The sequence below is a fragment of the Podarcis erhardii genome (genome assembly GCF_964252035.2).
Source record: "Podarcis erhardii genome assembly, chromosome: 6".
NCBI classification, from domain to species: domain Eukaryota; kingdom Metazoa; phylum Chordata; class Lepidosauria; order Squamata; family Lacertidae; genus Podarcis; species Podarcis erhardii.
This window is the reverse complement of record NC_138510.1, coordinates 14,491,252-14,635,430: the sequence shown is the minus strand read 5'-3', so window position 1 is coordinate 14,635,430 and position 144,179 is coordinate 14,491,252. Positions and strand designations below refer to the sequence as shown.

Sequence of the window (144,179 nt, the reverse complement as noted above, 5' to 3'; positions counted from 1 at the left end):
TTGATTGATTGATTGATTGTGTGACTGTGGAAATGGATAAAAGCCCCCCATTCAAACAATGACTATCATCACTGCAGATAAGAAATATATGTATATATATATATTTCATCTACAATACTGTCTTATTTATTTTATAGTACTGAGGCATCTAATCATAAGCCTGCATTTTTTATCAAAGCTTATATGTTTGATCAGGGCTTGTATTTTAAAATGAGCTTAAAGATTTTCAAATGTTTCATGCCAGGCAGAAGACTTAAGAACCTTGGCAAGATGTTTTTCCTCCTAGACAAGGGGGCCCCCTGATTTATAGCAGAAAACAATTCTCAAAGTCGTAAAAAGGGAATTACAGGCTGAGAGCCAAGGTTACACTGACCCTACAAATTAAGGGTTGGTAAATAGTAAAATGAGCCATATCTTCTTCCTAAGGTTAAAAAGGCCAAGAGCAAATGGAAAAGAAAGCAACTGGCTGGAAGGGGAGTGTAAACAGAAGAAGAGGCTTTTTTTTTCCTCTTTTATTTTGAGGCTGTAAACTGTTCCTTTTCACTTTGAGAAGGTTTATTCTTTTAAAAGGCTACCTATGATAATGTATGAAATATATTAGCTTAAATGTAATTATGCAAAGGATCTAGAAAGAAAGAAATGTTAAATTCTTATTTCATAGAGTCATATTGCAATAGGAGACCAGAGGGGCAAATGAGCCCAGCCTCCTGCCAGACAGGAGACGCCATCGAGCACTCCAGATATATGGTTGTCAGGCCTTTTGTTTAGAGACCTCCAAATGAAGGAGATCTTTCAATGATGATGTGAACTCAAGATCCTTGAAGATAAAAAGTTAAGATTAACCATCTGTTTTGGAAGGCAATAGGGCAAGGAGGGCAAGAGGTGAGCTGGTAATTAAGATTCCTTGTTGAGACACATGTAAGATATATTACTACTTATTTGTCATTTATAGATATAAGAATATATAGCTCTTTGTGTCCCATAAAAGGACAAAAGGAAATGGGTGTATCTTTTGTGATTGGTTCTAGCAAACAGCCAATAGGAATTTCAACCAGGCTGATTGGATAGAGGCAGCCACAGGAGGAGCAAGGGGGCTGGATTAAGGAAATATAAGTGCTGGCCAGAATAGCAGGAGGCCAGGCCAGAGCTTGGTAACCATATACCACTGTGCCTCTCATTTATTTGTCTGACAAATAAATTACTATTTTAATTTCTCTATTGCTGCGTTGAATATTTCATTCCAGCTAAGCGTTAACCACAAGCAGGGTGCTACAGTACAGTACATTGATTATTGCTTTCATTTTATGAATCAATGGTCTCGTTAGATAGTAAAATTCATGTTAAATTGCTGTTTTAAGGGTTGTTTTTAAAAGTCTGGAACATATTAATCCGTTTTGCATTACTTTTTATGGGAAAGCGCACCTTGGTTTTGGAACGCTTTGGTTTTGGAATGGACTTCTGGAACAGATTAAGTTAGAGAACCAAGGTACTACTGCATAGCCCTGGCCAATGTAATATCATGGAACAGGGATGACCAGGCAGCAACCTCCAGGCTGATTCTGCTCCTGGGTGAATCTCCTGAGCCCTAGCAGCCCTACCAAATCTTAATGGGAGAGAGAAGGGAAAATGCAGCTTTCACACACACAAACAGTGGACATTAGTGGGAGCCACCATTTTATTTTGATGGTCACTCCCCTCCCAAATACCCCAGAATAATGAAACATTCAAAGATTGGGAGAGGGGTGTAAAATGGTATTCATCAGGAGGAAGTTAAAAAGAAAAGCACTCACAAGCTGAATGTGAGTAATAAAAGCAAATATTATGTTATAGTGCAAATTTATGCACGCTTACTCAAAAGTAAATTCCATGGTGTTCCAAACCACTCAACCATCCCGATTTAAGTGGGACACCCCAGAATTACAGAAGCCATTCCCAGCTTCTGATTGGAGGCCGGCATGTCGTTTTTGGGTCCTGCACTCTGGTGTTAGTCAGCTGGCTTGCACCAGAGCACTGGACCAAAAGACGTTCATTTTCTGGGGTCTCCCACAAGAGTTTGGGTCCAAAAAACTGAGTGTCCCGATTTGGAACACCCAGAACTTGGAGGGTATAGTGTTCACCCGGGCTCACTCCCTAGTAGTTTTGTTTAAAACAACAGCCTTAATAAACAAAATCAAAAACTAATGTGCTTTAAAGAAGGAGGGATATAATGAGTGAAGCTTGTAATAAGGTAAACAAAGTTCTTGGCGCACCTGTGTGAGAACATTCTGCTCACCTGGGTTTGGAAAAAGAAGTAAGATTTGGGCTGCTGACAGAGGTAGGCTCTCCAGCCAGGAATGGCCCTACCATAAGGCAGAGTGAGGCAGTCACCTTAGGCAGCCGAGATGCAGTGGCGTCACAACGGGGGCAGTGCTCCAGTGTGCCCTCGGTGCCATGTCTGGGGGGTTGACAAGGCACCCCACGGGGGCTCGCAGGAGCACAAGCAGCCATCGTGCCGCAGCAGTCACATGTGGAGGATCCTCCAGTCAGCAGAGGATCCTGGCGCCGGTGGCAAACCGCTATGTACAGTGCATGCGCTGTGTTGCGGCGGTTTGCCGCCGGTGCAGCTCGAGCACCGTACAGACAACGGTGGGATCCCTCCATCGCCGTTACAGCTGCATGTAGAGGATCCTCTGCTTGTGGCTGTAGCGGCGACAGAGGGATCCTGGCACCATCCGGAAAGTGCTGGAGCGGCGGCGCCAGCAAACCACTATGTTCAGTGCAAGTGAGGCAGCATTACGTACAGCGCCACACATGCACTGTACATAGTGCTTTGCCGCCGGCGCTACTTGAGCGCCATACGGAAGGCGGTGGGATCCCTCCATCGCCACTACAGCCGCAAACAGAGGATTCCGGCATCATCCATACGGCGATGGAGCGCCGGCGGCGGCAAACCGCTATGTACAGTGCATGTGCGGTGTCACTACATACGCTGCATGCATCGTACATAGTGATGCCGCACATGCACCGGCATGTGCATGGGTGTCATGACACCTTTGTTCACCCCTGCCGAGATGATGGAAGACAGAGCTGGGCATGCCTTATGCAGCCTGCCATTCACCCTTAAGCACCCCTAAGCTGCCTGTAGGTGTGGTAGAGGATGCTCTCCTGCGTGTTGCCAGTGTTGAAGCAAGAGTCAACCGCCATTCTGATCAGCAACTGTACATGGAACAGGTCAGGCGGAGCACCATCTTGCCCTTTGCCTCAGGAAGCAAAATGCCTTTGGCTAGCCCTGCCTACTACAGTGACATCTGAGCTCCCAGTTTTTCCTCTCGAATATTCATGAAATCACTTGGATCCATTCCCTAGGTTAGCAAGAGGTCTCTGGCTGATGAAAGAACCAGCTCTATAGAAAAAGGCTGTGTGCTTTATTCTCAATGCGTGTCAATGTTTTCTCTTTTTTGAGAGATATAGGCCACACCCTACATTTTTAGCACTGCTATGCAACTTTTAACAGTCACAGCTTCCCTCAAAGGTTCCTGAGCACTGTAGAGTTATTAGGAGACCATTACCTCCCCCCGACTTACAGAGCTACAGATGCCAGAGTTCCCTGGGAAGATGGGTTGAGCATTAAACCATTCTGTGAATTGTAGCTCCATGAGGGAAATACAGTGGTACCTCAGGTTACATACGCTTCAGGTTACAGACTCCGCTAACCCAGAAATAGTGCTTCAGGTTAAGAACTTTGCTTCAGGATGAGAACAGAAATCATGCAGCAGCAGTGGGAGGCGCCATTAGCTAAAGTGGTGCTTCAGGTTAAGAACAGTTTCAGGTTAAGTACGGACCTCCGGAACGAATTCAATACTTAACCTGAGGTACCACTGTAGGAGTCTCCTGTCAAATCTCATCACCCTTAAAAAGCTACAGTTCCCAGGATTCTCTGGGGGAACGACATCTGGTTAAAGTGGTGTGGTGCTGCTTTACATATATAGTGCAGATGGGGCCTTAGTCTTTGTTGGTCTGCAATTATTGTCTTAATTTAAACTGTATTATTGCCTTAATTTAAAATGGAAAGAGCATAAGATAAGGCAAGTTATGCATGGTTAAGTGTTACATGAAATAAATACTGGAGCTGAAAGTGAATCAGAGATGTCTTTCTTTAGAGGGGCGGTGCCCCAGAACTGCATCCAATTTGCATGAAAATCCTATGGCAGAACAGGCCATGTACTATTTATTGGTGCCCATGTAAGGCAGCCCCAAGAGATACCCCTGCATTAGAGAAAAGGTGGTCTTGGACCATCAGTTGCATTCACAATTTCCCTGCGACAAGGATTAGTGAACAGATGCTTTTGGAAAACACAAAAATATCCATCATCTGCATGCTTATGCACACACTAAACTCAATTATAAGACTTCAGAATTAAGACATAAAATATGAATGCTCAAATTATTGGTATTTAATAATTAAATACAGGAAAGTCCTTGTAGTTTACAGCTGGGATGAGTTACTGTATAGAATTTTGATATGACAACTTATTAGGATCTTTCTTCCGTTTCTGAGTTTACCTGCTACTGCAGATACAGAACCAAAGAAAGCAATAATGGCCCCTTAGCAAGGGACTCTTGTAGACTTATATGCTCATTATCCCTCTTTAATATCCCAGAGCTGGGGGCAGAGGAGATCAGAAAAACCCACACAAAACTAATGAGTGTTCAGTGGCCAGCAAAAAAAGATGCTAACACAGCTCTGCTTGAGGACTTCCTGCTGGCACAAGAGAAATAGGACAGAGCTGAGAATGGTGCAGAGGCTAAGAATGGTATAGAGCGTGAATGGGGGAACCTCAGGCGCAGGAGCCAAATGTGGTTCTTGGTGGCAGGGCTGAGACATTTTGACACCTGAGGCGAACTACAAAATGGTGCCTCCCCCCCCCCCCAGGGAAGAAGGGGTGGGTGAAGATCTAAATCAGCAACAAGGAGAGAATAAAGATCTTTTTTTCTTTTTTTTCTTCCTTAAACAGATCATTTACCTGGTGGTATTGCAACCAATCTGTCAGTAAGTCTTTTATTTCTCCAAATGTTTTTAATTTTCACTGACTTCCTACCTCGGTCAATAAATCTCTACACGTGGCCCACTCTCCTTTCATATTTAACTTTTTTACCGCTATTGCTGGGCCTCCAAGTCCTTCGAAGAGGAGACCCCAGATCGCCCTTCCCCATCCCTGGCTTGTCCTCCAGGAGTTTCCCCTCACCCGAGTCCCTGGCTGCAGGGTCTAGTTTTCCTTTCTTCCTGCCTTTGGCGGCTTCTGTGAGGAGCAGAGACATTTTTCTCCTCAGAACAGACAGGGAAAAGAGCAAGCCAGGCACAGACATGGCAGCTGCCCTCCGGCTGAGGCGTTTTCCCGCCCTTTTCCTCCCCGGCTCAAAATGGTTCCCTTCAGAGTGCTGCCTCCTGGCCTCTCTGCCCAAGGCCTTTCCAAGACTAAAGGCAGCCTCCCAAGGGCCTCGCTCCAAGAAATGTATGGCTTTCTTTATTCCTTCATTACATTTCTATACCATCTTTCCCTTCCAAGGAGCTCAAGGTGGTGTCCATGGTTCTCCTCCCCATTTCATTCTCACAGCAACCCTGTGAGGGAGGTTGTCCCTCAGGAGGTTCTGCAGGAGGATTAAAAAGGATTTCTCCCTCTCCATGGGCAACTTGTAGACACTTGATCATCATAAAATACCTCCAAGCTGCTTACAAAAAGAAGAGTTGTCCCTTCAATGTGTCAGAACTCCGTTGGTCCGAGCTACTCCTCCGGTCGAGCCTTCAGAATCTCCTCCGACGGTGATTAACGACCTAAGCCTTTGATGAGGCTTCAGGCATGTCTCCATTATGCAGAGTACCCAGACAGCAGCAGAAGGACGAGAAATATGAGCTACATCACTACGTTTTATTTCTAACCATGAAGGACAGAAAAGAATAGCATCTGCTCTCTGTGAGTGTCAGCATTCCTTGGAGGACAGTACTTCTGCCGTCGTGGATCCTACCATCCAAAAAATGTTAGGTGGATTTAGACAACATCATAAGAAGCAGAGACATCACCTTGCCAACAAAGTCCCGTATAGTTAAAGCTTTGGTTTTCCCAGTAGTGATGTATGGAAGTAAGAGCTGGACCATAAAGAAGGCTGATCGCCAAAGAATTGATGCTTTTGAATTATGGTGCTGGAGGAGACGCTTGAGGGTCCCATGGACTGCAAGAAGATCAAACCTCTCCATTCTTAAGGAAATCAGCCCTGAGTGCTCACTGGAAGGACAGATCGCAAAGCTGAGGCTCCAATACTTTGGCCACCTCATGAGAAGAGAAGACTCCCTGGAAAAGACCCTGATGTTGGGAAAGATGGAGGGCACAAGGAGAAGGGGACGACAGAGGACGAGATGGTTGGACAGTGTTCTCGAAGCTACCAGCATGAGTTTGACCAAGCTGCGGGAGGCAGTGGAAGACAGGAGTGCCTGGTGTGCTCTGGTCCATTGGGTCATGAAGAGTTAGATACGACTAAATGACTAAACAACAAGAGCCCAAATAGTGCTCATTAATGGTTCCTCATCATCCTGGGGGGAAAATGACAAGTGGGGGACCGCAGGGTTCTGTCCTGCGGCCGTTGTTGTTTGACATATTTATAAATGACTAGCTAAGGGGTCAGCAAACTTTTTCAGCAGAGGGCCGGTCCACTGTCTCTCAGACCTTATGGGGGGCCAGACTATATTTTGGGGAGAGAAAAATGAATGAATTCCTATGCCCCACAAATAACCCAGAGATGCATTTTAAATAAAAGGACACATTCTACTCATGTAAAAACACGCTGATTCCCGGACTGTCCATGGGCCGGATTTAGGACGCGATTGGGCCGGATCCGGCCCCCAGGCCTTAGGTTACCTACCCATGGACTAGATTGAAGGTATTGAGGAGATGTCCATCCAATTTGCGGGTGACACCAAACTGGGAGAGGTAGCTAATGCTGCAGAAGACAGAATCGGGATTCAAGATGAGCTTAACAGATTGGAGAATGGGGCCCAAACAAACAAAGTGAATTTCAATAGGGAAAAATGTAAGGTTGTACACTTAGGCAGGAAGAACAGAGAACTCTAGACTCAAAAAAAGAGAAACTTAAATTGACAGCGCCTCCCGTCTGTGACATAAGGAATAGGCAAACCTGTCAATTTCAGTTTATCTCACCCCTGAGATAATAACCCATGACTTTGCTTTTGTAAATAAGCACAGAGTGAAGCAGATTTTGCTTGATGCCTGTGTGTGTGCACGTACGCAAGGGAAGGCAGGTCCCCATATTGCAGAATTAACTTCCCCTCTCTGGGGCCCTAATCAAAACTGGGGCCCCACTTGGTGGTTGTTAATGAAAGAAACACAAATTAGGAGAACCTGTAATAAATCTCCAGTATCGCGTCCTCAGTGGGTTTTTAGCTCAGCAGAGATTGAACCTGAGTTCCCCCACACACATCCAATTTCCATTCTCCAACAGGTCTCTCATACTGGATCCTAGCTCAGCAAAGGACCATCCAGTTTTTTAACCCAAAGAACAGCTTAGGAATAAAGCAGAATTGCAAATACCTCCTTTCCTTTTCCATTAAAAAAGGAAGAAGAATGTGGCTTTTTCCTTTATGCATTGCTGAAGGGGAGATCTTATCCAGTTCAGAATGTACAGCATTCTCTTAATATATGTTTAGAATTTCTGAGCATAGAATTGAGATGCTGAATCAGTCTCTTACATTTTCTTCATTTTCTTGGAGGCATCAGCCTAATTAATAGTGCTTTGGCTAGTACCCCAAAGAATAAATAATCATTTCAGTCTTGACTAAAGAGCATTGCCCATTCACTGTAGGATTTTTTATTATTATTAAAAAGCACACACACACACACACTGCAATGGAAGAATTTCTTCTTAGATTCATTAAAGCATGTCTCAGAGAACTGGAATTCTCTCGCTAATTAGACAGCTTTGAATCCCAAATAGCATGCCGTTTCCATCAATGCATTTCAAGGCTGCTCTTTTCCACATGGAATATGTACCACACATGAATAAATTAGTTAAAGAGGCTCCTTGTCATCCTCTAAAAAGGCCTGGAAGATATGAGTATCATAAAATAGATTGGAGAATAGCGGGGATATAAAATCATAAGAAAAGCCCAATTGGATCAGGCTATTGGCAGACCCTCCAAGTGTCCCTATTTTCCAGCGACAGTCCCAGATTTACAGAAATTGTCCCGGTTTCTGATTTCATCCTGGAATGTCCCACTTTTCCTTGGGATGTCCCTATTTTCATCGGAGAAATGTTGGAGGGTATGGAGTTATGTGAACCCCAAGCCAAGGAGATAAGTAATTGTTGTTGTTGTTGTTTAGTCATTTAGTCGTGTCCGACTCTTCATGACCCCATGGACCAGAGCACGCCAGGCACTCCTGTCTTCCACTGCCTCCCGCAGTTTGGTCAGACTCATGTTTGTAGCTTCGAGAACACTGTCCAACCATCTCATCCTCTGTCGTCCCCTTCTCCTTGTGCCCTCCATCTTTCCCAACATCAGGGTCTTTTCCAGGGAGTCTTCTCTTCTCATGAGGTGGCCAAAGTATTGGAGCCTCAGCTTCAGGATCTGTCCTTCCAGTGAGCACTCAGGGCTGGTTTCCTTAAGAATGGAGAGGTTTGATCTTCTTGCAGTCCATGGGACTCTCAAGAGTCTCCTCCAGCACCATAATTCAAAAGCATCAATTCTTCGGCGATCAGCCTTCTTTATGGTCCAGCTCTCACTTCCATACATCACTACTGGGTAAACCATAGCTTTAACTATACGGACCTTTGTTGGCAAGGTGATGTCTCTGCTTTATTGAGAATAGGACGTCCCTATTTTCATCAGAGAAAAGTTGAAGGGTATGCATTGGTCCACCTCATCAAGCATCTTGTTCTTACAGTAGCCAACCTGATGCCCACAGGGAGCCCACAAAGCAGGATCTGTGCCTGCAGCACTTTCTTCACCTGCAGTTCCCAGCGAATGGTGTTCAGGGAGATAACACATCTGACAGCAACATTGTTCCTCTCAACATTGTGTAGAAACTGAAAGCACAATGCTCAAAGCTCAATTTCCAGTCCAGGAGTTTACCATGGCACAATAGCTTTTGCTTATGTGCTCCCACAGTGCTATGGCTGCAAGAACGCCAACTTTTTGGTCTCAGGAGAACCCGTGTGTTGCTTCCGATACAGCCCATGCAAGGTAAATCCTTAGCCTGTGCTTTCTCACAGGGCAAGGCAGAGGTGGAAATTACCCTTCCGCCTCTCCTTAACATTTGGATTTGGCAACTCGCGTTTGTTATTATGATTTCACATTGAAAACCCATCAGCCGGTGCTGACATTTTAATAGGTGGTCTCCTTCTGCAATAACGAACTGTTCCCTCCAGCCAAGCTACCTTTATTTTTAACTCCCATTGTCTGCAGGACTATCCTTGAAATAATTTTGAGCCCGATTGTACGGGGATCGTTGTGAGAGGGTTTCTTTGTACATTTTGTGGGAAATGTGAATCGGGCTAAATAATTAATAGTAATGCTGAACGTTTATATTGTGGTATAAAACACTCAGAGCATTCTGTTCACATTATCTCACTCAGTCCTTAAACAACTAATAACATAGGTTAGTTATGGGGGAGGGGATCCCACTCTGACTGAAGAGGAGCTGGGCTAACTCACCTAAGACACCTAGGATGTTCAAAAGAAAAGTGAGATGTGAACTGAGGACTTCCTTGTTCACAGCTCAGTCTGTTACAGTACATGCCTCCTCAGAAGTAGATTCAGCTGGAGAGGCACTATAAAGAGGGCTACACGATGCTCACCTTTCTTTGACAAGAGAGAGATCACAGGTGTAAAGCTCAATCATCAGTTATGGTGCACCACTGTCCAGATGTTAATGCTAAGTAGTATTCTGCTGTTACATGGCTGTACGGATAGCTTTGGGAGAAGAAACGGTTAAACCCTACACAAATCCAGAATGGAGCCCCTAAGACGGTTGGATGGTGCCTTGTATGCCTCCTTCCGGCAACTCCTTCAGGCAAGCTGTTGTCAAACATATTGCTCTGCTTTCCTCTGAACCACATCAGTGAGGCCATGAGGGCATACCCTCCAACATTTCTCCGATGAAAATAGGGATGTCCCATTCCATTATGATAATTCTGTTATTTGTACCCCACACATCTTACTGGGTTGCCCCCAGCCACTCTAGGCAGCTTCCAACATATATAAAAACATAATAAAACATTAAACATTTAAAAAATTGCCATCAGGTGGCTCGGGGGTCAGATAACTCCATACCCTCCAACATTTCTCCAACGAAAATGGGACATCCTAAGGAAAAGTGGGACATTCCAGGTTCAAATCAGAAACTGGGATGGCTTCTCGGAATCAGGGATGTCCCTGGAAAATAAGGACACTTGGAGCATCTGAGAGGGGGTTTGTGTTGTCTGGGTAGCCCAGGATCTCCATACACATCGCTCAGGCTTGCAATTTGACTTCACCCCCAGAGGTGTACTCCATTGTCTCTTGAGACAGACAGATGACAATGACAACAACAACAACAACAACATGGTTGTGCACCATTCACTGCCTTGACTACAATTCCCATCATTCTTGACCACTGGCCATGTTGCCTGGCACTCATGGGAGATGTAGTCCAGCAATATCTGGAGGGCCCCCTGGCCTAGATGCATTGTTCACTGTGAGCTGCGTAAGACCATAAATAAATAAACAAACCTTCAGCAAAAAACTTAATACTGGGGCAGTATAAAACGACAGCTACGTGAGCCTTGCTTGCTCCTGAGTCTTTGCAATGGCAATGAGATTGCTCCCAGTTCACAGGGAGCCCTTTAGTGCAGTTCCACAAGTCAGATGGAACAGGAAACTGTGGTTTAAGAAACCAGGAAGCCTCTGAGATGGCTCAGTCAGTAGAGCATGAGGTTCGAGCCCCACGTTGGTCAGAAAATGTCCCTGCATTGGGCTAGATTGGTTGGGCTAGATGAGCTTTGTGGTCCCTTCCAACTCTATGATTCCTCTGTGAGCCTGGTGTGCAGGAGATGGAGAGAAGGACAGTGAGGAGATCTCCCTTGTTCATGCCGAAAGACACCATCATTTGTCAAGCATCCTCATTATATCTGAACTAGGCCAAAGTGTATTTCAGCAACAGTCAAACCAGCAAAATAAATATATAATTTTTTTATATTACTTTATTTTTGCTAGGCAACAGAGATGAAAAGGTTTGCCACTTGTGTCTTTGTGTGTCGGGGGGAAGCTTTGTGTGACAAAGCTTTTTAACTGTGCATGCGTTAAGCTGTTTTTAATGACATCTGATCATTTTCATGGTTTCATGGGATGTTTGCATTATCGCTTTGTTATGAGATCGACGTACGGTCTCGACAAAGAGATGTATTCTGGTTCTTAATGCTAATGCATTAAGTAGATTTTAACTCGTCTGACTCATGCACTGTACAACCGAACTTACGTTTGAACCCGTTTAATGACAGCTTTTCACTTATTCTTCATGATGCCTTCAACGTTACCTTTATCCTGGCAGTTTTCACTTCGAAATCATTGAGAATAGGAAGAGGAGGAATGGAGAGACCTATAAGCATGGGAGGGGGTAAAGTTTACTCTTCCTCTTTAGAGTGAAAACAAATGTGTTTTTCTCCTGAATCTGCCAAGCCTGTGTTTTAATGATTTAACAGATGGAGTTGGCACATGTGAACCTGGAAGATGCAGCTGTCTGATTTTTTCCAGTCTGAGGATTTTTTAGCTGCATTAATAGCACAGACGATGGTAAAATATCACCTCCGCAGGCTGCTTTGCTCTCCTAACACATAATGTCTTTTAAAGGGAGGGGGGAGCGAGAGGAGACAGGGGTGAAGAAAAGGCCAAAGAAATGAGGATTTGAAAACTTTAATAATTTCTGTCTTCCCTGTGTTAGACTCTCGCTTTGATGAATTCTGAGTGTCTCTTGCTCACACACATCCAAGATGCTTGCCAGCTAGGCTTATCTCTTCCGATCTCCTGGCTCTGCTAATTACTTACTTATATGTAAATAAATGTGATTTATATATTCAGCGGCCAAAAATCAAAAGTAGAGAAGCTCTTTAGCTCAAGGGCCACATTCCCTCATGACGAACCTTCCGGAGGCCACATGAAGGTGGTGAGCTGAGTCAGAGGCACAAATGTGTGCAACAATAGATACGACTCATTTTTCTACAATATCCTACATTCCAGGTAAGCAAAAACACTCAGCAAGGCACAGAGCAGGCAGGGTCAGTGAGGTCTGTGGCCCAGAGAAGAGGCAAGGTCTGGAGGGAGTCCCAAGGGGGCCTTATCTGAGATTCCCCATCCCTGGCCAAAAAAACAACGATGTTTCCGATTTTAATTACTGTGGCCTGAAATACAGCGTGGTTTCCATACATCATGTTATGTACTGAAGTTCTCACCCTGGGCCAGCAGGGGGATACTGTAGATAGTTATGCAAATAAGGGATCGAAAGTGACGTTCAGTGATTGGATAGTTTTAGAAAGTTGTTACAGTAACGTTGTACTGGAGCTCTATATAAGCAGGCTGACTGAACCCTTCAGTTCAGTTCTGTCCTGGCCTGTGAATAAACAAGAGCTGTTTGAAGAATCGCTGTGTCGTCTGATATGTTCACCCACAACTTAACACTTTACATGAATAATAGGGTGTGTGTTTTTGTGACCACTGAGTCACAGTCACTTGAGACTATTTCCCTTATGGGATAGTTCACATAGTTATATGTTGTTCTGTAAATTAAACCCGCCTTTAGGGATCTGATTGTGAACTGGATGATTGTAAGTAAACTAGTTTTATGTTAACTTTAATCAGATGGTCGTGTCTATTCTTTTAGGAGGGATATAAAAAGGGATCTTACCAGGAATCCTAAATAGTGAGGCTCAGATGAGCCTGCAACTAGCTATCCGCTGTTTAATTTAAAAGGGGGGTTGTTTAACAACTCTACTAAGTTATAGAACTTGCTGGTGCAAGTTAGGAAGGATATCATAAAATAATATATCCTCTCCTGTCTCCTGCCTACTGCCTCCCCAAACATCCCCACATTATTATTATTTTTAAAAAATGCTTTTCGTCTACAACCCTTTCACCACCTCCCTTGACCAGAGAGAGAGAGAGAGAGAGAGATTGTTAGTCAGGCTGACTAGAGGTGATGAGACTTGATGGGGAAGGATCAACTGCCCTTCAGCGCCACCACTATAGATGGTCAAAAGGTAGTACTGCAAGTACCTGACCTCCCAAACACAGGAGATATAAGGGACCAAATATAAAGTTAAATCTGATTGTGCTAAAGTCAGCTTTGCTCTTCAGTCTGACCCCCTTGACAGAGTGAGTTTCCTTCCTTCCTGTTAGCCCCAAATTTGGTTGTGTGTCTAGGATTCAACATTCCTAAAGCTTTTCTGTCCTTGGCTGCCTAGGAAAAGCCGAATGTGACTTGGTTCCTTGATTTGAACAGGGTTTTTCATTAAGTACACTGAAGTGTATGGTGCTTTTCCCAAACACGCACACACATAATAATTTTGGAGGAAATCAATCAGGTTTGATCCTTTGAATGAAAAGCAGTTTTTGGCTCATGTGCCCCAAATAGTTGCACATTATCCTGCAGTCATTAAAACTCTGATCTGGGTCTAATTGGTGCTAATGACAGGATGCCCATTTGTTTCCTTGGTGCATGATCAGAGTCCAGATATTCTCCCAAATTATCTATGTAACGCTCTGGCTTCTGGACAAGGGAGAGGAAATGAGAGCAACAATGGGGCCTCGCACAAAACAAATTGAGGATTATAAATGAGTTGCTAAAAAAAAAATCCTGTCTTTGTTTATTTGCAAAGACATTTCTGTAAGATAATGAAGATTAATCACCCCCTTTTGGCTGCTTAATAGCATGCTAATACATGACGTCTTTAACATCCTGGTTTTTCCTTGGAGCTTCTTCTGTCAGTCAGTGCAGTTGAATTCCATCAGCTGCACGTGATGATGATATTCAGCTTCCTGTCATGTGCACAATGAAATCAGGGATAAGGCCATTGCTCTGTTTTAGAACATGTGCCTTGCATGCAAAAGTTTGATTCCCCAGCCTCTCCTGGTAGGGTTGAGAAAAGACTCTTTTCTAACAACAACAACAACAACAACAACAACAATAATAATAATAATAAATTTTATTTATACCCCGCCCTCCCCAGCCAAGGTCGGGCTCAGGGCAGCTAACAAGCAATAATAAAAACAAGTTGAATGAATACAACTTAAAAACAAGATTAAAATACAACATTAAAACACTGAAACATTAAAATGCAGCCTCATCACAGGAGGAGAAAGGAAAAAAGAAAGAGGGGGAGGGAATCAAATGGACTCCAAGCCAAAGGCCAGGTGGAACAACTCTGTCTTACAGGCCCTGCAGAAAGAAATCAGATCCTGCAGGGCCCTGGTTTCATGAGACAGAGAGTTCCACCAGGCTGGAGCCAGTGTTGAAAAAGCCCTGACTCTGGTTGAGGCTAATCTAACTTCCTTAGGGCCCAGGACCTCTAGGGTGTTGCTGTTTATGGACCTTAAGGTCCTCCGTGGGGCATACTGGGAGAGGCGGTCTCGTAGGTACGAGGGTTCTAGAACCTTGAAGAACCATTGCCAGCCAGTACCGTTGGCAGCTCTTTTACTGCCTCCTGTTGCAGACCCCACCATCATTACCACCATTGGGTCAACCCACCAAGGCCCACAGGCAGAGGGTAGGAACTGCCAAAAGCCACTTTGCCCAGAACCCCCTCAAGCCTGGAGCTTGCCCACTCACAGCCCACCAGGCACCCATTAGATGTGTTTGCCATGCACTGCCTGGAATAGCTGTCAACCGTCCCTTATTTGGCGGGAAAGTCCCTTATCCCAGCGCTGTGTCCCACTGCTGTCCCTTATTGATGATGTCCCTTAAATTTCCCGGGTTTCAAAGGAAGCAGCTCCTCTCCCTCCCTCCCTGCCGGCCAGGGAGGAGGGAGGCTCCAACTGTATTGCTTGGCTGCGTTGCTCACCCAATAAGGAGTCTAAGAACAACTGGGGTGTGGAGCTTGCAAGCCTTGTGCTGATCAAATCAGCCGCGTTGCCTGGGAGCTCACCTTTGCTCAGCGCTTCCCAGCAGAGAGGTGACGGTGGTTTTCCTTGCTGCATCCCCTTTGCTGGGTTGCTGTGCTGTGGGAACCACCGCTTGAGGCTTTGTTTGGCTGCTGGCTGGGCTTTCTGCCTTTGGCTCGGAGGGGCTCAGAAGTTGAACATGCCTGAGCTTTGAAAATCCCTTATTTTGGCTGCTGGTCCCTTATTTTCAAATCTGTAAGTTGACAGCTATGCTGCCTGGCCAGAAAAGGAAGTCACCTTCCTCCAACTTTCAGGACTTCTGCAGCCCAGCTGCACTTCAGAATTTGCACCAGGGGTGACAGCCCCTGCTGCCACTGCCACACACACACCCCAATGCCTCTGCACTGTTCTCTTTTATTTTCAGAAATTGCCAGGATGGGAAATGCCTATCGAAACCCATTGGAATTTATGTAACCTTTTGCATGTCCTCAGTGCCGCATGGAACAGCCAGTCTGGTTCCGTCACGAAATCTTTCCCCTTCCTTATTGCTAGGTGTTTGGGCTCCACCTCCAAACAACAATATGAAACCATTAATAATACTTACGCTCTGTGTGCAATGTGGAATATATTCTGCTGCTGGAGCATAGAACTGACAAAACGAAAGTAATGTCTTGATGCTTTATCGCTGATGGTGAGCAAAGAGGCACTGCAATGCACTTTTATTTGATGCATGGCCTGCTAGTTTTCCCTTGTACATCATACGTGGGGAAACCATATAGCTTGTACTATATGGATCACTCTGTACATTGGTGAAAGTCCTTCAAAATGTGTGATTTGCTGTCCCTTACACATGGGACACCCTAACTGGAACCTTAAAGCCATGATGGGGGACATCATTCTGCCCTTTGGGGTCTCTCCCTAGCCACAACCTATTTCTCCAGGCATTATCCCTCATCAGTCTTGCTTCATATCCTCCTTGCATGTTTTTGCCCGGCTGGAATTTGTCCTTGAACTCAGTTAATGACTCTTGTGTGTCTGGATGGAGGATAGATGGTGTTAGATTTTCAGCCTTTCTTTGTGTGCCTCCCCCATGAGAGGTCTGGAGGGTGGCAACACGAGAAGGGGCCTTTTCTGCAGTGGCTCCCCATTTGTGGAATGCTCTCTCCAAGAAGAAGAAGAAGAAGAAGAAGAAGAAGAAGAAGAAGAAGAAGAAGAAGAAGAATATGGATTTGATATCCCGCTTTATCACTACCCTAAGGAGTCTCAAAGCGGCTAACATTCTTCTTTCCCTTCCTTCCCCACAACAAACACTCTGTGAGGTGAGTGGGGCTGAGAGACTTCAAAGAAGTGTGACTGGCCCAAGGTCACCCAGCAGCTGCATGTGGAGGAGCGGGGACGCGAACCCGGTTCCCCAGATTACGAGACTACCGCTCTTAACCACTACACCACACTGGCTCCTAGGAGATTCAGCTGCCACTTTATACACTTTTAGGCACCAAGCGAAAACATTCCTCTTCAGCCAGACCTTTGGCTTAGTAACATCTTAAACCCAATTTAAATATGTTTGTGGGAAGGGGGTATTTTTTAGATTTTGTTTTATTATATATTTTTTATTTTGTGTTTTATGCTGTAAACCACCCTGAGATCTTTGGATGAACAGCGGTATACAAATATAATAACAATAACAATTTTTTAAAAAATGTTTTAATCTTTTCATTATTCAATCACAACCTGCTTAAACGTCGTACAGATTAGACAATTGCTGGGAAGAAAACAGTCTTCCATTTTGTTTTTAAATTAAGAACCACACCTTCTTGTAACATGTGCTGGAAGAGATATTAAACCAATACATCTCTTGCCATCAAGGCTTAAAGCATCAGGATATTATTTCCAATCCCCCCCCCCGCCCCGTGTTTTTTGTACAGAAATTTATTGAACTTCTAGCCGCTCACTTTGTTTTCGTACATAGCTCGTTCCTCCTAATCAGTATTCCTGTTAGATGTTGTATAATAATTTCTGCTGATGATTTTTCAACAGGGCTTCTCAAAAGGGAAACATCATGTTTGGAAAATGAGAACTTTGTTCTAATTGGCTTGCAGTTGTGCACTTCCGATTTTGTTACGTATTATGATTACTGATGCACTTTCCATGACATTGTGGCAGAATAAAGGAGCCCAGTCCCTTTGCACTAAAAAGAAAGAATTTAAGCTGCAATGCAGTCTTTGCACTGGCACAAAATGCCCTCTTTGGGTGTTTACCAGCTACCCACACAAAGCTGAGTGGGGACAATGCTGCCAAGCTCCAAGACTAAGTTTGCCAGGTGTCAGGGACTGGATGGATTGGAGGCACCAGCCGGGGAACCCCCAAGGGGAACCCCAGAGGAAGAAGGCTCAGAGCCAGGGGACTGGTGGTGGGACACCAAGGAGAGGTCAGAGGGAGAAGAATGGGAGAAATTGTTGAATGCTGAAGGGGCAACAGGATTTAGTGAGCAGGGAGAGCCTGTGACAGGGAGCAGTTCCAACTCAGAGGCTGAAGCAGAGGAGGGTGGGGAGAAAGAGGCTGCAGAAGAATATAGGGGGCCTGGCTCTCCTATTGCAACAAGCTCCCCTCCCCACTTATCTCCAAGAACGTGCAAAGTGGTGCATAGAACAAAATTTAAAGATGCCCAAACACAGTTTGAGACTGCTTGGGAAACATCTGGGAGAGGATGAGCCTTGGAAGTAGAAGGGAGGGACCGTCAGTCCTGGCAACTGCTCCATAGGGCAAGACCCACTGAAAGTGTTGCTGAGTGTATGTTCGCTGCCATGAATAAAAAATCAACTTCACGGACAACTGGCTGTGCTTCATAATTCATTTCCAATTTTCTTTGGGATCTGCAAATCTTTCTAATGGCATGCTTTAAAGTTCATATAAACAGCAAGATCGGAGGACGCAAACAACAGCACCTCGCAAGCTCAGAAGTCAATCTGACAGCCTTACGCTTCAGACGTGTCTGTCGATCCTGCGGGTCAACAGAACACTCTCAAAAGCACCTTGCATGGAACTTGTGGGTTATTACGCACTTCTCCCCCTTATGAAATGCAAAGGAATATTTTATACTTGAGTATCTAGAACAAATTTCTCTAAATATTTAACCACATGTCATAATATTACATTTACAAGTTCAAATAATAAAACATTCATCAGAGGTTTGAAAAATTTAGTGGCTGGATTATACAAATTTGAGCAGAACTCGGAAACACCTAAATGTTAAAGGAAAAGTATTTTGCATGGAGCTACTGCCTACATCTGGCCAGCCACCTTTGTACATTTCTTTAGTATATCTGATTTTAAAATAAGGTATGTATTTCTAAACAAGCATGAAAGAAAGATAGAAATAACCTTTCCCCCTTTCTCTCTTTAAATAGATTCCTCTGATTTTTTTTTTAAGTGCATCCTGTTGCTTCTATATTAACTCTGTTAATCGGACAATAAACTTTGGTTTGTAACTCCTTTTTTTTTTACAAGGGTAGTAGCTGAATTCCCACTGCATAATCAAGCCCCCCCCAAAAAAAATGGCAAACTGGTTCAGCTAAAGAAAGGGGTGCTTCCAGGCTGTCACTATCTTCAGGTGGGACTCACACTCTGCAGATCCAAGTCTCACCATTATAGTGGACTGGGAGGCCTTACAGAATAATCCTGCTTCTCCCATCTGAGCTTTTGCAAGAAGGAAAGTGATGGGGAAATTCACTTGCTTTGACACAACATCGTCTAGACTCCCCTCAAACAAATCAGGAAGAATGCTCAACAAACAAGTCATCTGGAAGCACCTTAGAAGCTGCTATGGCATTGTGGCTGAGAGACTGAGCTGGAGGCAGTGCAGGCTCCCCTATTGGGCAGGGTAAGGAGACCACCTCAGGCAGCATTTGTGAGGGAGCAGTAGAAGCAACCTCAGGGCCAGCCCAGGAATTAGACAGATTGAGATCACTGTCTCAGGTGGTGGGTATGGGGGACAATGAATTGCCACCCTGCTCCACCCCACGCACCTCATTATTGGCCAGCCAGTGAGGTAAAGTTCTCCACCATAGCCTCTGCCTCCCTGCGAGAAAGGGTCAAGGGGCCTTTCTTCAGCGCCAGGTATTCTTGATGAGATGTCCAGGACTTCGTAGAAGCAGCTTCCTACTGTAAGCAAACTGAAGCAGTAAGAGCTGTTCGACAGTGGAATTTGCAGTAAGAGCTGTTCGACAGTGGAATTTGCTGCCAAGGAGTGTGGTGGAGTCTCCTTCTTTGGAGGTCTTTAAGCAGAGGCTTGACAACCATATGTCAGGAGTGCTCTGATGGTGCTTCCTGCTTGGCAGGGGGTTGGACTCGATGGCCCTTGTGGTCTCTTCCAACTCTATGATTCTATGATCTATGATTCTATGAAGCTTCCATCAATCCATCACCAGTTAAAGGCTTCCTAAAGAAGCCAATCTGAAATCTTTCCAGCCTTCATAAGATCAACTAGAATTTTAAATCTGCATTAGGGACATCTCTTTTTGGTTGTGATATACTTCTCTCCCATGTACAGGGATGAAAGAAGGTATTGATTTCCGCTCCAACTTTCCACTCGATTTTCTGTTCATCCCATGCAGAGCTGTTTCCCTTCTGCTGCAGTTTGGCTTCTGACAAAAAGCTACGGCATTCATCTTCCTGTCAGAATTGAATGTAATCTGTTTTTAATTAACTTATTTATACTTATTCATAGGTATACTAACATACATGCCCATTACAAAGTATATTTTTATAAGATAATAAGATAAGACGGCTGCTTAGTCTTAAAAAGTCGGAAAGAAGAAAAGACCTGTAAAAAGAGAAAGGGGGTGTAAAGGTCATTCATTGCGATGCAAAATTGGGGGCAGGGGGAGCCTTCAATTACATATCTTTTGCAGACTAAAAACAGCAGCCAATTGTTTTTGCGTGGATAGGCGGAGTCCCCCAAACTCTGGGCAGCCCCCATGTGGAATAACGACTCAAGGGAATGTGCTATAGGATTAAAATTAGCCACAACTTTATTATGTTTCAGATGTGGGTAGACCTTGGCTCAGACACTCGACGTTTATCCCTCCCAGTCCCCCTCCAGGGATCTAGGGAACATCAGGGTTATCCAGTGTGGGGGGGAAGGGCTGGCTCTGGAGAACATATGTTCAAGCAGAGAGACCCCGTTATGCCGCTGTCACAGGGGTGATCAATGACAACCTCTAGGTGTATGGCCAAAGCCTCCGCTCAAAACAACCCCTTTAACAGGGAATCCTGGTATCGCCGTCGCAAAGAGGAAGGGGGCGTGGGTCACCACTACACGCCCACCCCCATTTAGGGAAGGTAGACTAAAGGCTTCCGCCCAAGGCCTGATATCGCCAAAGTTGTGAAATTTTGCCACGGGAAACGCAAACCTGCCAATGCAGGAGAATTCCTTTCCGGCCCTTCAACAGCGACCTTGACGTAGCAGCGCCCGTGTACCAGTGGAGAAAAGGTTAACCTGCAAAAGAAGTCTTAATAGAGGGTGGGTAGGGTGGGAGAAGCTCTGGAGCCAAGTGATGATTCCCCCCTATTATGTGGGCAGGTGGTCCCTCCCCCTACCTGGCCTGATCAGCTTGGCAACACCTCCCCAGGTGGGATTGGGCAACTGGCTGAGGTAGGCGGAGACCTCCAGGTATCCCACCTGGAGAAGGCAAAGCCAAGCCTGTGCTAATGGTGCTGCATAGGGTCCAGGGGGCTGCGCGTGATCACGCAAAGGGCGCCCCCCATTTAATGTGGGGAGCGGTCATTGCTGGATGGATTTCCATTCTGGACATGGGATGAGTAAGGGAGCATTGGCAATTTCCTATCTCATTTCAGTTTCCGCTGGAATTTTCTGACATCCCTATTCAAGTATGGCTATCTCTCTATGGATAATGGCAATGGTTTCATCATGGTACAGTTGTTTTGTAGTATTTAGAAATTGATATTTGAAGTTTTAATGGAGAGACCCCTAAAAGCCCAATGATGCCCTTCACTGCTTGCAACTATAGATGTGGTGAATAGCCTAGCATGAAACTATTAAAATATAGTTTGTTGTTAAGCTTACAAGGGTTCAGATTTGTACAAAAACACTTGGCTTCATTTTTACAGGAAATATTTAGATAGCATACTGGAGTCAAACTGAAATTTCAACAATATATTTTCTAACATCTCCCAAGGAAAAAAGATTACCGTTCCCTTTCCTCTAAAAGGATTTAGATGGAATAACATCTGTGTTGAGATTATTGTGAATATGTTAAACTGACAGCAAGCCTCTGAGGGGCACTGCTCATTAATGTTCCACGCATAAAATTAAAACTAGAAATATTTTTTTTTCCAATCCATTTTGAATCATTTAAGCAATTCTCATGCAAAGAAACTATTGTGCTGCAATAATATATTTGGAAAGTAAAGTATGAAAGCCATTAAAATGTCTTGGACCTCCTGCTTTTCATCAAAAGAAGAGGGAAAAAGCATCTCTCCGCTGATTTGAAATGCATGCTGTATGAGACACGAAAAACTACTTTAGAATAGCATTAAGATTTTGACTCCAACTCGTTGGAGCCATGAAATCGGAAGTTAAGTTTTCCAAAAGCATCTTTAATTCATGCTGTTTGTTGAGGTGCTGAAGCATATGGTGGAAGACAGGAACTCTCCCAAATGCGAAGCAAAGGCATCTAACCGGAAGATGCTGGGACTCTGCATGTTTCTTTTCAAAATTTGGTGAGAGAATCCTTTCTTTGAATTTCTTGCATCGGTAGCCTCTTTCAACAAAGTCACCGTTGCAACAATGATGGAAACTATAATCAAAACACCGCCGGCCCCTTAGCAAAGTGGCAATGTAAACTCTTATGGCCTAATCCCAACAGCATTATGTGAATCTCAACCATCACTGAGGAATGTTGTGAATGACAGGATTTGCTGTTGTATGTCCTCACTGGTTAAACATTCTCTGGGGAATGCTGGCAGTCTTGCACAGGTGCAGTATGTCTTGAGGTTTGGGGCATTCCCAAAATTTCCATCGACTAGTTGGGATTCACCAAATTTCTGACACTCAAGAGTTATGACCATTTTGGTTCCATTGGGTCCTGTTGACAAGTAAGTAATGTTGTGTAGTAGCAAAGAGGCTATGCTGTGAACCACAACATCAGTTCTCTGTCATGAACTCATTAAACAAGCCACTTTCTCCTCTACAATGTGGGGATCGTGTTACTACCGACCTATCGTACAAGTTGTGTTCCTCGGTTAATTTATGGCATGTGTTCAGAACACTCTAAAAGAGCTCTGATGATGCCTAGTATTATTATGAAACTATGATGGTCATGAATATCCCAGTGTAAAAACCTGCAATAGAGCAGATGACATTATTTGCAGCTGTAGCAAACTGTTACCAGCTATGATGATGGACTCCTCCTGTTCCTTTGAGATCATCACTCTAGAACAGTCTATCTTCTAGAGCAGTGGGGCCAAACATGGCCCTCCAGCTGTTTGGGGACTACAGCTCCCATCATCCCTAGCTAACAGGACCAGTGGGGATGATGGGAATTGTAGTCCCCAAACAGATGGAGGGCCAAGTTTGGCCACCACTGCTCTAGAAGATAGACTGTCGGGCTGCTACTCAATCTAGTGGTGTAGATTACAACTGGGGAAGGTAATTCATGAAGTTTTCATCCAAGGAGTTGCTCTTGTGAAATGGGCTTGGTGTTGATGACCTCTTTGTCCAAAATGTCTTCTCCTACCCAACTGTGGAAGGTTCAGCTTCCCTCCTTTCCATCTGGCCACCATATTAGAATTAGAGGCTTACCAAAGCTTATCTCCGTTCTTCCAAACATAGATTACGATCATGGGGATAGAAAAAGAGATTGTAGGACATAACTTGATCATATGAGTTTGTCTTCTGGATAAATTCATAGCAAAAAAAGGTAAACACAGCAGTCAGTACATCGTCTGGTACAGGATAATTTTTAAGTGTGAAAAACAACAATTGTGAACAGAAAACTGGCATGCTCTGCAGCGTGGATACGGTGATATATTGATGGAATGTATTGAGAGTCTCCTTTCCATGGGATCAGATGATGAATGCATCATTAATATACCCAAGGCACATTTATGGAGGAATGTATACTGAATCATTGTTTTATTTATTAAATTTACACCCCACCCTTTCTCCCAAAGGAGCTCAGAGGAAATAACCAAAGCACTAGATCTGCAAAAGCAAAAGCATATGAATACGTATGTTTGGGACCAAACATAAATAATGTCGCCATTGTAAGGGAAAGGACGGAGCAAGGGGGTATTTGAGCAAGGCAGGAAAAGATGCTAGAAGAGCTGCAAAGAAATGAATTCCAAATCCAAGTAGGACTGACATGGGATCAGGGGATGCTGTATGTGACCCAAGAACATTTCCTGGTTAAGGTATTTGAGTTTTACATACCTACTATATAAATTATAGCATGCAGATGGAGTTACATATTTATAATGCCTGTTTTCCCAACTCAGTGCAAAGATTTATTCCCTATCAAAGGGAATTAAAAACACTTAAGGAGCTGCCACTGTAACTCTGATTTTGGTTGCCTTCATTAAACGATCATTTCCCTCCCATACGATGTGGCAGGGTGTATTAAGGAGACATAAAGAGTGTGTGAGCAGCAGGAGTTAATTAAACAGGACAGTGGATAACCTTTGGTAAATATTATTGTGACCTCAAATGAATGTATAAAAAACTCCATTCATAATCTGGTGGTTTTAGGATATTCTCTTGGATTTCTGAGTGGTCAGAAGTATTGTGAAACTGTGAAATAACAATTCTATCACTTATTTAGCTGTGGGAAACAGTCGTATTATTTTGCTATAAATAAATTCTACTGCGTATTGGAAGTAATAGTCGAAGGTATACTGCAGTGTTTAACCTTAAACCACACAAGCACTTCCAGAAATCTTCTTTCTGTTACCCAGAAAGCATATCGCCTCTGACAGTGAAGGTAAAGTACAGATAAGAAGCAGAGGATTTATGATGGCTCAAGTGTGGATAGAAATACCTATGGTTTTTCTTAAATGGAAAAAAAACACCTTAGACATTGCAATATGTGTTTACAACATACTGTTTACAACAAACTTTGGGCAAAAATCAAACATTTTAAAGCTTGCACTTATTATGGCTCCACAGATGTGGAGAGCCCTGTTGGATCAGGAATCTAGTCCAACATCCTGTTTTTACAGTGGCCAACCAGATGCCTTGTGGGGGGCAAGGCGAGAGAGCATGTCTCTCATAGAATCATAGAGTTGGAAGGGACCATGAGGGTCATCCAGTCCAACCCCATGTAGTGCAGGAATATTTTGCCCAGTGTGGGGTTCAAGCCCACAAACCTGAGATTAAGAGTCTCATGCTCTGCCGACTGAGCCATCTCAGCTGAAGAAGGGACCGTTTAAGTGAAAGAGACAGTTGGCTTCATTTGTTGTTGAAATGTTTTATGAAGCCACTGAAAGAAGAAGGGGGGGAAATGTACTGGAAAGTTGACAGAAGGCCAAAAATATTAATATACTAGAACACAGTGAACTTTTTGCATGCTGTAAATATTTTCTCAGACTCTCAAATATAGCCAGGAAGTGTGTTCAGTTTTTCTCTCCTACATCATCTAGAAGTGAATTAACACACAGCCCATCCTTCTCCACAAACCATCTTGTAAGCTATTGTTATGTGTTATATTTGAATATTGCTCTTCGCTTAGGAGTTTAAGCGGCAAAACTTCCAGGTGATTTGAGAAATAGTTATTTGGGCATATGGCTGTCTACTGAGGTTCACCACTAAGGAAGGAGCTGAACCTGCAATTTCCTGTGACCAAGCAACCAGTACAGTGGTACCTCGGGTTAAGTACTTAATTCGTTCCGGAGGTCCGTACTTAACCTGAAACTGTTCTTAACCTGAAGCACCACTTTAGCTAATGGGGCCTCCTGCTGCTGCCGCACTGCCGGAGTACGATTTCTGTTCTCATCCTGAAGCAAAGTTCTTAACCTGAAGCACTATTTCTGGGTTAGCGGAGTCTGTAACCTGAAGCGTATGTAACCTGAAGCCTATGTAACCCGAGGTACCACTGTACTGTACACCATATACTTTCAGATATCAATGTTCACTGGAAGATTTTGAAACCTGAAGGATGTTAAAAGTCTCAAAGCACAGGGGTGTTTTCACACACAGCACTAAAGCAGTTTTTTTCCTGCATTCCGTACTCCAACTGCGAATTAGCTTAAGGAGGCAATTGATTGCGGAAATGTCCACAAACAGCACAAATGCACTATATGTGCAATCCTGTACCTTAAAATAACAGTGTCTGCCAAAAACTGCCCCCGACCCCTACAAGAAATTGTTGCTTTGTTTGGACCATCCCTGATCTAAAGAGACTAGTAATCTGAATTAGGAAAATATATTTATATATGGGTTTTTTTAAAAAGCATTTCTAAACCACTCAGTGTTTTAAGACTCTCTAAGTGGGATACGCTATGTACATTGTACAGTACAGAAACAATAAACTTTTTAAAAAAAATAATAATAATACTTAACTAGAAGCAGAAATTGTAGAAAGATTTCCACAGGTTTTTCTAGGTGGGGTCAAAAGAAAATAATTTAAAACAACTGCAGTTGAGACATTTCATTCAGAATCTGCTAGACAGAGCTAAACAGAGGTGGGTGTCTTGCCCTCCCCTGCCATAAATCCTGGCTGTGCCCATGTATGTGGGCACCTGCAGAAAATATAGAGAGAGAGCAAAGCTTATCGTAATGTGAAGGGTACTCCGCCTGGCATCCTTAGCGCTGGGCAATATAATGTTGGCTGTGAGTTTCAGCGTTCTTGCACTCCGCGCGATCCTGTCTCCACCTCTGTTTGGTGGCCGAGCGCGCAAACCATCCATCTCTTCCCTGGCAGGCGGATGCAGCGCCTCCTCCCTCCGCCCCTCCCGCGGCATTCCTCAGCTGTCTCCTAGCAACGCGATGCAGCAGCAGCAGCAGCAGCAGCAAGCAGGGTTATCTCCGGCTCGGAGGTGGCTCGCTGGCTGGAGCCCGGCTGCTAGCAGCGCCCGCCCTCTGCCCAGCCGCCAGGGGGCCCTAGACCGGGGGAGCTAGTCCGGGATGACGCAGAAGAGCAAACTCAACTTCGTGGCTGAAAACCAGATCTGGTACAGTCCTTGCTTCTTCGCCTTACCCCACCGACCGTCTCTTTCCACCCCCACCCCCAACCATTCCTCCTGGCGGGGGTACAGCCTGCCTGGGATAGCCAGCAACATGACCTCTCTGAAGTCTAGCTCCTAATGCTGAAAGCTCTCTCTCTCTCTCTCTCTCTCTCTCTCTCTCTCTCTCACACACACACACACACACACACAGAGAGAGAGAGAGATTATTATTATTATTATTATTATTATTATTATTAGGAATGCCTGTAACTGGGTCCTCTCTCTCTCTCTCTCTCTCTCTCTCTCACACACACACACACAGAGAGAGAGAGAGAGAGAGAGAGAGAGGACCCAGTTACAGGCATTCCTAATAATAATAATAATAGGCACTTGTTTGCCTTGCAAGACCCTTCCATCACCCCCACTGTCCATTGCTATAATGAAAGAGAGAGAGAGAGAGAGAGAGAGAGAGAGAGAGAGGGGAGTCATAGAATCACAGAGTTGGAAGGGAGCCTGAGAATCTTCTTGTCTAACCCCATAAAAAAGGTAAAGGGACCCCTGACCATGAGGTCCAGTTGTGACCGACTCTGGGGTTGCGGCGCTCATCTCGCTTTATTGGCCGAGGGAGCCGGCGTACAGCTTCCAGGTCATGTGGCCAGCATGACTAAGCTGCATCTGGCGAACCAGAGCAGTGCACGGAAACGCCGTTTACCTTCCCGCTAGAGCGGTACCTTTTTATCTACTTGCACTTTGACATGCTTTCGAACTGCTAGGTTGGCAGGAGCTGGGACTGAGAAACAGGAGCTCACCCCATCACAGGGATTCGAACCACTGACCTTCTGATTGACAAATCCTGGGCTCTGTAGTTTAACCCACAGCGCCACCCGCGTCCCTAGTCCAATCCCCTAGAATTCAGGAATATGCAGCTGTCCCATTTGGGGATCGAACCTGCAACCTTGGCATTATCAGCACCACACTCTGAGCAACTTTGAGTTGGGTGGTTATCAGTTGCGAAGTGGTGGACCGAAGCCCCACGTTTGTCTGTCCCCCCTGGAATAGACAGACAGAGTCTAGGCAACTGAAGCTATCGTACAAACTTTTCTGCCCCACAGTGCCAAATTTTAAATCAATCACTAGAGCCATTTTCTTGTTACAAGGTGGAATGTGATTTTGCCAATATGCCCTCAACAATAGGGCCACCGCCACCCTATAATAGTTCATAGCTCAGGAAATGTGATATTTCATCTTCCCTAGCCTCCAGCTTGTGTCTCTTATTGCAGTTGTGATTTCTGCGTGGAATGTGGTTGCACAAGTGTTAATGGGCACCTGCTGGTTGTTGCCTGTTGTATTTTAAGTCATGGTGACATGACCACTCCCGAAGCCTCAGGTGTGCCATTTCTGTGAACTTTTAATGTCCGATTTCCCCTGTTCTACAGTATTTAGTCCATTGTGCTTTCGTTTTGTTTCTTAAACAAAGCTAAGAAACATCCTACCTCCTTCAGGAACATTTTTAAAAACATTTTTCAATGGCCCTGTTGACAGAGCAAAAACATAATCAAAGTGCCCATCCTGTCCAGCTCATTCAAAAGTTGTGTGACATTGGCTATAGCACCACCACAATCCAATACATAGGTGCTGGATCAGAGCTGTTTTAAAGTAAGGATTTTAACTGAGGATAAAAACCAGGCTACTTCTTCTTTTTTAACCATCTGGAAGCCAGTCCTTTACCACATACAGACGGGCAAAAGAGAGTAAAGGATAGAATCAATGTGTTTATAGAATGGCTTACAAGCGGAGCGGTAGCCATTAAGCGGTCAGCCCCGTCTATTTGTTCAATATCGTTTATGTTCTCTTGGGTGTGAAAGGCGAAAACTAAAATGTAATCCTAAACTGAAGAACGGAATAGGAGAGCAAGGTGTTGCATTCCACAGATGATCAGAATTGCTTCATAACAAGGCTCTTAAAACTGCAGCCTAAGCTCCTTCTACGGTACAGTCCACCGCTCAGTGAAATTAAAGTACATTAAAGGCAAGAGTCTCACTCCAAGTACTTCATCTTAACTGCCTCGTGGGTCACGCTGTTAACAACTTAAGAGGACAAGGTTACAATCTGCAGATCACTTATTCCAAAACAATGGCTTGATATAATTACTGTAGAGTAAATAAAGTTGTGGGTTGCTGCGGGGTTTAGTTGTTTCTTCTGTTTATTTATTTATTTATTTTTTTAAAAGTCCTTGAGAAGGACTTACTCAGTAAAATAAGCCAACTCGTTCCTTATTCCTTCAACTAGCAAAATGCATCATTCTGTTGGGTGGAGATGAGTGTGCACAGAGAAAAAAGCTTAGGCATTTCCCAGCTGGCAACCTGGCTCTATGCAGAGAAACACACTGTGTTCCTTTGTCCACCTAAGGTTAGAAGTGTGGGGCAGGTTTTACTCTCCACTGGTGCTGTGGGTTAAACCAAAGATCCTAGGACTTGCTGATCAGAAGGTCGGTGGTTCGAATCCCCGCGACAGGGTGAGGTCCCGTTGCTCAGTCCCTGCTCCTGCCAACCTAGCAGTTTGAAAGCATGTCAAAGTGCAAGTAGATAAATAGGTACCGCTCCAGCGGGAAGGTAAACAGCATTTCCGTGCGCTGCTCTGGTTCACCAGAAGCGGCGTAGTCATGCTGGCCACATGACATGGAAGCTGTACTCCGGCTCCCTCGGCCAATAAAGTGAGATGAGCGCCGCAACCCCAGAGTCGGCCACGACTGGACCTAATGGTCAGGGGTCCCTTTACCTTTACCTATTCAGTATTTTACTACTCTCCATGGGGATGAATGGCAGGATTATGGAGGAGAGTCAAGGAGAGCCCCGAGGGGCACAAATAGATTGGGGCTGTATTTTCTCTCTGGTCCTAACTGCACCCTTCCTCAAACTCACCAATGATCATTCGGCAAGCGTACCCAGACAAGCAATTTAGTTATGTAGATCTGAGCTGTGTTCAGCATTGCGTTATGCAAATTATTCAGTTGGCACAAGGATTTCTCCTTGTGCAATTGAACAATCTCCCCCCTCTCCTCCCCTCAAACAGTCCATCTGTTTTAGGGGTTCCCTCAACTCTCTGGAGCAGATTTGGGGAATGGGGAAAGGTGTGTGCAGTGTGTCAATTTAGCTGAACACAGCTCTGTGCTTCTGAACTTCTTGCTGATTTTATTTGTGTTCTGTTGATAGTTTTATTATGTACACTGCTTTGAGAGTTTTCTGATTCAGCGGTCTATAAATCTTTCTCAATAAATAAAATAAATAAATAACCATATAATAATAATAATAATAAAATAATTTTATTTATATCCCGCCCTCCCCAGCCGAAGCCAGGCTCAGAGTGGCTAACAACAATAAAAGTAATACAGCATTCTAAAATCAATTCATTCTAAAATCAATTCAAAATCAAATTAATGGCAACCATTGGGCTAGAGTTCTGTGAGGATTACCAGAGGAGGGGGTCAGACTATGCCTTGGCCAAAGGCCTGGTGGAACAGCTTTGTCTTGCAGGCCATGTGGAAAGATGTCAAGTCCCGCAGGGCCCTAGTCTCTTGCAACAGAGTGTTCCACCAGATCGGGGCCACAGCCAAAAAAGCCCTGGCTCTAGTTGAGGCCAGCCTAACCTCCCTGTGGCCCAGGACCTCCAAGATGTTTTTGTTTGAAGACCATAAGGTCCTCCGTGGGATATACCAGGAGAAGCGGTCCCGTAGGTATGAGGGTCCTAGGCTATATAGGGTTTTAAAGGTTAAAACCAGACCTTAAACCTGATCCTGTACTCCACCGGAAGCCAGTGCAGCTGGTATAGCACAGGGTGAATGTGAATATAGCTTCCCTCTTAGATTCAGTCTTTTGGGCATGCTGGAATGTGGTGGGAATTGGCTATTTTTAAATAAACAGATCTAGAAGGTGCCGAAGGAGGGCAGAAGGGCAAGTAGTAGCCCCACCACAAATAAGGAGTTTCCCCCCTACTATCTCAATTTCTGCACTCCTGTCATAAGCACATGCTGTTAGTTTTCTTTCTCATCCACCTACAAATATTCTTCCCTCTTCTGTGACACCCTTCCCCCTGGAAGATTTTTGTGATGCTACCACTGCTTTTCAGAGACTGTGATTAATTTAATAATACTAATAATATGCTGCCCATCTGACAGGGTTGCCCAAGCCACTCTGGGTGGCTTCCAGCATATACAAAAAGCACAATAAAACATTAAATATAATACACTTCCCTCTACAGGGCTGCCTTCAGATGTCTTCTAAAGGCTGTATGGTTACTTATCTTCTTGACACCTGATGAGAGGGCATTCCACAGGGTGGGCGCCACTACCGAGAAGGCCCTCTGCCTGGTTCCCTGTAACCTCGCAGGGAGGGAACCTCGCAGGGAGCTGGACCTCAGTGTCCAGGCTGAACAATGGAGGTGGAGACACTTCTTTGGGTATACAGGGCCGAGGCCGTTTAGGGCGCTTTTAAGACCCATTCAAAATATTTTTGCCAGTGGCTTTCCTTATGCAGGAAGCTAGAGGATTCTTTATGTTAAGGGCTTACACACACTTCTATTTGTCCCATGATTTTTAGGCATGGATCCGAGAGGTTTTTCTTTTGTCCCACCGCTTTCCCCAGGAAACTCCACTGTTTACTGATCTGTGGATTAGTGTTTGTTCCAATTCAGTGGTAAAAACCATGGATTTTCCTGGGTAAAGCAGTGGGACAAATGAAAAACCCCTCAAACCCATGCCTAGAAATCACAGGGCAAGCAGAAGAAAACAGAAGTGTGGATGAGCTTAAGACTGTTTCGTAAAGCCTTTTAAACCATTTCTTTTGTATCTGCATCAGGAAGGATCACGTTGAAACTGAAAACATAGCTGCAAGGAGATGGCCCCAACGGTGGGGGTTTATGTTAACACCAGTGGAAGAGGTAAAAATTGTGTGTTTGTGTGTGTGTGTGTGACATTTATCCATGAAGGGCAGTTTTGTTTCAGTTCTTAATCCCACTTCATGACCTGCATTGAACAAGAATCACCTTCTTGCAGAAACATGAGGATATGGTCTTGTTTCACAAAAACATTGTTACGGTAAAATCTGGGTGCGAGGCTGCTCTGCCACCCAGCTCGTCGGACTAAGTCCGCGGGTCCCTGCGGAGGAAAATGAGCTCAGCCGGAGATAGGAGCAAGCAGCAGAAGATCCAAGTTTATTGTGCAACAGGTTCAAGGCAAGATTGAACAGCGAGAAAGGGGTAACATGAGTTTTTGAAACTTCCCTCCATGTCCCAGAATACAGTGCAAAATACATCATAGTTACATCATGAATACATTAAAGAGAGGTTGGGTTACACAGATTACATCATGAATACATTAAAGAGAGGTTGGGTTACAGAGATTACATCATGAATACATTAAAGAGAGGTTGGGTTACAGAGATTAACATACCGAGGAGGGAGGGGGAATATGCAGAGCTGGAGATATGCGCGGATAAGCGCTTCCTGAGTATCGGTGATGAGAGGACAATAGTCCAAATATGTAAAGTCTGGCACCTGGTATTGCCCGGAGGAAAGGTTGGCAGAGTGATTTGACAGGATTAGGGTCTTGACACCTTGCTTGAGGGATTATGGAGGACAGGGGAGGTGTCATGGAGTCCTAGAGAAATTGAGCAAATTGGCACGTTGATTTTCTATGAATTTTATAGATTTTAGTTCCTTTTGACATTGACAATTGGAAATAAATGGATATATTGTAGCGAAGAAGAAGGTGAAGAAGGCATGCCCCCCCTTCCGTATCAACATCTACATCTCTCCTTATGGCCCTAGAAAGAAACCCTAACCATCAATTATCTGTTGTTGGGAGGACAGTTTAAATGTGTGTGTGTGTGTGTGTGTGTGTGTGTGTGTGTGTGTGTGTATTCAAAGATATACAAAAATGCATACCCACTACAAAATGTACTGAGATCAATCAATTACTTAGTCTAAAAGAGAACAAAGCCAGAAGGAAGAAAAGACAAGGAAAGGAGAAACCTAAAGAAAGAGAAAGCGAGAGAAAAGGAAAAGAAAGAAAAAAACTAAAAAATAAAATAGAGAAGGAAAAAAATAAAAGGATTTTCAGCTCTTTGTCCTGCAGCTACATATGATATTCATTCCTTAACATCCAACCATTCTCCCTTCTACAAACCAGCATTTTTTTTCAGTCTTCAAATCCAGATATTTCAAGTTCCTTTTCTCTTTCTCGCAAAAAATCCACAATAATTTTCCAGTCCATAACAAATGACTGGAGTGCTGTTGATTATTTGTTCTCGGAAGGGATTGCCAAAAGTTGAGAGCACTTATCCGTCCTTCAGATTCAGTTGCTAGCCTTAAAATGAGAATTAGTTCTCCATATAGAACAATGGATTTCAAAAACATCCAAAGTTATATAATAAATAGACTTATATCTGAAGTCAAGTACAAGGTCATTAGCTACTACTATGATGGAAACAGCATAAATATCTAGATAGATATGAGTTGTTACAATGTTATCCCAATGCATGGCTCAGTGTGAAGTACCCATTAATTTTATTGCATTTTTCTTCTATTTTTAGTTGTTAAAAGATGAAAAGAAGCCACCCGCCAAACCTAAGATCCCACTTCCAGAACACTTACAAATCCGTCCTGTGACACCGGTGGAAACATATATTAAGGTTAGGCAATAGTCGCACAGTCTTAAAAGGCACCACAGTTTCAAAACATTTATTTTGAAAGAAAAAAGAAATACCTGTGCTGGTAGATATAGCCTTGAACGTTCCTCATCAGTTGTTCTACAATGACTTGGGATGCGGGTGGCACTGTGGTCTAAACCACTGAGCATCTTGGGCTTGCTGATCACAAGGTCATCTGCCATGTGCTGCATATATGTTTGTGAATCCCCAGTTAATTAAATTGACTGTACTATAGCGCATGAATGGGTTGATGATCTCCATCTTCATGACTGCATCGTTCATGGGACAAGAGAAATGTGCACAGCTGGCTAAATCATCCAGCCCAGTGTTCTTCAGTCTTGGATCTGCAGATGTAGGGCACCATCGCTGGCCATTGGCTAAGCTGGCTGGGGATGAATGGAAACGTAGCCCAACAACGTCCGAGGACTCAAACTTGAAAGACCACTGAGTCAGTGGTGCAGGAAGTTTCTATATGTAACCTGTTTTGCTCCATAAGCATACTGCGTTACAGCACCTCTGAACTGCAGGCCTGTCAGATATGGAAGTCAAGAACTAAACCTGGCAGGTGTGGTACTTTCAAGTCGTGGCTTGCCCATCAGGAGAAAAGTTAGTGGGTGACTATGTGGAGGAGAACCAGTTCTGGTGTAAGTAGTTAGTGTCTGATTAGGACCAGGGAAGTCAGGGTTCAGATCCCCACTCAGCCACAAGAACAGATAGGTAGCCGTGTTGGTCTGCCATGGTCAAAACAAAATAAAAAAATTCCTTCCAGTAGCACCTTAAAGACCAACTGAGTTAGTTCTAGGTATGAGCTTTCGTGTGCATGCACACTTCTTCAGATACACTGAAACAGAAGTCACCGGACCTTTCTATAAGTTGTCATCTATACCAGATGCCAACTTTGCTGTCACATACACCCGGACAACACCATTACTGGCCCCAACAACATCACACATACCATCTCGGGACTATTTAATTGCTCATCGTCTAACATTGTGTATGCCATAAAATGCCAACAGTGTCCTTCAGCTCTCTATATTGGACAAACAGGCCAGACCTTACGCCAAAGAATAAACGGACATAAATCCGACATCAGGAACCACAAGACAGAAAAACCAGTAGGAGAACACTTCAATCTCCCAGGACATTCTATACAAGATCTCAAAGTAGCTGTTCTATTACAAAGGAATTTCAGAAATAGACTGGAAAGAGAAGCTGCTGAATTGCAACTTATCACCAAACTTAAAACTATGAAGAGACCTGGTTTGAACAAAGACATTGGATTCTTATCTCATTATACATGACAAAGCCATTTTTCACCTTCTCACCCCTTGCTTTTTCCTGTTAGACCTATTGCAGTCGTTAAGAGTCGTCAACAGGCTCATCGCAGCTATCTGCCAATCACCCATTCCCACCACCCTTCTGAGTAATACCCCTCCCCACCTTCTCACTATATAGAAAGGTCCGGTGACTTCTGTTTCAGTGTATCTGAAGAAGTGTGCATGCACGCGAAAGCTCATACCTAGAACTAACTCAGTTGGTCTTTAAGGTGCTACTGGAAGGAATTTTTTTATTTTGTTTCAGCCACAAGAAGAAGAAGAAGAGTTTGGATTTGATATCCCGCTTTATCACTACCCAAAGGAGTCCCAAAGCAGCTAGCATTCTCCTTTCCCTTCCTCCCCCACAACAAACACTCTGTGAGGTGAGTGGGGCTGAGAGACTTCAGAGAAGTGTGACTGGCCCAAGGTCATCCAGCAGCTGCATGTGGAGGAGCGGAGATGCAAACCCAGTTCCCCAGATTACGAGTCTACCGCTCTTAACCACTACACCACACTGGCCTGCTGAGGGGACCTTGGGCCAATTGCTGCCTCTCAGCCTAACTTTTCTCACAGAGTGGTTGTGAGGAAAAAATATGGAGTCTTTTTGAGCACTTTGGAGGAAAAGAGGGATACAAATGCAATCAATCAATCAATCAGCAAACAAGCAAACATTTAAACACCTGGGGCTTGAAATTCCAGTTTGCTCTCTCCACTTGAAAATAAAAAAAACACTTACATGGCGAGGCCCCAGGCCCCGCAGTTCCCACAGAAAGAAACACACAAACACAAATATGTTGGGTTAATGGGATAAATTAGGCCGCAACTTTATTGGTTACAGATGTGAGCGGTTTGGCTTAGGCAACTGCGTGAAGCATGACTATATCCTGACTCCTGCCTGTCTGCAGGAAGTATCGAAAGGGTCAATCACCGATAGGGGGTGCCCTATGATATACATCAATTAAGAGCTGCCCCAGGGTCACTGATGGGGTTGTGGCATGGCCCCAGCCCACGCCCAGGCTTTGGACAGGAACCACACTCCTGGATCCCTTTAATGGATCTTGGAGGGGCAGGCAGAGGCAACAACCTCGCCTCCCATAACAAGGCTTACTCAATGCCTATTGTGACGATTGCTACTAGGTAGGTGAAAACCAAATGGCTGGAGCCAATTTGCCAAGTGGAAAAATTCCTACCTGGCCACAACCAGGTGACCAACATTGGTCATAGCAAGGCCATAGTCAAGCAACGCAAGAAAGAGGGTGGGCTGGCTGGGAGATCCACCGAAGTAAACTAAAGGTGGCTACCCCCCCCCCAACCACGCTGTGGTTGAAATGGTAAGTAGCCACGCCCCCCGGCTAACCCAATTGGTCAGTTGGGGGGCGTGATGTGACATGGGCAACATCCCTCTGCGGGTAACTGAGGCCCCGGAACTCCTCCCGCAGTGCAGCCCCCCCCCCGGAAAAAGCGGAGCTGTCTTATCTGTTATTCCCAATGGGTTGGGCAAGGAATCCTTGACCAGGCCCTTCCGACTCCCTCTGTGTGTCTGTCATGCAGCATGGAAGCAGGAGGATATAATTGCCTCCTTTGTTTGGCTCTGTGGGTGGTGCATATGGCGGTGAAAGAAAGGAAAGAAAGAAGAGGCAGTCGGTTCAAAGGATGTCCTCCGTCTAGATATCACAAACGTTTCCCAGTCTTGGCTGGGGAACAAAGCAGAAGGGCTCTGGCAACAGAACAGAAAGAGAAACATTGCTTTCTCGCTGTGCGTTTCTCCAATGGATAAGCCCCCAGATGTTAAAGGGATACGTGGAAGGCCCTTTCGATGTGCCTTGTGGAGGTGGTTTAATCAAAGCAAGCGCAGAAGCCAAGGCTGATACGGCGCTTCAGTCTTTTCCCTCCCCTCCCCTAGCTAGATTAGTTCTTTATTAACCAGGTTCATTTATAGCAACTACAGATTGAAAGATTCAGGTAGGTAGCTGTGTCGGTGTGGCGCAGTCAAAATAAATAAAAAATTGTCCAGTAGCACCTTAGAGACCAACTAAGTTTGTTCTGGGTATAAGCTGAAAAAGTGTGCACGCACACAAAAGCTTATAGAGTAGTACCTCAGGTTAAGAACTTAATTCGTTCTGGAAGTCTGTTCTTAACCTGAAACTGTTCTTAACCCGAGGTACCACTTTAGCTAATGGGGCCTCCCACTGCCGCCATGCAGCTGCCACGCAGTTTCTGTTCTCATCCTGAAGCAAAGTTCTTAACCCGAGGTACTATTTCTGGGTTAGCGGAGTCTGTAACCTGAAGTGTTTGCAACCTGAAGCGTCTGTAGCCCGAGGTACCACTGTACCCAGAACAAACTTAGTTGGTCTCTAAGGTGCTAGTGAACAGTTTTTTATTTATTACAGATTGAAAGCTTTTACAGAAAGTTTCTTTCTGCAAAAAAACAAAACAAAAACCCTGGTCACTAATATTTCTTACATTTGTCCTGAAAACTCTTCCCCTCCTCCAGCCCAATGTACATAATGTGTGTTTAATAGAGAGGTAGATAATCTTTTTTTAGCCCAAGGGCTACATGGATGGTTAGCCAACCCTTGGAAGACTGCACGTCTTCTGCATATGCACACACAGATTTGAACCTCTGTAGCTGGTTTCCTGCTACTAATGTTTCCAGAGAATATTTTCTTGCTCCTCTTGGATGGCAAGGGAGTCAAAAGTGTGTTAAAGAAGGATAAGGATCTTGCAGAGAAGTTGGATGAATTACAGTGGTGCCCCGCAAGACGAACGCCTCGCAAGACGGAAAACCCGCTAGACGAAAGGGTTTTCCGTTTTGGAGGCGCTTCGCAAAACAAATTTCCCTATGGGCTTGCCTCGCAAGACGAAAATGTCATGCGAGTTCCTGCGGGGGGTTTTCCCCTCCCCCCCTTTTTCTAAGCCGCTAAGCCACTTATCAGCTGATCCGCTAAGCCACTAAAATCCGCTAAAAGCCGCTAATAGCGCTAATCCGCTAAGCCGTCAATGGGCTTGCTTCGCAAGACGAAAAAACCGCTAGACGAAGAGACTCGCGGAACGGATTAATTTCGTCTTGCGAGGCACCACTGTATTTGCATCTGTCTTCACAGCATATCCTTCAAGTGTCCTGGTTTCCTAGGACATCCTGAAACTACAGAAGCTATCCCGGCTTCTGATTTGACCCCAGAATGTCCTATTTCCCCCCTCCAGCACCACCACTGCTGAGCTCGGGGAGGAGGATGAGACAGCACTTGTTGGTGCTTGCAGTAATGTTGTGCTAGCATGTGACTCAGCTAGCTCCCACGAGAGCACGGCACCCGAAGACACATGTGCAAGTCGCTAATGCAAGAACGCAGCACACAAAAACACGAATCCCAATTTTCAACAGTGGAATGTTGGAGGGCATCGAATGTTGCAGGGCAGCAGTCTGAGGAACTGAGGCGGGCAGTGGTGGTGAGAGATGAAGTTTTAGACCTAATAGAAAAATAGGTAAAGGTAAAGGGACCCCTGACCATTAGGTCCAGTCATGGCCGACTCTGCGGTTGCGACGCTCATCTTGCTTTATTGGCCGAGGGAGCTGGCGTACAGCTTCCAGGTCATGTGGCCAGCTTCTGGCGAACCAGAGCAGCACACGGAAACGCCGTTTACCTTTCTGCCAGAGCAGTACCTATTTATCTACTTGCACTTTGACATGCTTTCGAACTACTAGGTTGGCAGGAGCAGGGACCGAGCAACGGGAGCTCACCCCATCACGGGGATTCGAACCGCCGACCTTCTGATCGCCAAGTCCTAGGCTCTGTGGTTTAACCACACGTCCCAATAGACAAAATAGAAACTGACAAATTGCCGAGTCTAAATGGCCTCCACCCAAGAGTTCTTGAAGAACTCAAATGTGAAGTTTCTATCTTCTTTAAAAAAGATATATGACTTGACTCTGAAACCAGCCTCCATACCTGAGGACAGGAAAGTAGCCAATGTAACACCAATTTTTGAAAGAGGATTCTGGAAATTTCAGGCCACTTGGCTTGTCATCTATCCTGGGAAAATTGGTGGAAAGTATTGTTAAAGATAAAATAGCCAAGCATATAGAAGAACAAGCCTTGCTTTACTCCTTCTCTATGGTTGGAGGCACTTGCTGGAAATTCTAGGAGGGAACAGTGTTGTTGTGCTGAGATCCTGCCTGTCGGCTTTCTATGGGCATCTGGTGGACCACTGTGAGAACAGGATGCTGGCCTAGTTGGGCCACTGACCTCTTTCAGCTAGGCTATTTGTGTGTTTTTATATCCTTTTTCTAGCTTCTGGTGTAGTTTGTCCAGGGAGAAACCATAATCGCAGGTTCAAACATCACACTAAGCCAATGTTTGTGGTTTGTTGCACATGCTGGGGAGAGGAACCAAGCCATTCTTTGCAGTAAATAATTAACCATGGCTTACCACAATGTGCGGACGCAGCCACTATCTTCTTGCTTCCACGTAAATGTTAACAGGTGTCCTGAAGAGTCAGGAAGAATGTTTTAACCTTTGAAAGGTTAGTCTTCATACATACATTTTTGCAGTGCTGTGATATAAATCTGATTTATTGTTGGTGTGGTCTTCTGTTTTCCATATTGTTATATTTTTACGTGTTACATATATTTATGCGATTGATCTTCATGAAGAGCGGGTTATACATTACCTATTCATATATACATAGACTAGTTAAATATTTACCTTTAGGGTTAAACGCATTACTGTTTCTCTACTTCTTTAAGCACTCGCTCTGATCCCCGTGAGGCTCAAAACTGACTTGTACAAACAGATTTCCAATGGGTTAATGGCTACAACTTCATGCCCGCAAGGCAACTGCGGGGTCACATGCAGACACACTTCCTCCATGTTGTGGGTAAACTCAATGTTTCCCCCCACCCAATCTAGTACTTGTTTGGACCGGAAGAGAAGGCATCATATTGTGCTTGCAAGACTTCTGTATCAGGAGGCACCATTGCATTTCACGCTCTTACGAAAGAAACTTTTTTCATCTCGGCATTCCTTAAAGCAGCTGCCGTCCTCAGTGGGACAGACTCTTCCTCAGCAACTGTGTGGCTTCCAAGTGTCGTCTTCTCACTAGTGGCACTGAGGAGGCCTTTTTGTTCCTCACACGGGGAGTATTTGAACTTGGAGTTGTGATTTTGCTTAATGTAGCATATACCGTGTGAAAGAGCCATAGTTAACTCTGATGGTGGCCCCCCTGGAAATGTTAGCAATTAAATATGAATCATCCAGAGGTGGTTGCACATTGCCAAACTCCCCCCCCTCCCCCCAAAAACCCCCCTGTATCCCATCTTTTCATCTTGCAGAAGAAAACAGTTGTAATGGTATATTCCAAAGAGCGCAAGAACATTTAAGTGTTAACGTGTGCATAAGGCAGACATGGGAAATCCATATTGATTTAAGTGTCTTCTGTAAAAGTGGCATTAAACTAAACACTCTTCCAATTAATTCAGCACTTTGCAGAATTAAATCCCATCGTTGTCAGAAATATAGTCTCAGCTGCTTTGCAGGGACTTTTATTTAAATCTTCGGGGGCTGTCAGTATTCCTTTATTTATGTGGAACAGTTTGTTTTGAGTATAAACTAGTAGGAACTGCAGCAAAATTTTGCACCATGGGGTGCTTCTGTTTGGGATTCCAGAGAACCAGCTGGGTCTTTTTTCAGGTAGCTGAATTTCATGCCATCTCCCCCCTGGCTTTTTGGTTTTCTTCATCTCAGCAATCCGTCTGACTTCTACATCCACTGAACATGCTCAAATCTTCCTTGGGCTGTTCTGTGGATAGTCCCTCCCTTGAGATTCCCCACCACCACCACCACCATTATAATTTTTTGTAAGAATGTAGACCTCAAGATTCCCCACCTGCCGATGCCCACCATCTTGTGTGAGAGCAGCCGCCATTTTGGCTGCAGAAAAATCCACGCTTGGAGAATGAGTTCACTGCAGTCGGGGTAAGGACAAAGAAATAGACAGTTCTACCCAAATATGTGGTTTGAGATTTGTACTTAAGTCCTGAGCTCATCCTTGTCCCTTTGCCAGCAGAGGTGTGGTTGGCAGGGACAAGAATGGGGGACAAGAGACTGTGGACACACCCATTTGTAGCACAAATAAGTTGTTTTTCTCAATACAGAATTGTGCATGCACATCCTCTCTTTTTTCCATATCATTTTTATTGATTTTACAATAATGTTTTCCATTACAATCTCTCCTCTTATATTATACAATTTGGCTTTTTAGGGCCATTACTTCCTTCAACCCTTCCTTATGATTTTCTATCTTTCATTTCAAATTTCTGCATTTTCACTACTTAACCATTGCTTTCAAATAAAAGACAACAAAGCATCATATTTTCTTATTCTTCTCTGCAGTGATTTTTATACCTTTCCTTACAAAGTTTCTTGCAATCCTACGAACGTGTTTGATTGACTACAATTGTCTTTCAAATAATTTACAAATTTAGTTCAGTCCTTGATGAACTTCTGGTCCCACTGTTCTCGGATTCTTCCTATCATTTTGGCCAGTTCTGCATACTACATTAACTTCAATTGCCATTCTTCCTTTGTTGGTAATTCCTCTTGTTTCCACTTCTGTGCTAATAAAATTCTTGCTGCAGTTGTTGCATATAGGAAAAGCTTAGTATCATGTCTGTACCTACAATTCCCAGTAGAAAAGCTTCCAGTATTTTAATATATGTATATTTCAACATTTTCTTAATTTCATTATACATCATATCCCAGAAGCATTTCACTTTCTTACATTCCCACCACATATGATAAAAGGTACCTTCTTTTTCTTCACATTTCCAGCAATTGTGCATGCACATTCTCAACCTGCTGCTTTCAGTCTAGTGAGACTTCAGAGCCTCCCATCCACAAAGGTGGACGTGGTAAGCATTTGAGAACCCTTCCCTCGATTAGTTTGTCCACACTATTCCTCCCTGAACAACTGAAGAAGGAAGCAGCAAATGTGATCTTGGTTTATGCCCACCTACAATGGCACTGGGCAGGTGTGGACACAGGCCTCATTGTTGGGGCCATCTCCATCCCTTTTCAAATGGACACATTGGGGAAGAAGGCAGAATCAGTCTGCGCTGAGCTTTTGTGTTCAGAACGAAACGAGTTGGTGGAAAAGTGCTTTTCAGGGGCAGAAGATGTGCAGTAGGTCCAGTTTGTGTGAGGGTAGACCTGTTGTGCATAGAGCTTTGATAAAACTATTTACTGTTTGGTTCCACTGACCTGTTAATCATTAAGAATGTAAGAAGAGCCTCCTGGATCAGGCCAGTGGCTCGTCTAGTCCAGCATCATCCTGTTCTCACAGTAGCCAACCAGATGCGTGTGGGAAGTTTGTAAGCAGCACACTTGAGCCCAAGAGCCCTCTCCCCATCCGTGGTTTCCAGCAACTCGAATTTAGAAGCATTGCTGGAGGCAAAGCAAAGCCATCTTGGCTAGTAGCCATCAATAGTCTTCTCCTCCATGAATTTGTCTAATCCTCTTTTAAAAGCATCTGAGTTGGTTAAACCAATAACATTACAGTCCAGGTAGCAAAAGCTTCAGTGTGCAGTGTGAATGTAGAATATAATGTTGTGTGTATACCGCTACAGAGAGCCTTTCCCATTGTGGTGTCTAAACTCTGGAACCGCCTCCCAAGAGATATTGATCTGGTCTCCTTCTTTGCTTTGCTCTTCACACCATTTGATTATGGCAGGTGTTATGTACTGAGTTGAATAGGATCTAAACTGCAGCAGTCTGATTGGTCCTAGAACAATAGGATCCAAATTGCAGCCGTCTGATTGGTCCTAGAACAATGCAGCAGTATGATTGGTTGGCAGGAACCACCCAATCATGCTCCAGATATAAGTGAATCCACAACCTGATTGGCTTACAGTAGAATTCCAGAATTAGCCAATCATGTGCAGCCCATTGTGTAAATAATGTATATAAAGCAGATACTTTGAGGGGACTTTCATTCATTCCTCCTCACCACTATGAGCTGAATAAAGAGCATGAAATCACTTTGCGACTCTGAGTATATTTCAGCAGGCCTTCTTTGGTGTGGGATGATACTTTTCCCCCCGCCAGGCTGTTGCATCTATGTACATAACCTGCTCTTGGGACCATATGGAAAAGGCAGTTAAGAAACCGATGCATCAGTTTTACCATTGTTTGTTTTGTTTTATAGGGCTGGATTCAGCTAACAGGTCCCACAAGGGCGTACACTAGCCCAAGAGGGCTTCCCCCTCTCCTCATGCAGCCCCACTCACCCTCAGTTGGTTTTTTTGTGGGGTGGGGGATCGGAAAGACACCCAGAATAGCACGCAGGGGGAGGTGAAGGGGGAATCATTCCATCTGACAAGTGGAAATGCTTACGCTGATGGAATGATTGCCCTAAGTGCGGCATCAAATTTCTCCTAGTGTTAGGGTTATTTTGAATTTTGTAGCGCTTCCTATCATCACTCAGAAACTGCCTTGAGTTTGGTTTGTAGCACAGAAAGCTGGGATATATACCCAGAGAGATGGAAGGAAGAAACAATTTCGACCAGGGAAGAATGGAAAACCAAGTTGATGGACTATGCGGAAATGGCAAATTTAACTGGGAAGCTCAGAAACCAAGAGGACAAGAACTTTAAAAAAACAGAAAGGGATAAATTTATAATTTATTTAGGAAACCATTGTAAACAGATGAAAACATTAGCAGGATTTTGACCACACTTGGAAAATAACAAAAACTATGGACAATTTAGATGGATAAAAAAAATTGGATAACAAACTGATACTGTTAAGTTGTGGGTGAACATATCAGACGACACAGCGATTCTTCAAACAGCTCTTGTTTATTCACAGGCCCAGAACAGAACTGGGCTGAAGGGTTCAGCCAATCTGCTTATATAGAGCTCAACCACAAAGCAACAGGAACAACTTCTGTAACTATCCAATCACTGAACGTCACTTTCCTTATTTGCATTTGTGGACCTGAGTGAAAACTATCTACAGTATCTCCCTGCTAGCCCAGGGTGAGAACTTCAGTACATAACAGATACGCAGTTGTAAGCATTGTCACTAGGACCCATGGAGGGTATGGGGGACGTCTCGAGAATCAGACTAATCTCTTTATATGGATTCTAAATTTACAGTGGTACCTCTAGTTATGAACTTAATTCGTTCCGGAGGTCCATTCTTAACCTGAAACTAGAGGTGTGTTTCGTTAATGGGGCCTTTTGCTGCCGCTGCGCCGCCAGCACACAATTTCCATTCTCATCCTGGGGCAAAGTTCTCAACTTGAGGTAACTCTTCCAGGTTAGCGGAGTTTGTAACCTGAAGCATTTGTAACCTGAGACGTTTGTAACTCGAGGTACCACTGTATTTTGTTATTTGTTTATACTCTTTATAATCTAATAAAAATATTTATATAAAAAAAGAAAGGTGGGACAGATATATATATGTATAGGGCCAACTAAATAAATTGCATGCTACCTCCATTTCAGATTCACCCATCTCCTCCTGTCCCTCAGACGACACAAGGCTTCATAGGCTGGAGATCCACGGTTCCAGGTCTGGGACTTGAACGCTACTCTAAGATCATAAGCACCAAAGGTGCCTTTTACAAGGACGTGCAGTGGCCAAATGAACCAACTGACTGACTTTGTCCACCTCTGTCAGCTTCCCTCACGTTTATTTCCACCAGCTTTTCAGAGGTTCCTACTCGGTAGGAGAACATACGTCTTAAAAATGTGTTTGTCTACCATTTCAGCAGTACTTTTAAGTGAAGGTTAACAATGAGGTTATGCATGGCTTAGGGGTGTTTTATTAAAATCAGCAGTATACAACAGACAAGTGCTCTTTGGGGCTTTTTTGTAACCCAGGTGGTTCTTTGTGATGGAGGAGGAGGAGGAGAAGAAGAAGAAGAAGAAGAAGAAGAAGAAGAAGAAGAAGAAGAAGGAGGAGGAGGAGGAGGAGGAGGAGGAGGAGGAGGAGGAGGAGGAGGAGAAGGAGGAGAAGGAGAAGGAGAAGCAGCAGCAGCATCTAGGAGCTCAAAACAGTGTTTAATAGATTTGACTGTCCTCTTCTGAGAACAAATAGCAATTCCTGGCTCAGCCATCCTGTTTATTCAGAATTCATCCCGATTTCCTTGCACAAAAATTACATGGTGGTTCAACCTTTAGGTCCTTATTGAGCGCTTGTTTCAGTTTGCTTGCAGGGAGGCTGAGCACTCATTCTGCATTCATCCTGATTGCTTGTAGAGTATTCTGTGTCTTCCTAGGAATTATTAATTCATCCAGCTTTTCAGTGCATTTCCTTTCCACTTTTCTAACTGCAGAAACTCATCCCCCCCCCCATTTAAGTGGATTTGTTGCACTAGAGCAACAGAGAACTTTAATCCACTTTAACTGCAAAAACTGCACACACTTCCTCTTTGCCCTGTGGCTAGAAAGCATGGGTCTGAGTGGTTCCTCACTGGTCCCATTTCGTCTAGGCATGGATCCCAGCAGTTTTGCCTTTGCCCTGCTGCTTTCTCCTGGAAACCCACTTTTCAGCCCTAAATTGGAGCACATGTCAATCCAGAGAAAACCCAATTGATGTTTGCTCCCATTCAGCGGTAAACGGCAGGTTTTCCCAGTGGAAAGCAGAGGGGTAAGTGGATGAGCCCCTAAATTTGTGGTGTGCACTTGGATTGCTCCTGCAATATACTTAAGGTAAAGGGACCCCTGACCATTAGGTCCAGTCATGGCCGACTCTGGGGTTGCGGCTCTCATCTCGCTTTATTGGCCGAGGGAGCCGGTGTACAGCTTCCGGGTCATGTGGCCAGCATGACTAAGCCGCTTCTTGCGAACCAGAGCAGTGCACAGAAACGCCGTTTACCTTCCCGCCAGAGCGGTACCTATTTATCTACTTGCACTTTGACGTGCTGGGTTAGCAGGAACAGGGACCGAGCAACAGGAGCTCACCCTGTCGTGGGGATTCGAACCACCAACCTTCTGATCAGCAAGTCCTAGGCTCTGTGATTTAACCCACAGAGCCACCCACGTCCCATGCAATATACTTACCCCTGTTCTATTCAGCTTGCTCACATGACCTAGCACACACAGACACTGAGCCCTGCGTCTCACCAAGCAAGTTATGAATTGTTTCTGCAGCACCTTCTCAATAATCCCATGGTTCTTTGTGGCTGTTATTATTGCATTATCAGCCCAGCAGAAAATCTCCTGCATGATGGCGGAAGTGGCAGGGTCAGTTGCTGGTGACTTTAGCCTTCTAGAACAGTTGCAGCGAGCCATTTCCCTCTTCCTGCCTTCAAACGCTTTATTTGAATCTCTTGTTCCGCACCCCTCAGAAACAAACTGACCTTCCCAACATTCTTTCCAAATATCTGAGAAATGATTCAGAGCCTTTGGAAAGTACCCTCAAAGAATGAAAACACTCGCAGAAAACATCCTTCCCCCCAGAGCTAAACATTACTTCAGAAAAAAATGAGAATAATATGTTAACAATCAGACATGATCCTGTATTTATTGGACACAGCGAAGATTCTTGTGGTACAACTTTGGAAGGCTGCCCACGTTCCCGAAGTTACATTTTGGTCAAAAACATTTTTGCGAGTTAGAAGTGGCCCTCCCTCCGCCTCCCAATGCTAACACTGTGTCGCTAGTAACACAATTTATGCAGTAAGATACAACTAACCTGTGACAGATCAGGTCAGTGGCATAGCCACACCCTGTCGGAACACGCCTGGGGGGCACACACAGCCCCCAGATTGAGACAAACCTCTGTGGGCATCTTCCTGATGAAGCGCAGCCCAGGACATTCACAAATCAGTCCTGGTGCACACCTGTGACACATATCAAAAGACATGTGCACATTCAGTCAGCAGAGTATAGCAGAAACTATTGTGGAGCGTGAGTGTGTGCATTCCAAGTGTTTATTAAGCCACATATACAGGACAAAGCAATCATGGTGTCCTCTCACATCTTCTCCGAGAGAGAGAAAGAAAAGTACAAAAGTACAGTGCAGCAGAAGAGGGATAAGACTGACTTCCGTTCTCACACTTTCCAAGCCTAGAAAGAAAACATTGACATGTGATGTAACAATCACACATCCAGCAACGGAGGAGTGAAATGCTAACACACCCATTTGAACCCATGCAGATGCAACATAGTTTGGGGCGGGGGGGGGGGGGAGTCTGTCAATTAAAAACAATACCAATACAGATGCAAGCTGGGAAATATCTCGGCTAGAAAACCTTGTTGAAAGAGGAAGATCTACAATAGCCACTGAAAAGACTCCAAAGGTTAGGCACCTCCACACTAAAGGCCCAATTCCTACATTGTGATTTTCTATATCTATCATCTCCTTCATGGATCACTGCCTTGTCATGGCGAAGGGGCTTGAACAACTCAGAGAAGCTATGAGCTGTGCCATGCAGGGCCACCCAAGATGGACAGGTCATAGTGGTGCTCCTCCATTATGGTGCTGGAGGAGACTCTTGAAAGTTCCATGGACTGCAAGAAGATCAAACCTCTCCATTCTGAAGGAAATCAGCCCTGAGTGCTCACTGGAAGGACAGAGCCTGAAGCTGAGGCTCCAATACTTTGGCCACCTCATGAGAAGAGAAGACTCCCTGGGAAAGACCCTGATGCTGGGAAAGATGGAGGGCACAAGGAGAAGGGGATGACAGAGGACGAGATGGTTGGGCAGTGTTCTCGAAGCTACCAGCATGAGTTTGACCAAACTGCGGGAGGCAGTGGAAGACAGGAGGGCCTGGCGTGCTCTGGTCCATGGGGTCATGAAGAGTCGGACTCGACTAATGTCTAAACAACATATCTATCATAGGGATAGATTCAGAAGTCAAATCAAGGGGGCTTCTGGTGCCAACATCAATGACAGGAGAATTTTGCTATTCGGTTTAATCTTGTCTCTTAACTAGGGGCTACTCATCTTCTATGGATCTTCTAGATACATTTATATGTATCCTGAGAATTTCCAGGTTCAGGTTGGGTGGACAGAAGCAGCTTACTACCTTGAAGAGTCAGTTTGGCCCTGGGTTCAGGGTAACAACAAAAGAACATTGACCTAGGTCTTGGGGCAGGCTTTCTTGACAAGGTAGAGTCAGGCTTCAAATCCCCACTCAGCCACTGGGTGACCTTGGGCCAGTCACTGTCTCTCAGCCTACCCTACCTCCCAGGGTTGTTGTGTGGATTAAATGAGGAGGGGGGAAACCTTGAGCTCCTTGGAGAAAAAGGTGGGATACAGAGGCCACAAATGAATGATATACAATATTCCGTTTTTGGTTTTGCAAAGCCAATACAATCCCAACAATATTTTGCATGTTAAGATCAGCAGTTTGGAATTGCAGTGGCCCAGATCCACGGACACAGTCCTTATCAAACGCAGAGTCTCCAAGGAAATCCAAGAGACTGCCAACAGACAAATGAACCTCATATGCACATTGGACTAAAAGTTCCGGATTTGGACAAAACAGTTGTTAACACTAAGTACAGATTGTTAACACAGGAGTAGATTAATTTTTGCAATTCATCTTGCCCAACTAACTTTAACCTCATCTATCCTTTGGTAGTATGATGCCGTTATAGAGTCCATTAGCTCGGTAAATCAGTAACTCCACAAAGGATTTTCGTTGCTTAGGGCTGCAGTTGTGAGCACAAGCTGTAACTGTAAGCACACTTGCTATTATTTAGTTATGCATAAAATTTGCATCCTTCCTTAGTGCTGACAACCTTGCAGCCACTTAGCAGAAAATGAAACAGTGAGGTTAGGACAATGACCAAAGAAACCCCACCAAGCCACAGGCAAAACCATAAAAAACTTACTGGTGAAAAGCAGATGAATCTGTAATAGGCAGCAAAAGGGGTCCAAGGCATTGCTAAAAGCAATGAGAGGCAACAGAAATATATTTTTAAAGGTGCTAGATGCACATCATTAGGGAAAGCGGTACATAGTGGGCACCATCACTGAAAAGGCCCTCTCCCTGTAGCCATCTGCCTAACCTCAGATGGAGAGACATGCCAGGGAAAGGCCTTCGAACCTTACCTCCCTCTCCTATTGCTAATAGCTATGGAGGGACGTGGGTGGCGCTGTGGGTTAAACCACAGAGCCTAGGACTTGCCAATCAGAAGGTCGGCGGTTTGAATCCCCACGACGGGGTGAGCTCCCGTTGTTCGGTCCCTGCTCCTGCCAACCTAGCAGTTCGAAAGCACGTCAAATTGCAAGTAGATAAATAGGTACTGCTCCGGCGGGAAGGTAAACGGCATTTCCATGCGCTGCTCTGGTTCGCCAGAAGCAGCTTAGTCATGCTGGCCACATTGCCCGGAAGCTGTACGCCGGCTCGCTCGGCCAATAAAGCAAGATGAGCACCGCGGAGTTGGCCACGACTGGAACTAATGGTCAGGGGTCTGTTTACCTTTACCTTTATGGAGGGGGGTCCATCACAATTGTGACACATTGGACCTTTTTGAGGAGAGCAGACCTTACCAGAGGCAGTAATGCTCTGAATGCCATTTTCTGGAAACCACAGGAGGGGTCCTGCTGCAGTCCTGATCTAGGCTGAGGGTGGGGGCGGGGGCAGACCTGCAACTTGCGTGGCGGAAAAGGCTCCCAGTTGCAGATACAAGGGCTTGTTCCAAAGCAGGACCGCAGTGAATCTGGCGGACAAAGGGCTAAAGCCCCACTACCAGCCCCTTGCCAGAGTCCTGATTTAGATCAAGCCCTCATGCCAGCGATCTCAGTAAGAAAATGTATTTTGGCCTTCAGTTAGACTTTCTTCTGAGTAAATATGCTTAGGATTGTGCTGCACATAACCTAAACCTCTGGGGGATTTCCTGAATCAAAAATTAATAAATGTAAGCCTTTCCGGTTTTTCTTCTTCTCTCTTTCTCTCCCTCTCTCTCTCTCTCTCTCTCTGTTTTGGGGGGAGAGATTTTCTTTTGAGTGACTCCCCTGCCCCCACAAGCCAGATTTGGCAGCAATTCTCTTTCAAATATATTTCATCACTAACCAGAGTTTCTAACATGACCTTCTTGTGGTGTGTGTGTGTGTGTGTGTGTGTGTGTGTGTGTGTGTTTTAAAAAACAACCTGCAGATGCAATTACAAATTAGTCATAAAAAGGACTGGCTAGTGAATTGCAAACAGGCAACATCAGGGTATTAAATCACTCCACACTGTATGAAACCTGGCATTTAATCTATGGAAATTAACCTCCTTATTGGAATCCAACTGGGTACATAAATGTCACCAGCGCTTTAAAATGCCACGCGGTTGCCAAGGTCACAAGAGTGTAAGTAAATCTGATGTATACCTATGGGACATGCACTGAGACACTCTCCCGTGTGCTTGTTTGTTTGTTTGTTTGTTTGTCTGAGGATCATAGTTTAAAACTTTGAGCAAAGACCGCCGTTGTAGTGCGGTGTTTATATATGTTTATTAATTTTAACTTCTACAAATTAAAAGTTCAAAAGCAACAAGGGCAGGCAACGAAAGGCACATTGAAACGAGAAGTTTGTCACTCGATCTTTGACAACAATCTCCTGGCTCAAAACAAAACAAATTCCTTCCAGTAGCACCTTAAAGACCAACTAAGTCAGTTCTTGGTATGAGCTTTCGTGTGCATGCACACTTCTTCAGATACACAGATACAATCTCCTGGCTGTTCTACACAGCTCAGAAACAACTCGATGGTTGGGGCAGAGACATTTCCTGGAAGATAGATTGCTCACCAGGTGGGACAGGCAGAGGTAGAAAGAAGGCCAGCATGGTGCAAATGCACCAGCAGGAGCACCGGAATGACTCCACCAGTGCATCTGCACCGCACTGACCTCCTCACTGCTGCTTGTCTCTCTCTCTCTCTCTCTCCACCACGCTACCTGGTAATCAGCTGTGACCCACCTGTCAGGAAGCTCATATCATGGCTGCAGAGACAGTTGTGAGAGCAGGAGTGTCGCCCCTTGTCTTCACCAGCAGTCCAAGCAGAATTGGACTCCTGCCGCAACACATGGTTGCAATAGCCCCACAGGCAAGCTGACATAGTCTTCAATAGCTGAAGCTCCCAAATACATTTAATGGGCACCTCCACACACGGCACATGGCAATAATCTTTCATCAAGGTTTACGGAGGCATGGGTGATGACAGCTGCTAGATCCAGATCAGACAGGCATTGTCAAAGCTTCCTCACTTGATGTAATTGGTAAAATGTACTCCTGGCCGCCGAGGCATTGTGGAACTCCAGGTGCAGCAGAGGAGGCAGCCAGAAAGTGATAGGATGCCCTTCAGCTATGCTCATTGGACCTGCCAAGAGTCATTACTTCAGCTTTTGTCAGGACCAGCCTCAACTGTTTTCATCAAGCACACCATCCAGTTCAAAGGCAGTGCTAGAGGCACCAGTTGAGGGCCATTCACAGTACATTTAAGGGTACCCTGTGTTTGTTTATTATTTGGAGAGCTGGCTTGTTCCAATTCTTTCCTACAGCTAACTTCAAACAAAATTGTCCCTTCCTGATGATGTCATCTAGTTCAGCCACCTCCAACTTGGTCCTCTCCAGATATTCTGGACTACCATTATGCCTAGCCAGTGTGGCCAATGGTAAGGGATGGTAAGAGTTGTAGTCCAACAATGTTGGAAGAGCCCAAGACTGGGGGAGGCTGAACTAGCTTAACAGAAGTTTACTCTTCCTGCTACCATTTGCTCTGGGGAAAGTGCGAGAAGGAATGGTGTCAGCAGTCCTCACTAAATGACAGTTCTCAGGAGCCTTTGAAGGAAGCCATGATAATTAAACTGCTAGACATTTGTAGTACAGACATGCCCTTCATGGTCAGCAGAACCAAATGCAATGAATGTTTTGGACTATCAAATGCAAACATGTTTTTACTTGTTGCTACTGTTTTATGCCTGTTGTCTTTGCCCATGGAGTTTGACAAAGACGTAAAGCATCTTAAAAAGCAGAGACATCACCTTGCCAACAAAGGTCCGTATAGTTAAAGCTATGGTTTCCCCAGTAGTGATGTATGGAAGTGAGAGCTGGACCATAAAGAAGGCTGATCGCCGAAGAATGGATGCTTTTAAATTATGGTGCTGGAGGAGACTCTTGAGAATCCCATGGACTGCAAGAAGAACAAACCTCTCCATTCTTAAGGAAATCAGCCCTGAGTGCTCACTGGAAGGACAAATCCTGAAGCTGAGGCTCCAATACTTTGGCCACCTCATGAGAAGAGAAGACTCCCTGGAAAAGACCCTGATGCTGGGAAAGATGGAGGGCACAAGAAGAAGGGGACGACAGAGGACGAGATGGTTGGACAGTGTTCTTGAAGCTACCAGCATGTGTTTGACCAAACTGCGGGAGGCAGTGGAAGACAGGAGGGCCTGGCGTGCTCAGGTCCATGGGGTCACGAAGGGTCGGACACGACTAAACGACTAAACAACAATAACAACAACTGTTTTATGTTCTAAATAAAATTGTAACCCACTGTGGGAAAGAATGATAAAGAAGCAGTAATAATAAATGCTGCTGAAAGTTCTCTCAAAACTGGGAAGAGTTCCCCTTGTTGGTTATTTGTTGAGACTGACCATCAGGAGGCCAATTTTTATCCTAGCAGTTGAATAGATAGCTATAGTCTCTCATTCCTTGCCATTTTTCAGGCGACACCTATTTGCAGGTACAAGATAAAAGCTCACGAAACAACTTTTAAACAATGAACCTAGTGCTCTTCCCCCAGCTTCCAGGTAGCACAAGTTTGGAGTCATTCCATAAAAGTCAAAGAGGCTATCTGGAGAAGTCCACTCAGTTTATAATGACAATGGGCAATTGTTGTTAAATGCCCTCCAAATTTGGAGAAGGAATTAAAAAATCAATATGCTATCCCATCACTTGATGAGAATGTTTGTGGTGTTAAAATATGCACAAACACAATTTCTGAATTTACACTTGGACTCATTCACTTGGGACCATATGGAGTTTGGATACATATTTGTTGTTTCAGTGCAGGTGGGAGGGAGCAATGTAGAATAAAGATGATATGAAAGTCAAATAATGACTGTGGAAACTGCACTTCTAGAAATGCAATCAGTAAACAAGCCTTGATCTATATCATTAGGGCTTTAATTACTATTATCATCCAGCTCCTAAAAGTCCTATGTATTTATTTATTTGGGTTTTATGATAGTGCATTAAGGATCAGAGGTCTGATCATTTAAATGTATCCCACTTTTCTATACGAGTCAGCTAACAAAATCAGAACATCAGTACCTAGGAATAAGACCACTGAATACAATGAAACTTACTTCTGAGAAGATCTGTATAGGATCGTGCTGTAAATTTTTATATTATCCACCAATACACATCCCCATGGCCAACACAATTCTCAAATGTTGATGCAGGAGTAAGTATATCTTGCTCAGCAAAAGTCTCCTGCAAATTTAATTAGAAGCTTCCTTCTTGAGAATTCTTCCTTTGACTGATCATCACAGCCTGGATTTCTTTTTCTTTCCCACCCCACTGGAGAATTCCCACCCCACTGTGGGAATTAAAGGTCAAGTAAGGGATGACTCATCACCAGTAATGCTACACCAAACTGAGGAGGGAGCAATCAAAGGCAGAAGCTGAAGAAGGAAACATCTAATTAAAGACACAGCAGCCCTGTAAAACCTCAGTAGTTCTTCACCGGACAAGACTGAACAGACTGGCACTACAATTATGGTTTCAATCACCATTTACTAGTGGGGGGAAATCACCACAAAAGAAATCTGAAAAAAAAAGGATAAGAGGATAAGAGGGGGAAAAAACATTAGTGTATGAAGGAGAACAATTCCAGTGTAAACAGCTAGTGTGGAAGCCATTTATATTTTATTAAGTATTTTTGCACACTATATTTTGTAACACTCTATAGAAGCCTGTTATACTGCAAATAAATTTTGCAGAGCAATACACAACAAAGACAACATTGGCAAAGGGAAGCAATGCAAAGAAAGCAAAACTCACAAGAAATAAATAAAACTGTTCTCTAGCACTGAGATTATTCCTGTTGTTCTTTATCAGATCTAATGAAGAACAGCCACTATAGTGCCGAAACTACATTAATAAAATGCTGAAAGAATGGTAGTGCTCCAGTTTATATTCATCTAGGTTGCTAGAAACATAAGACATAAAAGAGAATTGTATATTGACACAAACATCCTCTCGCCCGGCCGGAGGTCTTGCGATTTTTAAGTAGTGAGAATGTTTTTCCATTATCAGAAGAGCCCCAGTTTAAGAGATCCAGTTTTCCAGCGTTGGTATTTCAGGAATACTAACCTTAGCAAAACCTTGTTTAGTTACTAAGAACAGAAACATTGAGTAGTATATAATTAAGCTTTGCTTAGTGTAGACCTATTAAAGGTAATAGACCTAACTTAATCATGGGCCTAGCATAGTCTGATATAGATAGATAGATAGATAGATAGATAGATAGATAGATAGATGATAGGCAGAATGCTGAATGGAAAAATTGATTAACATTTTAAGGCAGTGTATAAACCAATCATGCTCTGCTCTTCATGCATTAAAGTGTGCTGTCAAATAAATATATTATTTCTATATTCATCCTTCACCTTACACCCGCCCCCTAAAAAACTTAAGGCACATTTTAAATTCAAGTTTCAAGAATGATGCGGAAGTTGATGTCTCAGGTGCTAGCCAATAGGTGCCTGCCACAGCCACCTCTTTTCCAGTTTAAGCTGAAACATACTAGAAGAAACCTGTAGGATCAGGGTTGTTGTTGTTTTTCCAGAGCTCTCCAGCAGACAGAAAAATATGCACATGTTTGGAGAGCAACTACATGGCTAACAAACTACCTCCAACACTCTTGAAAAGTTACATCTGTCTTCTCCGTACATTTCTGCTTTCCTTTAGATGCCTGACAGTCCCTGCTCTCTGTCTTTCTCTGTGCCTTCCTTTATTAAATGCTGCTGTAGTGTAGATTTGACACTCCATTGTGCTTGGAAGCAGCTCTATAGGTGAATAACAATATCTGCTTCGGACTTGTTTCTTGAGTTCATTTCACTGAGGAACTGCGCTGTAAGTGGAGAAGAAATCGCAATGGGAAGACTATATTATAACTAAGACTAGAAAGCTTTCCGCAGCAACAAAAGAAGCTGCAAGAATTCTGCTTACAGCTGTAAAATAAAACCCTTGTGGAAGGGGAGGGAGTGGAATTATTTGGGTCATATGAAGCGGAGCTAGTTTTGACATTCAGGCTTCAGGCTGGTCACAAAGGACTTAGAGGCTTCCTCTCTAGCAGACAGAATAGATTACAGAGCTTTTCACTTGCATGATCAGGGTGTAACTGGTTGACAAATGTGGTACAGGAAGGAATTTTCCCCTGGTCAGAACGTCTGGGGAACCCAGTAAGAGCAGGGAGTGTTTGCCTAGCCTTGCAATTAAGGCTCAACTTGCAGGCTTGAGCTATCTGGGCTTATTTGACAGAGTGCCAGAATCCTGCATTGCAAATAGCCCAATTCTCAAAACAAGTCTGATCCAACACCAGCACAGGTTTGTGTGTAGGGGGGGATGTCGCAGGAGCATAGTTCAGTCTGTAGAGCACAAAACTCTTAGTCTCACGGTTGTGGGTTCGGGCCCCACATTGGGCAAAAGATTCCTGCATTGCAGGGGGCTGGATTTAATGACCCCCATGGGTCCCTTCATACGTTTCCTGGCCCACCAGGATCGCAGTAATGAGGAAGCTCCCTTGCAATTAGGATCAACGTTATCAGTTGCAGGATGCACTTTATCAAAAGAATGCTTTTAAGAGCCGGGACTTCCAAAAATGCTATTTTGTGCCTGGCATAATCACTGGATGCTGAGGATAAACAAAGGAGGGCTGTGGCCTTGGAGGCCATATGCGTCCAGCTGGCCCACAGAGGAAAACAAAAGACTGAGCTCAAGGGAACTCTGGCCGCTCTTGCAGAGTTCTTTTTGAGGAAGGGCTGTAAGCTCCCACCCTTTGCGTTCAAAAGGCTCCAAGTTCAATCCTTGGTATCTCCAGTTGAAGAAAGCGGAGGGGAGATCAGGCAGCTGCTTAAGCTTGAAGACAGATATTTCCATTCTGTCGTTGGTTTGGGGTGGGATTCACTCATTCATGCTGGCAAATTCAGGTTGTGCAATGAAGGCTGCGTACATGCCGCATATTTCAAGCACATGACTTCCCCCCCAAAGAGCTTTGTTGTTTGCTCCTCAGAGAGCTGCAATTCCCAGCACCCTTTAACAAACTGTGGTCCTCGGGATTCTTTTTAAAAAAAAAATTATTAGGAATTTCAACATAACAATTTATCAAAAATACATCACCCTCAAATGAAGGGTGGGAAAACCCCCCCTCCCACCTCCACCCCAGACTTCCTTCAGCTCCTCTCGCTGGTTTCACAGCACATATTATTCTCTGCATGTTATAAAGTTGTAAAGATCCTCAGTTTGTCTATCGGTATATTACCAATAAAGAGTTTGTGAATGTTTATTTAAAACCTGCCAAGGAGTCCAGTTCATTTTGTTGTTTCTTTAAGTACTTCATCAAAGGTTCCCATTCTTCTTCAAAGTCACAGTTATCTTTGTCACATAGTTTATGTGTCAGTTTTGCCCATTCCACATAGTCCATCAGTTTCTCTTGCCATAGTTCTTTAGTCGGGATTTCCTCATTCTTCCATCCTTGTGCTATTAAGACTCTTGCCGCCGTTGTCACATACATGAAAATGTTTTTTAATTTCCTTGGCAGGTCTTTTCCTACAATCCCTAACAGGTCCTGGGGATATTTTGGGCAATGCTGTGTGCTTTAAATGTGTGGTGTGTATGCAGCCTAAACTGATCAGGTAGTCTTGCACAGGAAACCGGCTTCCCCAGAAGATCAGACTTTTTTGTGATAAGGAAAGTGATGGGAAAAGGCACTGGGAAAGGTGGACTAGCACTTGCCTGGACGCAGTGCCCATCCCAGGAAACAAATGAAAGTGGATGCTCCTTAAATAGTTGCCTAATCTCCCCGCAAACAACCCAGGATGAATGATCATTAATGAGGTTGCTTGGAAGCACATGGCTTCCCCTGCAAAAATCTTGGTAGTTCACCCAATACTGCTATCTTCAGCCTGGATAGCTCAGTTGGCTAGAACGTGCTGCTGATAACACCAAGGTTGCAGGTTCAGTCCTCGTATGGAACAGCTGCATATTCCTGCATTGCAGGGGGTGGGCTTAGATGACCCCCCCCCCAGGGTCCCTTCCAACTCTACAATTCTAGGATTGCCAGCACCCGTTGATAAACTACAGTTCCCAGGATTCTTTGGAGGGTGCCATGTGGTTTAAATGTGGGTTGGAAGTGCTTTAAATGTATGGGTTATGGATGAGCCCCACAAGACAACCTCCTATCTATGCTCTCTTTGAGGATTCCTCCTGTCGCCCACTCCCTCCAGTGTACCGTATTTTTCGCTCTATAAGACGCAGCAGACCATAAAACGCACCTAGTTTTTGGAGGAGGAAAGCAAGAAAAAAAATATTCTGAATCTCAGAAGCCAGAACAACAAGAGGGATCGCTGTGCAGCGAAAGCAGCAATCCCTCTTGCTGTTCTGGCTTCTGGGATAGCTGCGCAGTCTGCATTCGCTTCATAAGATGCACACACATTTCCCCTTACTTTTTAGGAGGGAAAAAGTGAGTCTTATAGAGCAAAAAATACGGTAAGTCTTTTGGCTGAGGAACGGAAACACTTCAATCTGCTTCGCTGAAAAATCACTGCCGTTTTCCCCCACCTCAGACCGCTCTCTGCACTTCCACTGCCTTCTCTTCCTCCAGGGCAAGCCAGAACAATGGGGGGGGCAATTCGCAAAGGGCCGATGATGATATTATTATTATTATTATTATTATTATTATTATTATTATTATTATTTGTAATTTATTAAATTTGTATATCCCACCCTCACCCCCCGGTAGAGACAAAAGGCAAATCTACATTTCCCATCTGGCTTGAGCCAATTACCAGCGTTGCGGAGCCCTGCTCCTGGATGGGCACCCTCTTCCATGCTCAATTCCCCCCCTCCCCGAAAAAAAACCCCAGCAATTCCTCCAGGCTATGGTCTGACAACCAAATCCTCTCCCCACTGGTAGAAAGAGCCAGGCAGCCTCACGCCTTAGCCTGACCTCAGCCGACAATGTCTTCCTCTTTTTCTGTGTCTACAAACACCCTCCTCCTCTCATCTCCTCACCAAAGTGAGAGACGGCTAGTGCTTTCAAGCTCCTCGCTGGGGAGGCAGGATGAGTTCCGCTGCTGCAGCTGAATCTCCTTCCCTCTCGCATTGGCACAAGTTAGACACTGCTGATGCAGCCTCAGCCTTAAAAGCCGGCTGGGAGATAGAGACAGAGATAGAAAAATAAGTGAAATCAGGCAATGGAAGCACAATTTCTCTGCCTGTAGACAATTAAGCGTTCTCCGTTGTGCTGTGTGGCACTGCTAGGCCTGTTCTACGCAACTAGACCTCATTTAAGGAAGAAAAAGAAGAAGAGTTTGGATTTGATATCCCGCTTTATCACTACCTGAAGGAGTCTTAAAGCTGCTAACATTCTCCTTTCCCTTCCTCCCTCACAACAAACACTCTGTGAGGTGAGTGAGGCTGAGAGACTTCAAAGAAGTGTGACCGGCCCAAGGTCACCCAGCAGCTGCATGTGGAGGAGCGGGGAAGCGAACATGGTTCACCAGATTACGAGTCTACCGCTCTTAACCACTACACCACACAGGAAAGAGGGATCTGGCCCAGACCTCCCTATAATGGCCCTAATTCCTGTGACCACGGGCATTTCCATGTGCTGCTCTGGTGTGCCAGAAGCGGCTTAGTCATGCTGGCCACATGACCCAGAAGCTGTACGCCAGCTCCCTTGGCCAATAAAGTGAGATGAGCACCGCAACCCCAGAGTCATCCGCGACTGGACCTAATGGTCAGGGGTCCCTTTACCTTTACCTGTGACCACAGAGCACCTTCCATTCCCTGCATCTCTACAGCCAATTGATAGTGATCATCAAGACACAATGGCAATTCCAGGCTGCCACTATCTTCCGGTGGGGCTCAATCACATACCAGCAAATCCATGTTGGCGAGATCCAATATCAATGGGCTCTCTCGCACAGAAAACCCACACCTTCCACCTTCCACTTCTCCGATGAAAACAGGGCGTCCTAAGGAAAAGTGGGATGTTCCGGTATCAAATCAGAAACCGGTACGGCTTCTGTAAATCCGGAACTTGTCCCCGGAAAATAAGAACACTTGGAAGGTCTGAAAACCTGCTTCCTCAAAAGAGCGAACTTTTTATAATGAAATGAATGGGGAAATGGTACATGAAAGTATGAGATAACTCCATGTTATCTAGCCTCCCTATGAAGACATCAGAATGTTTGCTCAGTAAATAGCTGGTGGTTTTTAACTACCAAGCAAGCAAGGATGAATGCTTAACAAACAGATCACCTGAAAGCAACTATGGGAACTTGTGATCTAATCACAGGAGGCAGAGGCCCTCTCACAAAGGGTGGGAAATGAGCTGTTTTCTTCTGCAAATGTTACAGCTGTTAGCAGCTGGAGGAGGACAACAGAGGGAGAAGAAGGGGGAGGGGGGAATTTTCCCATCCTTTGGCCCCACTGGGAAACTCAACAAACCTGCTGTAGCTGGAGTTGAGTGTGGAGAGTGCAGCTGAATGGGACACGACATTTCTTCGTTTTATTCCTGGGGGTTGGGCTAGATGACCCTCGGAGCCCCTTCAATTCTACAAATCTAGTATTCTGTGCCCTTCCTCTTCCCTATAAATGCCATCCGTTCTTGTCAAGTCGCAGGCCATCTTCTTCCACCCCAACAATTACACTTGCCATCTCCGCAGACATGTTTCCATTTCATTATATATATATATATATATATATATATATATGCAGGTTTTGGTGTCCTCGGGTGTCTTCCCGTGTAAAAGTTGGGGTGTCTAGGCGACGTTTCGACGAGGTCTCACTCGTCATCTTCAGGCTGGTGCTTTCGGCTTCTTGTTACTGGAACAGAGCAGGATCTCAGTGTTTGAGTTCCTATAAATACTGTAGAGGGGGTGTGGTGTATAGCCTCCAATGTTCTGGGCAGAGAGGAAGTTCCCAGGCTAGTGTGCCTTTTCTTCTTTTGTTCCTTAATTACTTGAGAGATATCTTGAGTGATTTCTTGAGTGATATCCTGAGTACCACTTAGGTGGGTCATTAGGTGTGGATTAGTTGTTAAAGTCTTTGTGTCTTGACCTCTTGAACTTTGTGAAGAGTTTTCCTGAGAAGATGGCTGTACTGTACTTAGTTGTGCTCTGGCTTGGCTTCGTGTATAGGGGCGAGCTGTGGTTTTGTGGCTATTCAAAACAAATACAATCCCCCCGAATACATCTTGGACCTGACCAACCACTGCCTAACCAACACGTACTTCATCCACAATGGACAAAGATACAAACAGATAGAAGGAGCACCTATGGGATCACCCCTCTCACCGGTCATCGCAAACCTGTACATGGAACACTTTGAAACCAATGCTTTAGACAAGTCAGAACACAAACCCAAACTTTGGCTCAGATATGTTGACGACACCTTTGTAATTTGGCCACACGGGAAAGAAAAACTGGATAGCTTCCTCACACATCTCAACAACTTACACCCCAAAATACAATTCACTATGGAAATAGAAGCCAACAACCAACTTCCCTTCCTTGACGTCCTAATCTACAAAAAACCTGATGGCTCCCTAGGACACACTATCTACCGGAAAAAAACACACACCAACCGCTACTTACATGCACAATCACACCACCACCCTGCACAAATAAACTCCGTAGCCAAGACTCTCATCTCCAGAACCAAACGCCTGGCTGACAAAGACCACTTGACAACTGAGTTACAGAATCTCTCAAACGTGTTAATTGCCAATGGATACCAGCAAAACAGGATTACGAAGCTAATCCAAAAGGAAACACCCCCCAAAAACCAAGACACAGAAGAAAACAATGGCATGGCCCTCCTTCCTTATATCAAGGGCACTACAGATAAAATTAGCAAAATCCTCCATAAACACAATATCAAAACAGCCTTTTGCACCAACCAAAAAATAGCCAATATCCTCAGAAACCCCAAGGATAAAATCCAGTTGGAAAACCAAGGGATCTATGAAATACCCTGCAAAGTCTGCCCAGCCACGTACATTGGACAAACAAACAGACGAATAAATGCACGTATCGCAGAACACAAGAATGCCGTCAAAAAAGAAGAAAAAACTTCCTCTCTTTTCCAACACATGAAAGAAACAGGACACGAAATTAATTTTGCAGATTCCAAATTGCTCTTTAACACGGAACATCACCACAAGAGAATAATCATGGAAGCCATCGAGATAGAGAAACACCCTCACAACATGAACAAGCGTGACGACACATCCCGCTTGCCAGACATCTGGAAATTAGCCCTCCCCACAAAAACTGACACCAGATCCAGAGGCACACAGAACGCCAACACCAATCAACCACACCAGACCCAAACCCAGACCCTCTCCACAGATGAATTACAGACACCATCCAGTAGCCAATCCATGGTGGCACCTCCGGATGCTGCACCCCCCTGCAATCCCTACACAGATCTGGCTGACACAAGCCACAAAACCACAGCTCGCCCCTATACACGAAGCCAAGCCAGAGCACAACTAAGTACAGTACTGTGCTGGACCCGGGGGAAAGGTACCTTGAGCGTAGTCTGAGTCCACACGAAGAGGGGCGAGGTCCGAGGCGGAGAGCCGGGCGGGGAACAGGAACGCTGGAACAGGAGGCCGAGCAGGGTACAGGAACACCGGATGGTCAGGAACAGGAGGCCGAGCAGGGAACAGGAGCACCGGATGGTCAGGAACAGGAGGCCAAGCAGGGATCAAGAACACAGGAAGGTCCAAAGCCAACAACGATGTTGCTCCCGCAACCTGGGACCGGGCTGACTGGGCTTTTATCCTCTTCTAAGGCCAGGGGCGGTCCCGGCCCCCAGGAGCCCCGCCTCCTCTGGCCTTAAGGCGAGCACTCCTCCTGGGAGCAACCAGTTCCCTTCGCCTCTCTGCCCTAAGCCTCTGCAGATCAGGAGAGGCCGAAGGGTTACTGGGCCCTGGAGGAGGCTCACCTGTAGCCACTGAGTCCTCAAGCCCCTCTGGGGCCTGAAGGGTTTCACCTGGGGCCAGCTCCTGGTGCTCTGCCACAGGTGCAGGCTCTTCAGCATCTAGGCCTTGCCCCAGTTCAGCCGGCCCTGGAGGCGGGGACTCCTGTGCAGGCTGGGATTCCTCTGGTTCATCCTCTGAATCGGAACCCCAGGCCATCACACCATCCCCCCTCCCAGGCCCCCCCCTCAACCGAGGGTCCGGACCCGGCTTGCCGGGGTACGTCGCATGGAACTCTCGGAGGCAGGCAGGTGCGTGGACGTTGGCCGCTGGTTCCCAGGAACGGTCCTCCGGTCCGTACCCCTTCCAGTCAATGAGATACTGCAGCTTTCCCCTGCGGTATCGGGAGTCCAGGATGCGTTCCACCTCGTACTCAGGCTCTCCCTGAACCAACACTGGCTGCGGTCGGGGACGGTTCGGGTGGAACTCGTCGGGTGGGGCCACTGGACTCAGAAGGGACCTGTGGAAGACCGGGTGAACCTTCAGGGTTGCGGGTAACCGGAGACGGAATGCCACAGGAGAGACTTGGTCCACGATAGGGAACGGGCCGGTGAATCGGGCGTCCAACTTCCGCGAAGGTCGAGAAGGGTGGAGGTGGCGAGTGGAGAGCCAAACCAGGTCACCGACACGAAGTTCCGGCCCCACCTGGCGGTGGCGGTCGGCCTGGGCTTTGTACGCTTCCTTGGCCTGGTGCAGTTGCTCCACCAAAAGCTGTTGCTGGGACTGGAGCTCTTGAAGCCACTCCGTCACCGCCGGGACCGCGGATGCCGGCAGCACATCTGGAAACAGCCGTGGATGATAACCGTAACTGGCCTGGAACGGGGTCTGCTGGGTGGACGCATTCACCGCGTTGTTGTAGGCGAACTCTGCCAATGCCAGGTGGTCGACCCAGTCATCCTGCTGGTAGCTGCAGTAACACCGGAGGTACTGCTCCAGCACCGCGTTCGCCCGTTCCGTCTGGCCATCGGTCTGTGGGTGGTAGGCTGACGAGAGGCAGACCTCTGTCCCGAGGGTCTGGTGTAATGCTCGCCAGAACCGGGATGTGAACTGAACGCCCCGGTCGGACACCACGCGCTCAGGTAGGCCATGCAGGCGGAAGACATGCTGAAGGTACAGCTGAGCGGTTTCCTTGGCTATGGGTACAGATGGGCAGGGGGCGCAGTGCACCATCTTGGTGAAATGGTCGGAGAAAACTAGGAGGCAGGTACAACCACGAGACGGGGGTAAGTCCACTACAAAGTCCAACGAAACCGTGTGCCAAGGGCGCGGTGGAACTGGCAATGGCTGAAGTAGGCCGGGGGGTCGCCCGGTAGGGCCCTTGGCGCGCCGGCAGACATCACAACCAGCAACGTATCGAGCCACGTCAGCCTTCAGGCGGGGCCACCAAAACTCACGACTGACCAGATGGGTGGTCCGATACCGTCCAAAGTGCCCCGCTGCTGGGGCATCATGGGCCATCCGGAGAACCTCCAGCCGCAGTGGCCCTGGCGGGATGTACAGACGACCGTGGTGCAGCAGAAGGCCCTGATGCAGGACCAGCCCCGGATACTGTGGGCTGGACCCTTCAGCCAGCTCCTGGAGTCGTTCCTGGGCCCAAGCGTCGACCCGCTGCTGTTTCCGCACCCGAGCCTGCAGTGGCTCCGCCTCCTGGGTGGCCAGGAATGCAGCTGGAGGTAGGATCGTGGTGGGTTCTGCTTGCTGTACCGTGTCTGAGTTGTCTTCAGGTTTCCGGGACAGGGCATCCGCCTTCTGGTTCTGAGAGCTAGGGATGTAGCGGATCCGGAACTGGAACCGGGAAAAGAACAACGCCCACCGGATCTGTCTTTGGTTCAGCTTGCGGGTGGTCTGGAGGTACTCCAGGTTCCGGTGGTCGGTTCTCACCTCCACCGGATGTCGTGCCCCCTCAAGATGGTGGCGCCAGACCTCAAAGGCCACCTTGATGGCCAGTAGTTCCCGCTCCCACACAGTATAGTTACGCTCCGCTGGTAGGAGCTGGCGGGAATAGAAGGCACAGGGTAAGAGTGGCGCTTCAGGTCCATTCTGTTGAGACAAGACGGCACCGAGAGCCGTACTGGAGGCGTCGGTCTCCACCACAAAGGGTCGAGAGGGGTCAGGATGTTGTAAGATTGGCGCCCTCTGGAAACAGGCCTTCAACCCCTGAAACGCCTCCTCTGCCTCCTTGTCCCAGGAAAACGGCGTCTTTGGGCGCAGTAGCCGGGTCAACGGGGTGGTGCGATGAGCATAATCTGCGATGAAGGTCCGGTAGTAGTTGGTGAACCCCAGGAAACGCTGTAGGTCCTTGCGGTTCCGAGGTGCCGCCCATTCTCGAACCGCTGCCACCTTCCCAGGGTCCATCTGCACCCCATCTGGAGAGAGCCGGTGTCCAAGGAAGTCCACAGTCCGCTGATGGAACTCGCACTTGCTGAGCTTTGCGTACAAACGGTGCTCACGCAAGCGCTGCAGCACGGTCCGGACATGTCCCTCATGGCGAGCCGGGTCACGGGAGTAAACCAGTATGTCATCCAAGTACACCACCACGTACTTGTCTAACAAGTCCTGGAACACGTGGTTGATGTAGCGTTGGAACACAGCAGGCGCGTTGCACAAACCGAAAGGCATAACCAAGTATTCGAACTGCCCGTACCGGGTCCCAAATGCTGTCTTCCACTCATCCCCGGCTCGGATCCGAATCAAGTTGTAGGCCCCCCGGAGGTCCAGCTTGGTGAACACCTGTGCCCCTTGCACCCGCTCCAGCAACTCCGAGATAAGGGGCAAGGGGTACCGGTCTGGGATGGTAATTTTGTTCAGGGCTCGGTAATCATGGCAAGGGCGAAGTTCCCCACATTTCTTCTTAACAAAGAGCACTGGTGCCGCGGTAGGCGAGGTGGAAGGCCTAATGAACCCACGCTCCAGGTTCTTGCGCAAGAAGTCCTGCAAAGCCTCGCGCTCTGGCTCTGTTAGAGAATATAAGCGACTCACTGGTAAGGGCGCTCCGGGCTGGAGGTCTATGCCGCAGTCAAAAGGCCGATGCGGCGGCAGCTGGTCTGCCCCCCGTTCCTCGAACACGTCCTGGTAGTCCTGGTACACGGCTGGGAGCGTGGGTGCTGCCTCCTCCGTGGGCGCGGCCGCCAGCGTCTCGGATTGAGCATGGGAACATGGGTCTGGGAAGTGCACAGTCCGTTTGACCCAGTCAATCTGAACGTTGTGAGCTTCCAGCCAGTCCATCCCGAGCACGAGGGGGAACCGGGGCATAGAGGCAATGTCCAAAGTTCGCAACTCCCGGTGCTGCTGGAGACACAGGACCAGGGGCTGGGTCTCCTGAGTAACGGCTCCTGAACGTAGAAGCCGTCCGTCAATTGCTTCCACCTGGACCGGTTCTGGCTTGTTCCGAAGTGGCACCTGATGATGGGCAGCAAAAGCAGCGTCCATATAAGAACGGGTTGCTCCTGAATCCACCAAAGCATGGGTAAGAATCCAGGGCCCACCTGGAGGGTATAAACGTACCGGAACCATAAGATGTTGCAAGTCCATTGGTGCGGGCCCATTCTGCGCTGTTTGGGACCCCCGGTAGCTAGGGCCATCAGCTACTGGGGGTTGGCGGTTTCCCTGCGGCTGGCGTTTCTCAGGGCAGGACCGAGCGTAGTGTCCACTTCCGCCACAGTAGAGACATAGATTCCCCTCCCGACGCCGCACCTTCTCTGCGGGGGAAAGGCGTGGCCGCACTGCCCCGAGCTGCATAGGCTCCTCCGATAACTCAGTTGTGACCGTGGGGCTGCCGGAAGAAACTGGTGCCGAGAACTGGAGGTGTCGTCGGCCCCGGGCCTGGCGACGATCCTCCAGCCGGTCGTCTATCTGTAGACTCCGTTGAATGAGAGTGTCTAGCGTGGTGGGGCGTTCCATTGTGGCCAGCTGGTCCAGTATCTCGTCCGAAAGCCCTTCGAGATACTGGTCCCGCAATGCCGAGTCGTTCCAGGTCAAGTCCTGTGCCAACAGCCGAAACTCCGTGGTATATGCGGCCACCGTGGACTCGCCCTGTTTCAACTGCCGAATCGCCCGGTTGGCTTGACTCCCTTTCTGGGGGTTGCCGAACGCGGCCTCCAAAAGATTGCAAAACCCCGTATAGTCTGCCAGCAAGGGGGAGTCTTGCCTGAGTAGCGGCAACGCCCACTTGGCCGCCTGGTCCTTTAACAAACTAATCAAAAAGTGCACCTTGGTGCGGTCGTCAGGGAAGTTCCGGGCTCGCCCCTGAATATACAGCTTGGCTTGGGCGAGGAACATGGGAAAGCTGGCCGGGGCTCCATCAAATTTCTCGGGCAAAGCCACTGGGTACTTGCCAGGAGCCGGGGCGTCGGCCCCAGGAGCCGGTAGGGCTTCCAAGCGCTGCTGAAGTGCCGTAACCGCGTCGCTGAGCTGCTGCACGGTGTGAGTCAAGGCCTGGTTCTTCTGGGCCAAAGCCACCAGCGCAGCCACCTGGTCAGCCATGGCCTCTGGCTCTTCCCGAACGCACCCCAACGAAGGGGGAGTGCGGGTGTGGCGGGAGCAAACTGTGCTGGACCCGGGGGAAAGGTACCTTGAGCGTAGTCTGAGTCCACACGAAGAGGGGCGAGGTCCGAGGCGGAGAGCCGGGCGGGGAACAGGAACGCTGGAACAGGAGGCCGAGCAGGGTACAGGAACACCGGATGGTCAGGAACAGGAGGCCGAGCAGGGAACAGGAGCACCGGATGGTCAGGAACAGGAGGCCAAGCAGGGATCAAGAACACAGGAAGGTCCAAAGCCAACAACGATGTTGCTCCCGCAACCTGGGACCGGGCTGACTGGGCTTTTATCCTCTTCTAAGGCCAGGGGCGGTCCCGGCCCCCAGGAGCCCCGCCTCCTCTGGCCTTAAGGCGAGCACTCCTCCTGGGAGCAACCAGTTCCCTTCGCCTCTCTGCCCTAAGCCTCTGCAGATCAGGAGAGGCCGAAGGGTTACTGGGCCCTGGAGGAGGCTCACCTGTAGCCACTGAGTCCTCAAGCCCCTCTGGGGCCTGAAGGGTTTCACCTGGGGCCAGCTCCTGGTGCTCTGCCACAGGTGCAGGCTCTTCAGCATCTAGGCCTTGCCCCAGTTCAGCCGGCCCTGGAGGCGGGGACTCCTGTGCAGGCTGGGATTCCTCTGGTTCATCCTCTGAATCGGAACCCCAGGCCATCACAGTACAGCCATCTTCTCAGGAAAACTCTTCACAAAGTTCAAGAGGTCAAGACACAAAGACTTTAACAACTAATCCACACCTAATGACCCACCTAAGTGGTACTCAGGATATCACTCAAGAAATCACTCAAGATATCTCTCAAGTAATTAAGGAACAAAAGAAGAAAAGGCCTGGGAACTTCCTCTCTGCCCAGAACATTGGAGGCTATACACCACACCCCCTCTACAGTATTTATAGGAACTCAAACACTGAGATCCTGCTCTGTTCCAGTAACAAGAAGCCGAAAGCACCAGCCTGAAGATGACGAGTGAGACCTCGTCGAAACGTCGCCTAGACACCCCAACTTTTACACGGGAAGACACCCGAGGACACCAAAACCTGCATTCCTGTACCCGTGAAAATCTACGAAAGCATATATATATATATATATATATATCTCCAAAGGCAAGTCAGATAGAAAGTGCCACATCTTAATGACAAACATTAGACGCTGGTCTGTTTGATTAACATAATTTCTTTCTGCAGTTGATTTTTATATATACATATATCAAAAATTACTTCCAGATCAGTTGTTTCCCCTCTCATTTAAGTGCATGGGTTGTGGGGAGGGGATTGCAAAGGGGGCGGCCAAATCTATTTTGACATGAAGCACTAATGTGTCCTTTGCTGTGACCTTCTGTCTGCAAGTTTGCGTTCTCACCTCTCTCCCTGCTCTTTAGAAAATACAAATCAGCTCCGACCACAGCCATTGGTCAAGAAGAGCTCCTGCTGGCTCCCCTCCAAGCCTCCGGGGTTTCTGGAGCAAATAAAAAGGTCCTTTCTTATGACACATATTTAAATTTAGCACTAAGCAAAGTGGAGGGTGGAGGTGGGAGACGGAGGAAAATATGTAAAATGTCAGCATCTGACAGGCAGAAAATTAGAATTCATTCCCCTGGGAATTAAATGGACTTTTCTGCTTCTAGTCACTAACCATGACAAGGTTAACATTTTTCAGCTTAATGACTAAGGACATTAAGTGTGCATGTGAATAAGGAATAAAATTACTAGAGGGTACTTGCTTAAGTGTGCGACAACAGAGATGACAACGGAACTGGGGCTATGTTAAATCCAGCAAGCCGGGACCGTCCCTCGTGGAGGGCTCATGATTATAGTGGGAGTTCTGAGCGCCCCGATGATGGGCTTATCATGATCATTGAGTACTGCTAGACAAGAAACTCATAAACCTCTTCCTTGCAGCTTCTGAGGGACAGGCTGCCCATTGCACACACATTAAAAAGGAGCCTGGCTACGTCTGCTCAGATCTGAGGCCTCCTCACCTACCAGCAAGGAAATGTGGATGGCTCAAGGTTATCACACCCACAGGTAAGCAATGTAAGGAGGCAGCGATTTCCATGCCCTCCTCCATTCAGCGCAATCGCCGCTGTTCCCGTTCTGCTACAGTTCGGCTTCTGCTGAAACCTACCTTATTCGTCATGCTATGCGCTGTGTGCAATTTGTTATTATGCGGTTGATTTCTGTGTGTTGCAATGGAAGGGAAACACCAAAAAGCAACGGAGAAAACAACATAATTCTTTATGTAACATTTGTGGGCTGAAGAAATAGTAACTGTATGGAATACTGCTCTTGTTCACTTGTGTGATATCCAACCTCGGAGGAATGTGTATATAGTGGCAGTTTCCACTCCTATTTTTGTTTCTGACAGAATTCTCCAACATCCCTATCTACAGGAGAAAGGGGGCCATTTGTTATCTTTCATATCTATCTATACATACATACATACATACATACATACATACATACATACCCTTCCACTCTGGGCAGCTTACAACAGAACATTAAAAACTGAAAAAAAAACGTCAAACATTAAAAACTTCCCTAAAAGGGGCTGCCTTCAGATGCCTTCTTAAAGTCAGATAGTTGTTTATTGCCATGACATCTGTTGGGAGGGCCTTCCACAGGGTGGGCGCCACTACCAAGAAGGCCCTCTGCCTGGTTCCCTGTAACCTCACTTCTCGTTGTCAGGGAACCGCCAGAAGGCCCTCAGCAGGCTGTTAACATTCCCAAGAGTTCAAAGGGCCTTAAAGACTTGTTTTAATTGGTCTTCCCTTGAGTAATTCTGGGTCCACTTACTACCCCAGCTGAACTAGTGTTACAGTCGACTGCGTTATGATTTACCATCCTACAGATTGCTAACAAATTGAATGGGTTTTATTATTTTGCTTTTCTTCATAATTATGTTCTTTTTGTGTGGTGGGTTTTTTATTGTTCTTCTAAGTTGAGCATTGCCTAGAAATTTAACCTACAGCTATGTTAAAATAGAAAAATAACTAGGTCCTGTGGTATGGTCTGAAGGCACATTATGAAGCTAAGCAGTTCCTAAATGTGTAACCACTTGGGAAATGCATGTACACTGCCTTAAGATCCATGATAGAAGAAGAGTGAAATATAAACATAAATAGTCTAAAATAAATTATGCAGCAAAAGCACCCACACCTCCTTCCTGTGTGCAAAGTAACACATGCATCTCACTACATACCACAGCTGTCAACTTTTCCCTTTTCTTGCGAGGAATCCTATTCAGAATAAGGGAATTTCCCTTTTAAAAAAGGGAAACGTTGACAGCTATGCTACATGCATGAAAGGGTGACGACGCCCGATGTGCAGCGATGGTGCCAAAGCTGGCCATCATATAAAAAGTTTCTCCGTACTTAGAAAATTAGCACTACAACTTGTCCTTGACATGCTAGATTTCTGCATGCAAGACCAGGTAGGGGGTGCATTGAAAATGTTTGGTGCCCAACCTGCACCCGCAGAGCAGCATCCCATGGCCCTCCTGCTAATGTAGCTTGCGGTCCTGAGGCAGTTGCCTCGATTGGGTGCAATTTAGTAGTTACTTTCATACGCCTCGTGATTTCTCCCGGTGATGGACTGATCTATATTCCACATTCTTCTTGCTCAGACCGCACTCTCTTATTGCTTTTGGTCCCTGGCCTCATTACCTCATTCTTCTCCTCTCTGCTGCGAGCCCCATAAGCCACTTATCAGACCCTAATCCCAATATAGCCAAATCATTTTCAATATGTTTGCTCTGCTCAGGAGCTCCTTCTCCAGCCCCACATTCACAGCGCTGTTTTGTAGCCTCAGCACATTTAAGTCACTCTTGAAATTACATCTCGCTCAAGGTCATCGTGCTGAATTTTAAAACGCTCTTCAGTTCGGCGCACCATCCCCGCACCTGCATTAACTCTCTTCTGATTATCCTGCTTGTTGTCGCTTACAAATTAAGTAAAAAGGAAGGGGAATCCAAAGATACCCACAGTCTCTTCCTCCAGCCCACCCTTGAACTAGGCGGCATAAAATGCTAATCAGATATTGGCGGGGGGCAGAATCGGATAGACATGTAATCAGCTGAAAAGGTTTACAACAAGCTGGCTCCTGTATCCCAAACCAATCTGGATGCATCGTGAGTCTCTTTCTATGGTTTTGCTGTTCCCTTGTTCCACAGCAGAACATGCCTGTTTAATGACAAACTGAGTCTTAGCAACATAGGCAGCTGTCCTATGTCAAGTCAGACTGTTGGTCCATCTATTTCAATATTGTCTACACTGACTGGCAACAATGCTCCAAGGTTTCAGACAGGGACACTTCCAAGCCTTACTTAGAGATGGTGGGGCCTGAACACACACACACACACACTGCAAACTGCTCTGAGGTGTCCTCATAGCGAGTGGTCTATACAGTGGTACCTCTGGTTGTGAATGGGATCCGTTCCGGAGCCCCGTTCACAACCTGAGAGGAACGCGACCTGCGTCTGCGCACGTGCGGGTCATGATTCGCAGCTACTGCGCATGCACATGATGTCCTTTTGTGCATCTGCGCATGCAGAAGAAGAAGAGGAGGAGTTTGGATTTGATATCCCGCTTTATCACTACCCGAAGGAGTCTCAAAGCGGCTAACATTCTCTTTTCCCTTCCTCCCCCACAACAAACACTCTGTGAGGTGAGTGAGGCAGAGAGACTTCAGAGAAGTGTGACTGGCCCAAGGTCACCCAGCAGCTACATGTGGAGGAGCGGAGATGCAAACCCAGTTCCCCAGATTATGAGACTACCGCTCTTAACCACTACACCACACTACACCACTACACCACATTACACCAGCGGCGAAACCTGGAAGTAACCCTTTCCAGTACTTTTGGGTCGCCTCAGGACGCAACCTGAAAAGACATAACCTGAACCGAATGTAACAAGAGGTATGACTGTACAGGGCTCTCTTAGGCTGGGGTGGGGAGAACAGGGGTAATTGCCCCAGAGCCCACGCTTTGGGGAGATGCATACTCAGTGCTGACAGACACAAGTAACTGCGAAACAGCAAAATGCAGTAAGCCGTGGGTTGGGGGGGGGGGACATAGGAAATTGCCTTGCACTGAGTCAGATCACTGGTCCACCTAGCTCAACATGTCTGCCCTGACTGGCTCATCAGGGCTTCAGAAAAGGGTCCCTTTGCACCAGCCCTGCCTGGAGATACTGGGATTTAACTCGCAGCCTTATCTGCGCAATGGATTCTCTGCAACTGAGCTACAGTCCTTGAGCTATGGGAAGATGAAGGCAGCAGAAGGAGGAGGAGGAGGAGTTTGGATTTGATATCCCGCTTTATCACTACCTGAAGGAGTCTCAAAGCGGCTAACATTCTCCTTTCCTTTCCTCCCCCACAACAAACACTCTGTGAGGTGAGTGGGGCTGAGAGACTTCAGAGAAGTGTGACTGGCCCAAGGTCACCCAGCAGCTGCAGGTGGAGGAGCGGAGACGTGAACCCGGTTCCCCAGATTATGAGTCTACCACTCTTAACCACTACACCACGCTGGAGGCCCACACCGTGCAATTTGCCCTTCTCAACAGGTCCTTCACAGTGGTTGCTCCCAGACTCTGGCACTCCCTCTCGAGGGAAGCTAAACAGGCTCCCTCCTTGTTGTTCGTCCACTGGTAAAGACCTCCTTGTTCCAACAGGCTTTTGGGAACAGGCTGCTTCTAATGAAAGGGCTGGTGCTGTGCTGTTTTAATTGCAATCATCTTTAATAGATCTTACAGATTTACAAGTAGTTTTGATTCTATGAAAGTTTACTTGCTTTCTAATGATTGGGCATTTAAAAAAATATATTTTTAGCTGTTCCTATTTTACCTGTAGAGGACGTGGGTGGCGCTGTGGGTTAAACCACAGCCTTGGACTTGCTGATCAGAAGGTCGGTGGTTCGAATCCCCGCGACGGGGTGAGCTCCCGTTGCTCGGTCCCTGCTCCTGCCAACCTAGCAGTTCAAAAGCACCTCAAAGTGCAAGTAGATAAATAGGTACCACTCTGGTGGGAAGGTAAACGGCGTTTCCGTGCGCTGTTCTGGTTCGCCAGAAGCGGCTTAGTCATGCTGGCCACATGACCCGGAAGCTGTACGCCGGCTCCCTTGGCCAATAAAGCGAGATGAGCGTCGCAACCCCAGAGTCGGTCACGACTGGACCTAATGGTCAGGGGTCCCTTTACCTTTATTTTACCTGTAAGCTGCCTTGAGTTATGGAAAAAGGTGGGGTATAAATAAATAATAATAACAATAACAATAACAATAATATCAATACCACCACCCCTGGGATAGCTCTGGTGAAAAGATAAGCTGTGTACATGGCTGCAGGCTGTGAAGCATCCCTGCTTTGTGTTCTCCCTCCTTTTATGTCCATGCCACAAGGCAAATACCAAATTGACCCTTCTTCATCTGGCTGAGCTGGATGCTCCTGCCTGCAGCCAACCTTCAGTTTTGCAGGTTGGTCTTTGGAGTATCCTACCTGGTCTCCGGAGGAATCTGAAAGACCAAACAGCGATTAGCTGCTTGGTGTCTGATCCTTGAGCGCCCTCTACCGGGTACTGTTAGAATGGCATGCCAACGAAGGACATTCAAAACAGAACTAAAATGTGTCTTCAGTGGCGAAATATTTCAAACCAGGGAACTGGTTCTTGTCGTTGTCTTGTTGTGCTGTGTATGTGATAAAAGGGAGCCATACGGCCTAGGACCCTCGTACCTACGGGACCGCCTCTCCTGGTATGCCCCACGGGGGACCTTACGGTCCTCAAATAATAACATCTTGGAGGTCCCGGGCCTTAAGGAGATTAGACTAGCCTTGACCAGGGCCAAGGCCTTTTCGGCTGTGGCCCCAGCCTGGTGGAACGTTCTGTCACAAGAGACCAGGGCCCTGCAGGATTTGACATCTTTCCGCAGGGCCTGCAAGACGGAGCTGTTCTGCCAGGCCTTTGGTCGGGGATCAGTCTGACTTCCCCTCTTCTCCTTATAAGACCTTGCATGGAAGTGTCCCCCCAACTTTTCTCACAGGCTCATATAAGATCCGTATAAACAGTTAGTCCTGGTGAGCATTTAAAGACCCCATCCCTCATTTGCGGGTTGCCATCTGATTTGATTTCACTTTGATCCTGATTTGATTTTAGGATGTATTTTAATTGATTGCTTGATTTTATGGTAATATATATTTGATGTTAGCCGCTCTCAGTTTTGGCCGGGGAGGGTGGGGTATAAATAAAATTTTTTATTATTATTATTATTATTATTATTATTATTATTATTATTATTTGATTTGTCCCCGTGTCAGTTTCAGTTTATTGGTTAGTTTTTCTAATAAGGCTTTTTCCCATACTACAGTGGTACCTCTGGTTGCAAACGGATCCGGCTGTCTTCTTGCCATTCCCAAAAGTGCTGCTGACTGGGTCCTCCAAGAATTAGATGGGCACATGGCTTGTGCCAGGAATAACCCATAAACATGACATGCAGATAGATGTAATGAGAAAAAGTACCCCCACCCCCAAATCCAATAAAATCCAAGGTTGGATTACTGCAATGTGCTTTACATGGGGTTTTACATGCAGAACACCATTGATTCCATATTACACCTCCGCTAAGGTAGTTGCATTCATTGCCAATAGGCAGTGAGTTCCACAGATCCCAGAGGTGTGCTTAGTATGTCCTAGAAACCAGACTTTTGGTATAGTAGCTTCAGCCCTCTAGAATCAATTACCAGCTTAAATTAGACAATAATAATATTATAATAATTTATTATTTGTACCCGCCCATCTGGCTGGGTTTCCCCAGCCACTCTGGGCGACTTCCATAGAAACCAAAAAACACTAAAATATCACACATTAAAAACTTCCCTGAACAGGGCTGCCTTAAGATGTCTTCTGAATGTCAGATAGTTGTTTATCGCTTTGACATCTGATGGGAGGGCGTTCCACAGGGCGGGCGCCACTACCGAGAAGGCCCTCTGCCTGGTTCCCTGTAGCTTTGCTTCTCACAATGAGGGAACCGCCAGAAGGCCCTTGGTGCTGGACCTCAGCGTCCGGGCAGAACAATGGGGGTGGAGACGCTCCTTCAGGTATACTGGGCCGAGGCCGTTTAGGGCTTTAAAGGTCAACACCAGCACTTTGAATTATGCTCGGAAACATACTGGGAGCCAATGTAGGTCTTTCAAGACCGGTGTTATGTGGTCTCGGTGGCCGCCCCCAGTCACCAGTCTAGCTGTGGACTGGTAGACAAGTACCTACTGGTTTGTTTGCGACCCAATCATTTTATGGAATGTCAGTTGCACAATTCTATAAATCATTTTATTGCTCTTAACTTTATAATTCATTCTATTGTACAGCACTTTGGTAGCGTTGGGTGGTGAAGCAGTTTATAAACCTGCATTAAAAACATACAAACATGCACAGGGATGGAAGTGTCATCCATTAATTGTGTGTTTGAGAAGGGCGGTGTTAACTTACAGAGGCAACCATCACTTACACAAACAAACAAACAAAAACTGAAGTCCATGCTCCACTTCTTCACAAAGAAACATTTGACGATGCTCAGACCAGGTGCTTCTCAGCAAGTGATCAAAGCCCCTCCACTGGATCTTAGACTCGGAATCAAGGTTCCACTTTATCCACCGATTTGACCTTGATAGCAGCAAGCTGAGCACTTGCACCTGCCCGCAGCTTCCACTGGTACCGGAAGAGCCTCCGCTCGCATTCCTTCTGCCCCCACAGGCGGGCCAGCATCACAGCATTATGCCCATCATTGTCCTCATCGCTGATCTTGGCCCCGTAGCTAAGAAGCAGGTCAATACAGTCGCAGTGGCCCGAGGTGACGGCAACGTGGAGGGCTGTTCTACCCAGCGGCGTTTTATATGCCAGATCAGCACCTGGAGAGGGGGAAGCACTCAAAACAAGGGGTCTAACAGACCAGAGTTTAACAGATCAAAAAACTTTTGTAAGACAATACAGTGGTACCTCGGGTTACATATGCCTCAGGTTACATACGCTTCAGGTTACAGACTCGGCTAACCCAGAAACAGTACCTCGGGTTAAGAACTTTGCTTCAGGATGAGAACGGAAATCGTGCTCTGGTGGCGCAGTGGCAGCGGGAGGCCCCATTAGCTAAGAACAGTTTCAGGTTAAGAACAGACCTCAGGAACAAATTACGTACTTAACCCGAGGTGCCACTGTACAGTCATACTTTGGGTTACAGACACTTCAGGTTGTGTTTCTTCAGGTTGCAGACCGCCAAAACCTGGAAGTACCAGAACAGATTATTTCCTGGTTTCGGCGGTCACGCATGCTCAGAAGCACTAAATTGTGCTTTGCACATGCGCAGAAGTGCCAAATTGCAACCCACGCATGTGCAGACACGCAGACACAGGTTGCAAACACTGCAGGTTGTGAACGTGCATCCCGCATGGATCACGTTTGCAACCCGAGGGTCCACTGTAAACTCTTTAACCCTCTAATGCAGTGGTCTTCAACCAGTGTGTCCTGGCACCCTGGGGTGCCTTGAATGATAGTCAGGGGTGCTGCAGGCAGCACTGGCCTCTTCCCCTCTTCCCTCCCCTCCCTCCCTCCTCTGATGCCCTCTTGCATCTCTGCCTCCCAAAGGCTTGTGTGGCTTTATTGCAGCAGCCCCAGCTATGAGCTCCCCAGGCAAATGGTGCCTCTGGGGCTGGCCAGGGGGTGCTGGTTGCCAGGAGCTGAGGCGGCCTCAGAGTAAACAAGCAAGTGGTTGAGGGAGCCCAGCCAGACAGTCCACCAGCCCTTGCTGTTGGGAACAGATGGAAAAGTGGGAGGCCGGGCAGGGAGACAGGCACATAGCTGTCAACCGTCCCTTATTTGGCGGGAAACTCCCTTATCCCAGTGCCGTGTCCCGCTGCTATCCCTTACTGATGATGTCCCTTAAATTTCCCGGGTTTCATGCTCGCCCGGCTCAGGAGGGAAGCAGCGGCTCGGGGTCCTCTGCCGTGAGAGAGAGCGTGCGCTGGCGCCGTCGTCCTGGCACAAGGAGTTCCATCGGCCCTTCCCCGCCCAAGAGGGGGGGAGGGAGAGAGACTCTCGCCCACGCAGCCCGCAAGTCCGGAGGCGGCAGCGGTGGTGGCAGCTGAGGAGGCGGCCTGAGGGAGGAGGAAGAGGAGGGGATGGGGAGGGACGCAGAAGGGCAGCGCTTCAGCGGGTGCCACGGCGTCACAACCGCTTTATGCCGGATCAACAGCATCTGCCAGTCCTACCAATGTATGTAACTCTTTACAATAGCAAAATCCCTTATTTTGGCTGCTGATCCCTTATTTTCGAGGCTGCTGGTCCCTTATTTTCAAATCTGTAAGTTGACAGCTATGGACAGGCATCGTACTGGCCTTGCTTGTGCTTGCTGTGTGCAAGGCCTGCCTGGGAGCTGCGTGCCCGGTGCCAAAGGGGAGCGCCAAAGGGGAGCGGCTGGGGAAACCCAGCCAGATGGGCAGGGTATAAATAAATTGTCATTGTTGTTCTGCCGTGCAGGCCTGGCAGTGCCCACTGCTGCCATTGCTGCCTCCCAAGGTGAGTAAGGTGCGGGCTTCACATTCACCTCAGCTTCAGGTTCTGTCCTTCCAGTGAGCACTCAGGGCTGATTTCCTTAAGAATGGAGAGGTTTGATCTTCTTGCAGTCCATGGGACTCTCAAGAGTCTCCTCCAGGACCATAATTCAAAAGCATCAATTCTTCGGCAATCAGCCTTCTTTATGCTCCAGCTCTCACTTCCATACATCACTGCTGGGAAAACCATAGCTTTAACTATACAGACCTTTGTTGGCAAGGTGATGTCTCTGCTTTTTAAGATGCTGTCTAGGTTTGTCATCGCTTTTCTCCTAAGAAGCAAGCGTCTTTTAATTTTGTGACTGCTGTCACCATCTGCAGTGATCATGGAGCCCAAGAAAGTAAAATATCTCACTGCCTCCATTTCTTCCCCTTCTATTTGCCAGGAGGTGATAGGACCAGTGGCCATGGTCAAGTTTTTTTGATGTTGTGCTTCAGACCATATTTTGCACTCTCCTCTTTCACCCTCATTAAAAGGTTCTTTAATTCCTCCTCACTTTCTGCCATCAAGGTTGTGTCATCTGCATATCTGAGGTTGTTGATATTTCTTCCGGCGATCTTAATTCCGGCTTGGGATTCATCCAGCCCAGCCTTTCGCATGATGAATTCTGCATATACCGGTAAGTTAAATAAGCAGGGAGAAAATATACAGCCTTGTCGTACTCCTTTTCCAATTTTGAACCAATCAGTTGTTCCATATCCAGTTCTAACTGTAGCTTCTTGTCCCACATAGAGATTTCTCAGGAGACAGATGAGGTGATCAGGCACTCCCATTTTTTTAAGAACTTGCCATAGTTTGCTGTGGTTGACACAGTCAAAGGCTTTGCATAGTGAATGAAGCAGAAGTAGATGTTTTTCTGGAACTCTCTAGCTTTCTCAATCCAGCACGTTTGCAATTTGGTCTCTTGTTCCTCTGCCCCTTCAAAATCCAACTTGCACTTCTGGGAGTTCTCGGTCCACGTACTGCTTAAGCCTGGTTGTAGAATTTTAACCATAACCTGGCTAGTGTGTGAAATGACTGCAACTGTGTGATAGTTGGAGCATTCTTTGGTGGGAAATCCATGTGTTATATGACGACCAGCTCACCATATCATTTTAGGCAAATTAACCTAAACTAAAGCTCTGTGATCAAATTGTACGTAATAGTTTTCTTCTGACCACTAAGGATGACCAGCTGGGCTGAAACACATCTGATCTTGGACAAATTTTGGTTTTATTGGTCATATAATGGTTTTGATCAAGTTTCAACTCAACAGACAAGTCCATTTGTTATTATACTATCTTTGTAATTTTATCTATTTTGACCCTGGTTTTTACGTTGGACTGAAACTGTGTTTCACTTTCCTACAATGTTTGGAAGCAATTCCCTTATTTATTCCTAACCACCTTAAACTTTGAGACTTGCAATATTGAAAACATCAGCCTTAGACAGCTACAAGGGCCCCTTCAGAATATAGGGATGCTACCATTTTGAATCAGGAAATCCACTGCATCCAAACGACCCCTGCGTGCATTGATAAATAAAGCCACAAAGGTTCGGTGTGCTAACCATTCGCTCCTCTCTGCTGGTCCCAGGGATGTGGAATAGGCCGTGGAAAATGTGGAAGACATTGCACCTCCTGCAACAACAATCTGGCAATGGAAGACACAAAACAAGTATTGACTCATTATTTAAACAGACTCGGAGGAAACCTATTGCACGCTGTGAGCAAAGCCCAAGCTGTTGGAAAGGCAGTAGAAGATGGGCAACATTTTTCCTGTTTATCTAGTCAGCGGGTTTGCGGCATCGCCTTCCATTTGGCTTCTGGACTTCTCTGCCAGACTCGTCATTATGTGAGGATTGAATCATTGTGGGAAGGGCAATGCAGAAAATAAGCTAATATGCTGGAAATGTTAGGGTTGCCATATCTCCCCTTTTCCCAGGACACATCCTTTCTCTCATGGGTATGTAAAATGAGAGTCGTCATAGCGATCCATAGTTCAAAGTAGACGTTTGCAAATGTGTCCTCTTTTTTCGCTCTTCAGAATATGGCAACCCTAATATCCTTCCCAAATGCATGCAGATTAGCAGACAAAGGCTATTCAATGCAGGCTTCCTCAACCTCGGCCCTCCAGATGTTTTGAGACTACAATTCCCAGCATCCCTGACCACTGGTCCTGCCAGCTAGGGATCATGGGAGTTGTAGGCCAAAAACTTCTGGAGGGCTGAGGTTGAGGAAGCCTGATTTAATGTGAATGTGAAGGTTGGATGGTTTCAGGGAGACATATTGTTAGGGTACCGTATTTATTCATACAGAGCCCAAATTTCCCAGGGCATCTTGCTGGGTTTCCCCAGCCACTCTGGGTGGCTCCCAACAGGATTAATGATAATAATAATAAAAAAGTGATAAAACAACAGACATTAAAAACTACGCTAAACAGGGCTGCCTTCAGATGTCTTCTAAAAGTCAGATAGCTGTTTATTTCCTTCACATCAGATGGGAGGGTGTTCCAGAGGGTGGGCACCACTACCAAGAAGGCCCTCTGCCTGTAACCTCACTTCTTGCAGTGAGAGAACAGCCAGAAGGCCCTCGGAGCTGGACCTCAGTGTCCGGGCTGAACGATGGGGGTGGAGACGCTCCTTCAGGTATACTGGGCCGAGGCCGTTTAGCGCTTTAAAGGTCAGCACCAACACTTTGAATTGTGCTCGGAAGCGTACTGGGAGCCAATGAAGATCTTTCAGGACCGGTGTTATATGGTCTCAGCGGCCATCCCCAAACTGGTATTGAACTCAGTTATCTCATTCTTTTTTGGTGTTCCCTCCCAGCAGTGATGTACTGGGCTAGGGATGAAGCTCCTTTGCTTATTTCACAGCAAGGATAATGATGTCACTGAGAAGTTTGTCTCAGAAGGCAATTCATCCAATAAAGCTTAAGAGTAGGAGAGACGGACTACATAAACCAAGCATGGCTAAGGATTAAACTGCAACCCTTGTTCTGAAACATTTCAATATCCTTTTATTTACTATGGCAAGCAGAACACTCCATCAGCGCTCAGTCGGTAGAGCAGGACGCTCTTAATCTCAGGGTCAGGGATTCGAGCAGCCATGTTAGGAAGAAGGTTCCTGCACTGCAGGGGGTTGGACGAGATGACCCTCGTGGTCCCTTCCAACTCTACAATTCTATGATTCTATGTTAAGCAAGCTGTGAAGGGGTAGGGGGAAAGCAGCCTGGCTATTGATGCCGTAAGTAAATAAAAAATAAAAAAATTCCCTATATATGTTGGGAAACTGTGTACTTGCAGCTACTCACACAGAGTCATTTAAGGTTTGGCAGATAACCAGAAGGCAATCTGAAGGAGTAAGTCTGCCTGGTGATAACAGAGACATGGAGACCGCTCCCTGATTGGTCAAGCTCTCTCAAGGGAGTGATAATTAATGGCCTACTAACTGGAATGTGCTAGTTCAGGAGTTCAGTGTTCAGAGTTTGGAGTTTGAGTTCTGTGTCAGTATAGGAGTTGTGAGTCTTATCAGAGAGAGCTAGCAAAAGATCCATGTTCTGTTCCTGTAAATAGTCCACTGTATATAATAAACACCTAACTACAAGTTCCTGGTTCCTGCTTCGTCTATCCTGTCTGCAGCCAAGTCGCCAATTGCTTCCGTGGATTCTGTGTTTACTCTGCTAGGTCTGGCTAGGTTTTGCCTGCCAATAATATAGTCTCAGCAGGGGTCAACAATGACAGGCCACTGCACTCATCAAGATGGGGATGGGCAGCAGCGAGGTTAGGGAGCTACAGGTTGACAATGGGGAAGGGCCTCTTCTACACTGGCTCCCTGTTTGTGGAATGCTCTCCCTGGGGAGGTTCAGCTGGCGCCTTCATAATACATCTTTAGGTGCCAGGCAAAAATGTTCCTTTTCAGCCAGGCCTTTGGCTGACTACATCAGATGCCCTTTTAAATGTGCTTTAGGGGGGGTTAAGGGGTTATTGGTTTGATATTGTTCCTGTTTCATCAGACTTGGCAAAATATTAAGCTAAAGCAAGTTAAGCAGTGCCAATTTTAACTTCACGCAGTAAGCAAAATGGTGACCCTGAAGATTCTCTCTCTTATGCATCTAATAATAATAATGCCTTTATTTTCATTGTACAACCTGTGAAAAAGAGTGAGTAAAGGAAGTTATAGAAATGCCACTACCCTTTAAGGAAAGGAGCCAAACTGGTGCTGCCTGATACAAACAAGCACCAAGGCAGTATCTCTAGATTATTATGTGGCTGCTTTTAATGTCTCAAGCAACTAGTTGCTTTAACAAGGTGCCAGAAGTATCAAGCTTCCTGTTTCTGCTAAGCACTTTGTGATTTTGAGATATTGTGCTGTGTTCAAAGTGTACTTTGGTACTGGGCAGAGGATGTATGTCAAAAATGCACATATATCCTCTGACTTTTTATGACACGGTAAAACATTAGAAGGCTGATCGCCGAAGAATTGATGCTTTTGAATTATGGTGCTGGAGGAGACTCTTGAGAGTCCCATGGACTGCAAGAAGATCAAACACGTCCATTCTTAAGGAAATCAGCCCTGAGTGCTCACTGGAAGGACAGATCCTGAAGCTGAGGCTCCAATACTTTGGCCACCTCATGGGAAGAGAAGACTCCCTGGGAAAGACCCTGATGTTGGGAAAGATGGAGGGCACAAGGAGAAGGGGACGACAGAGGACTAGATGGCTGGACAGTGTTCTCGAAGCTACCAGCATGAGTTTGACCAAGCTGCAGGAGGCAGTGGAAGACAGGAGTGCCTGGCATGCTCTGGTCCATGGGGTCACGAAGAGTCGGACACGACTAAACAACTAAACAACAACAACAAAACATTTGTGCAAAAAGAGAAACTGAAAATCAAACAACAGCAGTGTGCGACATGGGGACAACATTAACATCCCCTCTCCTACTATGGAAACATTGATTTCCTCAACATAAAGACACCCTCACAAATCACCCGCTGAAGTTTCTGTATAAGGAATCCACCCCCCTTTAGAAAAGAAAAGAAAACCAACCTTTTTGTTGTTTCCTGTCACAGCAGCAGTCACCAATTGCCCCCAGGAGTCTTCTGGCCATATTCGCATAGAGATGGTTCCTCCAGGAATAATGTCATTATCCTTGAACATAGAGTGGTCACTAAGATCCACTGTGGGAGGAGATAATACGAAAAACTTCAGAAGGTTGCAAGGCAAAAGATGACGATCGAGATGTGAAAAGGAAGGTTGAAAGACCAAGATCAATTTGGGGGAGGGGGAGCAAACATCAGTCCACTTGAAGGTCTCAGGGTGACTTGAAAGGCAATGACATTTACCATAACAGCTCTATTTTAGGGCGTGAATTGATGGTCTCTCCCTAGTCCCTACCCTTAACACACAAAATAATTTCCTGTAATATGCACAGGGATCACCTGTGCCTCCACAAAGCAGCCATTTACAAGCCAGCCCTGAATTTTGAGCCATCTATACACAGCCCAGGGTAATCTGGGTATCTCGTAGAAAGGCAATTAATTGTCATCATTGTGTTTGTTTGTTTTTTAATCAAAACATTGAAGCAACCAAGAGAAAACGAAGAAGGCTGTCTCCAGTGTTGTGCACTTAAGTGCTAGACATGGATCTGGGAGACCAGGGTTCAAATCATAGAATTGTAGGGTTGGAGAGGACCCTGAGAGTCCAAACCCCTTGCAATGCAGAAATATGCAACTGTTCCATACAGGGATTCAACCAGCAACCTTGGCATTATCATCAGCACATCAGCTCTAACCAACTGTCATGCAACTCATTGAGAGATGTTGGGCCAGTTATTGCCTATAGGTCTACCTTATCTCACAGGATTGGTTTTGTATGGGTAAAGGGAGGGGGCAGGGATAGAGGGAACAGTGTATACCATCATGGGTTAATAATAATAATAATAATAATAATAATAATAATAATAATAATTTATTATTTATACCCCACCCATCTGGCTGGGCTTCCCAGCCACTCTGGGTGGCTTCCAAAAAAAATATTAAAATACTGTAATACATCACACAGTAAAAGCTTCCCTAAACAGAGCTGCCTTCAGATATCTTCTAAAAGTCTGGTAGTTGTTGTTCTCTTTGACATCTGGTGGGAGGGCGTTCCACAGGGAGGGCGCCACTACCAAGAAGGCCCTCTGCCTGGTTCCCTGTAACTTGTTGGCAGAACGGTGGGATATAAAGGTTGTAATTTATTTTTAAAATGGATTTTTAAAGCTAGAATTCTGGGCAAACTTTAAAGCAGTTCACGACAAGAGTCTCTGCAGGAACAGCCAAATCTTTTTTATTGTTCTAGATTCTGACCACATTCTTTCAACCCTGTCTTCAAACCCATATGGGCTAGGGTTTACTATGATTGCTTAATGGCAGCAGAGATTACCAGCATGAAAATTCTGTGTCTTGTACCATAATATCCTTTTTCTCGTGAACATTTGTTTCTTGGTCAAATAATGACTTGCTTAGTAAACTAACCCACCCATGTACAGTTAAACTATCTCAAAATGATAAGATTTAGGGAGGTAGAACTGTAAATGTTGTATTGGATCAACTGCAAAACAAATTGGATCAGCTGCTAAACAGTCTACAAATTCACATAACGTCTTTCATAACAATTATTAAAAGCAAACAGCTAATGATGACTCCTTAAGCAAGTAAACATAAAATATTTCATGTTATGACAACCAATATTCCTATATGAAAAAAAGACTTTGCTGCTTCTCGGCTCCATTTGCCAAACATTACGGAACAATATAGTGTGACAGAATTGCCACCTGCAAGATGAATAGAAGCTAAAAACCGACACTAAAGGTTATTAATTCAGGTTCCTTGAGGCTGAAAAAATACACTTCAAAGTTTGTGGGCATTGCCTGCACAAATCTTAGAAGCCAGAAAGGTGCAACTGAATAAAATTTTCAGTGATTAAGGATAGGGCTTCGGTATCTTTGCCCCTCTCAAAACTAGAAGAACCAGAATTATACAAAAGAGTAAAAAGTAGGGAATTGTGCTAAATGAAATAATGTATATTGGTATAATTAATACAATTCAGCTTTCGTTAGCACAGAATTTGGATTGCTTGTGTCCAGAATGACACTTTAATCATAGAATACAACAGCCCAGGCTGTATATGTGGCATATAAAATCATATAGTCATGAATGTTACAATACTTGAAACTGGCAATAAACAGGTAACCATCATTACAAAGTCACCCATTTTGGTAGACATCTCTTGAAACTACAGTGGTACCTCGGGTTAAGCACTTAATTCATTCCGGAGGTCCATTCTTAACCTGAAACTGTTCTTAACCTGAAGCACCACTTTAGCTAATGGGGCCTCTTGCTGCTGCCGCGCTGCCGGAGCACGATTTCTGTTCTCATCCTGAAGCAAAGTTCTTAACCTGAGGTACTATTTCTGGGTTAGCGGAGTCTGTAACCTGAAGCGTATGTAACCCGAGGTACCACTGTATCCAGTTTTGGATGCCGACTCCCAGCTTAGCTGGTCTAACTCTGAAAGGTGAATTCTTTTCCCGTAACACTTTTGCTGATTGTAGAAGAGGGACCTCACCTCTATCCAGGTAGTGGAGGCGTTGGAAATTCACAGGGATCCCGACTAAGAGCTCCAGGCGGTTCTTCAAATTTTTTATGGTTAAGTCGCGGTGACACTCGGGCACCGTATAGACCTCATCAGCCTCCACCAGATGCAACTTGATGTTAAAATATCGGATTAGGGGAGATTGAAAGTCCCCTGGACGTAATGACCTATGCCGTGAGAAGATGCCGCCGCGAGAAGCCCCCACTCTGAGCAAGGAAGTGCTCACTGGCTTTTTTTTCTTGGCCGGCATTCTTTGAACCACTCATCAGATTGTTGCTATCTGAACCTCTAGGACATCAAAGCAATGATGTCATGACACAGGACAATGCACGGCTGGCAGATCATCAGCCAATGTGATGTCATTTTGCAGCTAGGACACACCTTTGACAACTTGCAATTGGAACTCCTGGCAGATAACAGACACTTAAATCTCCTTTCCTTCACTATGTATCCCTCACAGCTGGGAAACATAAGATATTAGGTGTCAGGGACCGTGCTGAGGAGGGCTGCAAAGATGAGGAATGGCGGGAGTAGCCCCCTCCCTTGGATCAGGATCCTGAATCTTCCCAGGAGCAGTACAGTGGTGCCCTGCAAGACGAACGCCTCGCAAGATGGAAAACCCGCTAGACGAAAGGGTTTTCCGTTTTGGAGGCGCTTCGCAAAACGAATTTCCCTATGGGCTTCCTTCGCAAGACGAAAGCCCATAGGGAAATCTCCGGGACAGCGGGGAAGCGCAGCGCGTCTTCCCCACTGTCCTCGGACCTCCTCCAAAGGCTGGCGGTGGGGCGGAGAGACCTCCTCCCGCCGCCAGCCTTCGGAAGGCTCCTCCGAAGGCTGGTGGTGGGGCGGGGAGACGGTGGGGCGGAGAGACCTCTTCCCACCGCCAGCCTTCAGAAGGCTGCTCCGAAGGCTGGCGGTGGGGCGGAGAGACCTCCTCCCGCCGCCAGCCTTGGGATGGCTGCTCCGAAGGCTGGCGGTGGGGCGGAGAGACCTCCTCCCACCGCCAGCCTTCGGAAGGCTCCTCCGAAGGCTGGCGGTGGGGCGGAGAGACGGTGGGGCGGAGAGACCTCTTCCCACCGCCAGCCTTCGGAAGGCTGCTCCGAAGGCTGGTGGTGGGGCGGAGAGACCTTCTCCCCGCGCCAGCTTTCGGATGGCTGTCCTGAAGACTTGTGGTGGGAGGAGGGTTTTCCTTCCCACCGCCAACTTTCAGAATGCTGTTCTGAATGTTGGCGTGGGGAGGAAAAACCCTCCTCCCACCGCAAGCCCCGGGAACAGAGGAGAAGCGCTGCACGCCTTCCCCTCTGTTCCCGTACCTGTCCTGAAGGCTTGCGGTGGGGAGAAAAGCCCTTCTCCGCACCGCCAGCCTGGCAAGCGGTCTCCATAGGAACGCATTAATTGATTTTCAATGCATTCCTATGGGAAACCGTGCTTCGCAAGACGAAAAACTCGCAAGAAGAAAAAACTTGCGGAACAAATTAATTTCGTCTTGCGAGGCACCACTGTATAGATTTGGAACAGTGGTTCGCAGAGGGACATAGTTCAGAAGACAAAAGTTGGGAAGAACTGGGTGGTGGAAAGCTAGAACTGAAAGAGAGTTAACAGACTCTCTCTCGCTGGAGAGCCTACATCCGCCCAGCCCAAGGTCACAATGAGCAAATAAGGCGGCAGCACAGACAGCAAAGTGGTCGCGAGATCAGGTTGCAAGACGAGGAAGTGACGAGGGTGACTGGGGGGGAAGTAGGTGTAAACCTTAATTAGGAGCACCATTACTCTGAGAATGAACTCTCTGTTCTTTTGCTGTCATCATTAAAATCTCTTTAAATGGTAAGAGACTATTTTTGCTTTGTTCTGCTTATCCACGGCCAAAGGGAGGGAGGAAGACGTTTCCCCGAAGCCTGACATTATGGGCTGCCTGAGATATTTTGAAGGTAGCCCTATTAAATTGCTTAGAAGCGTTCGCTATGTTATGGTGCAAGTCAAGTCAACAAAAGAAAGAGAAGTTTGGGAAAACAGTCATTGGATTTATTGAGATAAATATGAATAAAAAGTTACATAGATTCTATGTTTTGACAAAATCAGCGGCACTTCCAGAGTGTCTTCATCTATTCTGGATCCTAAACATCACCTTTTACAGACATACAACTGCCACTTGGGCAGGATTCCAGGAGGCGCCAAATTTATAACCACATACAGCAGATAACAGCAGGTTTGATTTTGAGGCAAAATGGCTAGCGTGCTTTGGATTACAATATTTCAGTATTGCACCACTTATATTTTTCGCATCCCTTATCTAAAAGCAAAATCCTTGCAACTTTTGTGCGAGAGGGATGGCAACTTTTGCTCCTGGTGAGGTCCACCAAATTTCTTTTTACATAATTTAAAACAGAGTGAATGAATATGTTACTCCACAGCATATGTCCATCTGCCCAGAGAGTGATCTATAAGGTGCTGTCATCATGCACAAATTACATTGGGGAGCAAGTCAAGAACCGTTGCTGCCCCCTTTTCAGTCATTTCAGTTGTTTATGCAGAAGCGACAAACAAGCCACTGTGAAATGAATGGAGGTTGTGACAGTGAAGTTCTTTGCTACTCTCACCTATTGCCAATAAGAAATGGAATGCAAAACACACAAAATCAGAAGGGGGGGAGGGTTTCAATGTTGGAAAGGTGAGGTGAGAGAGGGAAAAGTCGAAAATAACTGCCCCGAATTCTCTCTCCTCAAGTGCATGCAACTCTAGATTTTTAAACACCATTTAAAAAAAAAACAATTTAAGAACAAAAATCCCACTTTAAAAATGGTCAAAACTCCTGGATTTAGAAAAAAAGGTGCTATTTTTTAATGAAATTTTTGATTTGTTGCTTCTGCAAAATTAAGTTTAACAGCCTACTCATGCATAAGTGAAACTAACTAAACAATACCTTCATGAAAACTACTCCAACTTTCTAAAGACACATGGATACTTAGGTTATTTAGTTAGGCTAGTGTAGCAAAGGGTACCTAACAATCTAAATCTAACAACATGGCAGCCCAAACTGGATTATTTTAATGTCCAAACAGCAGACCATATACAATTCTTTTCAAACATTTCTATATACACTTAAAAAAAGATGATCAGTGCTGAAAAAAATTTAACGACCTGTTATGGTCAACAAAACTAAAAACTGGTTAGAACAATTTTAGAAAAATCTGAACTGTTAAAAAATACTTGTATGTTAGCATTAGAAAAAGATATTAAAACTACAAAAAAACTGACATTTTGCTGAAAAACTGCAGTCATAAAAATCATTTGCATTGAAGAGGCATTTTGTTTTAAACATATTAAAACATTTAAGTGTAGAACCACCTTGCAGAATTCACAGAGTTTAAACGTTTTGTACTGAAATAGCAAGGACACATTTCTAAAAGCATTTTAGGATCTTGCAAAGCAAAACGCTATTATAAACGTTAAACACTGTATTGCAATCTGGAGCACAATATTTCATAGTATTATGTCCAGAATTCAGTAGGCAATTGTGGCAAATTAAACCATAAAATAAACAAATTGAGAAACATACCAGGAAGCAAGCTGACAATTCTGACAGTACAACCACTTAATGAAGCAAAGTTATTTGAGAGACCATAGTTATGCCCTAGCTAGATACCAGACAAACGCTAAACGGAAAATATTTACTTGCTGCTAAATGTGATTTTGTCAGATACCTTTAAAAAGAGAGAGAGATTCAGTTATGCTTAGCCAAAGGTTACAGTGATTCCTGTGAGGTTTTCTGCATTTAAATTCCAAACAGCACAATCTTATATCTTATCTACTTGGAAGTAATTATCACAAAGATCAGCGGGCCTTACTTCCAAGTTGCGTTTATGTATAATTGCGCTGTGAGGCTTGCATATTCAAGTAAAGAAAACTTGAAGAGGATACTATTTCATAAGACTCTACTGCAGAACTTTTCTACTTATGGTCAAATCATAAATAAATATTAAATTCCAGCAGCAATCACTCCCCTGAATAATCCCTGGTGAAGACCTATAACATATACATAATTTGCTTCTGTACATACAGTATAATCTGGGTTTCTGGACTCCACAGTCCCTAGAGAAGTTGTTTATTATGTATTTAAAGATTACATTTTCATGGGTATCCAAAGATGAAAACTCATGAGAATGGGCCTACAGTTGGGAACACAATGTGAATCAGCTTGTTGGTGTCATTAATTTTCCAGGACTCTTGCATATAGTATATGAACTATGCAATGTTCAGATTGCTCTGATCCCCCTCCGTTTTTCCTTTCCCATTTATATTTCCACTGATTTATATCCCTTCCAAGACAATGTCACTCAAATTAGAGTTTACAACCATAAACCAAAATTAGTGGGAAATCTAGAGAGACAGAGAGGTTCTTGGGTTTCCCTTCTAGTGGTGGTCCCCCACACCAAATGGAATGCTGTTCCTAATCTTCAGAACAATCTTTTTGAGAAGGATGCAGTTGGAAGGAGGTGGCTGAAAAGCCCCCACGTGGGAAGAGGCCACGCACAGCTCTTTGGGCAGGACACATTTTGTACCAAACTTTCCACCGATCTTTGGGGGGAGGGGGGAAGCAACTCTCAAGACCCAAAGTAGAGAAACCCAGATTCCCAGATCTCTGACCTTGCACTCATAAACAAGCAAAAGCTTCTGTGTGGTTCTCCAGACTTTTGAACAAATTCCAATCATAGCCCAGGATTGAAGGCCCAACAGTCTATATCCGCAAGCCTCAAACCACTTACTTTGGAGTAGGCCCAACAAATATACAAGAACTACTTCAGAGTTAGTTGTTTGAGAACTGCAGCTTATATTAATGTAACAGCTTTATCAGAAAAAGATTGAGAGATAACTGCAAGAATGAAGAAAAGCTACCACTATGAAATGAATCTCTCTCTCTCTCTCTCTCTCTCTCTCTCACACACACACACACACACACACACACACACACACACAGAGTGACATACTCACAAACACAGAAGAACAAAAAAATGCTACAATTCACAAAAGTGAAGCCCTCTGTTGTTTTTAAAAAATGTCACCTCCACCCAGGGGGAATGAAAATTTACTTTTGCTCTAATAAAACAACTGTGCTGTTTGTTTGTTTTTTTAAAATGGCTTACAGATATGGATTCAAGTTTTCCGAACTCTTTGCCAACTTTCTGGATGAATTTATATAATAAAATGTGATGCCATTAGCAATGCAACAGTGAATGTCCATTACAACAAAACGGGTGAAACTCCACATTTTCTATGTTCACTGACTATATAGCTCTGTGCACCACTCTGAACTGGAAGCCAAGTGATTAGCCTTCCCTTGTCTCTGAGTCACCATGTTCAAAAGGCATATTCCTGTTATCTGGGGTGACGATGAAGCAATGAACGTGTACAACTTCACACAAGCAATACATAAATACTTTCTTTAGAGAGGAGTGTCCCTGCCCACATCCTTGAAAGGCAAAAAACCAAAAGCTGAATGATTGGTGGGCATTCCATATCAGTATTGCCAGTCTGTAGATAAAAGGTCAATGTGTTCCTCATTTAAATGACGGTATTAAGAACAAGCCCTTTTCCCTTCGGTTACATTGGTTGCTTGATGCAGTCCTTCCTCCAGGTTCGTTGCCAAAGCAGCAACCTGTTAGCTGAGTCATCATTTTGTGGTCCACACAGACAAATGAAGTCAATTTTGCTTCTCAAGTGAAGTAATGTGCATATTATTGTGTTTTGGTTTGATGGTTGCAAAAAATGAAACATCCTGGTCCCTGTCCGCCTGCAGAACTAGGACAGTCTCTTCAACGGCTTCAAGGTGAGGGTTGCCAACACTTCTAAAATATACTAGAATAGGGGAGTGAAAGAGAACATTTTAGTCTGAACTACACTGTTTAGCACTTAGCTGTTCATTTATTATTTTTCCGAAATCTTTTAACACTCTCTCTTGTCCAGATGAGCCCACAAGGGATCTTACAGTAAATCAAGACAAATTATAAAAAACAAGAGCCAATGAAAAGTAGATACAAAAAATTAAAATTACTAACAGTGCCAACCATACTCAGAAGCGAGTCCCCTCAATTTCAATGGGACTTTCTTCCAGGTGAATGGGTATAAGATTGCAGCCTAAAACCATGTACAGCAAGGGAAAGAAACACAACAGTGACAAAAGTCTGGAGAAACAAATGAACAAATTGCAGCTTGCTGAAAGGCCATTAAGGAAAAGGCCAAATGGGATCCACTCGGGAAACTGGACTAGACTAGAAGGATATTCAGTCTGACTTAGCAGGGTTCTCCTTATGATGATATCTCAATTTGCACTGGGTTTTCTGGGACATCAGAACCAGGAAGACACAAGTCTAACTGATTAATTCAGGGACCAAAGCTGTGAACCACAATAGGATGTATGTGTTTGGTGAGTAACAATCTCTATAAAGGTCTTTGTTGAAAAAGAATGAACAACTGAAATGCTCAAGTTTTTCAGATTACAATACAATTGTAATCCGAAACAAGTAGCAAAAGACAGCACTATTACTTAACTATGGAGATCACACTGCTAGAAAACAGTTTATGTGTAGAAGGAATTAGCATACCTTTCTCCAACAATGTTTGCCTCAGAGCTTTAGCAAGCAGAACCCTTACATTTGGCACGGGATCGGAAGCCAGACTTAGAAGGCTGGGTAACAAGTGTTCAACAAAATGGTCAGCAGGCATGCACTCCTCTTCAACGACTGCCTGCAAGAGAAACCCATCACACATAAATGCTAAAACACCAAGCATCTTTTTCAATAAAAGCAATAATCAAGAGGTGGCATCTGCTGTGCACTAAGTAAGTAGCTTAGGAAAGCCACAAATTCTTTCAGCTTCCATCTGCAGAAAGGAGATAATAATAATGCCTTACAGGATTAAGAACAAAAAGAGATTTCAAGGAGGTCCAAAAGGATCTCTCCAAACTGGACGAATGAGTAGTAAAGTGGAAAGTGTAATTCAGTATAAGCAAACATAAAGCTTACACCGGGGCAAAAATGCCTAATTTCACATAAGCATCAATGAAGTCTAAACTGGCAGTGACTGGCTAGGAAGAAGACCTTGGCATCATGGTGGAAAGCTTGGAAAAAAATGACAACTCAGTGTGCTGCATTTGTGAAAAAGCGATCACTAGGAAAGGGACTGAAAATAAAACTGCCAATACTGCAAACAGTTCTGATCAGCACACCTCAAAAAAAAAAAAAAAAAAAAAGCCACTGTAGGGCTGGAAAAGGTTCTGAAAATGGTACCCAAGATGATTCAAGCGGATAGAGCAACTCCATCACAAGCAACGATTGCAATATTTGCAGCTTTTTAGTTAAGAAAAAAAGGGCTCACTTGAGGTGTACAAAGTACCGCATGGGGCAAAGTAAGTGAGCACAGAAAAGTTCTTCTCCTTCTCATATAAGTCCTAGAACCCAATGTTATCCAATTGAAACTCTGTGTTGAAAGATTCAGGACAGACTAAAGAAGTGCTTCTTCACACAGTGCATAGTTATATGGTGGAATTTGTTACTCCGAGATGTAGCCATAGCTACCGACTTGGATGGCTTTAAAATGTGGCCAGACAAATTCACAGAAGATGAAGCTAGCAATGGATACTTGCCAGCATGGCTGTTTCCTACTAGTGGAGGTGACAGGTCTCCGAACACCAATTGCTAGGGGACAAAGTGTGCTTTTTGTCTTCCCTTAGGGATCTGGTTGGCCACTGTGAAAATAATGTGCTAGACTGCATGGGCGTTTGGTCCGATCTTATGATTACAAGAAGATAACGTTTTCAAGGCTCTTGGAACTCCCTAAGAGGGTACTTGAATGCAAAGTGTTTATTAATAAGAAGTATTCTCAACATCCCTCTCCAAGGAGGCACCTCCGTTTCCCTCGTGGTACAGTTTTAAGCAGCAATATAGGCCCTGATACATCAGAGCACCTAAGTAAATGGTATCAAAACAGGTGAGAAAAGTGGAGAAAAGAGGGGGGGGTATTGTGTAGTAGTTAAGTGGGATGGCAGAACCTCCACTGAGAGTCTTGATAGGACTTGCTGCCAATGGATTTGAGAACTCTTTTGCTGGTTTTAATTGTGTTCTCTCAGTCATGAGTGGTGCCCCTCTGCATAGGAACCATTCAAACTAAATCCTTTATCATTAAGAACCCCAAAGTGCCTTAGTATCTATCCAAACAGGCACAAATTTAAAAGGCAGAAGATTCCATTACATCAATTCAAGATTATACATGTTCCTCCTTTAGATGTTCATGTCATAACTCCTATCCCTTTCTTACTTCACACAACTCAAAGAGTAGCATGCACACAGTTTCCCAGGTAGTCTTCCATCCAGTTAGCTTCCATGCCCTGCTTAGCTTCAGCAGTATAACTATGTGAAGGCAATTCTGTTCTTTATTCACACCCTAGTCATGAAAGAAAGAACATCTCACCTGGCAGATGAAGGCAAATGCTTGTCTTCCAACCCACTTGGAACAATGGCGGAACCTCACAATCAACTCATTAATGAAATTTAAACCCAGAGAGTTTGCACTGTTTGCATAAAATTTCTGTAATATTGCCACAACCTGGAGGGGGGAAAAATCAAAGGAAAGAATCAGGTCATGAATAGTAACAACTAAAGGTGGCAATGCTAGTGCAACAAATGCCTAAACGTTTTCCATATTTGTCCCTTAATAGTAATTGTTATAGTCTTTAAATACACAGGACAAATCACAGGATTATAGTGAAAATTAGGGCAGCAAGAAAAAATATATATGTTAAAGCAGTCTTGTAAAACAAAATATAACATGTATAGCAAATGTAGACACAGGGAAAGTGCAAAAAGCCTACCAGCTTGAAGGAGATCCACCTGACTTCAGAAACTTTATCTGAACAGAGTGTTAGTGCAATATGCCGCAAGTAGTCATATACGTCATTGGGGTTATAGAGCTCCAGTATCAAAATGAGTTGCCTAAAATAAAAGAGAAATAATAATTTACAACACTGTCTTATTGGTCAAAGAATCATAGAATTGTAGAGTTGAAAGGGACCCTGGGGGTCAGCTGGTCCAACCCCTGCAATGTAGGAATCTCAATTCCATCCAAAATCATACCAGACCCTGCTTAGCTTTGCAAATGTATTAGCAGTTTTATTGCTGCACCACTAGGATGGCCATTCTATCTTCTTGCTCAAGAGGGGGTTTCGGATGACTAACAATGCCTGGTAATTTATTTAGCAAAAAATTTTATACTATTTCATCTAAGTAGTTTACAAAACATCTAAGATGTTTACACACAAAAACCCTAAAATAAAAGCAGTAAAAAGCCAAGTTATTTTAAAAACAATTAAAACCAGCTGTAAACTAAGGAGAGATTAGAACAAGTCAACATCAACATGTCTGGATATGCTTGCCTAAACAAAAATGCTTCAAGCAGGCATCAAAAAGCACACAGTGAAGGCACCTGCCTGTTGTGAAAGTGTCGGCTGGGCCACACCAAAAGAACAATTTCTTACAAGTGCACAACGAGTGCTGTGTGGCATCTGTAATGGTGCCAGTTCCACAAATCGAAGCTGTCAAGTGAGCACATATGGGGTAAGGGGATCCTGTAAATAAGCTCTTAAGGGCTTTATATAGCAACAATAACGACTTGAACTTGGCCCAGTAATAAATTGGAAACCAGTGCAGATCTCTGAGAAGAGGTGTTAGGGTCTCACTCCTATCAGCAAATGTGCTGCAGCGTTTAGAACATCAGCGAATTTTGAAAGCAAAGTACAAACTACTACCACTGTCTTATTAGACACTTTATATTTTGGAATCCACACAGCCGAAATTACAACCATAATAAGAAATGTCAACGGATATGATACTTGTCGCTTAGAACTGAGAACCTTGTACTGAAATTACAAGGTTCTACACTAGATGTCAGTGTTATTACACAGAATGATCGGCTGCATAGATTTATTGTCCTGCTTCTAAGTGGCCCTTGCTATAATTCAAAGCCAAATGGAAACCACTAAATAGCAAATACATACAAAACCGAAACTAGTTTCACTTACTCTGCAAGCTCATAACGAAACCGCCAATTCCTGCTGTTATCCGTAACCACAAATTCTTGTAGCTGGTAAAGGTACTCACGTCTTTTGTCAGCATGAAGTAACTACCCCCGCAAAACAAAATCCAAAATGAATTAATACTTCACAACTGAACCTATTAGCAATTGAGCATGAAGACTAGTAGATCATATTCAATATTAATCTAGCACAATTCCAAAGTATTAAACATTTCTTTCCTAAGAACAACTTTTCCTCATTCAGGTTAAATGCTAGTCTGCTGTAGAGTTTAGTGCTGGATCAGGACTGGACTTTAGACTCTGCTCTGCCATGAAGCTAACCTGTTGACCTTGGGTTTGTCAGCTCAGACGTAACTTCATAAATAAACAACAGTGAGCATCAGACACGTGAGCTTCCACAATTTGATCCTGGTTTGTTCTTACTAAACAAGCCACAGTTCCCTAAGCTGTGATGTAATGAAGAACTGTGGCTTCCTTGAAATGTGAAGCATAAGCTTCCAATCTCCTCCTCTGGTACATGAAAGAAGAAGAAAGAGAAGGAAGCCCACAAACCCAAGACCAACAAGGGCTGCTCATGCAGTAGGAAACCAGGGCTTCCAATTACGGCGGAACCAGACCTCAACCTAAGCTACTAAACAGGGCTCTTAGGATAAAATGGGGAGAGAGAAAACCACGCCCAGTGCCCTGAGGTATGTACACTACCCTAACAGAAGGACAATAATATAACAAAGAAATAAATCTCAGTAGTAATTTGTTTCTGACAATGGAAGTATCCCATTTCATTTGTCATTAATTACAAAGGTTCAAGTAGTCAAAACATTTGTAGATATTTCAATTAGTAAGCAGATCCTGATAATGCTGGCCAGTAATTATTATTTCACGTAACTTCAACTTATTTATGCAATGTGTTAATGACTTTAAGACCAATTTAAACACTACAGTCCCTGTACAGTGGCTGCCTAAGCCATTCACCAGTATCAGTGCAGCAAAATACTTAAAAGCAAGGCATATCTATCCACACTATCTACACACCAGGGTCACCTTTGCATTGAACATATATAGCATTTGCAGTTAGATATTACAGAGGTTTGGGCTGGTACACAGACTTAGGGGGCCTTCAGTCACAGAGTGTTATCAGTGGGACTTCTCTAAGTATGATTAACAATGGAAAATGATCCATTATGCCCACTATGAAAGTGTAGATTGGGAAATATATTTTCTGGTGGTGGTGGTGAAAATGTTTATGAATTAGTTATCAATTTTTTCCCCTTTCAAAAATTTAACATCTGGGCTCTCTATTCAATTAGTACATCCATTTTTGACACTTCTTCAACCATATGAAGCAATACATAACAATGCAGATATGGACCGCACACCAACACAATGGGTTGCTATCCAATGCTGTGATAGCAGATTTCTGCTCAAGGAACCGGACTTTACTTTCTTCTCCTTCCTCCTGCAGCCCTTATGCACTCCCTAAATCAGCTCTGGAAGATCCCTCAATCCTCTGGAGCAGATTTTGAAGGTGCAGTTAGAGAGTGAGGAGTTAGCATGAAGTTAATCTTCAGAAATGAAACTTTTTTTCTTTTTTTTGGCTTTTCCATGTGCCTCTCTAGACCAGGGGCATGCGTCTAAGAAAAATATAGCTGAAACAGCGCAAACATGAACAACTTAGCTCCATCTACCTTAAGGAAGTCATAAAGATGTTTAAGGATTCCAATTCGCACTTCATCCAGATCTTTTAAGAAGCCGTTGAAAATAGGCACTAGATCCGCTGCTGTTAACTGATCTCCCAAAATAACAGCCAGCTCGTGAATAGAGAAAGCGAGTGTCCGACGCACCTTCCACTGTAAACAGTTAACAAAAATGGAAAACAAGACTGAACTCTGCTGAGCAAATATTTCAAATTTAAAAGAGCTATCAAACCACAAGGGCAACCAAGCACAGAGCACTAGCTTTTTTTAAAGGCCTCTTCTCTGTCTTGTCCTTCCAATTTCCCAAGTTGATTGTGCCAGATTCTAACTTCATTCTTGGTCTTTGAACTCAACAGGGTCCAGGAGGATAACAGGATTAATTAGCTATAATGCCCACTGCTCCCCCCTGGAAATAGTAGAACTTTTTGCATGAAGACAGTAAAAAGCTGTGCTTTCTGGGAAGCTTTGCAAGAAGCAAAAACTTCCTTAGTCTCATTCCATAGCATAAAGTTATACCTCTGTAGAATTATTCGCCAACCTTCCACCTCAAGGTGGAAACGATTAGGGCCCCAAATACCACTAGCATTGAATCTGCCAGGAATATCATTTCTTAACTCGAAAAGAATTTGAGAGGGAGGGACATATATAGCAAGTTTAATTAAAAACATAATAACCTGACTCATGCAGACACTGTATGTCATATAGATTGTTTCATTTTACACAGAGTTCATGGAAAGCAAATGGGACATTTTACTTTTAAGCATAAAATGAACTTTGTTCTTTGACTGCATTGTGCATATGTGCACCTCTCGATATTGGCTAGGAAAGATGCTCTCTTCAACCTGCTATCCTGACAGCCTGAAGCTGGATTAGTTAAAATGAACTGTAATGTTATTATGGGCCAGTGAGGAAAGCAAGCACTTTATGGAATTTGAAAGGTTTAAGTTGTATGAAGCTTCTCCTTCTCCCAGTCCTTGTAGCTGATGGGAACTTTTGGGGTTCCGTTAGGCAAACTAGCACAGACGAATGTGCACTAAATATCTCATGCTCCTTAAATCTGACACATACACCTGTAAAACATGCGGCGTTAAGTGATGCTTGATTGCCATGTGCTTTACCTGTACATCTGATGCCAAGGTTTCGTATGTGTCTTTCAAACAATGCCAGTTCTGCCTACCAAGTGTTAAGGCCACACCAGGAAGGCTGTACGCACAGTGTTTTGCAATTTCCGTATCAACAGTCTGTGCTCGAGCAGGGTCCGTCATAGATAAGTACTGGTCCAATAAAGGCTGAGGTATGATATCCTGGAGATAAAAAAAAAGTAAATTATTGATAATAATAAATTAAACCAGAGAAAGAATGTATCAGCACTGAAAGACATCTGTTCAAGTATAGCGTTCCGTCTCCCCGCTCCAGATGGCAACTGCACAGTGGAAACAAGCACGTGCAAAACAGCAGCAGTTACAGAATACACAACAGGCCAAACTTTGTCAGCTCTGTCATGGGAAATAGTTCATACACATGAAGTTCAGACGGATATGAGTTACAAATTACAACTGAAAATAGCAATTTGTGTGCATTATTAAATTATATAGAGAATTTGTTTGTATATTTTAACTATGCAAATTATACCCATAATAAACCAGATTTAGGGCTTGGTCACATGTTACTTTCTGAAGGTGGTGAATGAGACAGAGCAGGAAGAAAGCAGGACATGGGTGCATGTCCAAGAACGATCCACGCTCATAACCACGCTGAGAAAAGAAGGCCTGATCAGCCTTTAAGTCTATATTCATTGCAGTTCACAAAAGAAGCTTATACTTCAGATTCTGTCAGAACCAAAATACTAAGGCTGGCTTCTAGACATTGGTCTAAAATGTTTAATTTATGGGAGATGAACTTCCCTATAGCACATCATTAAGAAATAGTTGAAACAACCTGTAATTTTGATTTCTCTTCTTCATGAAGTGGATCATTCTTTTCTGCCTCTAAAGCTTTGTTGTCCCCACTGTGTTGCTCTTCTGAGTCCTGTAAAAGTGCATAATATGCATTTATGGAAAGAACAAAACAGTATCTGGGGCACCGCATTAAAATTCAGTACAACACGAACAGTGAACATCTATGTAAAAACTGAATCCATGCTGCAGTGCTAAAAAATGTAATCAAAACTATGCTAAGCCATAGAAAGATGTAAGCACAGAGAAAAGGCTCTATATTCATACAAGACTTCAAAGGTTCCATGACACCCATGGGGTTGTCTTGGTTTGTTACTAGCCCAGTGAGACTAGCCCAGTGGTCTCACAGCAGCAGTTCCTCACTGGAGACTTATGCAATCCATGAATGCTCTGGGGGATTTTCTGACAGAGCTGGCAGTTCCACTAAGGCCCTTGTCTTGCTACTGAATGGCAAGATGCAATGGGCCACTGATGTGATCTCTTTCAATCGTATCAATAGCCATGTTATTATGAGTAGTTGTGGACAATGGAGCAGGCTGGATCATGCCTAGAGCACAAATGACATGGAACTCTGCAAAGAACTTGCCACATGAAAATGTTTCTGTTTTCGTTGGCCTATTCAAACACATAACTGGTTACATGTTTTATTGCGTTTCATTCTTTTAGATGTTTTTAAATGTGTTTATTCTACTTTTAATTTTAATACAAATATGTTTGCCACTCTGGAAGGGTGGGATATAAATTTGATGGGTAAATAAAAATAAGATGACTGAACATGTGTTATAGCACATAATCATACCTATTCGGTGGCAGTGAAGGTCTACTTTACTGCCCCCACTGCCATGACACTGAGCGGTGTGAAGTTTATTAAGCTCCAACCTGGTGAATGGGTTATTACAATTCTCCAAAGCCTGTAGCAGCAAGCACCATGAGGATAAAATTACTTACCTCTGCAAAGTCTTAGATGCCACTGTTGTGATCAGTCCTGATGAAGTATCCAATGCACCACCTAGACTTTTGGGGGGATAATTTTCAGCTTCTGAGGCCTGAGGATGTGGACAAGGTGCTTGCAGTGATTTGACTAACTGTGTGTCCTCTCAATCCTTGTCAGTCATGGCTAATTTGAGGTAGCCAGGGGACATGACCAGCTGTCCAGGGTACGATGGATGCACAACTGCATGAGGGGTGTTGCCTGAAACCTTATAAAAGGGGCAATGCAACTCTCCTTTTGAAAACCCACCTTTGACACAGAGATATACAACCACTATAACCTGGTTGCAAACATGCCCTCCCTAAGAAAAGTGTTTGAGAGGGTAGTGGTGGCTCAGCTCTAGGCACACTTGGAGGAAAATGATTGCTAAAACCACGGATGGGGACGTGGTCCTCCAGATGTTGTTAGACTCCCAACTCCCATCATCCCCAGCTAGCGTGGTCAAAGGCTGTGGATTATGGGAGTTGGAATCCAGTAACTTCAGGGTCCATTTCAATCTGGATCCAGGTCTAGCTTGGCTACTTGATCGGCCAGAAGGATGGCCTTTATTAGCAAAGGGACTCAATATCCCAGCATCTTTTGATACTATTGATCATGGTATCTCCCTGGACCAGCTCTGGGTTGGAGGCAGTTTTGCAGTGGTTCTATTCCTATTTATGGAACTGGGTTCTGAGAATGTATACTTAATTTGCTCTGGTACATATTGTAGAAAATTCCATGGTTCATTCGTTCTTCTACCCCATCTACCATGATGATACTACTTTCAACATTTCCTACATCCTACTGAAGGTGCCAGTCTAAGCATTTATTTGAAGCATTGCAAGGCCTTGGTATTTGGACTGGTTTCGACGGGCTGGGATAAAGCCAGTACTCATACTCAGTTGTGTTTAGATAAATACACAGGCATGATTTAGTGCACTCTGCTAGTTACATTTGGCTGCTATTTTAAGTTTAGGCCCAGTGCCCTGCATTTTCAGGGTGGCAGGCTACAAGTCAAAATAAGTAAGTATAAGTCTTTAGTGGTACAAAATGACTGACAAGCCATTAACCCCCCCTGAAAAACACATTTATTTTTCCTGCCATGACCAAAACTTACCATATTTTTAATCACAGTTGGACTGGGTGGGTTAATTGCCTCATCCTGGCTTGGCAATGATGATAAGGTGCTCTCATTCACTGAACTGGGATCAAGGACCAAACCTGGTGTGTCATCTGGGTAGTTCCCATTAACTTCTTCATTCTGCTTGATCTCATAGCAACCGACGGAATCAAGGTGAGCAGCTCTAAGTGCAGCAGACAGTACTTGAACCTGAGCTGATGAAATGGAACAAGTCCCATTAAGTTTGTTTTCATGCATCTCCTTTTACAAGTCCTAAAAACCTATGTCAGAAAACCCCTCTCAAAAGGAGCAGAACAAAGCTTTGAAAACTGAACAATGAAAGAGACTGAGAACTGCAAAACTTTTAATATTAACTTATTACACAGTAGTTCTTGAAAGGGACAAGATCTATTCTTCACAAATTTGTCTATCAATGCCACTGTGCCTATACGGAAACTCTAGATTCAACTGCATTTTTGAAAGATTATAACTTATTTACAGATTAAGTATAGGTTTTCAGCAGCAATCCTGTAAGCATTTACATGAATTCAAAAAGATTACTTCTGAGTAAGCATATGGGATTCTGCTTTGAGATCCATAAAACACCACAAACATGACAATACAGAAATTTAAAGTTCACAGATGTAGAGAAGACCTGGCCCAGGGTTTTTTGGATCCCAAGCTAACCCCACTATTTCCATTTTTAGTACAATAACTAAAACCTCTTTACTGGTCCTTATAAACACATTTCTACTTTGGGCTGCTTTGCCCTCTGCTCTCATTTCTTACGCCCCATTTATTAGATCCTATTGTGTTATCATATATACCATATATCTTGGTTTTACCAACAGCTACTACTACACAAGACAGGCTTAGTTTTGCCTTGGTGATCAGCTAGGAGAAGGGTGACTAAGGCAGCAATCCTATGGATGTTTACTGAGGAGTAAACCCTACTGAAGACTTCTGAGTAAACAGGACTGTGTTTAAATCCTGCTTTTATTTAAAGTTCAAACAAACAGACACCTGATCTAGCTTCTGTAGACAAACTACACTAGAAGCCATTATATTGGTTGAATTCAGACCTGATATTGGGAATCTTGAGATCAACCTTCAAACCCCTAATGGCTCTTTTTTCTTTTTTTCTTCCAGGGCTGCAGTCCACTTTTAGATGCAATTCTAAACAGAAAGGAAGCAACCGAGGACCTCAGTGAAGGCTGTACTGTGGCAGCACCCAAGTGCCAACACAACTGCCCTCCTTCCATCTACGACAACTCAAGCAGTAAAATGCAAGAAGTTTTCATCAAATGCTGCTGGAGCCAGACGGCACTTCCCATTTGTTAACTATAGAGAGATGTAGCTGGAATGTATTGTGGTTAAAGGGAACTGCATGCAATCCTAAGACAGAATAGTTCTTCATTATAATAAAACAATTGTGAGCAACATGTTTCCCAGAGCAAAATCTTTTGAAGAAGGGTCTAAGAACACAAGAGCGTAAGATCTTACCTTGAACATCTGGGTCATCCATGTGTTCCTGCAAACTCTGCAGAACTTTTTTTATCTCACTGCTGGCAACACAATTATTACAAAGAACTTCCGACACCGGGCAGCTCTCTTCATGTATTTCATTTTTGCACTGAAGCAGTTCTAGATCCTGACTTATGTCAGGAAGAGGAGCACGCCAGTATAGGAAGGTATTGAACACATCCTCTGCTGATTGGACCCTTGAGTTCACTTCCTGATAACTGTTGATTTGACATTCCTTAATATCCTTGGTCACATAAGGATCAGCATTATCACTCTGAGTCAATATAGTCTGATCTACTCCAATGTTTACTTGTATGGCTGAACTGTCTTCCGTTGCATCTGAATTTGAATTCTCACAGATAGCAGAAGGCCCGTCTGTCAGTTTTTCCCCCACTTGCTCCTCTGGACTGAAAACAGAAGCAGCATTTTTTAAAAATTGAAAAAACAAATTTCACTTAAACATAGTACCTTAGGTAATACTTTAACTGCAATAATTGCAACTTTTCTCTAAAATATTGCTTTCAAAGATGCTTCATTAAATCAGCTGAAGTTAGCTTCAGACCTCCTAAGATGTCCTTAGCTGATACTGAGGTGTGCAAATATGACATCTGAAACTACCAGCTTTTATCACAAGGACACTTTTCTGTGTATTTTGAAGTTTATGTTATCTACATAGCTAATAGAAGCCCTCTCTCACTTTATTTTAAGAACTTAAAAACATGAATTGCATTGAAACTGCAGACTAATTGATTTGAAAAACAAGTAAAAGACACCCTACTACTTAGGGTATGGGTGTGTATATGTGTACCAGTTATTGTCTTGGACCAAAGAATAGAGTTCAAGAGTTCAAGGTTCAAATCACTGTTGGCCCAGTTTGTTTTTAAGTATGGTTTAATATAATCTGCAAACTATAATTTAATGTGAACTCACAACTTACTGGCTTGTTACAACATCTGAACCCAGGGTCATGGTTTGCTTCACTCCAAGGGAGTCACAAACAGTAACCAAGATTTGTTTTTGACTTACTGCACATGGTTTATTGGGGGTGGGAGGGGGACCATGAACCTGGGTTCAGGTATCACAGCAAGTCAGATCTTGGCTTGTTTCCTAGTGGCAGTGGGATAGGGAAAGACCATGATTTAATGTGACATGTGAACTAGGCGTTAAACTAAACTAAGCCAAATCACTGTACCTGGATAGCACGTCATTTGCATTGTTGCCTGTTGGGCATGGACTGGAAGGCCGGATACTAAGTGTCCCATCCTCCCGAATATAAAGACCAGCACTGGAAGGGTTTGCAAAAGTAGAAATAAATGGCCCGAGGGACTGGAAAGCAGCTTGACGGACCTACGGTATTGGAAAAGTAAGAAGACACAATTGGCTTGATAACTATACTTCTGGAGACAAGTGTACACTTTGCTGTTCCAATATGATTCCAAAGTATCCCAATCAACTAAATGGAAGGCATTAGGGCAAGGATAATGGTATACAGTATTTTCACTGCTAGAATGAGGTAAGTTTTAACCGTTTCAGGGATTTGGACGAATGTCAAACATCAAACAGCTAGATATAAGGCATCAACAGATATCATGAGAATGCAGCTCCACACTGTTTTGTATTATATGGGTTACTTACTGGAGGGAGGGGAATCCATTTCTGAAACATAACAGGTGATTGGTGCCTGGATTAAGTCCACATTCTCCCCCAAGTAGGTGGTCTGTTGCGCTTTCAAAGCTAGCAACTGACCAGCTATTAGGCACTTCATGTACAACTCTCCAGTCTAGCAGGAGAAAATGCACATGCAGCCCCAGATGCCTGGGCTATGAACATTCAGCAACAGAAACCACACATGGTATGTATGTACATGTCAATGAGCCAGTCCAGAAAGAGATCACTGAGACTGAAGTTTCCTCACTCAAAAAGGTGCTAGAATTCATAGCCAACACTTCAAGAATGACATTTCATTCATCTCAAGTTAAGGAGCTTACACCAGCAGAAAAATCAAACACACTACTACACTTTGGTTCGGGAAAAAAAAGGAAAAATATCAGTATGATTCATATTACTACTTGTTAACAAATAAGATAATGCTTTGAGGTAATTAATAGTGCTTAAAAACCTAATGGTTAAAGAATAAAAATAACTTTTGAGCAAACTATACGATATTATTACGAGCACGGATTTAACAAAAAAATACACAAAGATAATTTCCTTTAACCCTTAGCATAACAGAATTACTTTTATGTTTTGCAGCTAAGGACTTAATGCCAAAGGCTTCACTGAAGAGATGTGTTTCGAAAAAGTAAGATGGCCCATCGGGACCATGAACATTTACAACAGAATAAACTCTAAATTAAAAGGGCTGTCACGAGTCATCTCTGTATGGAAGAAAAGCAGAAAGCTGATCAATATGCAATCATGAAGAGTTGATTAAAGTCTGCTTTTGACAGCTGAACTACTATTTGCTTGCTTAAAAAGCTTCCATCATGCATCAGCTAACAGAAACAGAGCTTTAATGACTTGCAATTAATTAGCTGAGAGGAGCAAGTCAAATAAAACATTCGATAATTGTCACTTGAGCTAGTCATGGTCATTTATCAAAAGACAGAAAAGTACAACTGCAATTTAAGATGGACTAATTCACTCTCTACTTACCCATCTGCAAGGGTCACTGATGAGACTAATAAAGAGGGGAGACAGCTTGCTTCTCCGAACTTCAGGTGAAATGGTGTAGGAGACAGCCATAAAGCATTCAGCACAAGCTTTTCGCATACCCCAAACGCTATCAGAGCAGAGCTCAAAAAACTTCGGAATCTACCAAAATAAAGACATATCAGATCAAACAGTTCTAAAATAGCAATTTTACTGATTGCACTGCAGCCCTCAACACATCTACTGTGAAGACATTTACTTCCAAATAATTATTTGAGGTTTCAAGTAAGGGTTCTCTTTTGAAAACATCATTTGGCTAGCAGTTTCTAGCAAACAGTAGCAAAAGGCATCAAGTTAACAAATAAATTAAAGCATTCAGGTTTATTTTGGTAATTTTGTAATTCTGGCTACAAATACTACGTGCAGTTGCACATAAACAGATATTTATGTCACAGAAGAAAGCTAAGCTGCCTGAGACCGTCAATCTGATTTATTTCAATCCGTGAAGAGAAGCTGACAGCAGGGTCAGATACCTTTACAAATATTAATGTCCTTTCAGCAAGGCTTAAAGAAGGAATGCTAATGCTGAAGGATTATCCTTGCAAATTGAAGTTATCAATAGCAACCACCATGGCTAGCTAAAGATCAAGCACGACAGTTTTAGCTTGAGGGAGAAATCTGACACATGGATGAATTTCTGAGACTTTAGTTTTACAAATCTCAAGGGTGAGGAGAGAGAAAGAAAGGAAGGAAGGAAGGAAGGAAGGAAGGAAGAAAGAAAGAAAGAAAGAAAGAAAGAAAGAAAGAAAGAAAGCTGCTAGCATGGGATCAAAACAACCTTCTTGTTACAGTGCTGCTATGAGCATGCCATGGGTTGCTGTTTTTAAGTAACACTGATGTATTCTTCAGCCACCCAACACCCACCCAGTATCATATATTCATAATCCACGTTATATGTGTGCCTTGGTGCATTTGATGGAGTTGCTCCAAGGTTTGATTTCAAGGGTGTCCAAAGACAGTGCATCAGACACACTTCATCAAAAGAAAGCATGGATTCTTCATCAAAAGAAAGCATGCACTTCTGGATTCTCTCTCTTTTCGTTAGAGATTTGGCTTAAACCAGTTCTGTGTTAAATGTATTTAAGTGTATTAAAAGCCCTAAGTGGTTTAGGACTAGGTTCCCTGAAAATCACCTCTTCCCACATTTGCCTACCTGACCCTAAACATATACTTTAGAGGTCCTGTCCAGGTGCCCTTACCAAGTGAATAGATGTAGCTGATTAAGACAGGCTTTTTACAAGTGGCATGTGGGCTACAGAATAGTCTCCACAGAGAGGATAGCATGACACCTTCTCTGTGGTGTTTTTAGTACTAGATGAAAAAGCTTTTATTCACCCAGACTGCACATTGTTTTATTATATTGTCTGTGCAGTTAGGAGTTTCCCCCCTGTTTTTTATTGTGGATTTTATTGATTATCTGTTGCATTTTTAGTATTTAGATACTTTAATATGTAAGACTCTCAGCAGATATTACTGATGGGCTGCTCTTAAATTTAATAAAATGACATAGCTTCAAGACCCAAACTTTAACATACCAAGTTCTTTTCTGTGGCTTCTTGCCCCACAGCATTGCAAATGTCTCCAAAGTTTGCTGCACAAACCTAAAACAAGAGAAACAAAAACTTTGTTTGCTTTTATGTATCAATTCTGAATCCGTATGTCTTTCTTTAAACTGATCAAATTACAGTTCTTCACAGAGTAAGAATTTGTTTTAGAAATAACCTTGCTACCTACGCTCCCAACCCAGAAAATATACTTTTATGGTATGTTTCCTACTTGCAGGCGTTATTAATCATATTAACTGCATAAAAGTCTACGGGGTATGCTACTCAAATATTTTAATGCATACTAACAGCTGCTCAACACATTTCATAGAGATTGTGTGATAAGCAGGAAATGACTGAAAGGAAATATAGGATCATCAATTCTGTGGCCCTTATTCAAGAAAGCACAAGTACATGATTAACTTTATGTACAGGTAACTCACATAACTCACATTCCTCGTCATTGTGTGTATAAGCAAAACCATGTAAAGCCAGAACAGCAATCTCGCAATTATTATTTTTCAGCAACAGGTGTAAAGAAGCAATAACTTATTTTAAATAAGTGTAAGTTGCGAGTTACCTGTACATTTCACTAAAGTGGAAACTATGTTTTGGCCAATATATGAAAAAGAAAATGTTGCTTTTTAATGGCATACACACAGAGATATGAGAGAAACACATTGAGTTTTACTGGTACTTACAGCTGAAGATAATTTAACCTCCACATTTGAACAGATAAATTCTAATGTAGATGCACAAATAAGTCTTAAATAATAAGCACTAACCTTCCGGACTTGAAATAGTTTCCCATCACCACAGAGCTCACAGAATCGGGGAAGCAGCAACTGTTCAACGGTTGATTTGTTCACCATAGAAGCCATTTTGCAGATTATCTAATAGGGGAAAAATATCTCAATTCTTTCTCTCCATTTAAAGTTCTCCTCTTGAAACTTAGCAGTTCTGTTAAAAATTATGTTAGACAATGTGACTTCTGTATATGAACTTCTTATGGCTTAGAAATCAGATTCATCAGATATTTACTTATTTATTTGGTTAAAGCAATTTTTCCTCACTTTTCAGAAAAAAGAAAAAGCTCCTAGAACAGCTTACAAATATCAGTAGTAAGATAGCCCCAGTCCTCAGGCTTACAATCTAAAAAGCTTGACACAGAAAGTAAAGGGGACAGGAAGTGGGGAGAGAGAGAAAGCAAACTCAGCTGCTAGTTCTTTGTTGAAGATTTCCTGTAACAACCAGTTGGATTAGAAAGAGTTCAAAGGAGAAAAGGAGCCAAATGTTGCGAGTTTCTGAGTTCATCCAATGGAAAGGCCCTGCTTAGGAACCAATTTTTGTTTAAAACCAGGGTATAAATTTAGCAGACAGTGAACATTCAGCTCCCATTTTTTCCACCCATAAAAGGCTCCAATCCCTCAGAGCAAACCGAATAATTTCTGTGCATCTTTGACTATAACACCTTTTCCAAAAGCAGAATCAGTTGTTTTCTCAAACATTAAGAATTAGAACATTTTCTAAAAATAAACATTTAAAAAATGTTACACTGCATGAATGTTTGTACTACCTATCCCAAGACTCTTGTAAAATTATTAAATTGCCAATACCACAAAAGTTCATTCAAATATTGTAAATACAAGACTCCTAAACTTTGCTTCTTTTCTTTTAAAGTCTCAATATGTTTATAGAATACATTAAAAAGTATATGGTTATTAAAAATCACAGCTTCCCCCTCAAATGGTTCAGTCATTGTGACTAAATGCAAAGAAAGAACTTGGAGAACATTATCCTATTCTGACTTTAATGGAATTGTCAGTCCTTGAAAAAGACATATGGCATTCAGATGTTACATTGGAAATTGGCCTAAGCAACTCCCAAACAAGAAACTGTAGTCTAGCTGGTAAAGTCATTTTATGGGTGAAGTGTCAGACAGCCATGATAAAATGAAATTACGAATGTTCACATTTTGTGGATACACAACGGATTTCTTGCAAATGATCTGAAGAACTCAAAACACTTGGGAATTAGAAAATTTAAGCAACTATTTATAGTCAAGTATAAATTTAAAAGAAGCAATGATGCTATAGAATTTTGGGCACCACATCAAGAAGAAACATAGCTTTAAGATAGTACCTTTAGGGAAAATTGCCAAATATTTTAATGCTGGAATTTATAACCCATTAATAGGACTATATGTGACTACTTGGAAGGATTATATTTTCTTTCAGTTTAATTCTTTTAGCAGCTGGAAAATAAAATAACACTTTTTCCGTATTTTGACCTTTTCCTCCAAACAGTTATATTATTGGTCCATTGTGGGTTTAACTGAACTGGAATATAACAATTTTGATGGATAACAGGTTAAGATAACACCACACAGCAGTGAATTCAGAGCCAAGGAAAGAGAGTATAACATGCCCAGTTCTTCTTAAATTTCTGCAGCCCAAGAGCAACTGAAAACTAATACTGAGGCTGATATAAAGTTCTTATGCGAAGAAGTGGTCTGTTTTGTGGCTGCCAGTGTCCGTTATGTTGGAACTTACTTAGACTTTTTAAATTTGACAACATATTTCAATGTGCTTTCAGAACAGCTGTGTTTTGTTGACACTAATCTAGGATTCCTCTTTTTTAAAAGGAAAGCAGGAGGAGATACGAATACTAATACTTAAAAATACTTCAAGCTCCTAGACTCAATAGCCATGTTTGCATGTCATTGTAAGTCATAACTATGGGCTCACCTCTAATCCTGTGATGGGAGGAAACAAACTGTGGTCCATGGCATAGCATTACAGAGAAACCAGGGGTCATGATTTATTTCACTCCCAACAAACTATGATCTCCAGTTAAAGTATGCTTAGTTTATTAACTACAGTTTGCTGGGAGGAAAACAAGCACAATCTCTGGTTTAGCTGTAACACTAAGCTAGAGTTGTTTTCTCACAACGCCAGCTAAAAGGAGCAAAGCGGGCACAATTTCACTTGTGCAAGATAAGCAAGGTTTATGGCTTACTGTGATGTGCGGATATGACCCATCTCTAGACTCTAGATCAACAATTTGCAATGGTGGACTGTGAACTAATTGCAGGTCACAGAATATTCATGAGGGTGACACAGCAGGTGGCAAGCAGCTTGTGTGGAAGGTAATGTGTGAAAAAGGAGTTGATTTGTGACTCCGTAATCATAAAGAATGATTGATAGATCCTTCCAAGAGATAAATTTTATGAGTGGGTTCTTTTAGTAAGCAATATGGAGGCAAAGAAATTGGCTCTTCTGCAGTGGCCTCATCATTGTAGAATGCCCTCCATAGTCTTTTTTATTTTTTAAAATGTGTTTTTGTGCATTTGTTTTTAAGCTACAGCTGTCAGTCAAAGGGATCCCTCTAGTATAGGGATCAGCAAAAGTTTTTAGCTGTGGGCCAGTACACTGTCCCTCAGACCTTGTGGTGGGCTGGAGAAGCAGCACCATGGGGGGGGGGCTGAAAGAAGAGGTAAGGGGGGCTGCCGCCACTGCCGCCATCACCACCGCTGCTGCTTCTCTTGGGTAAGCAGAGCGAGCTTGTCTGCACCACTCGCTGGCCCACAGGAGCACCAGGGCGGCGGTAGCGGTGGGAAAGGGCTGGCTCCGGAGAGGGGCTGCTTAAAATGGTGCTCAGCCAGCCCAGCCCAGCTCCCTTCCTCCTCTGGGCAGGGCGGGGAGAAGCCAGTAGGAGGCACCACCGCGGTGTGTGTGAGGAAGGGGGGGGGATGGAATGGCGCAGGGGGGGAAATGGCCCAGCCCGAATGAACAAAATCCCCATGCCAATCCACAGACAGTCCGCGGGCCAGATCCTGAAGGCAATTCAGCCTGATCCGGCCCACGGGCCTTAGTTTGCTGACCCCTGCTCTAGTACACCTACACAGAGGCCCTCCTCGTATTACCAGCTTGAGACCCGAATGCTAAAAAGGATGAGCACTCTTGTACTCAGAAAGTCCAATAAAAAGACTCTCCTATAAGTGCCACACTTCCCCTTCCCTTATTACATTCACCTTAGAACTCACTTCACCTGTAGGGTGAGGTCAACACGGGCTAAGCCTGGTCATGTGGCTCATACCAACTGAATACACTATCAAGCACACCTGACACATCCTTTACACCTCTCTCTCTCCTTCACTGTATCGTCACTTAAACAACAAATTTAAAACTAGACCAGTCAAGAATAAGAAGCCAATAAAAAAGGTGGAATTACACCTGTATAGTCTTCAGTTATTTAACTTTGTACAAACAAGTTAAGATGGTAGATATAGGACTTAGTTCCCTACTGCAAATTTCGAAGAATTTCCAAATGAAAGACAACTGCTACTTACGTTTACAGCTTCCACTTTGTATTCATCATCACTCTCAGGAGCAGAAAGATCTAACAAGATTGGACACACTTTATTTTCAATATCATATTGACCAACAAGACCTTGTTCCAGTAGTATGAGTAGTGAATCCTGGCTTGCTTTTCTAACCTATCAATGTACAAAGGAGAAAATGAAAACCAGTAAGAAAGAATTTCTCCCCAATATGCAACAAATGTTGCAGCAGCACTGAAAATCAGAAAAGCTAATTCGTGTTCTTCTGCATTTGATAACTTATCACACTGCCTTTTGTTCGTAAAAGTATTATTATAAGGACACTGTGAAAAAGGTCATCTCAGATTCAACTCAATCTAGCTCACAGAGAATACACGTGAGCACGAGAGTTACATCCATACACTAGAACTGCTAGATAAGGTTTCCTGCTAGCTAGAAAGATTGCTTATTGGGGCAATTTGGATATATTAAATTGGAAATGTTCAGGAACAGTCATTTCCTGAACAGTTATTGAAAGATAACCTCCAAACTCACATCTGTCTTAGATTTGTACACTTGCTTTAAATCATTAGAATTAAGAGATAAAGCCCCAAGGGGTTTGAAAAACTACTTAAAACTACTTAAAACTTAATCTGAAAGCAGACGAGGTTAACTAGGCTGCTACCTTCGCCGCCATTTTCCGAGAGACGTGGTTGCTTTAAAGAGTATATCAGAGCTACAAATGACCTCCTCCCTATGCTAATTATTATTATTATTATTAATAATAATAATAATAATAATTTCATTTCTCTACCGCTTTATATTTTTAAGAAAAATCTCAAAGCAGTTTACAGCATATTAAAACATCAATAAAACAATCCAGAATCAAACATTTCTGAAGAAAGTCAAATATAGAGTATACAGTCAAAGCAACAAAATTAACAGAAAACTAAAATATTATCTTAAAGATTTCAAAATAAAACATTACAAAGGAGGTCAACTACAGAATACATATTTAACACAAACAAAGTTAACAAAAAAATTAAGAGCTTTTGTCACATCATCACTTAATTTAAGATGGTAGAAAAAAACTATTACCTTGGGTAGGAGATGTAACAAATCTAATGCAAGAACCTGAATGTGACTCAAGGAAAATAGCAAGAGTGCAGGACTAAAACTGGGGATTTCCTCACTTATCTATATAACTGTTATTTATTATGATGGCAACAACCTTAAATCAATCCACCCTAGAACTATCTCATATACTCTAATGATATAAACAAGCCTCTTGCTCACATCTGCAGAAACAGCTGCCACCTGAGAAGGAATTCCAACTTGCTAATATATTTAATACTCTGCCAGTTGCACTGACTGCCTATTTGTTTCTCAGCTCAATTTAAAGTGGTGGTTTTGACTTTTAAATCCCCCAATAGTTTGGAATCAGCTCCCATGTGAACCTCCTTGGGTTCTGAGATTATCCTCGGAGGCCCTGCTCTGTGGCCTACCACTAAGCAGACTAGCAGGTACCAGACACAGGGCCTTTTCATTGACAGCCCCATTTCTTTATAATTCTCTTTAAGCAGACATTGAAAACTGTATTGGTTTTGTTTAGCATTTTATTGATTTTTTAAAAATGTAAACGTAACACAAAATTATGCCTTCGTTTATGAGAAGAAGCCACAGCAAGTCTTGGGCTAGCGCGCTCTCCTTCCATTGCACAGAAAGGATGAGCTCGGAAACTTTAACTTTTGTTTTTGATTAACGGCAATCCAAACTCTGAACTATTGTTTATTGAAACAAGCTAGCTTCATAAACTATTTTTTGAAGCTGGCTTGTTTCAACAAACCATAGTTAAGATTAACCACAGTTTGTCCAGGTTTGGATGTCACAATAAATTGGTTAATCTAAAACAAAAGCTAAAGCTTTCAAACTGCTCCTCACTGCTATGCTGGAGGAGGACAGGGGAGCATATGAGCCTAAGGGTCACCACAGCTCATTCTTGTTAAATGACAAGTTTGCCGCTGTCTAATTAAGGTTCTCCAATTGAAGTCATTGTTATTACACTGAATAACAATCCGTAATTTTTTACCTGGTTATTTGGATCTGTAAGATATCTCACCACAATAGGCATAAGGTATTCAGAAAAGGAGGTAGGAAAGTTTGGTCTACTCTCCTGTAGAAAAATAGCAATGGGTGGTATCTGCTCCATTAATTCTGTCCGTACAGTAGGCTCTGGGGATTTAGAGAATAAAGTAATGGTGTTAGTTGATTTGAAGGTGATAAACATATGCATTCAATTAACAGAATGCCATGCATTTGAATATAGCAACTTCTACATAAGCAGCAAAATCTTTTGGAATTACAGAACTTAATATTGGCACAGAGCAATAATTCATTTTTAGCAAAGTGAGCTAAAGAACATACTTCACATGCAGAAGCTCATAGATTCAATCCAGCTATCTTCAAGTAGAGCTCTGAGAGTTTTCTGTTCGCAACTCCAGAGAGCCACTGGCAGTCAAAACCTGGCTGATCTAGATGGACCATGCAAACAACCATATGCAATAGTATATCAAGAAAGAACTGGAACCCTCACCTGTATCTTCAGCCAGTCGGACCACTATTGCCATTACTGTCAAGTAATCTTCTTCATTGTGGCTGAAATCTCGAAAGACATCAAGTAGACCCCTGGCAATGATTTGCCTGTAAAGGCAATGTTTTTTAAAAAAAAAATAAGAAGAAGAAATACGTAACCCAAGCATTGTGAGCAATATAAAACAGCGGAATCTGATCAGTTCCATGTGTGGGTGGTCTACTGACGTAAGGTGACTTTTTAAATATTTACAATGTAATGCAACATAGTGCAGCTTGGAGATTTACATAACAGAAGCAAAAGTTGGCCACAATGTTCACTGTTCGGAAAAATATGAAAACATGTCATAGGGTTGTACTAAGTATAACCTATAATTATGTCTTAAAACATCTTGTTGTGGCTGGTGCTTTGCTCTGGTACTACTGGAGTTTGGAGAATGGTAGGGTTACCATATGTCTGGGCAGAAATCGCTTAAAGAAAAAGAAAGGGAAAAAAGCTCAGCAAATTTTGTGTCTGGATTTTCACTTTTTGAAATATGGCAACCCTAGAGAATGTGAATGTGGCTTCATTCACTGCATCTTCCCCTTTGCCCTGATTCCCTTCTCCGCTTCTGGCCCACTCCAACCATAGAAAACATTTGAAGCTGTGCTGTTCAAAAAGCTAAGCAAATTATACCAAGGAATCAGAGTTCAAATTGCATGAGAGCCAGAGGGGTACATCCGCTTAGCTATTTTTTTTAAAAAAAATAAGGCTTTTGGTTGGTGGGCACAACGTGCCAAGATAGCACTAGTTGGGGAGGGGCGCTTATGGATTTAATTAAGGTTTTACCTCCCCACCTATCTGAAGGTTTTTTCTTTACAATCAAGCAGTGCATACAATTTACAAAGTAAATAAAAAGCAAATTACAGGGAAACAGCTAAAAAGAGGAAATTAAAAGGAAGAGAATGAAGTCAGACTGGGATATGGAGAAAGAAAAATTGTTTGAGGACAGCGGTTGGTGGCAGAAGCTTGCTACCCCATTCTAAGAATGTGGGGAGTTCAACCTACTGAACAGAAACATTGAATATACTACATTAATACAACACAATATTATTCTTAAAAATATATGTGGTTAAATCCTATAAGAAGAATATTACCTGCACTGAACATCTATGAAAGGGAGAGAAAAATTAACATGACAACATTTGCATAATTATTTGCACTGTTACCTGTTAAATATATTATCACTAAAAGCATATTTTTCCAGACGTGCAAGTGGAGCCAAGTTATCCTGTCCTGGAATGTCCAAGAATGCAGTTATCCTCATGCTATCACAATCTGGTCCATAGTCTTCAAACCCAACTTGAAGGGAAGAAAAGTAGCATGTAAGCAAGGAAAAAATAAATTATCAGCACCAAATTATCAGACCAAATATTTCTAGTGGGGAAACCTTAAGTCTTTAAATCTAATCCACAAAAAATAACAAGGTTGCCAATTTTCACAATGGTTGGCACTTCTTAAAGCCTAAACTAATGAGATTTGTGATAAAACTTTTAAGGAATTCACATGCTGTAACTAGCTCTTATTAGTGTAGAGACTGGCTTGGTAAGACTGGAATGAACTTGGAAATAAAGGGGTCAACACGCAATTTACAACTTTTTTAAAAGCTTGAATTCAAGGGGATTCTTTAAAGCCAGACAGTTGGAAAAGTTGTTCAGTGAGGCACTAAAAGATATATACATTTTCAGTTACTAATATACTGATACCATAATATCCTCCTGATTTATCTTATTACATTTGTTTTATATCTTTATTCGGACCAAACATATCCAAAGGTTCTTCACAGTGTTCGAAACTCCCATTATTCTAGGCACATTTTGTGACAGGGAATTTCATTAGCACAAACAGTTTCTGAGCTCTGGGTGCAGTACTGTGCCTTAGATTTCAGATTAAAACTGCAGAGTGGAAGGAAAGGAGGACCTTTTTCTGCCTTCCCACTTCCAGTTACTCTCTGAAAACTGGAGAAGAAACCTTTTAAGAATATTAGGGGGGTGGGAAGGGGAAGGACTAAACCATGTGAAAAATGAACATAATATTTTAGTTGCAGTTCATTCATTTTCATCTTTGCATTCTTTTTATAAAAAAGCATGCCTAGACATTCCGTTGTTGCTCTCATAACCTAGGTTTAAGATGCCATTTAGCTCCTAGCTTTCATATCTCAGCTTCTAACACTGCTTATTCATGAACACCGATTCACAAATCAGATTTGAACTATAACAGCTAAGAACAGTATTTGCATAGTACTTTTTGACTGTTCGGTGGAGTTTATATACAACCTCAGCTATCCTTACAGCAAACCTGTAAGAAAAAGCAGCATTTTTATCTCCATACAGCAGGTGTGGACTGGAGATAATGGTTTGCATAAGGCACCGTAATAAACTCCTGGCTAAAGTGAAATCTGACCCAGGAATTTATCTGATCACATTTTTGGCTATCACTTCCTCACTTAAAGGATCCTCTGTCTGACCAGTATATTTCTGTCTGAGAAACTCCTCTACTCAAGCAAACTTGTGATTATTTATTTATTTCCACAGAAGCTTAAGAAAGATACAAACAAAGCAATAAATTGGGGGGGGGGGGAGGGAGAGATCAAACACACAATTTCAAAATCCACAACTAATACATAAAAAATAAAAATAAAATAAAAATGCTTTGGCTAATACAAACTAAATAGCAAACATTGAAAACCTGTGTAAAATAAATGTTCAGAAGCCAACTAAATAATGGAAGAGAGGAAGCCTGATACATCTAATCAGTGAGGGCATTCCCAAGTTTCGGTGCCACCACTGAAAAGGCCTTGCTCTTTATACCACCCAAACCTCATTTAATAATGGGACAGGGAACAGGGCATCTGAAGGTGGTCAGGCAGTTGCATTTGGGAAAAGCTTCAGGCTGACATTTTTAACAATAGGTTTCTGCTTGCTGGTCTCCATATTTAAAAAAAAAATTGTAACCGATCAACCACTACCCTCTTGTATAACTTAGTTTGCTTATTGTAATTGCATTAGAAGTTTTCACAAAGGCAAATGTCATGATTCTTGCATTGATTTATGGGTAGGGGAGGGAAAACTGTCAATTGAAGTATGGAGTGGAGGGGAAGAATGTGTTTCCTGCTGCTATTGAAATGATTATTACTTAAACATCTCTACTGTGTATGACCAAAAAAAGGTGAACGTTGTAAAAGGCAAAACTAGCCAATTATACTTGTTTAACTATGCAATAAATAAGGTGCTTGTTTTGTCATCTCTGGAGAGTTAAAAATGAGTTCCAGATGCAGATGTACCAGCCAGTGTGCTCTATTGCAATTCCCAAACAAGAGGGATATGCTATACTGTTTGGAATGTATGAGTATGTCTGCCTATGCATTCTCTCACAATGGCAGACAGATAAGAACACTTAGATGCAATGGAAAGGTTTCAGATCTTTAAAGATATACATCTGTTAGGTGATATACAAAGGCTGCAACTAGTTACAAAATAAGGCACTGAACTATTTAAATATAACTCCTAGATTAGGCCAAGAAACAGTGTTAGATAACGAAAATATTTCCCATACCTACGTCATGTTTTAACTAGCTGCACACAATTAATGTCTTGAAACTAACCTAAGAAGTTGGAAACCAATTTTACCCAACCCAATTTCTTGTCTTAAATAGGAGCCAACAGGATGGGTGGACCAGATGAGTAAGAGATCTGAAAGCCAGAAATATGTGTTGTATGTGAGAGAAGCCAATACAATCACTAGAGATAGGTATGATATAGCCACTGAAATGTGATTTTTTTAAAATGAGTCACCTTTTTCAAAGCAAGCACAAAGTGGAAAAGCTGTTAGTTGGCAAAATTATGAAGGAAAAGAAGATTTTGCCATAATGTCTCAGGACAAAGGAGTGAAATGCAGTAGCTAAGCATCTTTGCAGACTATGTTGCCAAAATGGCTGACCAAGGTGAAAGCTACCTTAGATGTTAAATTTCCTTAAAGAAAAGAATGGAGAAATCTGGGTGTGGGGAGGAGAGAACAGGCATATGTTGCATCTGAAATACCAGAATTTAACATACAAATCCTGCAGAACTGTTTTGGTTTCCCCTGCCACCCTTCAGTACTGAAGGCTTGCCAAATCTATGTACCTCCATGCAGCTAGGGGAAGCACCTCTGGAAGCAAAGAGCAAATGCAACCAGCAACAGCAATCTGCTGAAAACAGCAGAGTTGTGTAGCACTCCTGCCTACATTCTCACTCTTTCCTCTTTCACTCTAGGAAAGGAAATACAGAAGTGGGTAAACACAGCTGTCTTTGCAGCCATTCTTTCTGTCCTTGTAGAAAATGAGAGTCTGGTAGCACCCCAGACCAGGGACAGTTTCAATCCATCTCTAAGGGAAGGTGCCTTAGTACTTCACTGTGCTGCTACAGCTGCTGTCTACAAATACTTATTTATTAAATATGTGAAAACACCTTTTAGCCCCTCACTGCCAAATTACCACTATTAGTTTGCAAAAAAAGAAATAAAAAGAGTAATATTGGTGAATATCTGGAGAACCTTGTGACAAATGCAGTCCCATTTTAGGATAGCTCCCCCCCCCCCGCAAAGGTCCTGGGCATTAAGCAAGAGGTGAGGAAATTTTCCCAGCCTTCTATGCAATCTTCTGGGGCCCACATGATAGTAGTGAGTACAGCCGGAAGCAAAGGTGGATGGAACAACTTTGTGCAGTAAATTTGTTTCTGTACACACTCACACATTCTGCTCTATCCCCCAAGAAGTATTACCAGAGTTCAGGGATAAAGGTAAAGGGTAAAGGGACCCCTGACCATTACCGTATTTTTCGCCCCATAGGACGCACCGGCCCATAGGACACACCTAGTTTTTTTGGGGGGGGGGAAATAAAGGGGAAAAAAATTATTCCCCCCCCCCAGGTGCTCTGCGCTAATCCCGAAGCTTGGGGCGTACGGAGCTCAGCGCGCCCCAAGCTTCCAGTGCCGGCAAGGTCTCCGCTAGCCATGGGAGAGCCGCGCGGCTCTCCCACGGCTAACGGATGCCTTCAGCGAAAGCCTGCATTTGCCCCATAGGACGCACACACATTTCCCCTTCATTTTGGGAGGGGGAAAAGTGTGTCCTATAGGGCAAAAAATACGGTAGGTCCAGTCGTGACCGACTCTGGGGTTGCAGTGCTCATCTCGCTTTATTGGCCGAGGGAGGCGGCATACAGCTTCCGGGTCATGTGGCCAGCATGACTAATCCGCTTCTGGCGAACCAGAGCAGCACACGGAAACGCCGTTTACCTTCCCACCAGAGCGGTACCTATTTATCTGCTTGCACTTTGACGTGCTTTCAAACTGCTAGGTTGGCAGGAGCAGAGACCGAGCAACGGGAGCTCACCCCATCACGGGGATTTGAACCACCAACCTTCTGATCGGCAAGTCCTAGGCTCTGTAGTTTAACCCACAGTGCCACCCGCTTCCTAGTTAAAAACTTCCAAGGAGGGTCCACAGCAGGACTAATGAGGGGCATGGCTTGGGAGAGACCCAAGGGACAAGCAGAGTGCCCTCAAGGGACATATTTGGCACCCAGGCTTGAGGTTCTTCTTCCCTTCATGTCTAGTCAGGAGTAAGTCCAATTAAGTTGAATGGGACTTACTCCCAGGTAATTGGGTATATGATTGCAGCCCAAGAAAGGAAATTAGCCTGCTTTTGTTACTAACATCTGATAAAGTAAGCTGGAATCATGCAAAAGAGGGCAGGAGCTCCAAGAGGAAACAGCAGTACAGTGCTGCCTGTATCAACCCCGTGCTCCACAATACTGACCACAACTTAATTGAAATGCAACCAAAGCACAGGTGAAAGCAGCCAGAAACAAGGAAAAATAAAACAAACATTAAGCCGGTGGAAGCTGCAGGTAAAGCAGGAAGGTCCCAGGGGTGGGTTAAAGGTAAAGGTAAAGGTACAGCTTCCAGGTCATGTGGCCAGCATGACTAAGCCGCTTCTGGTGAACCAGAGCAGCGCACGGAAATGCCGTTTACCTTCCCACCGGAGCGGTACCTATTTATCTACTTGCACTCTGACCTGCTTTCGAACTACTAGGTTGGCAGGAGCAGGGACCGAGCAATGGGAGCTCACCCCGTCGTGGGGATTCAAACCGCCGACCTTCTGATCGGCAAGCCCTAGGCTCTGTGGTTTAACACACAGCGCCACCCGTGTCCCTAGGGGATGAGTTATAACAATGTAAAAATACAAGATTGTAAACCTTTTTAACTGATTTTAAATCAGAAGAATATCAACCTTTGACAATTTCCCTTTTACTAAAATGAATTTGTGCAAGCTTTTTAAAATACTGGCTGAATGATGGTAACATTTACAAATATGACAGATATGCAGGAACAAGACGCATTAGAGCAAAATAAGAAATGTAATGAACTGAGTGCTCTCTTGGGATAAAAAAATCTTTCCTGCCCCACTTCTATACAGTCTTATCTGGGAGTAAGCTGAAATGAATACAGTGGGACATACTGTATTTCAGAATAAATGTGCATATGATTGCATTGCATGACTTTTTTCGAGACATCTGGAACTAGTCAGAAAGAAAGTTCATTTTTGTATATTTAGAAGTAAAAAAATTAGTAATCTTGTTACTATCTTGTATTTTTATGCTGTGATCCGGCCTCAGATCTACAGATGAAGTGTGGTATACAAACTTAATTAATAATAGTATAATAATAATAATAATCATCATCATCATCATCTTGTCCACTGAGCCCTGCAACAAAGAGATACCCAAACTGTTACTGGGATGCAGAAGTGTAAATTCTTCCACTGAACATTATAGCAACTTGTGGCTTCACTGCACAGCCACCATAACCAAGGTTATGCAAGCTTGTTCTTATGCTGAGCAGAAAACAAATTTGTACCAGTAAATTGGGACTATAAAAAGCTTGAAGAGTTCCTACACACTTGCATATGCTATATGGATTTGACTGCTTTGTGACCGTGCCACATAATCATGAAATTAAAAAGACACCCATTTAGTCATGCAGTTCAAAACCATATCTCCTAAAACCACATAGTGTTTTTGTCACAAAAATGAATAAACAGGATCTATAAATAAAACTGATGCCTTCAAGTCACAAGCACTGCATGGCTACAGAACATATATGTGTATGCATTCCCAGGGTATTATGCAGAAAATCCAACACAAGATTTAAAGCCTAGATATATCTTAAAAAGAGAAAGCATCCCCTTTTTCTTACAAATGAAAAGCTTTTTACCTTATCTTGGTTAACATTTGGTAGAACCTTCAGAAGCTTCAAGGGCTGCATCAGTCCACCCCTTCCCTAAAGCATCCTCAGCCCATGTCTAGCAAATCTGAACTCAAGTAAGTGACCTTCTAGTCTCAATTCTCAATACAGTGGTGCCCCGCAAGACGAACGCCTCGCAAGACGGAAAACCCGCTAGACGAAAGGGTTTTCCGTTTTGGAGGCGCTTCGCTAAACGAATTTCTCTATGGGGTTGCTTCGCAAGACGAAAAAATCTTGCGAGTTCCCGCGGGTTTTTTTCGCTTTTCCCCCCCCTTTCCTAAGCCGCTAAGCCGCTTATCAGCTGTTCCGCTGATAAGCCGCTTAACAGCTGATCGCTAAAAGCCGCTAGACCGCTAATAGCGCTAATCCGCTAATCCGTCAATGGGCTTGCTTCGCAAGACGAAAAAACCGCTAGACGAAGAGAATCGCGGAACGGATTCTTTTCGTCTTGCGAGGCACCACTGTATGGCAATAGGGGACCCATTTCAGGGATTTTGCTTATACAGTACACTCAATGGTCAGTTATCTGTAGTTCTCAACTAGCTACAAATCCATCTAACTGTAGCATCATCTAATCCAGATTTTACCAGCTTGCCAGCAAGAGTATCATATTGGGCTTCATTGAAAACCTTGCTAATATTTCATCCACAGCATTACTAGCAAGCTAGTAACAATTTTTTTTAAAAAAAAAGCTTGGTGTGTTGTGACGTATTCTTGAGAAACCCCTGGTAGTGTTTTGTAATCATAGCAACCAAATGTTAGCAGACTAACTACTTAAATGATTCACTCAGGAACCTTTTCAGGTATCAATGTCAGACTGTCTAGTCAGCAGTTGCCTGCATCCTTCACACATCCCACCTTGAAGATGGGGACATTTGTCTGCTTTCAATCTCATGGAACGTCACCTGTTCTCCAAGAATTTCCCAAAATTGCAAACAGAGATTCCGAGATTGCATTTAGAAGTTCTTTCAGTATCCATCTAATAAAGTTACAAACTGATGTTACAAACAAATGATAGGTTCTTTTTATCAAATTTGATGGCTGTGGCACATTGAAGTCAAGTTTTTGACTGTAACTAGGGGATATAAATGCTATTGAAACAAACAGGAGCCAGGATTTCTACTATTTTTACTTTTCAAGTCACAAGACTCTCATGAAAATAGCTAGAGTTGGCAGCTTTTCTGCTGTAAGTAAGTATGTCATTATAAATGGAAACAAGAAGAATCAAAAATTTATTTCACAATCAAGTTCTCCTTCCAAATGACTAAGAGCTGGCAATTCTGGACAAGACAACAAGCACATTAAAAAAGAAATTAAGGAATTATAGAGTTGCAAGGGACCCCAAGGGTTATCTAGGCCAACTTCCTGCAATGGTGAAAACGACATAGAAAAAAGTAAAAAAGTATCTTTACAAAAAGTAAAGATAGCCACAAAGGTAAAGGGACCCCTGACCATTAGGTCCAGTCGTGACCGACTCTGGGGTTGCAGCGCTCATCTCGCTTTATTGGCCGAGGGAGCCGGCGTACAGCATGACTAAGCTGCTTCTGGCGAACCAGAGCAGCACACGGAAACACCGTTTACCTTCCCACCAGAGTGGTACCTATTTATCTACTTGCACTTTGACATGCTTTCGAACTGCTAGGTTGGCAGGAGCAGGGACTGAGCAACGGGAGCTCACCCCGTCACGGGGATTCGAATCGCCGACCTTCTGATCAGCAAGTCCTAGGCTCTGTGGTTTAACCCACAGCGCCACAATGCTGGCCTACAAAACAAGTTCCAAAATCGTTGTTAGGCAAAACCAAAATATCACAAAATAGTGTGCTGTCTTTCAAGTTCTCTATCATCAGGCTGGATGATAAACCAGGGCAGTTGGGGGCTGGCAGAGTTGGTTGCTATCTTTTAAGATGGAATCTGGAAATTTTATTATCAGCTATCACAGATACCTTGACTTTTTGAGAGACTTGAAAGATACTTAATGTAGTCACTCTAAAACGACTCATACTGTCCAAAGTGGCTGAGGCAACCCAGTCAGATGGGGGGGGTACAAATAATAAAATTATTATTACTGTATTACCACAAATATGAGATTCCCCAAGAGAACGTCTCCTCTAAATGCTAGGTAAAGCTACTTAATTTGGCTTGTGATGACTTTTTATCTAGCACACCACCAAACATTAATTTTCAGCTCTGCTAATGTACAATTGCCAAATTTCTCTTGATCCCCATTTTCTACCTATGTGTTTAGCCTAAGGATGGAGACAGACCTCAGTAACAGCAATTTTTTGTAGCTCCAGCGATGGGGGTCAACCATCACCATCTTGTTCCCAGTAGGGCTTCATACTCTATACATACCTACCTAGCACTTAAGCAGTCTTATTTTAATATTTGCTACCTTCTCCCCTATCTAAGACCAGATGTAGACACAAGGGGTGGAATCAATGTGGCACGTAACTGATTAATTACTTCCTCATCTAAAACTCACACAATTAATTGATTAACAATTTTAATAGAGCGACAGCACATATAGCTCAAGATTCAAATTGCATGCAGTGGAAATAATGTCATTTGAAAACATCATATTGCATGACAAACATAAAAAGCATGAATGTTACAATGCGATAATTAAAGGTCATAGTCACCTCAACAAATCTGACTCTAAAACGACTAATAAAGAGTGGGTTCTCACATAACTACCATCAAGTAGAAACTATAGCTTTTATTATCCTAAGGAGCTGAGGACTGAGTGCTTGGGGCATTCAACATTTTATCCTCACAGCAACCCTATGAGGTAGGCTTACATGAATGACTTGACATTAAATTTCCTGACAGCCAAAATTTGACACCATGTCTTCCTAGTCATGTAATGAAGCAGCTCAGTACACGACTTCCCCACATACTGTAATGTGTATTATTTCCCTACCAAAGCTGCCTGGAGACTATCCATGTGTTGACTAGCTCTCATGTAAGAATCCGTTATTAGGGAACATTAGCATTAAACTTCTAGCCTGTCCTGGGTGCTTTTTTAAAATGCTAGAAATGCTCCTAGTCCTGAAGGGTTTGCAGATTACCATTATTCATTACCTCTGTCAAGTTTCAGTACCAGGAAGTCAATTTCTTTTCATTTCATTTTATTATTTATACTCTGCTCATCTGTCTGGGTTGCCCCAGCCACACTGGGTGGTCAATGAGTTATGTTTAGGAAGTTTTTCATCCCCTTTGGTCCCTGCTTTTGTACAGCATATAGGAAAGCTTTCCAGAATTCAGCATGATCAATAAGGAAGCAAGATAATCTCAAGGACTAGCTATTTCTGAACAAAAGTCATATGCAAATGGAAACAAAGTGAACAATGCAAAGCTCAGAGCTATCTGCACATGCATCCTTGTATCACGTCTGCTGATTTACCTAAGCAATAAGTGTCCTTACAAAAATCTAGACTATACATTGCCCAACTGAAGTTTCTGCAAGATAAGATGGAACAAAGCTATGCTAGGTTTGCATTCATCAAAGAACAGCTCCTTCAAATGACAGCTGCAGCTGGATGTTTTCTTCTAATATATTTGCTACTGCATAATTTTTTTCTGTCAGTCATTTTACAATGCTAACATATCCAGATGAGATACAGCTTTGTTTTCTTAAATGCACCAATGATGTCGCTTATTTGGCACATGATAAGCTTATGCTGACCTGAATGAATGTGTACCCCCCCCATCTCATCTGGAAACCCTAATATGTTCACAATCACCACCATACACACTAAATGCTAAATATTTTAACAGAGTATGTTAAAAATAAAATAAAATTCTGAGTCATTTGTTTCCATGAACAGCAAAAACAACAACAACCGACTCCACTTTTTAACCAGACATTAAAAGGGGGGGGGCTGCATCTCCTCCCCTATCAATATTCTGCCAAACTCTCACCATGTCTTAAATATATGCATATATTTAAAAATATTCTCTAACATCCTTATAATTAAAGCAAAAAATAAAATAAAAATCTGCATCTCCTCTGAGTGGTCAAAACAAAACAGAAACACACTTGACAGTCTACCTGTCAGAACTACTACATTGTCTCCGCCAATGGGGTCTAGCCAAGGCACTTACTTCAGATTGTAGTAAGCAGAATCAAATCAAAGCTCCCTATTTTAAAATGCATTTTATTTTTTCTTCTAAAAATAACAAGTCCCCTTAATGGTGAAAGCCGGGGGTTGGAAGTGGGGGTGTCCCCGTGGCCGGGAAATCACCATCTTTGCCATCCTTTCCCCCCATACCCATAATCTTGGGAAGGACGTGAGGAGGAAGATAAGGGACCTTTCAAAAGGAAGATAATAAAGATACGTGGTGATTTCATTCCTACTTCCCCCCCTTTTCTTTAAAAAAAAACAAACCAAAATGAAAACAGTTACCGTACTCACAATCATCTAAGTCATCCTGCAAATCCACAAAATACAAAGGGATCCCTACAAACAAAAACAAAAGAGAGAGATGGAGAAAGAGAGAGAGAGAAGAAAGAAGAGAGAGAAGACACAGGGGGTTGGTGCGTTTTCTTTCCCTTGGATAGGAGTCGGAAATATATATATACATTTTAAAAAATAAATAAATATACGCGATCATCATCATCATCCGCAAACAAACCAGCAAAAGAGGGCCGACGCTTGCGCCGCGCTTAAGCACCCTCTGATGTGTGTTTTTAAGGAAAAAAGACAAGGCAAACGACAATAATAATAATAATAAAGGAAAACCATTTTTTAAAAAACGACATAGACCAGAGAAAGCCCTTGCGCGCCTCCTCACACCCCGCACGAAGGAGCAGCAGGAGCGAAAGCCACTTACCGGCCATTTTGAAATGGTCCTGGGCGAGGAGGAGGGAGGAGAGCGGCGGAGGAGGGAGAGGAGGGACCGGGCCCAGGAGGAGGAGGAGGAGCAGCAGCGGCAGCCCCGACGCCCGGCCGCCTCAGCGCTCCAGCCTGACCCGCCACTGAACCAGCGCGGCGCCCCGGGCCCACCTCAGCCCCAGGCCCCAAGCCCCGCCGCCAGCCCCACACAGCGGCTCCCCCGCCGCTATCCCCTTCGCCCCTGGGGGCAGAACAGCGAGAGAGGGGCGGTGTGGGGAGGCGTGACAGCCCAGGCCCCCTTCTCTTCCTCCTCCCCCCCCCAGTGTCGCCGAAAGGGGTGGGGAGTCTGGGTCAGGTGATTGTCAATGGGCCGTCCAAGATGGCGCCCGGTTTGTGGAGCCTGAGGAGGAGGAAGAGGAGGGTTGTTTTCTTTACCTGTGACTTGGAGCTGAGGGAGGAGGCGGTTCGGAGTTGATTTTTTTTAATTCTTATTTTGGGGTCATATCCTCCCACGCCTTCGTTTTATCCCTGGGAGACTTTCGCCTGAAGGGTAGACTTGAGAAGGAGGAGGAGGAGGCGTTTTTTTTTTTTTATTTTAATTCCCCGATGTGCGCCTTTTTCCGAGGAGGGGCTACCCGGGCTGTGCCTGCTGCGCTCCCGACGAGAGAGCCGTCTATCCCTCCCCAGCCATGGCTCTGAGGGAGCTCAAAGTTTGCCTGCTGGGGGTAAGTAACAGGGGAGGGAAGTTGGGGATGGAGAGGTGGCGAGGGTCTCCCTTGACACCCCCCTGCACACACACACACCCACACCCACCCATCCCCATAGAAAGAGGGTTTGGAAATTTGGCCTTTTCTTCTTTCCATCAGCTCCCACTTTCCACAAAGGGGCTTTCAAATGCGGCTTTCCTACACGCCTGAACCTATATAGTTACCAGGGGGTTGGGGTGGTGTCGGGGGAGATGGGGTCTACCATCCCATTCCTGTCTACTCGGAAGTAAGTCCAAATGTGATACAACGAGGTTCACCACCACCACCTTGGGATTGTGGCTTTGAATTGGTTGGAACTCGGTTGCAGCTATTCCTGTTTTGTTTCGCTGCGATACCGCTTTTGTCGTTTCCGAGCCAGGTGTAAGCCCCACGTCCTTCAATAGGGCTTACTTCAAAGTAGATGTACACATTTTATGTGTGTGTGTGTGTGATGTTTTTCCTGCCAACGAGAAGTATTTTGCTCGTAGTTATGAAAACTGTTGCCCCTTTATCCTCCTCGCTGGATGGTCTCCGCGCCTACCCCTTGTTAAAAACCAAGAAACTTCTTGGGTTTGTTTGTTTGTTGCACAACTTGAGTTTCAAAACATAGGGACAGGAATCCAATAAGCAAACAGAAGAAGCCTCTATTGACATCTTCTAAGGATAAACAACATCCTTTGCTGTAAAAGAGAGAGGAAGTATTTAACCCTATAGTTAGATGCTTACCTGAGAGAAAGTTCCATCTGACTAACTCCAGTTTATTTCTGAGTAGGTGTGCATAGGATTGCTTTGTAAAATACTTTCTCTCTGAGTAGGAGAAAGGATAGAAACCAAAGTTTCAGAGACTTCCCTCTTTTCACAATACTTTTTTGCAGCATTGAATCAAACATAGGGTGTGTTTTCCCTTCTTCCTGATTGATTGATTTTTTGCAGAAATAGGCTTTGTTCTGTATATGATGGAGAAAAGAGGCTTGATGAGATAAAATTGACATCTGCTATTTTTTCCCCTTCAATCCATTCTGTGGTTGGTAGTATATGTCGAACAAGTGTTAAAATTTAAGAATGTTGGAAAAGGTACATTCTTCATATATTTTCTGACAGTAGTATTCACAAGTTCCAGAATCTTTGGCTACTAAGTAGCTTGAATTACTAAGTAGCTTGAATGTTTAGACATGTTATTGGATTTTTATGGCACAGGCTGTCCACAAGACTTAAACCACTTCCTCTCAAAATTTGCCATTTGTCACAATGAAACCGTATAAGCATACGTTTAAGATCCATACATGGCTGTGATGCTTTAAACTATGGAGTTTTGCCTAGTTGATTTTTTTGTCCTTATTTATACAGTACTGAAGAAGAAACAGCTCAAACTATCTAGTCTGTTCATAGCTCCTTAGTATTCTTCCAGGTGTGTTACTGGAACTACGTATAGCCTTTCATTAAATAGGGTGGGGCTGTATGAGTAAGAGGCATTGCAGAAACTCTCCAACTAGTTTAGCACCTTTGAGTTTAAGTTGTTTGTTATACACATCATAGAGTAGAGAATGTTGCTTCTCTTAAACATGCAAATGCAAATGTTTCCATAGTGATGCACATTCACTGAAAGCATGGAAGCATCATGGCATTATCTAATGCTGGCTTTTTAATATGATCATAGAATCAGAATTGTAGAGTTGGAAGGGACCCAAGGGTCATCTAGTCCAACCCCCTGCAATGCAGGAATCTCAGCTAAAGTATCCATGACAGATGGCCTTACAACCTCTGCTTTAAAGCTTCCAAGGAAGGAGAGTCCACAACCTCTGGTGAGAGACCGCTCTACTGTCAAAGCGGTCTTACTGTCAGAAAGTTTTTCCATATATTCAGTTGAACATCCATGAGTATTGCATCCATGTAGAAAATACTGTCCAGTCTTGGATAGAAAAATCCAGCACTGCCATTGGTTGGACTGGAGTAGGCAATGACCACTTGGTTATATATTTACAGCTCAATACTTGTCACTTAGAAGAAAGTCTCACTGATGTCAGTGGAACTTACTTTGAAGTAGCTCACAGTGTATTGTGTTAAACTTAGGTGCACAATAGTAAACCTAAAATTATGAGGACCAGTTTTCAATAGGTATGGAGTTCTTTATCTCACAAGCAATTTTTCAGTTCAGTCCTAATCCTTGAATCTGTGGTGGGGAAGGGGCTTAGGGTAAGGCAGTGGGCAGAGTGCTGGAGCTGAGGTCTCTATAGGAAGCTACCACTAGCATTCAGAAAGCTCCCAAAAAAAGGCAAGCACAAAAATTTGAAAATGCATACATATTTTTTAAAAAAACAAGGCAAGTGCACAGCTGCTTTGGATCCATAGGATTCAAAGCCTGATGGATCCCACAAGGGGCCTGATTCTCAGCTGCACCAGCCTAGAGTTCAGTTACCCAAAAAATAAAGGCAAAACACCTTCCACCTGGACTGATGCAAGCTGTAGGGTTGCAGATGTGGTTGTACATCTGCTATTCTGCTTTGCTGCAGGCTGGGGTTGACTGAGTTTGCTTTTTTAGGAAGCTTAGGCGTGTTCTTTGTTCATAGTTAAGATACATTTTACCCTTCTCCACTAGTAGAAAAGTTTTTGTAAAATAACTGAAAATTTTCCATACTGTTTAACTGTATCAGAGGTTGAAAAGCTACTGCCTGTTCAGTCAAGTAAAAAAAGGGAGGATTTTATTAAGCAAAGTTAACATAGGTAAATTCAAGAGGACTAACTTTTTGTTACAACAAACAGAAAAACAGTTGTATGACACTTAAACAGATTTATATCAAAGTTCGCCATTTCTGTTCTGGAGCCCTTGTCCACAACTTGTCTTATCAGTGGGCCACCTGAGAAAAGGAGGGATAACTTTCTGGCAAGATCTGTCTCTTCACACTACTTTTTAACTAGCCTGGGGAGGCCAGGCAGCACATTTCAGTTGGCTTGATTTGGAGCAGGGATTGCCATTTGCTGATTCATAGACTATCTCAGACTGATGCAGCTGGAAATCAAATGTGGGGAGTTCTTTTGCCCGGAAGTCAGCAATATTTGAAGCTTTGTTTCATTCTCTGGCTATAAATAATAATTTATCTTATGGTTAATTTTCTTTTTCACATTACCTCCCTCATATAGATAGTTAATTGGAGAAGGATCACCCTTCATTTCAATGTGTTGTTCAACTTAGTTGCTGGAGTTGCATAGCTTTTACCCAAACTACACCATCTATCGGGCAGGGAAGTTGTTCACTCCTTTCTGTTTGTGGCACATTTATATTATAGGGAGTGGTCGTGGAACCATTCAGGCACATTACAATCGTATGATAAGTTGGAAGGAAATGTTCTGCCGAGTTCATTCTAGTAAAACTAAGTATTGTAATACCCCATAGTTCAGGAGAGGAAAATAACTTCTAGCTACTACCTTAAAATGTGAGATTGAGTTCTTGATTATTTCCTATACATGTTTGAATCGTAACAGCTTAGTTTAGGTTTAAACATATCTATTTACTTGTTGTAATACTTTTTATTTTATTTTTCACAATATCAACATTGAGGAGAAAGGAAACTACCATTTCATCAAAATTTAGGGTTGTACTGCAATTGCTTCAAAAATCACTTAAGTTCTACTATCAATGCCTAAATGGTCTTTAAATTGTCTGTCTGATTTTACTTTCAGGACACTGGTGTGGGCAAGTCAAGCATTGTGTGGCGCTTTGTAGAAGACAGCTTTGATCCCAACATCAATCCAACAATTGGGTGAGACAGTGAACGAAACTAACAACTTAGGGAGATAAAGCACTAAACATATAATCATAGAATGTAGAGTTGGAAGGGACTTCAAGGATCATCTAGTCCAACCCCCTGCAATGCAGGAATCTTTTGCCCAATGTAGGACTCAAACCCACAACCCTGAGATTACGAGTCTTGTGCTTTGCCAACTGGGCTATCCTATCCCAGCTCAGTTCAATGTAGGAACTTTGTGCATAGAAACGTCTCATGTAGGAGTATAAAGTTTGATGCAAATGCTAAAATCCAAGTAAACTGTGTGTTCCATGGCAGATAAGTAGGAAAGTAGAAGTCAGTAATCTGGGACCAGTACTGATCTAATGCTGAACCCTTTTTCACCACAGTTAAGAGATTGAGAGTACAGTGGTACCTCGGGTTACATACACTTCAGGTTACAGACTCCGCTAACCCAGAAATAGTGCTTCAGGTTAAGAACTTTGCTTCAGGATGAGAACAGAAATCGTGCTCCCGCGGCAGCGGGAGGCCCCATTAGCTAAAGTGGTGCTTTAGGTTAAGAACAATTTCAGGTTAAGTACGGACCTCCGGAACGAATTATGTACTTAACCTGAGGTACCACTGTACAGTTCCAGCACTATTCCTACATGACTTACAAACTTGCCTGAGACCACGGGGAAAATTTAGCGGCAGCCCAGTTGGGAGAAGATTAAGCATTTGTTTAAGCCACTTTAGCTTTTATTAAAAGAGTGTCGTCCACAATTAATTGTATAGATATTTTTCAGTAGAATCAGCAGCTCTTTTCTTTTTCTTAGAACAACCCTGTGAGTTTTTTTAGTTTGCAGCTGGGAAACGGGGGTGGGGGGTGGCATCTGGCAATTCCATTTCCACAAAGGCAGTTGGATCCACATCCATTTCTAAAGCTATCTACTTTGCCTTCTTGGCTAGCAGCCATTAATACTGAGATGCTGTCTGAGTAAATGTGTCACAGTTTTCATAGATATGCAGAACCTGAATCATGTAGAATTACAACTTTTAGTTTCATTCCTTTTTTTAAAAAAAATGGCCAGTGTATCAAGTAAAATATTAATTTTCAAAGTGGCTTCTAAATAGTAAACAATCCTGAGCAGATCAAGAATGGAGTTCACAGCAGTTTGTATTTTCCTCCATCTGATAGCATCAATGAATTCAAAAAGCTCCGCTTTTTATTTGAGACTCCTTTCATTTCACATATCACTCTTTTAGATCGGTGTAAGTGGATTTGTGATGTAGAAAAGTTGGTCCCTCTAAACATGAAACCGACTGTTTTTACAGCTTAGGCTATTGTTCTTGACTCATGTAGGATGACTGCCCACCTTGATTTTGCAAATAAACTATTTTACATTTCATAAAATGAACATTTTGTATTAGTAGACAAAAGGTGTAGAGGGGCTTTTACAGTTTCAGTGCACAATGTGTAGTGCCTGAATTGGGGGGGGGGGGGTTAAGAAGACCGTTAAGGAAATCCTCAAGCTTCAATCCCTGACTCTCCCCTACCGCAGCCACCATCCTTGTAGATTTATCACAACAGCAAGGTTACGTTTTAAGCGTGCAGCTATTCACTTTCTTGTACAGTTTGTGACCTCTTGTTGTTGAAACCAAATTGATTTTGTTTGTCTCAACGATCCAAAAGAGAGTAATCTAGCTTATCTTCTTACACTAGCCCTTCTAAGGTGCAATTGGATTGTTGTTGCCTGCAGCATTTTCCTGTCTAAATAAATGCTTTTTTATCAGTAGATAGAGAAAAGATAAAATGTACAAACTTTATTCCTTCCATGTCTAAAATAATGGATCTATGTAGCCAGCATGTGAGGGTTGTACCTATCTGGATTCTGTACAATGGAATTAATATGATCCTTAATATTTATGAATGGGGAAGGTTATAAGGTGGTGGATTTTCTCATACGTTTATGTATTAAATATTTTTCAGAGCATCTTTTATGACAAAGACAGTGCAGTATCAGAATGAGTTGCATAAATTCCTAATATGGGATACAGCAGGGCAAGAACGAGTAAGTAGATAACCCATTACTTTTTATTTGCAAAAAGTTGTGATGAAACATTATAAAGCCTTTATTAATGTGCCATGGATGGCTATAATACATGTTCCTCTGATTACCCCAACAAGAAGTTGTATATTGAGATAAAGCCTGGAGTCATACATTGTACATTCTAGATTTAAATTTGTCTACTTCTTATGAAATTTTAAATATATGATTCATTCCAAGGATTAAAAGATTTTGTTTATAATTCAGCATGGCTGGTTTCTCAGATCAGGAAAGTGACATGATAGATTGTTTGAGATGCATGCATATTGTAATGTACAGGAAAAGGTGATAGGCAGCAATTAAGCCTTTAATACATAGTTAATGATCTGTGTTCCTGTGGTGGAATGATCCTGCATTAAACTAATTTGGAAGCCAATTTTCTGACTTGCATAACTATATATTTTTTAAAATTTTCTATGACTGACAAGAGCTTGAAAGTAATGTAGGGTATATATTTTTGCATACAATGGGATCTTGAACGTTCTGCATTTCAAGCTTTATCATTTGACACATTATTGGTAGAGCTTTCACTTTCATGGAAGTGTTAAAAATCAAGGGCAGTTGTTGGTGGCAAGCATAAGCCTCTCACAAACCATTTTGTTGGACTGGAAGGTAGAGATGGGACATTCTTTCCACCACCCACCACATCCAACTGAAGATCTGCAATACCATGTCCTCACTCCTTAACCTGTCCTGTTTCCATAAGGCGTTCTGTCTTGCTAGTATGTGCTGCCTCTTAAATCCCCTCCCCTCCCCCCAGCCCCTGACTCCATACCCAGTCAGCTGTTAGCTTTCTTAGGAACATAGGAAGCTGCCTTCTACTGAGTCAGACTATTGGTTTTCGAGCGTCATGGAATCCGAACAGTTCAGAACCCAAACATCGAAAACCCTGAAGTAATTGCTTCCGTTTTTCAAACACACCTTGGAATTCAAACAGCTTCCAAGGCGCATTTTCCATTTTCCCCATTGACTTTGCAGCCAGCTCATTGATCCTCAGTTTTTGAACATTTCGGAAGTCAAACAGTCTTCCAGAATGGTTTACATTTGAAAACCAAGGTTCCACTGTACCTGAAACAAAATGTGCACTTCAGATATTGGGTGACTTCCTTTGAATGGCTTTTCTTTTTCTTTTTTCGGCTTCTGAGGAATCAAACATTTGGCCAATAGCTGCTTGGCAGAGGATTTTCATTTAATACTGAAACTCTTCAGTTTTGTTTTTATTCTCTTTAAGCAGTACAAGAACACAGGCTTTGTACCCTTTATATCAAACCAGCTACATGTCAACTGTTAACTAATTGTCTCAGATTGTGCAGTACTTTCAAGAGAGGAAAAAGCATATCCTCTTTTCTATTTTTACTCTTGGAGTAAAACTTGCAACTTTTGCAATGGAAATAACATGATCCTTTGTCAGTGCTCTGACTCAGCACTGCAGTCTTCTCCCTTTACCCTACAGCATGGTATAACAAAGAAGAAAACGTTATAGGGCTTATTGGGATGGTGACAGGCCACAGCCTTTGCCTACCACTCCAGCCGGTGATCAAAGCCTTGGCCAGAACGAATCTAATTCCAAGAGAGAAATCAGAGAACAAGGAAACAATTGCCTCACAATTAATCCACATTACGTAATATCCAGTTCTCTGTTTCCTGAAAGGCCATACTGGGTACTGACTTCACATTAAAACCACCTCTATGAAGTACATCTTTAGTTGCTTTGCTGCAGATTTTGAGTTTATTCCTTTATCGGCTTTCCTGTGCATTTCTCACTAGTCTGTTATGGATGAAGCCTTGCCTTCACTGAGCTTCTAATTATTTTTCAAAAGAATTGCCAGCTTCATTTTCTACCCAGCGTAATCCCTTTCGAACAAGAGTACAGTGGTACCTCGCAAGACGAAATTAATTTATTCTGCAAGTTTTTTCGTCTTGCGATTTTTTCGTCTTGCGAAGCACGGACTTTGGAAAAGCTTCAAAAATCACCAAAGTCTTCAAAAACCTCAAAAAAGGCTACCACACCGCGTGCTATGAGTTGCTCCTCGAAGTGAATGCACAGTTTTAAGAAAAAGGAAACAAACTTGCAAGACGTTTTCATCTTGCGAAGCAAGCCCATAGGGAAATTTGTCTTGCGAAGCAACTCAAAAAACGAAAAACTCTTTCGTCTTGTGAGTTTTTCGTCTTACGAGGCATTCATCTTGCGAGGTACCACTGTATTCTCTCTTTCTCTAAGTAAAAGGTGCAACTCAAAATTGCTTATCTGTATGCCTTTCTGTCTTTCTGTCTGGTCTTCTGTCATGCTCTAAAACACCTGTGCCTAGTATTCCAGAACTCCTCCTCTCAAAATAGTTTAGCTACTAGGATGTGAAACAGTTGCTTGCTGTTGTTGTAAGTAGCTTGGTGTTTCCGTCGACTACTTTTTATTAGTCGCCATGCTTGCAGTAAGTCTGAAACATGAATTTAGTTACGAAATCTTTTCTCTTTCTTCCTGTTAATTGAGCATCAACTTAAATAATGCATTCTAGAGCTTGTTCTCCTAGAGTTTAGATTTACCAGAACACAAAGGGAAGTGCAAATTAATATCTTCCATGTTCCAGTTAATGTGATATGCAGTTTCCCTAACTGTACTAGCAAAATGCCCATTATTGTGATGGACAGTATGTGTGTGGAGGGGAGGACTTACATTAGGAACGAAGAGCAGACTTTTACTGCTTCTCTGTCGCCACATTCAGCACTCTGTTTTTAACCCTTGGAGTGGGTGGCTTATAAAAGCTCATGCTGAAATGTGCAATATGTTTGATGATGAATGTTATACTGAGGACCAGGGACAGGCATTAGGATCTATACCTGGCTATAAGAGTGCTATCCTGTGTCCAGCTAGGATGAGTCACTGAGCCCTGACGCAATATCTTGTACTCCTATTTTATGCTGTCCCTCTATAGGTGCTCTGCGCACTTGCTGAGTCAGAATACATATGGCTTACAAAGCAGCATGGACACTTGTTATGTGAGCTTTCATAACTAGGAAAACTTAGGTTTGCTTCATGAGTTTCACGAACAACACCTTTACTTATAAATGCCAGTGCTGTCGTAAACTATTTTAAGGTTTCAAAATGGTGTTTGAAGTTTACACATCACATATGCACAGTGTCTGTGTACACTGTTAAAGGCTTACAAATAGTAAGAAAGCAACTGTTCATACAGCTCTAGTGAAGATACCAGTTGCTTCATGGCTCTACTCCTTTACTGAGAGCAGCTTCACAGATTGATTAAAAAAAAAAAAAACAGCTCTATGCACTCCATGTCATGGCTCATGCTGCAGAGATGGCATTTCAGTATTCAGGATTGAGTACAGTGGTGCCCCGCAAGACGAACGCCTCGCAAGACGGAAAACCTGCTAGACGAAAGGGTTTTCTGTTTTGGAGGCACTTCGCTAAACGAATTTCTCTATGGGGTTTCTTCGCAAGATGAAAAAATCTTGCGAGTTCCCGCGCGTTTTTTTCGCTTTCCCCCCCTTTCCTAAGCCGCTTATCAGCTGTTCCGCTGATAAGCCACTTAACAGCTGATCGCTAAAAGCTGCTAGACCGCTAATAGCGCTAATCCGCTAAACTGTCAATGGGCTTGCTTCGCAAGACGAAAAAACCGCTAGACGAAGAGAATCGCGGAACGGATTCTTTTCGGCTTGCGAGACACCACTGTATACAAAAAGATGGTAGTGGGGGAGTGTAAGCATGGCTCAAAGGTGTGCTCTTGGATACGTCCAAGTTCAAATTCAAAAAATAAATAAATGGTAAGAACATTTGCAAAATGACAAGTGAGAGCTTGAAACATGGATGGGGAAAGCTTCTTTGTTTAAATGGTATCCAGCCTTTGTTCCTGGGCTCTTAACTTTAAAGTAAATGGTTCTGCTTAACTACCATTGTATAGTTTAACTTCACTATCGCAGATAGTATAAAGTATTCATGTTTTGCTTTCTAAGGCATCGTTGGATATGACACAAGGCAGAGATCTACTCCTTGCCGCCCCTCTCTACGCACCTTCCTCAGTATACGAATGCTGGCTGAGGTTTCTGTTATGGCTCAGAGTTATGTGGCATAGCGAGTAGAGCACAGTTGGGCAATTTCATTGCCCCAAAGTCCCACACATGGCAGTGGCACTGGTGGTGGACAGGACCCTTCTATTTCTTGCTCTCTCTCACTCACACACACATATACTTCCTACCTTACCCAATTTGCCGGGTGGCTGAAAAATCACTAACCTCATGCTGCTAAGCAATTTTTTGCTGCCACGTGCAGGCTGTGGGTTAACCACCTGTTGTGTTCCACTAGGACTAGAGAGATCTGAGTTTGAATAACCACTTAGCTTTGAATCCTGCTGAATCACCATGAGCTAGTCACTTTCTCTCTCTGCCTACCCTGGGTTGTTGTGAAGATACAATAGGAGGGGGAGTCATGCACACTATACTGAGCTTGACGGAAGGGTAAAATAAAAATGTGACAATAAGTACAATTCATTCTTTATGAGGCATTCATGTCATTTGTCCCAGACCTAAGTTGTTTTTTACCGTATGACCTTTAATATGACCCAGGAGCCTTTTTTACATATTTCTTCTCTTTGCAGTTCCGTGCTCTAGCACCGATGTACTACCGAGGTTCTGCAGCAGCTATTATAGTTTATGACATCACAAAAGAGGTAACCAAAATATTTTTTTGCAAAAAAAAGTTATCTATTGGCAATAGTTAACATGCTTGCTAATTCCATCACTTTAATCATAGGAAACATTTTCAACATTAAAGAACTGGGTGAAAGAACTTCGACAGCATGGACCTCCCAATATTGTTGTTGCTATTGCTGGAAATAAATGTGATCTTAACGATGTAAGGTAAATTAACCCTCATCTTATATCGCTGCCTGCTATTGCGGTCATTCTTTGTAGTTAGAAATTTTCAGAAATATTTTGAGACTCTTGGGTTTTATAAATTGCTGACTATTGAACCAGGTACATTCTCAAGATTATTAAAGTCTAGCAGGGAAGGAAACTGGCTCACAACATGAATTTTACTCTTGCCGCCTGTGGCTCAGAGATGGAAGCCCTGGAGGGGGTGCTGTGTGGGCTGCATCTAGAATGAACAAGCTAGGGTGGCAGGAGGCAGGCACCATATTAAGATCTTAAGATTAAGATATTAGATCTCTTGGGAAAGGGAGGCTAGAGAAAAAGGTGCCTGAGACAATAGCTCTGGACTGATGTAACTGGGTAAGGGAAGACAGACAAGTTGCTGATAGAATAGGGTTGCCTTTGAATATCTACAACAATGTAAAGCTTATGTTAGAGAACTTGGCTGTGAGCCCCAGTGCAATCGTGGGTGGTTGCAATGTCTCTAACCATTCTGTCCTCCTTCTGAATTAACTCCTCTAATGGTTTGGTAATGTTGGAAACAAAGTTTATGCTCCAGGTGTGAAATTTGAGGGGAAAGTGTTAATGGAGGCTGTGCTCACACCTGGACTTAAGTTATATAGGAATCTTACTTATTTCATAAATGAATACTCTGCTTGATTGTAAGGGGGAGGGGACCTCAAAGTGATTTACAAAAATATAGAACAATAAATTCAAGAAGATTACAATACTTAAAAACATGCAAAAAGTTAAAATACTAAAATCTTTGGTTTTATTAGCATGTTTCCCAAGTACATAGTCTTAAGCATGGTTTAGATTAGTTGTTGATAGAGATTTTAATCCTGTATTGAATTGCACCTACTTTTTCTTTTCTAAAAATTGGTATGGCTTGTTTATACTATTCTCTCTCTTCTCCTTAGGGAAGTCATGGAAAAAGATGCTAAAGACTATGCAGATTCCATCCACGCAATATTTGTAGAGACCAGTGCAAAAAATGCAATAAACATAAATGAACTGTTCATAGAAATTAGTAAGTATCAAAGCATTGGGATTTCTCTAGCCAATCTCCAATTAACAAAAAGAAACCTGACAAGTATTTTGGCTTGAAGTTCTGTTTCTACCAGTTGTATGTGATGTCACGTATGTCACCATTTGATAGGGACTGAAAGTGCTATATGATCTGCTTTGGGTCATTCATGTCAGAGCTTCTGTATGCTTGAGTGTTAACCCTCTATATCCTTCTGTTGTGCTTGATGGATCAATAGCAAGAAGTACACTGATACCAAGTTTGTTCATTTGAAATCAGCAAGGGGAGAAAGGCCTGGAAATTCATAGAGAAATACTTTGTTAACAGTTAATCCCATGTGCAGTTTTTCATACAATCCTGCAAGATACAGTTCAGGTTAGATTCCACATTGTCATAGACAGAGAATACTGTAAGTGAAGGCTTAATTTAGTTATTGTGGTTAATATATTTGGATAGACCACTTGTAATAAATTCAACAAGACAATTTTGCATTTAATGTGCTGCCATTCGGTTTAATTGAATAACCCTGTGTTTAAGTAATGATTGTGTGATAAATATTTCTGTACCACCCTCTCAATACTATTTATAATTTAATAGAATTAAGATGATTGGGCTTTTCAGTGTTTGATTGTGCATCTGTAAAGCATGCCACATTTAAATCCTTTGTATGCAAGGTGATTTTTTTTTCTTCGAAGCAAAAAGTGTGCTCCGTAACCATTCAGTGATTGTGCAGCTTAAAAGATGAATTTCAAACAGCTGAAATAATAACTGCAGAGTTATCTATTGGTATTCTTTACTTAGCTCAGAAAATGTACAAACTTAGTTTGGCATCCAGTGCTATTCAACCGCTGGCACAATGGAAATCTCCTTGAGCAATAGAACATCTGGTTTCTCTTCTCCCCTCCATTCAGTGATTCTGATTACAGTGACTAGATGCTAATCCTAAGGCAAAAAAGCACAATTTTTCTACCAGTATAAACTATATATTTCTTAAGAAACAAATATCAGAACTGCTTGCAAATGGTTTTCACTGATAACTTTTCAGCATTGTCACCTACGAAATTTCTTTCAAGTGGTCATAGCCTGTCAGTCTTCTAGTTAGTGATGAGTTGTGCCTACTCATAAGGCTAAACTACAGGGAACTCTGGAGAATGTGGAAAGGTGTCTCATAGTCTCTCTTATAACACACTGCTTTTTTTCTCTCTGTAGGTCGTAGAATTCCATCAACAGATACCAACCCCCCATCTAGCGGTAAGGGCTTCAAACTTAGAAGACAGCCTTCAGTGACAAAACGCAGCTGTTGTTGACTGATATGATCATATACCAGACTAGCTTTTATAAAGTATTTGGCCTTGGAAGTTCTGGGTTTATTTTGGGTATATCGTACTCGTATTGGATTCCTATCTGCCTGGTGTTCATAGACCCTGAAATGGGCCAGTTCTGGCGTGCTTTTACGGACTGAGGAGACCGCAGTCATCCTGCTGTTGGACAGCTTCCTTGCATACAACGTCTGGATTATCTCTTGTACTCAAAGGGAATTCATCTTCACTTTCTTCTTTAGCCTCATGAGAAAGGAACTCCAAAATACAGATTGTAAGACTTAATATTTCATAGTTTTTATAAACAAAACTTTGCTATGTTTTTTCATGAGGGAGGGAAGGGACACTAGCACTTTGTGGGAGTGGGCAAGCCCTGTGGATAGAAATGTTAGCTCTGAACTTAATGCAGTTCTACACTCCTCGTCATTGTTGCTATAATAAGCCTTACTGTTTTCATGGTTGCTTCTCCAAAGTACAGAATGAGCAGCTGATTTAATAGACAGCTGCAAAAATCATGAAGCTGATAAAAAGACCAAATCAACCCATCCAGTCACCAACCTTAATTGCACTTTTATTATTTACTGATGATATTGAAGATGTGTTCAGAAAGGGGAGGGGCGGGGAGAGCTTAGACAATCTTGCCATTTTATGCTTAATTGCTATAGAAGAAAATAGATAGAAACCTTTTTTTAGTAGGCTTCTCATTAAAAACCCTAGATGAAATTGACCAAAATGAACTTGAGTACAACTGGCAGGCATCAGTTGCTGTCAGTCGTTTTAGAACAAGCATGTTGAATAGGGGGCACTCCCAATTGCTTAGCATGAGCAAGTTTTTATACTCTCTTATTTATGAGACCAATGCCTAAAGTATTATAAATTATGTTAGTGCCATGGATGACCTCTTTTCTTTTCAGTCCCTCACCTGCGGTGTGTGTGGGGGGGGGGACAGTCTACAGATCAGAATTGCTGTGGACTCCAGCCTGTACACAGATGGCCTTGCCTTATCAGGCATCCTCGTGTTACTAGTACGGTACTGGAAAACACTCTTCTCTCTGTCCAGTAGAGGTTGCTGTGCGTATAGTTTGAGGTTTGCTTACAGAACAAATCACTTCTACATGATAAAAACAGAAACAGGGATCCAAAGCCAAGTTGTGTAGGGCAGTGTAGATCGTTGCCTCCTTGCTCTTGGGCCTATCCTGAAGATTTAACTCTTTTTAAATCTTGTTTTTAAGCAGATTATCTTTTGGCTTTGTATTGTGTTTCCATTTTATATTAAACTATAAATTAATCTTGCCCTATTATACTATTTCTTATTATTTATTTTTGTTGCAGCCTGCCAGTGCAAAGGTGTGTGTGTTCTCCCCCTTGAGAATATAACCACTTTAATAAACTCACGATGTGTAAAATAAGCCATAAGGCTTTGATTTTTGATGCTCCTAGAGGCATCTATGGTGGCTTGTTCCCAAACTCAAGCTTGGCATTTTACCATCTTAAGTGTTTTCAGCTGAGAAGGAAATTTCAAAGGATACATAGGAAATGAAACAGCTTGCACTTCAAAATACTAGACCATATTATTCAGACCAATTCTTAACACAACTGAACTACTATAGTTAACTTCTGTGAGTGGAATTATTCTGTCCGAATAAGCAAGCTAACTTTAAGGTTTAGAGTGTAAGTGAAACTTCTCTCTAGCGTTCAAAGTTCTAAGGTTATATTGCATTGTGCAAACATCACTGCACAGTGCTAGCAAGTACTAATTTGCATGTTAAAGGTCTTGTTTGCAACAAATCCAGCTTGAAGCATGGCATTTATTCCAAATGAAATGTGCATATATGTTAACACTGAAACTTGCAGCACGCTCCATACCTCAACTAGCTTGGCAGCGCCTGTCTTCTCTTTGTTTTAATTTCAAGAATCAGCTGACTCTGCTTTGTAATCTGGTGTGAAGAGTTCTGAGCTGGCAGAAGGCATCTAGGGTTAGTCAAATATAGCTTGGAGCAGATTGATATCACAAGTTGATTCAGGGTGCCTTACTGGCACTGTACCCTTGATTATTCAAGGTTCTGGCAAAGGTAATGCTGCCAGCCAATTCAGTAGCACAAACTATACTGAATGGAAGTGTGTCAAGGATGTAATGGTAACTTTTCTACATAGCATTTTCAAGGCAGCTTAGCTAGTATAGTCCAGTGAAGTGAGAACCTTATGGCTCCATTTCAAAGAGCTGTATTGGACTTCAGCAGGGGCTTCAGAGTTCCCTCTTCTGATAGCATCTTACAGTGCATTCATTAGAAACTACCCTTGAAATTCTGATACCTCATTCAGTACAGTGCAATGAGCTTTTGTTGGGAAGGGGAGAATGAGAATCTCTGGTACAGGCATGCAGGTCCTTGTTAGTACTTAATAGTCCCCAGTTAGTGTGCTTAATTTTTTTTATAACAGGTTATGAAATTACAGTTCATTAGCAGGTTGCCTCCGTAGATACTTTAGGACAAACCATTCCATCCCAGCGTGGTAGCGCATAAATCTAGGATAGGTGTGCCAGTGCCGAGTTGTAAAAATGCTGGTCTAAACTGGTGGCTGTTAAAGCTTTATATTTTTGTTCATATGGCCTTTTTCCAATTGGAGGGGGGTTCCTTTGCTGTGCTAAAGTACTTTTCTGTGCTTGACTGCTTAGTCAAAGTAAGTTTTGTGCAAAGAAAGAAAAGCAGTAGGCTGTTCCCCCCCCCCCCCATATTACAGTCATAGCAGCCTAATTTATCTCTGCACAGTGATAACATCTTGTCACTGTCCTCCAGTGTGGCTTTCACAGTTCACTGGTGTCATTGTGATGCCAAATAGCTCCCTTCTTTCAATTATGCATAACTAGTTTTTTTGTTTCACCTACTGTGCAAAGAAGAATATCTTTACATACATCCAGTAGCATCTTTTTAAAGTTGTTACTATATCCTTGTCTTCTGTTACCACATGGTTATGCAATGTGACACTTCAACTCACAAGCTGTTGGTCTTGGCAGTGTTTCAAAGCATCTCCCTATCCAAGTTATCAGGTACGTTGCCAGTGTGTTAACCTGCCTTAGAGTTCACTGGACTTGTTTAATCAAATATTTGCATTAAAATCATTTAAATATTAATCCTAATAGATTTCCGAGCAAAAGGGCTTGTCTGCAATGCATCACTGCTGTCTTCTTATCTCAAATTGTGCAAATTGATAGATATTTGAGCTTCAGCGTCTGCTCCGTAAACATCTGGGGGTCTTTTTAGCCTCTCAGCTATTGTGCTTAAATCTGTCTCTGGTTTAAAACAGTTCAAATTATACCACTTCATTTAGCTGTTGGAATGAAATATGTGGCAACAAAAATCTTGCATTAATTCTGTGTCATAGTAGTTACCCTCTGCGGGATGTGTGGGTTATCTTTGTGTTGTCCTTGCGTGCCTTATGGTCTCTCATTCATTGCATGCCACAGCATACCTGTATTGTGAAAGAACTTGCAAGAGCTTAAACAAAAAAGGCATCTGGTACTGGAAGGGTGACATTCTTGGACTTAACACCCATCCCACAGGACAATCCATTACCCCAGCAGGATTTGACACCTGGCCAAAGTGAAAAATAAGATGTAAATTAGATGTGGGACATTGGGAATGAGGGCATGCAGATCAATGTGAAACCAAAAGTTACACAGCTGGTTTTATTCTACTAAACACCGAGCTGAAGACAACTATTTGGAAAGAGGTCAGGAATTTGGGTTCTGTCCAAGACTAATGTGGTGAGCTTCAAAAATACTCCTACAGAGTGAAGACCATTTTAACAGAGCAATCCTATGTATGTATGCCTTCTCAAGAGCAAGCCCCATTGAGTTCAATTGGACTTATATAAGTGTTGCAGAACTGCAGCCTTAAGTGCATGCAAAGCCTCTGAGGTTTCTGCAACTGAACAGAGTAATGGTCCCTAACAGTAGGCAGAATATTTCCACCTTCGTGCAAAATGACCCTTTAGATTAGAAATTGCAGCAAAAGTGGAACTTGTAAATGCATCTTGGGAGCTTATTGCTTAATAGAATATCTAAAACATTCCAGGCACTGTACTTGAAAAAGCTATGTTGCCTAACATGGGTTGAAAAACGAGAACGGAGGGGAGAAGGGAAATACTGAGCTTTTGTTGCAAATTATAGTCCAAATGCTAATATCATCATTATTTTGATGGAATTTTTTGTTTGTTTGGTGGGGGAGTTTTTAAGCACAACCCCGGGGACTTATGGAAGGATGCCTCTTAAGTCATGTGAGTCATCTGTCTGTTGTGATTCACATTACTGATTGGTCTTTAAGGTGTTTATGCATTCCGTCCCAACTGCTGGGTTAATTCGATTTTTTAAAAAAACACACCCACATAGATTCTTGTTTTGCTGTTGTTGTTTTTAATCCTTATCCGCAGGGTTGATCCAACTTTGTGCAGAGCTAACTGCCATATAAGGGACGCGGGTGGCACTGTGGTCTAAACCACAGAGCCTAGGGCTTGCCAATCAGAAGGTCGGCGGTTTGAATCCCTGCGACGGGGTGAGCTCCCATTGCTCGGTCCCAGCTCCTGCCCATCTAGCAGTTTGAAAGCACGTCAAAGTGCAAGTAGATAAATAGGTACCACTCCAGCGGGAAGGTAAACGGCGTTTCCGTGCACTGCTCTGGTTCACCAGAAGCAGCTTAGTCATGCTGGCCGCATGACCCGGAAGCTGTCTGCGGTCAAACGCCGGCTCCCTGGACCTATAGAGCGAGATGAGCTCCACAACCCCAGAGTCGTCCGCAATTGGACCTTTACCAGCCACACGCATGATCAAGGAGCTATTCTATTAGTCCTTTGACAAATCCAAAGCTATGTACTTAAAGATACCATTTTCTCCCTTGCAGCTGTAGTGGCAACACAAGATACATAAAGAGCTGCCTTAGACTGAGTCAAACTTTTAGCCTATCTTAGTCCAGTGTTAGCTATTCTAATGCTCAAAGCCTTGAGTACAACTCTTTCTTAGCCCATGAGTCAGGGGTTAAACCTGAGGCTTTCTGAAGTACTCCACTATTAATGTATGGTCTTTTTTCCTATAAAATGTTGGCCCCAGCTGGTCCCAGGGAGAGCATAAGGTTTGAACCTGTAAACACAAACCAAGCGCAACTACTAGATGTAAGCCACCGTCAAAGAACAAGGTGTAAGTATAAAATAAGAATATGTCATTGCCTAACACGGCTGCTATGTCATTTCTTTAATTCCCAGTAGAAGCTTAATTCCTTTATATAGGTAGAGAGACCAAATGTTTTGCATTCAAAAGCCAGTTCCCATCAGGCTTCTTGACCTCTTTAATATTATGATGTTTGAAAAGTGCATGTCTCAGATGCTTTGGAAGCTGTCTTCCAAAGGCTTTTCATGATGATGATTCATTTTATTATGTTAAATGTGATATTGACCAGGTCCAAAGGCA

At 43.6% G+C, this 144,179-nt stretch overlaps 4 protein-coding genes and 1 long non-coding RNA gene across 6 annotated transcripts; 3 read left to right on the top strand and 2 right to left on the bottom strand.

The window, feature by feature from the left end:
* The first annotated feature begins 26,112 nt into the window (after positions 1-26,112).
* Positions 26,113-44,167, top strand: CIMIP1 (ciliary microtubule inner protein 1). The gene is made up of 4 exons (XM_081868186.1): positions 26,113-26,302; positions 31,150-31,231; positions 32,884-32,982; positions 43,819-44,167. The coding sequence occupies exons 1-4, from the start codon at positions 26,256-26,258 to the stop codon at positions 43,972-43,974; spliced, it is 384 nt and encodes a 127-aa protein (XP_081724312.1). The 5' UTR covers positions 26,113-26,255; the 3' UTR covers positions 43,975-44,167.
* Positions 44,168-74,344: 30,177 nt separating this feature from the next.
* ANKRD60 (ankyrin repeat domain 60) lies at positions 74,345-84,529 on the bottom strand. Its single transcript, XM_081868092.1, has 4 exons — positions 84,223-84,529; positions 81,664-81,794; positions 78,106-78,271; positions 74,345-74,944 (listed from the first exon to the last, which is right to left on the bottom strand). Exons 1-4 carry the CDS (start codon positions 84,497-84,499, stop codon positions 74,670-74,672), a joined length of 849 nt encoding a protein of 282 aa, XP_081724218.1. The 5' UTR covers positions 84,500-84,529; the 3' UTR covers positions 74,345-74,669.
* A 172-nt stretch (positions 84,530-84,701) lies between these two features.
* Positions 84,702-87,778, top strand: LOC309345222. The gene is made up of 2 exons (XR_014158112.1): positions 84,702-84,824; positions 85,743-87,778. It is a non-coding gene; the product is annotated as an uncharacterized lncRNA (long non-coding RNA).
* Positions 87,779-89,363: 1,585 nt separating this feature from the next.
* LOC309344821 (serine/threonine-protein phosphatase 4 regulatory subunit 1-like) lies at positions 89,364-124,994 on the bottom strand. 2 transcript variants are annotated; one of them, XM_081867595.1, is made up of 20 exons: positions 124,917-124,994; positions 124,499-124,543; positions 113,971-114,103; positions 112,766-112,872; positions 112,262-112,404; positions 110,203-110,349; positions 106,637-106,744; positions 105,843-105,908; positions 104,251-104,409; positions 102,788-102,942; positions 101,575-102,002; positions 100,069-100,286; positions 97,965-98,054; positions 97,145-97,330; positions 96,018-96,179; positions 94,319-94,419; positions 93,113-93,233; positions 92,713-92,847; positions 90,849-90,990; positions 89,364-90,102 (listed from the first exon to the last, which is right to left on the bottom strand). In XM_081867595.1, the coding sequence occupies exons 1-20, from the start codon at positions 124,921-124,923 to the stop codon at positions 89,948-89,950; spliced, it is 2,808 nt and encodes a 935-aa protein (XP_081723721.1). In that variant the 5' UTR covers positions 124,924-124,994; the 3' UTR covers positions 89,364-89,947. The 2 variants fall into 2 exon arrangements, with proteins under 2 accessions (XP_081723721.1, XP_081723722.1); XM_081867596.1 differs by lacking the exon at positions 124,499-124,543 and having other exon boundaries at positions 124,917-124,938.
* Positions 124,995-125,288: 294 nt separating this feature from the next.
* Positions 125,289-140,022, top strand: RAB22A (RAB22A, member RAS oncogene family). The gene is made up of 7 exons (XM_081868153.1): positions 125,289-125,643; positions 129,343-129,422; positions 131,377-131,458; positions 136,102-136,173; positions 136,257-136,363; positions 137,296-137,405; positions 138,612-140,022. The coding sequence occupies exons 1-7, from the start codon at positions 125,608-125,610 to the stop codon at positions 138,707-138,709; spliced, it is 585 nt and encodes a 194-aa protein (XP_081724279.1). The 5' UTR covers positions 125,289-125,607; the 3' UTR covers positions 138,710-140,022.
* The last annotated feature ends 4,157 nt before the right edge of the window (positions 140,023-144,179 follow it).

Coding starts and splice junctions, on each gene's coding strand:
- CIMIP1 (XM_081868186.1), top strand. CDS start 26,256: ATGACGCAGAAGAGCAAACTCAACTTCGTGGCTGAAAACCAGATCTG. Junction 26,303..31,149: donor GTGGCTGAAAACCAGATCTG/GTACAGTCCTTG, acceptor TATCTGCATCAG/GAAGGATCACGTTGAAACTG. Junction 31,232..32,883: donor TGTTAACACCAGTGGAAGAG/GTAAAAATTGTG, acceptor TTCTATTTTTAG/TTGTTAAAAGATGAAAAGAA.
- ANKRD60 (XM_081868092.1), bottom strand. CDS start 84,499: ATGCCGGCCAAGAAAAAAAAGCCAGTGAGCACTTCCTTGCTCAGAGTG. Junction 78,272..81,663: donor TGACAGGAAACAACAAAAAG/GTTGGTTTTCTT, acceptor TTCCATTGCCAG/ATTGTTGTTGCAGGAGGTGC. Junction 74,945..78,105: donor GGATTTCCTGATTCAAAATG/GTAGCATCCCTA, acceptor CCCCCTCTCCAG/GTGCTGATCTGGCATATAAA.
- LOC309344821 (XM_081867595.1), bottom strand. Junction 112,873..113,970: donor AGTGATAATATATTTAACAG/GTAACAGTGCAA, acceptor TTGCCTTTACAG/GCAAATCATTGCCAGGGGTC. Junction 105,909..106,636: donor AACTATTTCAAGTCCGGAAG/GTTAGTGCTTAT, acceptor CTCTTGTTTTAG/GTTTGTGCAGCAAACTTTGG.
- RAB22A (XM_081868153.1), top strand. CDS start 125,608: ATGGCTCTGAGGGAGCTCAAAGTTTGCCTGCTGGGG. Junction 136,364..137,295: donor TGTGATCTTAACGATGTAAG/GTAAATTAACCC, acceptor TCTTCTCCTTAG/GGAAGTCATGGAAAAAGATG. Junction 137,406..138,611: donor TGAACTGTTCATAGAAATTA/GTAAGTATCAAA, acceptor TTCTCTCTGTAG/GTCGTAGAATTCCATCAACA.